The sequence below is a fragment of the Medicago sativa genome, chromosome 6 (genome assembly GCF_051527215.1).
Source record: "Medicago sativa cultivar Bolivia chromosome 6, Bolivia_mono, whole genome shotgun sequence".
NCBI classification, from domain to species: domain Eukaryota; kingdom Viridiplantae; phylum Streptophyta; class Magnoliopsida; order Fabales; family Fabaceae; genus Medicago; species Medicago sativa.
The window spans coordinates 96,830,785-96,960,973 of NC_140754.1; the positions used below are offsets into that span (position 1 = coordinate 96,830,785).

The 130,189-nt window shown below is 34.4% G+C and overlaps 3 protein-coding genes, 11 long non-coding RNA genes, 1 other non-coding gene and 1 pseudogene across 30 annotated transcripts in view; 6 read left to right on the forward strand and 10 right to left on the reverse strand.

Annotated features, from left to right (window-relative positions):
* The window catches only part of LOC146918628 (uncharacterized), a 1,701-nt gene extending 51 nt beyond the window's left edge, over positions 1-1,650 (forward strand). Inside the window, exons 1-4 of the mRNA XM_085720260.1 lie at positions 1-28; positions 296-398; positions 510-596; positions 719-1,650. The exon at positions 1-28 is cut by the window's left edge and continues 51 nt beyond it. Coding sequence (XP_085576386.1) covers positions 327-398; positions 510-596; positions 719-1,333 — 774 coding nt within the window. The 5' untranslated portion in view covers positions 1-28; positions 296-326 and the 3' untranslated portion in view covers positions 1,334-1,650. The remainder of the gene's footprint in view (positions 29-295; positions 399-509; positions 597-718) is intronic.
* A 19,912-nt stretch (positions 1,651-21,562) lies between these two features.
* On the reverse strand, positions 21,563-23,092 carry LOC146918629 (uncharacterized; annotated as a pseudogene).
* A 2,062-nt stretch (positions 23,093-25,154) lies between these two features.
* Positions 25,155-25,261, forward strand: LOC146918630 (small nucleolar RNA R71). The gene has a single exon (XR_015017070.1). It is a non-coding gene; the product is annotated as a small nucleolar RNA R71 (small nucleolar RNA).
* A 1,337-nt stretch (positions 25,262-26,598) lies between these two features.
* Positions 26,599-35,459, reverse strand: LOC146918631 (uncharacterized). Its single transcript, XR_015016315.1, has 2 exons — positions 34,288-35,459; positions 26,599-26,969 (listed from the first exon to the last, which is right to left on the reverse strand). It is a non-coding gene; the product is annotated as an uncharacterized LOC146918631 (long non-coding RNA).
* Positions 29,072-30,125, reverse strand: LOC146918632 (uncharacterized). The gene is made up of 2 exons (XR_015016302.1): positions 29,611-30,125; positions 29,072-29,506 (listed from the first exon to the last, which is right to left on the reverse strand). It is a non-coding gene; the product is annotated as an uncharacterized LOC146918632 (long non-coding RNA).
* Positions 35,460-36,809: 1,350 nt separating the features above from the next.
* On the reverse strand, positions 36,810-39,490 carry LOC146918633 (uncharacterized). 2 transcript variants are annotated; one of them, XR_015016308.1, is made up of 3 exons: positions 39,476-39,490; positions 37,207-37,909; positions 36,810-37,104 (listed from the first exon to the last, which is right to left on the reverse strand). It is a non-coding gene; the product is annotated as an uncharacterized LOC146918633 (long non-coding RNA). The 2 variants fall into 2 exon arrangements; XR_015016307.1 differs by lacking the exon at positions 39,476-39,490 and adding an exon at positions 38,582-38,596.
* Positions 38,729-43,499, forward strand: LOC146918634 (NAP1-related protein 1-like). Its single transcript, XM_085720262.1, has 3 exons — positions 38,729-40,754; positions 41,232-42,196; positions 42,662-43,499. The coding sequence occupies exons 2-3, from the start codon at positions 42,119-42,121 to the stop codon at positions 43,256-43,258; spliced, it is 675 nt and encodes a 224-aa protein (XP_085576388.1). The 5' UTR covers positions 38,729-40,754; positions 41,232-42,118; the 3' UTR covers positions 43,259-43,499.
* A 2,001-nt stretch (positions 43,500-45,500) lies between these two features.
* Positions 45,501-79,203, reverse strand: LOC146918635 (uncharacterized). Its single transcript, XR_015016301.1, has 4 exons — positions 79,065-79,203; positions 77,472-78,961; positions 45,856-47,445; positions 45,501-45,756 (listed from the first exon to the last, which is right to left on the reverse strand). It is a non-coding gene; the product is annotated as an uncharacterized LOC146918635 (long non-coding RNA).
* Positions 46,447-85,367, forward strand: LOC146918636 (uncharacterized). Of its 14 annotated transcripts, none has more exons than XR_015016290.1 (7): positions 46,974-47,114; positions 47,489-47,587; positions 77,517-77,615; positions 81,653-81,703; positions 82,853-83,104; positions 83,189-83,416; positions 84,324-85,367. XR_015016290.1 is itself a non-coding variant. In XM_085720263.1 (5 exons), the coding sequence occupies exons 1-5, from the start codon at positions 47,106-47,108 to the stop codon at positions 84,453-84,455; spliced, it is 390 nt and encodes a 129-aa protein (XP_085576389.1). In that variant the 5' UTR covers positions 46,974-47,105; the 3' UTR covers positions 84,456-85,367. The 14 variants fall into 14 exon arrangements, 2 of the variants coding, with proteins under 2 accessions (XP_085576389.1, XP_085576390.1); XR_015016291.1 differs by having other exon boundaries at positions 82,861-83,104; XR_015016293.1 differs by lacking the exons at positions 82,853-83,104; positions 83,189-83,416 and adding an exon at positions 77,742-79,522.
* LOC146918637 (uncharacterized) lies at positions 50,845-53,098 on the reverse strand. Its single transcript, XR_015016313.1, has 2 exons — positions 52,962-53,098; positions 50,845-51,320 (listed from the first exon to the last, which is right to left on the reverse strand). It is a non-coding gene; the product is annotated as an uncharacterized LOC146918637 (long non-coding RNA).
* LOC146918638 (uncharacterized) lies at positions 53,466-55,081 on the forward strand. Its single transcript, XR_015016309.1, has 2 exons — positions 53,466-54,572; positions 54,865-55,081. It is a non-coding gene; the product is annotated as an uncharacterized LOC146918638 (long non-coding RNA).
* LOC146918639 (uncharacterized) lies at positions 61,721-62,441 on the reverse strand. The gene is made up of 2 exons (XR_015016306.1): positions 62,157-62,441; positions 61,721-62,053 (listed from the first exon to the last, which is right to left on the reverse strand). It is a non-coding gene; the product is annotated as an uncharacterized LOC146918639 (long non-coding RNA).
* On the reverse strand, positions 72,701-75,289 carry LOC146918640 (uncharacterized). The gene is made up of 3 exons (XR_015016311.1): positions 73,693-75,289; positions 73,441-73,533; positions 72,701-73,299 (listed from the first exon to the last, which is right to left on the reverse strand). It is a non-coding gene; the product is annotated as an uncharacterized LOC146918640 (long non-coding RNA).
* Positions 85,368-86,150: 783 nt separating the features above from the next.
* On the reverse strand, positions 86,151-88,890 carry LOC146918641 (uncharacterized). The gene is made up of 2 exons (XR_015016310.1): positions 86,480-88,890; positions 86,151-86,443 (listed from the first exon to the last, which is right to left on the reverse strand). It is a non-coding gene; the product is annotated as an uncharacterized LOC146918641 (long non-coding RNA).
* Positions 88,891-98,062: 9,172 nt separating this feature from the next.
* Positions 98,063-100,553, forward strand: LOC146918642 (uncharacterized). The gene is made up of 2 exons (XR_015016316.1): positions 98,063-98,444; positions 100,345-100,553. It is a non-coding gene; the product is annotated as an uncharacterized LOC146918642 (long non-coding RNA).
* Positions 100,554-103,707: 3,154 nt separating this feature from the next.
* LOC146918643 (uncharacterized) lies at positions 103,708-107,264 on the reverse strand. Of its 2 annotated transcripts, XR_015016320.1 has the most exons (3): positions 105,312-105,326; positions 104,085-104,621; positions 103,708-103,981 (listed from the first exon to the last, which is right to left on the reverse strand). It is a non-coding gene; the product is annotated as an uncharacterized LOC146918643 (long non-coding RNA). The 2 variants fall into 2 exon arrangements; XR_015016319.1 differs by having other exon boundaries at positions 104,085-107,264.
* Between the last annotated feature and the right edge of the window lie 22,925 nt (positions 107,265-130,189).

Consider the following 130,189-nt stretch of genomic DNA (forward strand, 5'->3'; position numbering starts at 1 on the left):
CTTATTCTTATTTTGCTTTGCTCTCAACGTATGTATGTATCTATTTTTCATTCATTCGTTCATTCTTAATCTTTCTTTTTCCAATTCTAGTTGATTGATTCTTAAAATTATTATTCATACCAACTTTTATTTTCCAATTCAAAGCAATGCAATGCTTTTTTGTGTTGTGTTGTCAAGGGCTTGGAACTGTGACTTACTGGGTGTTTGATTGCATGACATTTTTCATAACCTCTCAATTAATTAATTTCACCAATTTTCATAATGCTTATTATCAAATTAAATTTTGTTCTTTCAGCAATCCTATCTTTGACATCTCACAAGCCGAAATGGTTAATTGGAAGAGGAAGAATTGGCCCAAAACAACACCCTACCATCATCCTTGGGATTATCCCAATGAGGCAAGTTTGTTTTTTCAATAACATGTATCAAACAATTTTAATTAGTTTCTTAATTTCTCCATATATATTTTATTCACTTTTTAATATAATAATAATTTATCTCTAAACCAGAAGAAGACCAGGGAAGAGTTCTCGTATGAGAGTATGCGAAAGGATGTTAAATACCATGCCAGGACTAAGTCTGAATTACAATCCCATGTAAGTTTTGTTTTTCTCGAAATGCCAAGCCAACAAACTTCCTTTTTACCAATGAATTATGCTTTTCGTTCAAGTTTCAGTTCTTTAATATTATTATTATTAATTAACCTCCAAACCTGCAGATGGAAATGCTGGACTTAATCAATTCTTGTGAGGCTGCATATAAGGCTGATGTTCGAAAGCAGAAAGCTGCTGAAGCTCGAAAACAGAGGCACAAAGCTGATGAACTTCCAAAGCAGATATCTCCTTTTGATCCTTTTGAACCTCCAAAGCTGCCAACTCAAGAATTTCTAAGGCAGAATTATTTTAAGTTTCTGGATTCTTTAGAAGCTCGAGAGAAGAAGCAGAAAGCTGCTGCAGATCGAAAGAAGAAAGCTGCTGCAGATCGAAAGCAGAAAGCTGCCGAAGCTCGAAAGCAGAAGCAGGCAGAAGTTCATGAGCAGGAAGCTGCCGAAGTTCAAGTGAAGAAACATGAAGCCGCTGAAGTTCGAAAGCAGAAGCAGAAAGCCGCTGAACTTCGAAAGCAGAAGCAGGAAGCCGCTGAAGTCCGTAAACAGGAAGCCGCTGAACTTCGAAAGCAGAAGCAGGAAGCCGCTGAACTTCGAAAGCAGAAAGCCGCTGAACTTCGAAAGCAGAGAGCTGAAGCTCGTAAGCAGAAAGCTGAAGCTGTTGAAATTCGTAAGCGCGAAGCTGAAGTTTCTGAAGGTAACATCAAAAGTAAGCGGCAGAAGAAGTAAGTGTTGGAGGCTTAAGATGAAGGACATCCAAAATTTATATGTTAGACTTCTTATAAAGAATATTTATAGGAGTAGATGCTTAAATAAATCATTCTAAATGCTGTAACTAAATTTAAACTATGTTTAGTTTTATCATGAAGTTGTGAGTGTTAGACACTTGGGAGGGAGAGAACCAAGCTCTCGAATCTTGGTCTATGTGTGTCTTGTTATTCTGTACTATTTCCTATATAACTACTGCAATTTGTCTATGTGGAATATTCTGGTCTTGAATCATACTCCAGAATTATTGTCATCAATAAAGTATTCGTATTGTGCAATCTGTTTGTTTCCGTTCGGTGCTTGATTCTATCAGTATTCTAATCGCATGTAGCAAGGGTTCTGGATTGTTATTTTGACCACAGTTTATAGATGAATTGTTAGCTGGCTTCTAAGGCGAGGGTTCTACTCCTCTAGTAAGTCCCTCACCCATGTACCGTCTATTATAACACTTGGATGTAATGGAAAATTATTGGAAATGTGTTAATCGTCTTGTATGCGATGGGGGTTAAACTCATATATGGAAGATTTGTGTTCCAACGATGAATATATTCTCGTTAAGATTCTGAATAAAATTGTATTCGTTGCATACCTTCAATGGAATTCATTACATTGCTTTTTAAACTCGAAGTACAAAAGCATGAAATGAAGATGCTAATACTTTTCTCTCATTCTTTAGTGGTAGTTGTACATGTAATACTTGTATGGAATGTCATTTCTTGAACAGCTACATATTTGGAGGGTTTTAATAATGATGGTTATTTTTTCTTCCATGCCATGTGAAAAAGACTGCGGAACTTGACCACTACAGTTGCATGATCATTGTCCATTGACAGTGCAGCTTTTATACCAAATAACATGAGGAAGTAGACAGATTGTCTTCTTTACTTCATTTCTTTAGTGGAATTCAATTTAGTAGACCAAACAAAAAAGAGGACTAGATCTTTTAAGTTCTAGAATATGAAAATGTAAGAATCTGTATGGTTTTTATTTATAATTTTCTATTCTCTTTTTCATTTACCTTTTATTGCATTTAATTATTTAAAAATGCAATAAGCAAATGAATTTTATAAGTAGTGAGTAGCCTCATATCAATACACAGGGCAGAACCAAATCACTTAGTTTGGGATGAAAGTTAGCAGTATGAGCCAAATCACCTTGAAATACATTATGTATAAAAAATGAACGAGGGTCATGGCCAAGACGAGTGATGGCTGTGGCGGCGAGAGGGTTGCCGTCAGGAGTAGTTGGGAGGTGAATAGGTTTGTTAACGGTGCGGATAACATTGACAGAGTTGGTGAGTTTGGGTTGAAAGGAATTTCACTTGGTTTTGGGAATTTGGATTTGCGAGTGGTGGAGGAATATATAGAAGCTACTACACCGAAGATGAAGTAGACAAAAGTTGATGAGCACCACACTGCCACGCCGAATTCATTTTCCAAAACCCTTCCAATGAGTTTCCAAAACTATTCTGAGTGGCTTTATTTTTTTATTTTCTTGGAATTTTTTATTTTGTGTGCTGGCTTTATTTTTCAAAAACATTTAATCATAGCAAGTTTACTCAGAAAATATGCACAAGGTATATAACATGATTATCTTGAACACTAAGGATTGACAAAGCAACGTTTTATGCCATGATTTCCATTCAGTTCCTTGATTAGACCAAGAGAGTGCACTAATCTATATTTTAGATTCTTAGCAACGATATGCGAAAACATTGCCAAAACTTTATTTGTAGAGACATTTCATTCCTTACCAATTGCCTCAAAAGGATACACATAGTCACCAAGGATATTTTTTATTGTTTTATCTCTTAGACTATAGACATTGTTTTGATCGATGAAATGAAATCAAAAGTTAAAACACGCAGCGCATTTGAAGGAAAACTGAACCACTACTACATATGATAGTGATAAACAATTTGAGATGTAGGCTAGACTGTGTTTGGATTGACGAAATAAGCACTAAAATGCAACACAAATTTGAACGTAGCATGAACCAACGTTGTTTTCCAAAGTGATAATGTTCGTCAAATTACTTTATCTCTGATTTTCATTCTTGCAGGTATGTATGTATTTTGATTTTGATTCATCTTCTTTCTCTTTCTTTTTCAAGTTGTTGATTTTATTCATTCCAATCTTCTCTGATTTGGGGATTTTCTCTTCTTTGATGGAATGATTATATTAATTTTGATAGAGAGTGTGTTCCTCAAAGTTAATTAAACCCACAGGATCCCGAACTGGCATCGCTTCAGCAAATGCTTGATGAAATAGAAAGTGAGAAGAATCACCTCGAGAATCACCCCATTACTCGCCCCAAGACTTCGTCTGAACGTGAAGTCAAGGCAAGTTTTTTTTTTTTTTTTTATTGTTAACAATTTTAGTATAATATATGGGTGATGCTAACTTGTACCTTTAGGAAACATGTTAAGTATTCCACTAATGGTATTCATTTATTAAAAAAATTAATATTCAACATTTTAAGCAATAAATTAACACAATTTCCAATACATAATTTCTATTGATGGAATTATTAACATGTGTCCTAAGAGCACAAGTTAGAATTTCCAATAATGTATATAGTTGAGACCGATTTGATCAAGCAAGTTTTACAAATTCATTTCTAATTAACTCTCCTCTCTTCTTGCAAAAAGGAAGTGAGGGTATAAAAATTTAAACTTTGTCCTGGAACTGGATGAAAATTAAATCAAATAGCATAAATTAAAGTATTGGGTTGATAGGTTGTAGCTATTAATTCAAGGGTGAACTGTTTTAGGTGGTAATTGGATTTTGTAAAGTGCGAACCGATTATCTGAGTTTTAACAGTCGGCTTTGCAGATTTTAGTTGATTTTGCAATATCATTAGCGCGATCTAGTCAAGGGATGGCGAATAGGAAGAATTGGCAGGATATCGGTTACTGAAAGAAGTGGTGCATTGGAACATTGGGACTGGTTTGGTATTCCCTGTTATTCTGTCATGTTGAATCACTCCTGCTTCTCAGATACAAATCCAGGGAAAGGGATCATTTAAATATCCAATTCATATCGTTATAAAAGATTGATAGATATTATTCAGCATTATAGAATTGCCTCTTCCACATCATCCACGCTATTCGTGAAGGCAATCAAAGTGCTGATTTCTTGGCTAATTTTGTTTCTTCTACCGAGCATGGGCTCTTGATTCACACTTCTCATCTTCATGGACTTAAGGACACATTGTTGCAGCCGATGCATCATAAGCTTTCTTTTTAGGTTAAATTACTACACGAATTAACGATTTTGTCATTTATCTTCTTTTCAAGTCTTTTTGGTTTGTTTGCATATGAATTTTCAAACTTCAAATCAAAGATTCATATGCAATCGTGGATGAAGAACCATAGATTTGAATACCGAGAGCTCTTAGGGAAATAAAACTATAGATTTGAAGCTTGAAAATCCATATTCAAACGGACCAGAAAGAAGTGAAAAAAAAAAAAGACGAAATGGTTATTTGAAATCAAGTTAAGGAACTACAAGATTAATTTTGCTTTCTATTTTAGATTATAGTTTTTTTTTCGTCTCTGTTTATCTTTTAATGTATTTAACCAGAAATAAAAGTTTAATAGCAGGAAAACATAAGTTATACCACCAGCATACTAAAATAAATCAATTAATGGTTTGACGGTGTTCATTGAGATAAGAAACATCAGTCTACTTGCACAAATAAGTTAACCTCTGACTATTTTACAAAATGAAACAATTCAATACTCTATAAAATCATATTATATATTTTGTTTAAGTCTAAAATCTCTTTTTAATTGATTTTTACAGAGAAGAAATCGAATTTGAAAACAACATTTAATGGATACAAATCTAAGGATAAACCTATAATGTTTAATTCTGACATGAGGCGTATTATTTTTGCCTCTTCCAGTATATAGGGACTTGCCACAAATAGGGATTGTTTTCTTTTAACTCAGCCATAAATATCTTTTATGTTTCCAACTCAGAATTGTCTTCATCGAATTTTTTTATAACCTATCTGTTGGGCTCGACGGGCTTAACGCAAGTGTAAATTAAATTTTACTTTACTATTCACGAAATTACTATTCCGTAAATAATACTGCAGCGGTAGCAATAAAATGGAACACCAAGATTTAACGTGGAAAACCTTCTAATACCGAAGGAAAAACCACGGGACAAACTCCGAAAAATATTCCACTATATTAAAGAATATTACAATATTCTCTCCACTCTCTTACACACCCAAGAGATACAATATAGTGATTCCTGTGAGACTCACTCCTATTCTAATGCTATTATTTTATAGCATTTAGGAGTTATAGAGATGATACCCACCCGGTGTATTTTTCCCACACTCTCTGGATTTACTCAACACTCTATTTTTCCTCTCACACACTTCTACACACAACACACAGCAGAAGCTTTTATTTTCTTTTCACTTCTGCTCTTTTGTTCCGTGTTGTTGTTCTGATGCATCTCCTTCAACTAAGTTCTTCTATTTATATGAGAGAATGAACCGTACAAAAACAAAGCTGCTCAATTATTTAATTATGGACGGCACCGAAGTTTGAAAATTAAACAATTGGCAAGCTGTCTTCACCGAAAGGCACCGAAAGAAAAAATTGTCTGGACACAATTTTCTTTGTTTGGCTGGACCACTGTTCCACCAACCATGGTGGGTCCAACAATTCTCCCCCTCCAGCCAAAGGGAGATATCCTCGCAATTCATTCACTTACGATCCATGCCGATCAACTCGGCACAAAGTTGAAGCTTTTCACGTGCTACAACTTTCGTCAACATATCCGCAGGATTTTTATCAGTGTGAATCTTTTCCAACATAAATTGTTGTTCTTCCGCTGCTTGACGCAACCAATGATATCTGACATCAATATGCTTTGTACGAGAGTGGTACATCGCATTCTTACTCAAATCCAAAGCGCTTTGACTATCGCAATGGATAACGTACTTTTCCTGCTTCATTCCCAATTGATCAAGAAATCTTTTTAGCCAAAGCATTTCTTTCCCTGCTTCAGCCATGGCAATATATTCCGCCTCTGTTGTTGATAAGGCAACACATTTTTGCAATTTAGATTGCCATGATACAGCTCCCCCTGAGAAAGTAAACACCATTCCTGAAGTAGACTTTCTACCATCCAGGTCACCTGCCATATCAGCATCTGTGTAGCCTTTCAAAATCGATTCTGATCCTCCAAAGCATAAGCACTTATCAGAGCTTCCTTTCAGATACCTCAAGATCCACTTCACAGCTTCCCAATGTTCTTTACCAGGATTGGAAAGAAACCTGCTAACAATTCCAACTGCATGAGCAATGTCTGGCCTAGTGCAAACCATTGCATACATCAAACTCCCAACTGCTGAGGAGTAAGGTATTGCAGCCATAGCTTCTTTTTCATCTTGACTAGTAGGACAACTCACTCTGCTGAGTTTAAAGTGATTGGCTAACGGCGTGCTCACTGGTTTAGCACCCTTCATGTTGAATCTTTCTAGAACCCGTTCCACATACTGTTGTTGTGACAACCATAGCTTCCTAGCTTTCCGGTCTCGCAAAATCTTCATACCTAGAATTTGCTTTGCAGGGCCTAGATTTTTCATGTCAAATGATTTTGACAATTCCTTCTTCAAGTCACCAATCATTTCCTTATCTTGTCCCACTATCAACATATCATCTACATATAACAGAAGAATGATGAATTTGTCACCTCGAAATGTTTTGACATATACACAATGGTCTGCATCTGTCTTGGTATATTCATGACTCATCATGAAAGAGTCAAATTTCTTATACCATTGTCTTGGAGCTTGTTTCAATCCATACAAGCTCTTCTTCAGTTTGCATACCAAGTGCTCCTTTCGAGTCTTCTCAAATCCTTCTGGTTGAACCATGTAGATTTCTTCATCTAAATCTCCATGAAGAAATGCAGTCTTTACGTCCATTTGTTCAAGCTCCAAATCCAAGCTAGCAACCAATCCAAGTATAACTCGAATTGAACTCATCTTAACAACTGGAGAGAAGATTTCATCAAAATCTATTCCTCGCTTTTGTCCAAAGCCTTTAACAACTAAGCGAGCCTTGTACTTCAGTAGCTTGTCACCATCTTTCTTGAGCTTGAACACCCACTTGTTCTTCAGGGCTTTTCTGCCTTCAGGAAGTTTCACAAGTTCATAAGTATCATTTTTCTGCAAGGAATCCATCTCTTCTTGCATTGCCTTCATCCATTGGATCTTATCCTTATGAGTTTGAACTTCATCGAAACTTTCCGGCTCCCCCTCATCTGTGATACAGATGTACTCCGAACTAGGGTACCTGGTAGATGGTTGACGACCTCTACTTGATCTCCTGAGCTGAGATGTTGGGGATTGCTCTCTATCCTGAACATCTTCATCATCACTACCATCTTCAATTACTGGCTCTCCATCAACCCTAGGGTCTTCATCAAGATCTCCCCCTTCTGTGGCAACTCTTACAGGAGGAGTGATCGGTGTAAGATCAACCTTACCATCACATTTTGGTGTTTCTGGAATAGCAGAATCTGACATAGTTTCTTGCTCATGAAACACTACGTCTCTGCTTCTAATTATTTTCCTCTTCTCTGGATCCCATAACCTGTAGCCAAATTCCTCATCTCCATAGCCCACAAATATGCAAGGAATGGCTTTATCATCAAGTTTTCGTCTATGCTCCTTATTTACATGAGCAAAGGCTTTGCATCCAAACACTTTCAGATGAGAGTAACTTATATCATGTCCGGACCATACTCTCTCAGGAATGTCAAAGCCCAAAGGAACAGATGGAGATCTGTTAATCAGGTAACATGTGGTTTGAACAGCTTCGCCCCAAAATGGCTTAGGCAGCTTAGCCATTTTTAGCATACATCTAACTTTCTCCATAATGGTTCTGTTGATTCTTTCAGCTACACCATTATGTTGTGGGGTGCCAGGAACCGTCTTCTCATGCCTGATGTCGTGCTCAGAACAATATCTTTTAAATTCATGGGAAGTATATTCACCCCCATTATCCGAACGAAGACACTTCAAAGATTTACCAGTCGATCTCTCCACCATCGCATGAAACCTTTTGAAGTACTGAAACACCTGATCCTTGCTTTTAAGGAAGTACACCCACACCTTTCTGGAAGCATCATCAATAAACGTCACAAAATATCTGCTACCACCAAGAGTCTCCACTTCCATGGGTCCACACACATCAGAATACACCATATCCAGTATATTATCTTTCAGCTTCGAAGTTCTACTGAAAGATACTCTATGTTGCTTGCCAAATAAACAATAATCACAAGGATTCAACTTAGCACCTTTGTCAGACGGAATGAGGGACTTCCTTGACAAAATTTGCAATCCTTTTTCACTTAGATGAGCCAGCCTTTTATGCCACAAATCTGGCAAAGCAACATTCTCAACCGCATTCAAGCCATCTTTGATCAGTTTGACTTGAGTTTTGTACAACGTCGAATACACGGCGCCTCTAGCAGCAATCAACGATCCTTTGGTAAGTTTCCACTTTCCATCACCAAAGTTGTTTTGAAATCCAGCTAAATCAAGAGCATGGACAGAGATTAGATTTAGACGCAAATCCGGCACATGTCGCATGTCCTTCAGTGTTAGTGTGAAACCGGTATTGGTTTGAACACACACATCACCAATTCCAACAATATCTGCAATGCTATTATTGCCCATCTTTACTTTGCCAAAGTCTCCTACTTTGTACATCGTAAAAAATTCTTTGTTGGAAGTGGCATGATAAGAAGCTGCTGAGTCAACGACCCATTCAACACATGAATCTGCAACATGACATTCTTCTTCTTCAACAGAAAGCAACACCACTTCCCCATCAACTACTGGGTTTGTGGTATTTTCATCTTCATCTGATCTTTGATTCCTCCTGCCCTTCTTTTCTTTGTTCTTCCAAGATTTGCAATTTCTTTTGATGTGACCTTCTTCGCCGCAGTGAAAACACTTGAACTTTCTTGGAGGTTGGGATTGTGATCTGTCTTTGGATTTATTGGATCTCCCCCTGCTCTTACTTCTGCCTCTGTTCTCCGTGACAAGGGCTCGAGAGCTACTTGATCCCATGTCTTTTCTTCTTGTTTCTTCATTGAACATACTATCTTTTACCTGGGACAAAGTGAGCGCTCCATCTGGAGCAGAGTTGCTTAATGACACCACCAAAGTTTCCCAACTTTCCGGCAAAGAACTCAAAAGTAACAGTGCTTGTAATTCATCATCCAGCACCAGCTTCATTGCAACCAATTGGTTTACCAAGTCTTGAAAGTCACTCAAGTGCTCGGCAACTGATCTTCCCTCCCGGTACTTTAAATTCACCAACTTTCTAATAGCGAAAGTTTTGTTTTGTGCGGTCTTTCTTTGATACATCTTTTCGATGTTCTTCCACAGAGTCTGGGCATTTGTCTCTGTGGCCACATGGTGGAATACACTAAGATCCACCCACTGCCTGATCAGACTGACAGCCTTCCGATGAGACTTTTTCCAGTCTTCATCTGTCACCTTATCTGGCTTCGTGTCTCCCTTTTCTACAGGATCATACATATCCTTGTAGTAAAGTATATCCTCCATTTTTGGCTTCCAAATGGAGTAGTTTGTAGAAGTGAGTTTAATCATCGTACCAGTGTTACCAGTGTTCTCCTCCATTTAATTTACACTATAAGCTCGAGCTCCAACCGGAGCTCTGATACCACTTGTTGGGCTCGACGGGCTTAACGCAAGTGTAAATTAAATTTTACTTTACTATTCACGAAATTACTATTCCGTAAATAATACTGCAGCGGTGGCAATAAAATGGAACACCAAGATTTAACGTGGAAAACCTTCTAATACCGAAGGAAAAACCACGGGACAAACTCCGAAAAATATTCCACTATATTAAAGAATATTACAATATTCTCTCCACTCTCTTACACACCCAAGAGATACAATATAGTGATTCCTGTGAGACTCACTCCTATTCTAATGCTATTATTTTATAGCATCTAGGAGTTATAGAGATGATACCCACCCGGTGTATTTTTCCCACACTCTCTGGATTTACTCAACACTCTATTTTTCCTCTCACACACTTCTACACACAACACACAGCAGAAGCTTTTATTTTCTTTTCACTTCTGCTCTTTTGTTCCGTGTTGTTGTTCTGATGCATCTCCTTCAACTAAGTTCTTCTATTTATAGGAGAGAATGAACCGTACAAAAACAAAGCTGCTCAATTATTTAATTATGGACGGCACCGAAGTTTGAAAATTAAACAATTGGCAAGCTGTCTTCACCGAAAGGCACCGAAAGAAAAAATTGTCTGGACACAATTTTCTTTGTTTGGCTGGACCACTGTTCCACCAACCATGGTGGGTCCAACACTATCAAACAGTTTTCTTAGAAAACTTTGGTTTCTTGAGCTTCTCTTAGCATAGGTACGCTCAATCTATTGAACAACTTTTCTCAATTGGGTAAATTGTCATCAAACTCATTGCTTTGTCTTTTAAATCACCCTTGAAAAGCTGATCATGAAAACTTCTTTCCAATTGCATTCATGTTTTAATTGAATTCAGTTTTTTTTTTGAGCAAATTAATTGAATTCAGTTGTAGTGTCGAAAACCAAGAAAAATCATTTTTCATTATACTACATGGGAAGGAACTCATTTTAAATCATTCATTCATGAGCAGTTCACTCACTTTGGTCGTGTAAATAATTTTTTTGAGATGAAGATCCAACAAAAAAGTAGTTAATTGGTAGGTAACTTTGAAGTTGCTTTTATATAATGGTATAACTAATAATACAATTCTTTTTTATGATTATTTATTGAAATGAGAAAAATCAAATGAACCCTTTTTCTAAGGAAAATTCAAATGAACCTTAAGAATAATAGATACATCATTTATTGAATGAATGTAAAAAAGTAAATTTTCTTTTATAAAACTGAACGAAGTAGTATGAAAAAAAAAAGAGAAGAGAATATTATTTATTGTTAAGAATGGGCCATATCATATGAATAAATGATATTTGGACAACCAATTTCAAAAACTTTAGTGACAACATTTTTTTCTCTTTTTTCTTGGACAATAACATTATAGAGAGAATCTCCATGAACTTAGCTCAGTTAGTAGGGATATTGCATTTTATATGCAGGGGCTGAGAACCCTTTTCAATTATATCGTATGTACTGTTACTTGTATTGAATCAATTTCGAGAATATTAAACTACACTAAAAGTTGTTGAATTTATTATTTATTTAACTTATGTATTTCATTGTATCCTACAATTATCTAAAGTAACTATAAATATATTATTATAAAATTAAGACGAAGAAGATAATCTAAATAATGTTATTTAGTGCGCTATGTTTATTTTAATTACCATCATCAAAGAATAGAAAATCTTTGAAATTATTAAAGGAAAATAAATACAAAACAAATTCAATTATTGAATGCCGAATCATTAGTTAAATGACATGTCATGGTACATTTTATCATCAGTGATATTTATTTGAATTATAACAAACACATGTGTAATTCCTACATATGAAACATTTTATCATCATCAATATTTATTTGAATCATAACAACCACATGCATAATTCCTACATTCCGGTTTCCGGGGAAGCACACACTTAATTCTTGTTACACAATGAGAGTCCTCACGACATTCAAACCTTGCTATAATGATAAAAGAGAATAAATATGTTACTAATTAAAGGGGGATAAAAGGTCAGGTAAGAAGTAAAGAGTAAAATTGTATAATAATGAAAAATTATTTACCGGCATCGTTCATTGCAATGAAAAATAGTGAAAGAAAGAGGATCATAATATAAACAAAGTTAGTGACTTTAGCCATATTTTTCCCTTGTGCATGAAACAAATAAAAAAAAGATTTGATGAATTTATAATGTATAAAGCACACAATTTCTTTATACAAATTAAATAGTTGTTATAAGACTTAGTAAAATGTCTCTTAACTACATTGAAGTGTTATGTTTGTTATTTGGAGAAAATTGGTCAGGAGCTCAAATAAAAAAATTCCATTTATATAAAATAATTTTTATTTTACCCTTTCGAGATAGAAAAAGGAAAATTACAAAAAAAAAAATTGGGAACATGTGACACACTTTACCGAGAAAGAGTTTAAATATAGAATCTAAATAATAAAAAATACAAGAAAAAAATTTCAATTTAACACATTCACAAACATACAAGTTATCACATAATGAACATCTAAAATTAACATAATTAAAAAGAGGCATGCTTCATTAAAAGACCGAGAAAACTTACGATTGTTTTACTATAATGTAGAAAATTGACTCTAAAGTAACTTATACGCTAGCCATCCATACATCGACAACCTCATAATAACGTAAATAAAATATCTATGGAGTGTAAACATGAACTTTAGATAACACTGTAGCATAAAATTCAATCTCCTCTTCAAGTATTTCCATCTTTTCATCTACTTACACAACAATGAGTAAGTATCCACGTGGAAACATATGAAGCGAGAAATCATATCCAAAAAAGTAACACTAGTAGAGTAAAGAATATTACTTATACATAATATAAACCATACACACCATATAAACATTAATCATCAACGTCATGTAAAAGAATGTAAGATCCGCCCTAATCATTGATGACTAAATTCAGCAAGTGTAGATAACCGTTTTCAAGTAATAAAGTAGTAAGTAAAATCGTCTCTATGGAAGTTGTCGATTCAACTAGGCAACCAACTATATTTATTAAAATAGTAAATAAAATATATATATATATATATATATATATATATATATATATATATTGGGGGGAATTTTCAAGTTTGATTTGATTGCACAAAGCGGTTGAGTTGATTGTGGAAAATTAAAGGTTTTTATTGCATATTTTAGCGGTAATTATGATTCATTGAATCCTCTCTATTTCTTTGTTGGATTAATTCTCAACAATTATCAGTTATGAGATAAGGAGTTTCTTAAAGTGGTTAGTTTGATGGGATCTAACGTCCCTTCAGATGTAAAGTTGTTCCTCTGATCACCCCGAGATCATATGTGTGCTACGTGATACAAGGTCGTCTTGCTCCATATATATTTTATCACATAATAAACATGCTAAATTAACATAAGCAAAATGAGGAATGCTTCACTAAAATATCGAGAAAACTTACTATTGTTTTATCATAGTGTCCGAAATCAACTCTAAAGTAACTTAAACGCTAGTTGATCCATACGTCGACTACCACATAATGATGTAAATAAAATATCTATGGAATGTGGGAATTAAATCTAGATAACTCAGTAGTTTAAGATTTTATCTCCTCTTTAAATGTTTTCATATTTTCATCTATCTGCACAACGATGAGTAAATATTCACATGGAAACATATGAAGTGAATAATCATATCCAAGAAATTGACACCAGTAGAGTGAAGAATATTAATCACACATAATATAAACCATACACAACATATAAACATCAATCATTAGCATCACGCAAAACAACGAAAAATGCACCTTAATCATTGATGACTAAATTTGACAAGTGCTCGAAAACCGTTTTGAAGTAATTAAGTTTTAAGTAAAATTGTCTCTACAAGAATTGTCTTTTCAATAAGGCAGCTAACCAAATATAATTAAGGCTTAATTGCAGTTTTAGCCCCCTAACTTTTCCAAAGTTGCGATTTTGGCCCCTTAAGAAAAAAAACTACAAAACCGCCCCCTAAGTTTTGCACTTGAGGCAGTTTTGGCCCCCAATGCCAATTTTGACTTGGTCTACGCTGACGTGGCACCCTAAGTGAGGTGCCACGTGTTATTTTTTTATTTTTATTTTTTTCCTTGGGGGGCCAAAACTGCTATAGTTGCAAAACTTAGGGGGAGGTTTTGTAGTTTTTTTCTTAGGGGGTCTAAATCGCAACTTCGTGAAAGTTAGGGGGCCAAAACTGCAATTAAGCCTATAATTAAAACAGTATTTAAAAACAATAAAATGGGGGGGGGGGGGGGGGGGGAGTGAGTAAGTTTGATTTGATTGCGTATATCCGATGAGTTGATTGCAGAAAATTAAAGATTTTAGCTGCGATTAGATTCACCGAATCCACACTAATTTCTTGTTTGATTTATTATCATCATTATCAGTTATGATATAAGAGTTTTATTTAAGTTGTTAGTTTAGTGGGATCTAACGACCCTCCAGATGTGAAGTTGCTCATCTGATCACCCTAAGATCATATGTCTGATACGGGATACCAGGTCGTCAAGCCTATAGAGACTTGTATGTCGTCAAGTAGTTAATTAAGGTGGGGACGTACCCTCTCACATGTAATTGAAACATAAACAAAGTTGGTATTCCAAAATTTTCATATAAAGGAACCACTAAGCCTATTAACATAAAAAGTTCGGCACATACCCTTACTTGTCCCTAGTAGATATTAAATGCATAGGCATAACTTTATCTTACTAAGGGAAGGAATAAATTTTATATGTAACGTTCGGAAATAAGACCAGAAATATCCCAACAGTATATTTCTATGTTCAATCTCATCTCCTGAGTATGTCACACCCCCTATTTGTGAAACCATTGAGCCTTTTGCATACAAAAATTAAATAGAGCTCAAAATATAACTGAATGAAAGACTTGAATTAATTAAATTCAAAAAACAAATACAGGTTCATCTTAAAACCCTAATAAATAGGTGTTTAGTTACTCATGGTAAGTAAAAACAGAGGTCAAGGAATGACTATTCTGTTAATGCTCCTAGCTTTTGCCGTTCTCTTGAACCGCGAAGTTTTGAATGTGAATTTCTTAATGAGAGTTATTGTATTTATAAATAACTTTTTAGATGGTTTTGGGTTTAACCAATGGGTTTTTCCCCAAACCTGCAGAAAAAAACATTTAGCTGTTTTTCCCTACCTTACACGCACCCCACACGAAGAGACAAAATGTTCTGAAGTATCCAGAAGATTCTAATTAATCTTTCTCTCAATTATGTATGTGCATATTCTATCGGTTACTTTACTGGTTTATGTTGTTTAATTTGTTCCCGTTTATTAGGAATCACATGTTATGACTTAGTCGGTGTTTGGTACAACGGTGGTGTAAATGCAATTGTGCGTTTAGTGTGAAGCTCAAATATGTAGCTTATTAAAATTGCGGTGAAATCGGCATCGAAACACGAGATTGGTTATTTGGACGCGTAACTAATCATGTTAATAGTAATAATAATATTCCAGTGGAAAATGAATGCTTATACACTATTTCTGTAACACCCCGCTCGTCCACATTGGATTCTAGTAATCGAATGTGTATCAGAGAATGAATATCCAGAAAGGTTATGGTAAAATGGAAGATACTTTTATGCATGTTAGTTAAACGTGAGATAAGTATCAGTGTCATGCTAAACACGATTAAGGCAAATGGCAAAATGGTAAAAAGCCGCAAGAGCTATTTAAGGCCACAAGGGCCATTTTTCCTTCATTTTCACTTCACTTTCTCTCTATAGGTTTTGAGAAAAGAATTTCTCTCCTCCTTCTCTCTAGAACCGCCCTCATCCTTCCCTCTTCAAGCAATCAAATTTTATGCAATTGGTGATCAAGCATGGATCATGGTAACTTCATGAACAAGAAACAATTGAAAGAGAGTTGGATTGGTATTGTATTGGAATGGGATTGGATGAACCAAGAGATAGGGTTTGAACTTGGGAAGCTTGAAGCTTGAAGGAAATACAAGAAACATGTTAAGGTGAGTTCTCTAGATAGTTTCCCACCTTTGGGTTGTGTAAATTCTTGTGAGAATTTATGGATTTATGTTATGTAGGGATTAAGAACCCTAATGCCCCTTTGACCAATTCTTGTTGATTATATTTTAAAATTGCCATGAAATATGTTTATTATTGTCTCTATATGTTGCTGGATGTATATGGTGCATTGCAGGATCGAATTGGACGAGTTTTGGGTCAAAATTGCAAATTCTGCACCACAGACCCGAAGAAACTCGTTAACAGCTAAATAATTTCGCTAATAGCGAAATTACCCAGATGGATTTCGCTAATAGCTAAAAAAATTCGCTTTTAGCTAAACTCTCTGCACATGCCAAATTTTCTTTTGGCTTGTTGGCTCATCTTGGGGCCGGTGGTGCACCCTGAATGCCTTTCTTTCAACGATTTATAACTTTATAACCCCAAAACAACATCTAAGCAATGCACATAACATCAAACGATTCATGAAACATAAATCATGGCAATCTTAACTTATATGGCAAGAACAGCTTATGAGAGTTTTTACGAACATGATGGGGTAGCAATGAACTAAGAAAGGGAATGAATGTAGAGCCTCGACATAGCTTGTCGAGAACTAGAATGTTAAGCATGAATCCTAAGTATGTTAAGACGTGAAGTGATTAGTGTATTCTCTTCATACATGAACATGAATGAACTTATGTATGATAAGACATGATATGAATGAAAATGTCTATGAATGTAGTTTATCGCTAATCGGATCGATCACGGATCCGAGGTAAATGAGTAAGCATGTATAGGTTTATCCTATTATGAATGAATAAGACCAAGACTATAATGTAATATGTAGGTGCCGTGTCTCTTGTGATCCACGCAATGTTGGGATCTCAAAGGGTTTCTCGCTAGGGAAACGGGATAAGCTCCCTAAGGGGGGCCCGCACGTCACTGAGGGAATCCGGTGTGCCTTAGCTAGGTTTTCATCGGTCATGTATGGGATTATACTCGGGGTTACTCCACCCGGGGCTCTCTGTAAAATGAATCAAGATAATGATTGTTTGTTCAACGCTAACATCTAACCTAATGAATGAATGAATGAATGAATGAATATGGCTATGTATGATACGATATGAATGCATGATTATGATATGTTGTTTGTCATGTATAAGTTATGAAATAGAGCACGCTATGAATGTTATACCGATGACGATCTTAGGTTTCCCTAATCGTCCGGTTTAGGACCATGTCATGAATATGTTATGTTAAGTCTTGATGCGTATAGCGTATCTTGCGTTAGCGGTCCTAGGATCCCTTGACTGCCATGACACGTATGATGTAAGTAAGACCTTTATGACAAGTAATGTAATATCCCGTCTGTCAGTATAGGAATATTACCAGTCGATCGTGCCAGAGGATTATGTTATGGAAAGAAAGTTAATGGAAATATTTATCATGAGATGTCAGCTTATTACAGATAAAGTTTCAGTGTTGGATGTTACACGTCTAAGGCAAGGGCAATTTGGTAATCGCAAGGGAAAGGATATTTAATTGGTGGAGGCACCAAAATATCTCATTCTCCTTATCATTTCTCTCTCTTAAGTTGTTGGTAAAGACATGCTCCTCCTTCCCTCTCTTCTTTCACCCCACTCTCTCTTCTCCTCTTCACCAATCTTTCCTAAAACTTCATCCTCTCATGGTAAGCTTCCAAACTATGTTCCCTTATGATCTCTTAAACTTAAGGAAGTGTGGATTTTTTTTGATTTCTCTATTTCTCCTCTCCTTCATGGAACTAGGGTTTGTTATTAGTAAAGAGGAAGCTTGAGTTTGAGTATGTTATGGTTTCACCTTGATCAATGAAGTGACATGAAGTTTGGAATGGATTGATTTCACTACTTTTTCTCCTCAAGAGAAGTTCATGAAGAATTAGGGTTTTGGGTGGTGAAAGCTTTGAGTTGGGATAGGAACTTAAAGATGGATGAGGAAGCAAGGATTAGGGAGCCTTGGATTGCAAGAAAACAACAAGATTAAAATGGTATGATTAAAGGAAATAAGTTGATCAAGAACTAGGGTTTGGCTTGCTTGAGCTTGGGACTTGGAGATGTCACAAGTACCATGATTAGGTGAGTTCCATAACTAGTTTTCCTACCCTTTGGGATCATGTTTATGTCTTGCATGGAAGTATGAAACTATGATGATATTAGGGTTTTATGTATGAGTTTAGTTGCCCCTTTTCTTTCCTTTCTTACTAAATATGTCAATACTTGCCATATGAGTGTTTTACAAGTATTCTATGATCAAATATGTTCCAAAATACTTAGAGACACTTGGTTTGAGGTTTTTGGGTCAAAAATACCATTTTTACAAGTTCTGGACTGTTACAACTCGCCACAGCGAGCAGAACGAAGCAGAACCAAGGTTCTGCTCGCCTCCAACTCGCCATGGCGAGCAACTGCTCGCCTCCCACATGAAGTTACTCGCCTAGCGAGCAAGTGGTGCATTCTGGTACTGCTTGCTCGTTTCAGGCAAATTCGGTGTTTTTCGTACAGGATTCTCTTGTGCAGTCTTTTACAAAAATAAACCCCTCAAACCAAGGTCCTAAATGATACTCTTTGAAACAAGACTCTTTTGATAATGAAGAAAGTATTAAACATATTAGTAAGGCATGGTAAACGAGAGAATCATGTCATGAATCGGGTAGCAAGTAATTCCTTAAGCAAGGGAGAAACTAGAGCCTCGACATAGTTGTCGAGAACTAGCATGATAAGCAAGAATCCCTAGAATGATAAGACGCGAAGTGTAATCTCTTCACACATGAGCTAGAATGATTAAGCAATTATGTTAAGCCGTGGATTGATAAGTTATTTCTCTCCACCATGATTAAGTATGTACAAGCATGAACAAGTATAAGTTAACGCTAATCGGATCGAACAAGGTTCCGAGGTAAACATGTAAGCATGAATAGGTTTAACCTTCATGAACGACAAGACCATGACTTATATAATGTAGGTGGCATGTCTCTTGCTATCCACACCAGGGGGATACAAGGGGTTCTCATGATGGGAACAGTGATAGGCCAAACCGCAAGTGCACGGTCTATCGAAGTAATAGTAGTAAAATAGAGTATCGTTCCGCTAGGGAGTTGTTTAATCTAATTAACTTTAAAAGAATGATTAGAGGAGAAGAAAGTTTATAAAAAGGAGGTTTAGTTGGCTGAAGGTAAATAATAATAATATAAAAGAGCCTTGGGACTATTGGTTTGTCGTAATAACGAATCTTTTCACAAACAAACCTTAAACTTATAACCTTACGTTGGTCTTAATTTCTAAAGACAAGTTTCTCTTTAGCCTATCACATCTCCTTTCGGTCTCAGTGAGTGTGTTCCTCCAACAACCACACCTATTTTCATGGGTGATTGCCTTTGGAATCCTTGAAGCTCGAAACTTTATATGTCTCAAGGTTTGCTAGACTATTTTCATGTTTCCCAATCCTTGTCTAGATTCACTTGTTCGAATATCAAAACTCCACTTTCGTTTTATGAATTGATATTTGGAATAATGAATTAACAATTATCAAACCCTCCACTTTCGTTTCTACAGTTTGATAATGGTTAATTCATGTTAAAACGGTGAATCTAGATTAGAAATTAAGGTTACATAAGATTAAGGTATAAGGCTTGGTTTGATCTGGATTACGTCATTAGACTTATCCAACAATCCCAAGACAAGAGAAGTCTACTCACTCATGTTCATCGTAGACATGGGGGAAGAAGAGAGAAGACAATAAAATAAATTGCGAGAAATAAATAAAAGAAAGAAAAGAAATTTATTGAAATAATTGTACTGAAATATTCTAAGGTAAGGTGAATGTTTATGATGGAGAGCCATTCTATTTATAGCTTTACAATTGACTTAAAATCTAAGCAACTATAAGGGCTAATCAGTAAAAACTACAATAGAGTAACTTGGGCTTGAAGAAAAGCAGCAAAAGGGGCTCTGGAGGGTGGCACGGGCCGTGCCACATGTTGGCACGGGCCGTGCCAAGCTTCTGACTTTGTGGAGACATATTTTTGTCTCCGTATCTTCGTATTTTCGCACTGTATTTGCTCCAGCCCTCTTTCTTTTGCTCCAAGGCACCTTCCATCATATATTCATTCCTGAAATAAAATAAAATGCAATTTAAAGTAAAAGATTCAAAAAGGAAATAAATTTGCAATAAAATAAAATCAAATCTAAATAAAACTAAACTAAATAACGCATTAAAATAGACTAAATTATGACTCATCAAACTCCCCCACACTTGAATCTTTGCTTGTCCTCAAGCAAAAGGCAATAGACATAGCAGCAATAAGAAAGATTAAACATGGCAACACAATTGAAAAACTCATGCCTCACCTAAGGTTTTGTTTTAAGCATACTAATCACAACCTCAAGCATTCCTTGTGGACTTATTCAACCCAACAACAAGTTTTAAGTGAGTGTGTGTGTGTGTGCAGTCCAAGCCTTTTCTTGCTCCTGTGTAAGACATATATTATGAGGAACAGGTTCTATCCCTAGTGCTAAAGTAACCGAGAAAAGTCCTTTCTTCATTTCATATAAGAGTGATGGGAATTTAGTTAAAATTAAATTAGATTAACAATTTAAGCACAAAGGGGCTGCAGATGCTTAGGGGCTATCTATCCTCATAGGAAGTCTTTTTGGATGTAATTGTTCTTTCCCCCTAGATTCAAAATCACCCTAAGCAGTGCTGCAAAATTTTTATTTCATCTTCGCGTAGGAAGTCTTTTTGGATGTAATTGTCCTTTCCCCCCTAGCATTGATGAATTCATTTTCCTCATTTGAGGGATTTGGAACTTAAGTTCAAATTAGGGAGTCACCACCACAATTAGGAAGTTAGGGATTGTCCTTCCCCCACATGTTGGTGCCATTCTCCCATCCCATTTTAACTTTAACAATTAAGAGAATATAACAATAAAGCACAATTAATTATTTCCCAAACAAACTTATACTACTTTTACTCTAAAGACTTTTGAAGGTCTAAGTTAACACTAAAGATAGAACGTACTCCTTAAAATACCTACTCATACACTTGCTCAAAATTGCAACTGGGTGCTTTTCTCATTGGAGAATTTTTCACAATAAAACAAGATGTGGGTGTAGCAAGAACACTAAAGACACAAGAAATTATTTTCATGTACAAGAAACAACCTTTAAAGAAGAGACAAAACGAAAAATTTTATGCCATATTTTACATTAAAAACAAGCTACTCAATCATGCATTTCGCTATAAAAACAAAGCAAAAGAATAAAGTTCAAGGGAGTTTGGAACACTACGACTCTAGACACTTTATTAGCCCCCCCCCCCCCCCCCCCCCCCCACACACACACACTTAGGGGAAGCATTGTCCTCAATGATTCAAAGAAAAGAAAATTAAAAGAGAAGAAGAAGAAGAAGTAGAAGAAGAAGAGTAGAAGAGAGATAGAGAGAGATGAAGAAGGAGAGAAGAGAGAAGGGAAAAGAGGAAGAGGAAAGCTCACAATGTTTTATTGAGGTTTATAAGGAGGACCTTGGAGATGAAGGTGTTGCATCATCCGGCTGAGCATCTCATTGTTTTCTTGTGTTAAGCGGTTGCCCCTTTGAACATCATTCCTTAGTCCGGAGATTTCAACACCTTGCCTTTGTTGCTCGGTGCTCATCCTTTCAACTTTATTGTGAATCCATGCCCATCTTTGATCTTCATTTTGCTCTCCGGTTTCATGGTCATGGTGTTCTTCCTCATGGTGCAAGTTAGCACCTTCTCCTTCGTCATGGTCTTGCTCTTCAAGTACCTGCACATCATCAACATACAACAAATTATCTTCCACCTCGGTGGTAGTCCGAGATGGGTTAGGAAGTAAAAACAAGATAGGCACATCTATGTTGAGCCTATTGTTTCCCTCTATTGGTTTTATTCCCTCATCCTCACCCACGCCAAAACTCCTAGCTATGTAAGTGATGATGCCTCCTACCACTATCTCTCATATACCGGCTTTTCTAGTTCCGACGAAGTCAAGGTACTCAAGCATGTAGAAACAAGTGTTTACGGGGTGGTCATAAAGCATTGCCCATAACATGAAGAGTTCATCGCTTCTAGTATTACCTAGCTCGGTTCTACCCCAAATAGTGCAAGACATTACCCTCTGAAGGTACCTAAGGACGGGGTTGTGGATGTTGCTAGCTTTATTGGCTCTAGTGATGAATTTGTTAAGTTCGTTTATTTGTTTCCAAAAGTCAGCGGGTTGATAGTCAACCGGCTTTAGGCTAGGATCCCAAGAATCATGGATATACCCCTCGTTTGCAAAGCCTAAGGCTTCACAAAAGTGCTGTAGAGACATATCATAATCAATATTCATTAGCCGGAAAGAAACTCTATGATTGGGGTTATCAAAATTCAACTTATCTTTAGTAAAAACAATTGAGCTTAAAAATTCATAAGTGAAATTCTCATAACCCCTCATAGGTTTCAACATATCAGTCCAACCTAACTTTTCTATCAACCTAGAGCCATCATCTAAAAGTTATAGCACATCCAAAGTATGGGAATCAGGATATCGAGAGGGATGCAAGGGTTTAGAGATTAGAATTTTATACCTATCCCTTTGCTTGTTGTCTTTGAACTGGATTCCATGATTCTTGACTTGTGCTTGCCTCTTTGGAGGGGGTCCTCTGGAAGATCTTGATGGTTCCTTGCCACTTCTTCTTGAAGCCATTGACCTTAGGTGTGGATTGGATTGAAGGTTTAGGGTTGGGGTTGATGTTTTAGGAAGGTTTATGAGTTTGGTTATGGAGATTGGTTGAGAATTTGTGGTTTTTGGGTTAGGTTTTGAATGAATAGGGTTTTGGTGAATTATGGGTTTGGGTGGATGAAAGTTGTTTTTGATGGGTGGTTTGTGTTTAGAATGAAGTTTAGAATTGATTTGGTGAAAGAATTGTGTGAATTGGTGAAGTTTTGAGGAAGATATGAAGGTTTGAAGGTGGATGGTTATGGAGGTTTAGAGAGAAGTTTGAGAGATGAAAGAGTTTTGTGTTTGAGAATGAATGGAGAAGAAGAGAAAAATTGGGGTTATACCACACTAGAGGTCGGGCACGGGCCGTGCCAACCTTGGCACGGGCCGTGCCATCATTCTGACTTTGATGGCCTTTTCTGCTTTAAAAATTTGGCACGGCCGTGCCAACCTTAGCACGGGCCGTGCCAACCTTCTGGACACAGGGACTTCAAAATTTTCAACTTTTCTTGAATCACACTCGGACAATTACCTACAAAACACTTAAAACAAAGGAAAACAAACAAAATAAAGCAAATAAATGCGTGGGTTGCCTCCCACGAAGCGCTCTTTTAATGTCATTAGCTTGACGGTTAGAAAAAAGTCCTTAAAATGGATCAAAGAGATCATGTTGTGTAGATGACGCTATAAAACGTTCTTTCAAATCATGATCTTCAATCATGTAACAAGAGTAAAGAGCGGGACCTTTCATAACATTTTCCAACTCAAATCCTATCATTTTTTCACTCACTTGAAAAACGATCCTACCTAGTTTAACATCAACAAGAGCTCCCGCAGTTGCGAGGAAAGGTCTACCTAGGATTATAGGGACGTCATCGTCCTCTTCAATGTCAACGACTACAAAATCAGTTGGGATGTATATCCCCTATATTTTAACCGGTATGTCTTCAACGAATCCTACTAGTTTCATGGTAGAACGATCAACTAACTTTAACTCTAACTCGGTAGGTTTCAATTCTCCTATCCCCATCCTTTTAAAAAGAGACAAAGGCAGCAAACTAACACTAGCTCCTAAGTCACACAAGGCTTTGTTTATGGTTTCATTCCCAATTTCACAAGGTATGGCAAAGCTACCTGGATCCCTAAGCTTAGTGGGTGTTTTCTGAATGATTGCACTAGTGTCCTTAGCCAAAGCTATTGTCTCATTATGCTCTATAGCCCTTTTCTTTGAAAAAATTTCCTTTAAAAAGTTGGCATATAGAGGCATCCTAGACAAAGCTTCTGCAAAAGGAAGTTTAGTGCAAACCTCCCTAAGTATGTTAACAAATTTTTCAAACTTACCCTCCAATTTAAGCTTAGCAATATCTAGTGGGGATGGAGTTTGGGTCTTATCAAGCGGTTTCTCACTTTCTATCACAGTTTTCTCACCTAAAAGCTTGACATTTTCTTTCTCAATGTTTTGAACCTTAGCAATAGTATCTCCTAACTTACTACCCCCAAAAGATATGACATTAACATGAGCTTTAGGGTTGGCTTCGGGTTGACCAGGAAAGACTCCCGGTGCTTGAGAATGAGTGGACACTTGTTGGGCTATTTGGGAGATTTGTGTTTTAAGCATTTTAGAATGAGTGGAGATAGAATCAACCTTGGTATTGAGTTTTGAAAGAGAATCGTTCAGAAATCCAGTTTGGTTTTTAAGTTCTTGAAGTTGTTTATTTTGGTTGGCAATAGAATTTTCCAACAAAATTTCCAAATTGTATTTCTGAGCGAATCTTTGGTTGTTTGCATAGCCAGGTGGTGCTACTTGTCCATAGGGATTTTGATTTTTGTAAAATTTTTGACTTTGTCTCATCCCTTGGTTGTGTTGAGCATAATTCATTTGCTCAACACCATTAATAGCACTACCTAGTTGACAATCAACACCAACATGGCCGGTTATACCACAGATTTCACAAGAAGAGGGAGTAGAAGCAAAATTGATGGCACTAACATTGAATTTTTCAAATTTCTCCGTTAATGCATCAATTTTAGAAGCAAGGTGATCATAGTTAGAGACTTCATACATACCTACCTCCTTTTTGGAGGATGAAGAACTAGTGATGGCTCTCTCGTCGGTCCATTTGTAATGATTCTGAGCCATGTCTTCAATCAAGGCGTATGCCTCCGTGTAGTTCTTGTTCATTAGAGCCCCACCTGCAGCTGCATCAACAGATATCTTAGTGGTATAAGATAAGCCATTATAAAAGGTGTGGACTATGAGCCAACTCTCTAGACCATGGTGGGGACAAAGTCTAAGCATTTCTTTGAAATGCTCCCACGCATCATAGAGAGACTCCCCATCTTTTTGATTGAACCGAGTAATTTGGTCCCTAAGTTTAGCAGTTTTGGATGGGGGAAAGAATCGGGCAAGGAATACTTGCCTCATTTGATCCCATGAAGTAATGGAACCGACTTCGAGGGAATGGAACTAAGCTCTAGCTCTATCCCTTAAGGAAAAGGGAAAGAGATGAAGTCTTACGGCCTCTTGGTTCTCCTTCGTGGTTCCACTAATTCGTAGGAAAACAGAGATGTGAAGATTGGGATCCTCGGTGGGGGATCCCGAAAATTGGTTTTGCTGCACCAGGTTAAGTAGGGCAGGCTTGATTTCGAAGTTGTCATCCTCAACCGTTGGGTACACAATAATAGCTTGTGGCTCAGCCGTAGACGGTGTTGCATACTCTTTGAGAGTGCGATTAGCCATGGCGGTATTATCTCATGCCTCTCTCCTCCTTCTATGTAAAAACCTTTCGATCTCGGGTATGAGTACCACTCGATTTCTAGTTCTTCACATAAAAGGCTGAGAACCCAAGAAGTTAACAATAACAGAAAGAAAAGAAAAATAAAAGAAAAATAAAAGAATAGAAAAAGAAATAGAATTCTAATCAAAAAGAAAAAGTTAATTAAATTAGTTAACTCCCCGGCAACGGCGCCAAAAACTTGATAGGCCAAACCGCAAGTGCACGGTCTATCGAAGTAATAGTAGTAAAATAGAGTATCGTTCCGCTAGGGAGTTGTTTAATCTACTTAACTTTAAAAGAATGATTAGAGGAGAAGAAAGTTTATAAAAAGGAGGTTTAGTTGGCTGAAGGTAAATAACAATAATATAAAAGAGCCTTGGGACTATTGGTTTGTCGTAATAACAAATCTTTTCACAAATAAGCCTTAAACTTATAACCTTACGTTGGTCTTAATTTCTAAAGACAAGTTTCTCTTTAGCCTATCACATCTCCTTTCGGTCTCAGTGAGTGTGTTCCTCCAACAACCACACCTATTTTCATGGGTGATTGCCTTTGGAATCCTTGAAGATCGAAACTTTATATGTCTCAAGGTTTGCTAGACTATTTCCATGTTTCGCAATCCTTGTCTAGATTCACTTGTTCGAATATCAAAACTCCACTTTCGTTTTATGAATTGATATTTGGAATAATGAATTAACAATTATCAAACCCTCCACTTTCGTTTCTACAGTTTGATAATGGTTAATTCATGTTAAAACGGTGAATCTAGATTAGAAATTAAGGTTACATAAGATTAAGGTATAAGGCTTGGTTTGATCCGGATTACGTCATTAGACTTATCCAACAATCCCAAGACAAGAGAAGTCTACTCACTCATGTTCATCGTAGACATGGGGGAAGAAGAGAGAAGACAATAAAATAAATTGCAAGAAAGAAATAAAAGAAAGAAAAGAACTTTATTGAAATAATTGTACTGAAATATTATAAGGTAAGGTGAATGTTTATGATGGAGAGCCACTCTATTTATAGCTTTACAATTGACTTAAAATCAAAGCAACTATAAGGGCTAATCAGTAAAAACTAAAATAGAGTAACTTGGGCTTGTAGAAAAGCAGCAAAAGGGGCTCTAGAGGGTGGCACGGCCGTGCCACATGTTGGCACGGGCCGTGCCAAATGTTGGCACGGGCCGTGCCAAGCTTCTGACTTTATGGAGACATATTTTTGTCTCCGTATCTTCGTATTTTCCTACTGTATTTGCTTCAGCCCTCTTTCTTTTGCTCCAAGGCACCTTCCACCATATATTCATTCCTGAAATAAAATATAATGCAATTTAAAGTAAAAGATTCAAAAAGGAAATAAATTTGTAATAAAATAAAATCAAATCTAAATAAAACTAAACTAAATAACGCATTAAAATAGACTAAATTATGACTCATCAAACGGTTCAAGCCGCAAGGGACCCGCATGTCACTGAGTAAACAAGATGTAGGTGCTCGTGTCTCTTGTTATCCACGCCAGGGTGATACGGGAGATTATCGATCCAAGGGGAACAGTTCAAGCTGTAAGGGACCCGCACGACACCGAGGGAGTCTGATGTACCCTTGCTAGGTTTCATCAGTCATGTATGGGATTGTTCTCGGGGTTACTCCACCTGGGGCTCTCCGTAAAATGAATCAAGATAATGACTGTTTGTTCAACGCTAACATAATGAATTTATGCACGACCATGTATGTTATGATTATGATTCCATGCACGATTATGATTATGATCACGAATGAACTCACGTACGACTGTGTTAAGAACAAGAGCACAAGATGCTATTAGACAAGTGCAAGCTATGTATAGAACAAGTAAAGAATGTAATACCGATGACGATCTTAGATTTCCCCTAATTGTCCGGTTTAGAATCGTGTCATGATTATGTTATGATTAGGCCTTGATGCGTAGAGCGTATTCTTGGCAATGCGGTTTTAGTTTCCCCTTAACCGCCATGCCATGTATAGGAAGTGAAGCCTATAACAAGTTAAGATGAGCCTACAACGGATCTAGTTTGCACTACCGTCTAGGAAAACATGACCACACACGTATAATCAACCGTCAGGTTGTATTGTAGACACGTGGTGACCGTAGGTTTCCCCTGAGGTTACCTATAGCCTAAGATATAGGGGAACTCACTGAGACATTATGTCTCATCCCAATCCTTATTTGTTTCAGATAAACAAGTTGGATGTCAAGCTAGTAGCCGAATGGATGTTGCAACAAGTGATCGTTGGTACCCGCAACAGGATGTTATGGATATTCAAGGATGTAATTAATATACTTTAGAAAAGATGAGTTGTTTTATCATTGTACGAATGCATGATGTTGTATAAATTATTCATTCGAAGATTTAATGTTGTAAATTTTTAATGTATCCAGTACTAAACTAATACACATGCTAGACTTTCTAGATACGTCTAGTATGGGTGTTACAAGTAAGAAGAAGCTACGACGGATCTAGTATGCACGACCGTCTAGGCAAGCATGACCACACACGTATAATCAACCGTCAGGTTGTATTGTAGACACGTGGTGACCATAGGTTTCCCCTGAGGTTACCTATAGCCTAGGATTAGGTAGAACTCACTGACACATTATGTCTCATCCCAATCCTTATTTGTTTCAGATAAACAGGATGGTATTGCAAGCTTGTAGCCGGATGGATATTTCAGCAAGTGCTCGTTCGTACCCGTTGCTGGAGGTCATGGACTTTAAGGATTTTTTACTATGTTTAGATGAGTAATGTTGTATTATTGTTGTACGAACGCATTTTGTTGTATAATAATATTCATTCGATTGTAAATTTTAATGTATCCAGTACTAAAGATAACGCACATGCTAAATTTTCTAGATACGTTTAGTATGGGTGTTACAATTTCATATATAATTATTTTTACAAAGTGTATAATTGTATTTTGAACCTCATTGCCTGAAAATGATTAATAAAATATAGTACTAATTCAGGTCGTCATTTTGTAAAAACCTTCCGAAAGAAAATTATTTTTACTCTATTTTTATATTAAAGACGATCATGAATCATTTTAGTGAAAGCCTTATGAGTTGTTTTAAAATAATAAAAAGAGGCATATTCTCTGTTTGAAAAAATTGTGTGTTACATTGTCTATATATATATTGTTTATGTATTTTTTTTATGGGATGTATCGTTTATGTATAGTTAACTATATTAAATCAATTTTAGTAATATTAAATTATACTAAAAGTTGTTGAATTTATTATTTATATAACTTAAGTATTTCATTGTATCCTACAATTATCTAAAGTAAATGTAAGTATATTATTATGAAATGAAAACAAAGAAAATAATCTTAATAATATTATTTAATGCACTATGTTTATTTTAATTACCACCATTAAAGAGCGTAAAATCTGTGAAATTTTTAAAGGAAGATAAATACAAAACAAATTCAATTATTGAATGTCAAATCATTAGGTAAATGACATGTCATGTAACATTTTATCATCACAATGATATTTATTTGAATTATAACAACGGTAAAGTTTAGTTTGGACCACCAAATACATTGCTCCAACTTACACCACTTCAATATAAGTCGTTGATATATTTTAAATTTATTCTAACGGATTGGATGTCATGATGACTGCATTTAGTGTAAGTTGTTACAAGGGGTTATTTTAGTGGTGTAAGTTGGGGCAATGTATTCAATGGTGAAAACTAAATCCACCCTTATAACAAGTACATGCGTTATTCCTACATTCTGGTTTTCGAGGAAGCACACACTTAATTTTTGTTACACAATGAGAGTCCTCACGACATTCCAAAATTGCTGTAATAATAAAAGAGAAGATAAAAATGTTACTAATTAAAGGGGATAAAAGGTTAGGTAAGAAGTAAAGAATAAAATTGTAAAATAATGAAAAAACGACTTACCAGCATCATTCATTGCAATGAAAAATAGTGAAAGAAAGTAGATCACAATATAAACAAACTTAGTGAGTTTAGCCATATTTTTCCCTTTTGCATGAAACAAATAAAAAAGGATTTGATGAATTTATAATGTATAAAGCACACGGTTTCTTTATACAAATTAAATAGTTGTTATAAGACGTACTAAAATGTCTCTTAAATGCATTGAAGTGTTATGTTTGTGCCTTTGATAAAATTAGTCCGGAGGTCACATAAAAAAATTCTATTTATATGAAATAATATTTATTTTACCCTTTCGATATAGAAAAGGGAAAATTACAAAAATAAAATACAATTGGGGGACATGTAACACACTTTACAGAGAAATAGTTTAAATATAGAATCTAATAAAAAATACAAGAAAAAATTTCAATTTGAAACATTCACAAACAGATAAGTTATCACATAATAAACATGCTAAATTAACATAAGCAAAAAGAGGAATGCTTCATTAAAAGATCGAGAAAACTTAATTAGGGATGTCAATGGGTACCCATGGGTACGGATAGTATGATATCCGTGCCCGCCCCGTTGGATAAATATGATACCCGTGCCCGCCCCGTACCCTCGTGGGTACCCACTGTGCGAGTACCCTTGGGTATTGAGGTATTCATGGGTATTCATGGGTACCCATGGATTTTTGATATTTTTTTTGTACAAACAATAAATTTTTCTTAGTTACCAAAAAACTTCAACTTTTACATTCATACATAATTCATTCAAAATTTCATAAATCGTACATAATCCATAGGAAATTCATGATTTTTACATAATCCATATGATATGTTTTATGATGTGAATGAAGTAGAAACGTGAAATTAATAAGATGAATTAAAAAGATTGAAAATAAAAATAGGTTGTTAACGAGGAATCTTAGGTAGGCCGTAAAATTTCCTTCAATAAGATAACAACTTTAAGTAATAAGATAAGATATATAAGAATATTTTAGTGATTTACTTAATTTATTATCGGGTATGGGTACCCGTGGGTATGGGTACAATCAAGGCTTAAATAATGGGTAGTCAAATACCCGTTGACTATACCCGTGGATACCCGTTTAGCTACCCGCCCCGTGCCCGTGATGGATTTTACCCACGGGTACCCGTGGGCATGGGTATTTTTGCCACCCCTAAACTTAATATTGTTTTATCATAGTGTAAGAAATTAACTCTAAAGTAACTAAAATGTTATCTGATTCATACATCGACTACCTCATAATAATGTAAATAAAATCTCTATGTAGTGTGAGAATGAAATTTAGATAACTCAGTAGTTTAGGATTCCATATCTTCAAATAATTCCATATTTTCATCTATCTGACAATGAGTAAATATCCACACAGAAACTTATGAATTGAGTAATCCTATCCAAGAAATTGACACTAGTAGAGTAAAGAATATTAATTACACATAATATAAAGGCTTAAATGCACTTTTGGTCCCTTAAGTATTTATTTGGTATCACTTTGGTCCCTTAACTAAAAAAAATATTATATGAGTATTTTATCTTTATCTCCGTTACCTGTTTTGGTCCCTCTGTTAAATAAATTCAAAAAAACGTTAGGGTTTGTACTATTCATCTTCTTCCTTCTCCTTCCATCCTTTTCTTCATGATCTTCATCATCAACAACACACCAACCCAGATTTTGGGACCAAAGCGATACCAAATAAATACTTAAGGGACCAAAAGAATATTTAAGTTTTTGTTTATCATTTTCTTCATCTTCATCAAAACTCATATTCATCAATTAAATCCAGAATTAAAAAACACAGAAAATAATCCAAAAAAAACTAAAAAATAGCATATCCTTCAATCTTTTCCTCTTATGTGTCCTGTGTTGAATCTCAAACTTAAACCTCCTTCATTGAGTAATCCTTTGTTGAATCTCAAACTCAAATCTTCTCCTGTTTACAACCTCAATCTCTTCTCGCAAAACTCAAATTTTTGAACCTTAATTTTCACCCATTTCGAATTCATTCTGCATAATCTTACTCTTTTCCTGTTTCAAATTCATTATGCAGAACCTTACTCTTCTCCTGTTTCAAATTTTTGAAGGATGAATTTTTCTAAAGGAGGTTTTTTCGAATTTGAGCATTCTGCATAACTTGTGGTCTTCCTTGTCCATGAACAGGAAACATTGGATTATTTTGGGAACAAAACCAGCACCAACATGAGACATTTTTTTTTGAAGGAAAGCACCAACATGAGATGATAGAAAAAAACTTAAATATTCTTTTGGTCCCTTAAGTATTTATTTGGTATCGCTTTGGTCCCAAAATCTGGGTTGGTGTGTTGTTGATGATGAAGATCATGAAGAAAAGGATGGAAGCAGAAGGAAGAAGATGAATAGTACAAACCCTAACGTTTTTTTGAATTTATTTAACGGAAGGGACAAAAACAGGTAACGGAGATAAAGATAAAATACTCAAACAATCTTTTTTTTTAGTTAAGGGACCAAAGCGATACCAAATAAATACTTAAGGGACCAAAAAAGCATTTAAGCCTAATATAAACCATACAAAACATATAAACATCAATCAATAGCATCATGCAAAAGAAGGAAAGATGCACCTTAATCATTGATGACTAAATTCAGCAAGTGCGCGAAACCGTTTTCAAGTAATAAAGTAGTAAGTAAAATCGTCTTTACCAGAATTATCAGTTATGGGATAAAAGTTTTATTTAGTTGTTAGTTCAGTGGGATCTAACGTCCCTCCAGATATCAAGTTGCTCCTCTGATCATCCTAAGATCATATGTGCAATACCGTCGTCAAGCCTATAGAGATTTTATGTTGTCAGATAGTTAATTAAGGTGGAACCTTACTCTCTCACATGTAATTGAAACATAAACGAAATTGGTATTTCTAAATTGTCATCTAAAGGAACCATTAAGCCTATTAATTTTAGAAGTTCGACACATACCCTAGCTTTTCCCAAGTAGATGAAATGGATAGGTCTAACTTTATCTTACTATGGGAAAAGAATAAAGTTTATATGTAACATTCAGAAATTAGACCAGAAATATCTCAGCAACATATTTCTATGTTCAATCTCATCTCCTAGGTATGCCACATTCCCTAGGATTTGTGAAAGCATTCAGCCTTTTGCATATAAAAATTAAATAGATCTCAAAACATAACTGAATGAAATACTTGAATTAATTAAATTCAACAAACAAATAGAAATTCGTCTTAGAACCCTAATCAATAGGTGTTTAGTTACTCATGATAACCAAAAACAGAGGTTGAGGAAAGACTACTCTGTTAATGCTTCGAGCGCTCGTCTTCCTCTTGAACCGTCATGTTCAAGATGTGAATTTATTAATGAGAGTTCTTATATTTATAGGCAACTTTTCAGATGGGTTTGAGTTGAAATACTGGGTTTTTTCTCCAAATCTGCAGAGAAAAAACAACACTTAGTTGTTTTTCACTGCCAAATACGCGCCCCACGCTTAGGGACACATGCCTCACATGAGTGCTAGAAACATAGATTTTGTTCTTGATGGTAGGTCATCTTGCGTTATTCTTAGCACGTTTTTCAGTCATTTTTTATTTCGTTTTAATCCAAAATAAATGAGTATTAGAGAAATTGCATATGAATTTCGAGACATTTGTAATGTTTTCTATTTGAGTCTTGAAAACTTGTGAAGTAAGAAGACCATGAATGAATATTCAAGAGGCCTCATAAGATATTATAAAGGGAGGAATTATGTTCCCAAGTTCCGAGACATCTTACATGGAAGCAAACACCCAAAAAGACAAAGAAACATGCAATTACGCGCATAAAAGCACACTTATGCACCCCCGGGCATGCTTCCAAGCGCCTTGAGCATTTTCCATGCGCCGTGGGTATTTCTCATTTGCCTGAAGCTTGGCTTTTTAGCCTATGCGCCCCAGCCATGCTCCTTGGGCATGCTGGGAGCAGGTCATAACTACTTTTTCCACCTTTTTAGTGGAAAAAATTTAGTTTTTTGACCCAGACTCAATTGGAAACTTGCCTAGAAATAAAAAGCCACTCATTCAGAAAGAAGCGGTTCAAGAGGAAGACAAGTACTAGGAGCTTCAAGGTAGGAGTCTCTCTCCTCGCTCTAAGTATCTAGGGTATGTTTTATTTCTTTTGTAATTTGTCTTTACTTACGATGAATAACTAAACATTTTTTAGGGTAGGTTCTAGGATGAACCTTTATTTTGTTTGTTGAATTATTTTAATTTAAGTTTTTTTTTATCATTTATGAATCCTATTTTGTTTTACTATAATGTAAGACTTTGCTTCTTCCGAGCGAACCAAACCTGAGATAAAAGAACTTAGAAAGGTGACATACCTAATATTGGTGCAAACCTACCTGAATCAGAAAGTTACTAATAACGGACCACGTAATTAGGGAAATGTAATAGCTCAAGATTTAAATCAGAATAGTAACTTTATTGTTCTTACATCCTTGGTAAGGTTGATGAGATAGGGCTGCCCGTTTGTAGAACTACCAAGAGAAAGAATATGTTGATGTCCTTCTAAGATTCAGTTGACGTGGGAACCTTTAGGATATAGTGAATTTAGGAACCCTAATGTCCTTCGTTTATTCAAATACCTCTGAGAGAGTAAGAAACTACACATACCTCTGAGAGAGTAAGAACCTACACATACCTCGGATTGACGACCGTAACACTAACTTGTGTAGAAACTCCGGTGTAAGGTTGCAACTCGATAGCTGGAGAAGAATGAACCAAACCTCTGAGAGAGTATGGCCTGACACATACAAACCCATGTGATCAGTTGGTGCAACTTGACAGCTGATAGGTAGTAAAACCCTACAAACTAATCACTTAGATAGAAGACGTAAAATCTGAATAATGCTTTACCATTAATAAATTCCAACAAATGAATAAAGGGGATTCGATGAATCCTAACCGCCGCTAACATCCTCCAATCAAAAACAGGTTAACTCATAAACTCTCGCTATGCAACAAACAGACCAAAATGCAAAAACCCCTTTATCTTTTATTTTGTTTTATTGTTCCCAAATAAGTAACATGAATTTTTGTCAAAAAAAGAAAGTAACATGAATTGCAGTTGGAACGACAATCCTAGTGGATACGATACTCTACTTACACTTTATTACTTGGTAAACGATTTTGTAGAATTGCATATATCCGGCCAAGTTTTTAGCGCTTTTGACGGAGATTGTTGACATTTTCGACAAAGGCAATTTAAATTACTTAATTGTATCTTTTTTTTTCTTTTCGTTTTTTCTATTTTCGTTATTGTTAAGTTTGTTTAGATTTTTTTTATTTGTCCTACTAATAACTTTGTTTCATGCTTGATACCAAAACAAGTATTCTTCGGTTAGAGAAAGAACAAAACTAAACTAGACCTTCGGAAATCAGTCCAACTTGCAAGAGAAAGGAAAAATCAAACGGAGATCATCCCATTTCACGACTATTTATCACTTATGACAGGTAAGACTATTGATAGTGCTCCAATAAAGGAAGTAATTATTGAACCTAGCAAACTGAACCGTTACGACAATTTGGTTAAATCAAACTAAATTGTTAATGGTTCTTTCTAAACCGAACCGAACAGGTATGGACTTGTGGCCTATTGGTTCTGTTGTTCGAATCAAACCAGAACTACTTTTACAAAAATTTGAAATATAACTTTTCAAATTGAGTTAATTATTTGTGAACCTGGCTATACCAAATTGCTATTGTTAACTGATATTAAGTTTTTTTAAAAAAATAAAACCGAACCGAAGATTAGAGCTGCTTGAAAAAAAGAAGAAAAACGAAGTGGAAAGAATTGAAGTGTGATGGGCAATTCAATAAGTTTTTAATTCAAATACATCCTCTAATTATCACATTGATTGTTAAGGGAGCAATTTTCGGTTGTGATTGCGATACTGACATACCAAAATGTAAGAGAATCAACTAGATGAGGACTAAATCTGGATCAAGGTATCCCATTGTCCCATGACTGCAGATTGTTTATTTCTATCATCAACAAGAATCTTTGCAGATTTGATCACAAAGTTCGACCAACAATGTCTAGGTCTCCGACCAGCGACTGGTTGCAATACTTTTATATTATTCAAGTTTAGGGTTACATATTACAATTCGTGTTTAAATACTATTGCCAAGTTTACAAGATTACCTTTTAAATGTTGTCATTGCCTATTTCTTTGTTTTATGATACTTGTTACGATACATGATGAGAGCCAATTGAGGGATTGAGGTAAACTCCAGATTTCAAAATATTGATTATTGTTATCCTTAACTTTGTGCATCACTAAAAGGCAAACTATTTTTGTAATAGAGACAGGTAATGAATAAAGATTATTCTTGACAATCATATTAGGCAAACTATATCTCTTTAACTTATTAATTTTATTCTAGAAAATTCTATGCGACCTCTTATGAAACAAAATAAGCAAAAAGAGACGGTAAGAAATGGTTCAGCGGTGGTGTGAATGCAGCCGTGCGTTTAGTGTGAAGCTCAAATATGTAGCTTATTAAAATTGCGTTGAAATCGACATCAAAAAGTGAGATTGGTAATTTGGATGCGCATCCAAACATGCCATTAGTTGTAAATGATATTGCAATGGAAAATGAATGCTTATACAGTATTTCATATTGTTTTTTTACAAAGTGTATTATATTTGATTCAGGTCGTCATTTCGTAAAACAATTTCGACATAAAAGTATTTTTCTCTGATTTTATATTAAAAATGACCATGGATTCTTTTAGTGAAAGCCTTATGAGCTGTATTAAAATAAAAAAAAAATCATATTCGCTATTTGAAAAAATTGTGTGTTACATTGTGTGTGTGTGTATATATATATATATATATATATATATATATATATATATATATATATATATATCATTTATGTACTTTTTTAGGGGATATGTCGTTTATGTATTGTTTATTGTATTGAATCAATTTTGAAAGTATTAAATTATACTAAAAATTTTTTTTTGAGGGAAATTTCAACAAATTATACTAAAATTTGTTCAGTTGATTATTTATTTAACTTAAGTATTTGATTGTATCCTATAATTATCTAAAGTAACTGTAAGTATATTATTATGAAGGAATTTAATTACCATCATTTAGTGTGCAATGTTTATTTTAATTACCATCATTTTATTAAGGAATTTAATTACCATCATTAAAGAGCGCAAAATCTATGAATTATTAAAGAAAAATAAATACAAAAGAAATTCAATTATTGAATGCTGAATAATTAGTAAAGGAAAATGACATGCCATGTAACATTTTGTCATCAGCTATATTTATTTGAATTATAACAAACACATATGTCATTCCTACACATGGAACATTTTATCATCAACGAAACTTATTTGAATCATAACATCCACATGCTTCATACCTACATTGCGGTTTCCGAGGAAGCACACACTTAATTTTTGTTACACAATGAGAGTCCTCGCGACAAAAAATTGCTGTAATGAGAAAAGAAAAGATATAAATGTTACTAATTAAAGGTATAAAAGGTGAGGTAATAAGTAAAGAATAAAATTGTAAAATAATAAACAATGACTTACCGACGGCATCGTTCTTTGCAATGAAAAATAGTGAAAGGAAGTGGATCGCAATATAAACAAACTTAGTGATTTTAGCCATATTTTTCCCTTTTGCATGAAACAAATAAAAAAGAATTTGATAAATTTATAATGTATAAAGCACACGGTATCTTTATACAAATTAAATAGTTGTTATAAAACTTAGTAAAATGTCTCTTAACTACATTTTGAAGAGGTGTCTCTTAACTACATTGAAGTGTTATGTTTGTCCCTTTGATAAAATTAGTCAGGAGGTCACATGCAAAAATTCCATTTATATGAAATAATTTTTAGTTAACCCCTTCGAGATAGAAAAAGGAAAATTAATTACAAAAATAAAATACAATTTGGGGACATGTGACACACTTTACCGAGAAATAGTTTAATATAGAATCTAATAAAAAATACAAGAAAAAAAATTTCAATTTGAAACATTCACAAACAGATAAGTTATCACATAGTAAACATGATAAATTAACATGAGCAAAAAGATGAATGCTTCATTAAAAGATCTAGAAAACTTACTATTGTTTTATCATAGTGTACGAAATCAACTCTAAAGTAAATAAAATATATTTTCATCTACTGCCTCATAATAACGTAAATAAAATATCCATGGAGTGTGAAAATTTAGATAACTCTGTAACTTAAACTCCTCTTCAAATGTTTCCATCTTTTCATCTAACTACACAACAATGAGTAAGGATCCACATGAAAACATATGAAGTGAGAAATCATATCCAAGAAAGTAAAACTAGTAGAGTAAATAATATTACTTATACATAATATAAACCATAAACAACATATAAACATCAATGATCAACATCATGCAAAAGAATGTAAGATCCAACCTAATCATTAACGACTAAATTCCTAAAGTGCATCGAACCGTTTTCAAGTAATAAAGTATTAAGTAAAATCATCTATACGGAAATTGTCGTTTTAATTCGGCAACTACCGAAACTTATTAAAACAGTAAATAAGAGACATAAAATGGGGGGAGTTTTCAAGTTTGATTTGATTGCACAAAACAGTTAAGTTGATCGTGGAAAATTAAAGGTTTTGATTGCAGATTTTAGCGGTAATTGTGATTCATTAAATCCTCTTTATTTCTTTGTTGGATTAATTCTCATTAGTTATCAGGTATGAGATAAGGGTTTTCTTAAAGTGGTTAGTTCGATGGGATCTAACGTTCCACCATATATCAAGTTGTTCCTCTGATCACCCTGAGATCATATGTGTACTATGTGATACAAGGTCGTCAGGTTGCTCCATATATATTTTATCACATAATAAACATGCTAAATTAACATAAGCAAAAAGAGGAATGCTTCATTAAAAGACCGAGAAAACTTACTAATGTTTTATCGTAGTGTAGGAAATCAACTCTAAAGTAATTAAGTAGTAACTAAAATCGTCTCTACTAGAGTTGTCATTTCAAGGAGACAACTAGCTAAGCTTATGAAAACAGTAAACCAGAGCAATAAAAAGGGCGGAATTGTAAGTTTTGTTTTATTGCGTAACGCGGATGAGTTAATTATAGAAAATTAATGGTTTTGATTACAAATTTTAGCGACAATTAGGATTCATTGAATCCCCTCTATTTTCTTTTTTGATTAATTATCATCAATTAGCATTATTGAGATGATAGTTTTATTTAGTGGTTAGTTCAGTGGGATCTAACGTCCCTCTAGATGTCAAGTTCCTCCTCTGATCACCCTAAGATCATATGTGTGATACGGTAAACCTGGTCATCAAGCCTATGGAGATTTGTATGTTGTTGGATAGTTAATTAAGGTGGATACTTACTCTCTCATAGGTAATTGAAACACATAAACGAAGTTGGTATTCCTAAATTGTCATCTAAATGAACCACTAAGCCTATTAATTTTAGAAGTTTGCCACATACCCTTACTTTTTCCTAATAGATTAAATGGATAGGCCTAACTTTATCTTACTATGGGAAAAAGAATAAAGTTTATATGTAACGTTCAGAACTTAGACCAGAAATATTTCAACAACATATTTCTATGTTCAATCTCATCTCCTAGGTATGTTACACTCCCTAGGATTTGTGAAAGCATTAAGCCTTAATTTTGCATATAAAAATTAAATAGATCTCAAAACATAACTGAATGAAAGACTTGAATTAATTAAATTCAACAAACAAATAGAAGTTCATCTTAGAACCCTAATCAATAGGTGTTTAGTTACTCATGGTAACTAAAAACAGAGGTTGAGGAAAGACTACTCTGTTAATGCTCCTAGCGTTTTCCTTCCTCTTGAACCACCAAGTTTTGAATGTGAATTTGTTAATGAGAGTTCATGTATTTATTGGAAACTTTTCAGTTGGGTTTGGGTTGAAATACTAGGCTTTTTTCCCAAACCTGCAGCGAAAAAACAATATTTAACTGTTTTTCCCTGCCTCACATGCGCACGCGAAGGGACACATGCCGCACGTGAGTGCTAGAAACATAGATTTTGTTATTGATGATAGGACATCTTACGTTATTCTTAGCATGTTTTTCAGTTATTTTTATTTAGTTTTAATCCAAAATAGAGGACTATTAGAACAATTGCATATGGATTTTAGGACATTTGCAATGTTTTCTATTTGAGTCATGTAATTCTAGTTTTTTTTTTTTCAAAACATAGCAAAACAAGTACTCTTTGGTTGTTTACTTTTTTAGTACCCTAATGTTATTGCAACGAAAGATGTCTGCTAAAATGTTTCATATTTCAGTGTTCTGGCTCACTTATTCAGGCTAAAATGGAGTTGCATGTTAAATTTCATGTGGTAAGAAAGTTTGTTTATATCTATATATCAGCTAAAATGTACTGGCTGCAGATATATGGACTGCATTTTTTCTTGCTCTTATTTTATAACTAAAATTGTGTATGTGGTCATTGCATGTTAAATTTCATGTGGTAAGAAAGTTTGTTTTTCTTCCTTTGATGCAATAACATGAACTGGTGTTGAATCTTACGATTTCTACTTTCTAGAGATGGTGAATTATTCCGCTGACTCTCAAATGTGCACCAAGTGGAATGCTGTATGATCACAGGCCTTTTAAATTTTGCACGTGCTTGCTTTCCTTGTTAGGGGGCAAACTTTCAGGACCTCTCTGTTGAAAGTGTGTTGCTAAAATATGGGAAGCCTTTGGTATTAATCTTGTTTTCTCTTTGGTATTAAACTTTCAGGACCTCCTCTAAGCATGTATATATGCACATCTACTTTATGTCAACATGTTTTCCATTTATTTCATCTATATCAAAGTGCTTATGTATCTGCTGAAAACAACCGGCCATTCAGTTGAAGTTGGTGGGACAATTGTGTCCACTGTTGTAACAAGGGCTGAACCTCATAACGAGGTTCTTATTCTAAGTTGTGCACATTATATTTCGAAAAACTAATGCCACTTATGCTATCGTCTCTGACCATAACAAGACAGAGTTCTTAGCATTCGAGAGAATGCAAGACTACATGAATTTCCAGACTGCTATAAACTTTGCGGCCCTATCAAACAAAGGTGTGTGTTATTGGTATCTTATCCTGAGTTAATTTAAAATAAAAACAGAACTTTGTAGTAAGAAAACTTCTGTGTCAGTGTATCAACAGAATTTCATACACACACATACAACAATTGATCATAAGAAGTTTCAAGTGAAAAGGATGGTTCAATATTTGGTTTCCCTAGCAAATTGAGAGCTTGGAATCTCTTCTTTCCTTTCAATTTATTAACCAAAAACTGACTAACCTACTATAAACTTCCATATTTTTTACAAAATTGCACAATAACTGTCCTAAGGGATCAGTTGAACTGTTTAGGTCTGTTAGTGTAATATTTCTTAGGGGTCTAACAATATGGTTAGATTGAATGCTAAATGTAAAGGACTAAAGTAGTTATAGTTTGAGTTAAGTCAGTGGTATTTTTTGTCTTTCATTATAATATTTTTTCCATTATGTATGATAGCATGCAACTCAGACGATTCCATCTTTAATGCAGGGAAATGCAAGTCGGAAACGACGTTACTGTTCCTATGCCCCTTACCCTCGGATACACATTAGGTTAAGCTATTCAAGGACCTTCTGATGACAATCCTTTGACAACTCTCCCTTTCAAGCACCCAAGTTGGAATGTCCTTTTGAAGCTAAGAGTATTCGGGCCCTGGAATTGTATGAATGAATGTTTGTAAAATTGATGACATTATTTATAATGATTTAAGATTCATGATTTCATTGTTATCTTGGTGCTGGAATTAATTTGTTGGCTACATCATTTTGTTTTAGGTTGCAACATTTGTTATCATCATTTATATTTTTCATATACATGTAAAAATTTCTGCATGCCTGCAGAAAAGAGGCGTGCTTGTTTGGTTATGGTTCCTTCCTGCAGTCTCTTTAATTTTTTTGAGAACAACAATGGAAAAAGGGAAAAAGTAGATGAGAAATAATAAATTGGATGAAGCTGAATACGGAAATATTAAATTGCCATGCACAGTAAATTTTGAATTAAAGGCTCTTTAGCATGTTGTTGTGTGTGGAATGCAGAGAGTTATTATGCATGCTTTATATTGTTTGCATGGAAAAGGAAACAAATACATATCCACAGTAAGAAAATTAAATTTTCTTTTGCTGAAAATAAAGGCTAGCTATTTGAATATGTCTTCTATAAAGACTTTATGTCAACTAAACTAAATGAAAATAATATATTCAGAAATCAGAGTCCAACTTTTCATTTTGTCAAAAAATAAATAAATAATTTGTTAAGAATAGCTTCTATCCACATTAATGTTTTTCCCCTATATATATGAACGTGTTCTTTTTACCTCAACAGAAGTGAAATAACATAAGTTGAAAGTTTTTGATCAGTGCAAGAACATCAAAGAGGAGATGGAGAGAATCAAAGAGGAATTCGAAAGGGCGTTACGAGAGGAAATCGAAAGGGTGTTCCAAGAGAGAATCGCAAAGGTAATTTTCTTTACTGTTAGATTGGTGTGTGTTTGTTTCTTTACTAATTGATGTTGTTCAATTTGTTTCCTATTTTTTAAGAATTGCAGGTTTTCTTTTTTACTTAATCTACTTTTCTTCTTCAATGTTACATTGTGTGTTTCTTACTGTACTTTATTATGTGGTTTAATTTGTTTCTATCTATTAGGAATTGCAAATTATGATTTAGTTTTCTTTTCCACTCACTTATCATGTGTAAGGCTATGTAGCCACTCTTTTTGGTGAACCCTAATACTCAACATAAAATAAAATAAAAAGTTAACAAAAAAATGGACCTCTTTTTTATGTGTTATATCATGAGTGTTTTTAGAGTTCTTTATTATTATTATTATTATTATTATTATTATTATTATTATTATTATTATTATTATTATTATTATTATTATTATTATTATTATTATTTAACTAGGATAAATATGATTTTAGATTGAAAATGATGAGAAGATTGCACTTAAGAGAATAGAGCAGAAAAGTAGTGAGAAATTGAAGGTGCTAACTGATAAGCGCAGGGAAACTCTCAAGTCAATTCCTAAATTTTGGTTGCATGCTTTTACTGCCCATCCGGTCCTCGTCAACCTTTTGAACAGCAAGGATCGCGAGATTTTCGATGAGTATCTTAGTTCTATTGAGGTTGAAGATAATCAAGATGTTAGTACAGGCTATTCCATCACATTTAACTTTAATGACAATCCATATTTTGATAATCAAAGCATTGCAAAGTCTCTTATCTTCGATGGAGGAGAACTAAAAGAGGTTAAGGCTACAACTATTCAATGGAAAGAGGGAAAAAGTATGCCCAATGAAGTTGGTCCGAAGAAGGATGATCAGCTCGTGCAAGAGGAAAGTAGTTGTTATGCTTTGAGTTTCTTTAATTGGTTTCATGAATTGAAGATTCCTGATCAGGTAGCTGATATAATAAGGAACCAATTATGGACTACACCATTAAAGTACATTATGGAAACATGTCGGGATGAGCATGGAGAAGATTGTCAAGTTGATGGCGATGATGATGAAGAAGATTAAGATTATCAAGTTGATGACGATGATGATGAGGAGGAGGAGGAAGAGGAAAATAAATAGTGTAAAATGCATTATCATAGCATTACCTTGTTTTATTTATTTGTTTTAAGGTTGTAGGATTATGTTAGCAATCTTTAGGGTATGATGAAAAACCAACCAGTTAATCAAATTTATTGCGTTTAAAGTAATTTCTTGTTTTATCTCTACTTCATTTTTATGAGATAATGTTTTAGTTTCTTGGTCATTTATTGCATCAAATAGTTAAAATCCATAATCTATCTATAACATATATAATTGAGACTGATTTTATCAAGCACGTTTTACAATCGCATTTCTAATTAAGTCTCCTCTCTTCTTGCAAAAAGGAAGTGAGGGTAGAAAATATAGTGGAAGATGTAAAAAAAATTGTCTTGTATCTGGATGAAAATTAAATCAAATAGCATTAATTATCCTATTTCTCAATGGTGTTCGGTACCAAGAGCTTGTCTTGGGTTGATAGACTTACCTGCGATTAATTCAAGGGTGAACTGTTTGTGGTAGCTGGATTTTGTAAAGTGCGAACTGATTGTCTGAGTTTTAACAGTCAGCTTTGCAGATATTTTAGTTGATTTAGCAATATCAGCAGCGCTTCTAGTCAAGGGATGGTGAATCGGAAGAATTGGCAGGATATCATTAAGTCATTTGAAGTGTGGTTACTAGCAGGAGTGGTCCTCTGCATAGTTTAACCAGGGTGCATTGGAACATTGGGATGGTTTGGTATTGTCGTGTACGGGAGGGGCTGCTACTGGTTTGTAATAGAGCTTGAAGAGTACTAATTGGTAGCATATCTTGTTGTATATTTACTCTAGCATTTGTGCCTGTGTTTCTGTCTGTTCTGGTTGACGTAGGAGAGTTTGTGTTCATGGTGTGTGTTGGAAAATCATTTGTGGCAGGGACTTCTTTAATGTGCAATGCTGTTGGTATTTTGGTGATCAGGTTTCAATCTATCAAATCCACTTTTGATTCGGTTATTATGTCCATTCAATGCTTTCTGGATTGTGTAGCTTAGGTGCATTAAGTTTTTCGGTATTGCTGATTTTTATCGTTGTAATTCATACAATTGTAGTACCTTATAAATCACAATGTAGTTAATTTCACATCGCAAGTTAGTCCTTACAAAATTTATTTATATTAAAATTGGCCTGCATGTATAGTACGTAAAATATTTGATTTTTACTGTTATGCTGTCATGTTGAATCACTCCTGCTTCTCACATACAGATTCAGAAGGAAGAATCCTTTTAATATCTCCAATTCGTATCATTGTTTTAAAAAAAAAAATTGATATATTGTTCATGATTTTACATCATTTTCCCTTCCATTTAATAATAATTTTGGTATCTACAAAAAAGTGATGCCAAAAAATAGCAAGATCACTTCAACGTCATTGTGGTAGAATATTTAATACCACAAAAAGTGTTCAGACAATGTTAGAATTGCCTCTTCTGCATTGTCCACAATCTTCATAAAATAAATAAAATGCCGATTTTATGGCTAAACTCAAATATGTAGCTTATTAACATTGCAGTGAAATTGACATCGAAATGTGAGATTGGTGATTTGGACGCGTAACCAAACTTGTTATTTGGTGTAAATGATATTGAAATGGAAAACCAATGCTTATACACAATTTCATATTTATTTATTTATTTTACAAAGTGTATTATTGAATTTTAAAACTCATGGCCCGAAAACGATTAATAAAATATAATACTTGATTCAGGTTGTCATTTTGTAAAATGCTTTTAGAAGAAAATTATTTTTACTCTGATTTTTTTATTAAAAATGGCCATGAATTCTTTTAGTGCAAGCCTTATGAACTGTTTTAATATAATAAAAAACAAATATTCGCTATTTGAAACAAATTGTGTTACATTGTTTATGTATTTTTTTTAGGGGATATATCGTTTATATACCATTAATTGTATTGAATCAATTTTGATAATTTTAAATTATACTAAAAGTTCTGACCAAAAAAAAAAATTATACTAAAATTTGTTTAATTTAATATTTATTTAACTTAAGACTTTCATTGTATCCTACAATTATCTAAAGTAACAATAAATATATTTGTACCCAAAAAAAAAAAAATATATTATTATAAAATGAAGAGAAAGAAGATAATCTAAATAATATTATTTAGTGCGCAATGTATATTTTAATTACCATCATCAAAGACCACAAAATCTGAAATTATTAAAGGGAAATAAATACAAAACGAATTCAATTATTGAATGCCGAATCATTAGTTAAATGACATGTCACATAACATTTTATCATTTGCGATATTTATTTGAATTATAACAAACACATGTGTAATTCCTAAACATGAAACATTTTATCATCAGCGATATCTATTTGAATCATAACAAACACATGTGTAATTCCTACATTGCGGTTTCTGAGGAAGCACACAGTCAATTTTTGCTACACAATGAGAGTCCGCATGACATTCAGGAATTGCTGTAATGATAAAAGAGAAAACAAAAATGTTAGTAATTAAGGGGATAAAAGGTTAGGTAAGAAAAGAAAATAATTGTAAAATAATGAAAGATGACTTACCAGCAACGTTCATTGCAATGAAAAATAGTGAAAGAAAGTGGATCGTAATATAAACAAACTTAGTGACTTTAGCCATATTTTTCTCTTTTGCATGAAACAAATAAAAGAGGATTTGATGAATTTATAATGTATAAAGCACACGGTTTCTTTATACAAATTAAATTGTTTTTATTAAGACATAGTAAAATATCTCTTAACTACATTGAAGTGTTATGCTTGTCCCTTGGACAAAATTAAATAGGAGGTCACATAACGAAATTCCATTTATATGAAAATAATTTTTAATTTACCCTTTCCAGATAGAAAAGGGAAAATAACAAAAAATAAAATAAAATTTGGAACATGTGACACACTTTCCCGAGAATGAGTTTAAATATAGAATCTAATAAAAAATTCAATTTGAAACATTCACAAAGGTATAAGTTATCACATAATAAATATGTGAAATTAACATAATTAAAATGAGGAATGCTTCATTAAAAGATCGTTAAAACTTACTATTATTATTCAATAGTGTACGAAATTGACTCTAAAGTAACTTATATGCTAGCCGATCCATACATCGACTACCTCATAATAACGTAAATAAAATATTTGTATTATGCACAGTGGCGGAGCCACTTGGGGACAGGGGCTGGTCATGGCCTACCCATTAATTACTGGAAATTACTATTTTACCCTTGCCTTAACATAAAACTTACAATCATGCATGCCCCTTTTTCCATAAAACACGTAAACTTTTCTCTTCCCTGCATGTGATTTCTTCCTCCATTCCATTTATTTTAAAAGTGCTTCATTAAGAGTCTTAGCACTATAATTATGAAAGTCTTAGTACTTCTTTAACACAGTTAGAAGTATTGTTACTAGATACAAACTGCAATTATGAGTTATATTATATATATCATTTTGATAAATTTGTTTTTGTTTCTTTGCATCAGAACAGTTAAGTCGTCGAAGAGTTGAAGAATTGATTCCTTTTTTAAGAGGAAGGTCAATGATATCGAAAGAGATGAAGAAGTTATAATTTCTTCATCCGAACCTGAACCCAATAATTGGAGAAAATGAGCACCGTCCTTCAAAGCTTAATAGAGTAAACCCAGATGACTTTGAAAATTCTTTAGGACGTGATCCTGGAAAGTGTATTCTAATTTGACAATATCCACCAAATCAAACGAATGCAATACGAAGAGCGTATCTAAAATGGGGTCCTTATCAAATGCATTTAGAAAATTATCCCTTGTTCGACAACGATGTTTGAGGTAGGAACAATATTACATCAACACTCATTTGAGTTTAGTTTGATGCGGCCATCCCAAAAAATTTTGTCTAGCTCCGCCACTGATTATGCATGCTTTATATCCACAACAAGAAAACTAAATTTGCTTGTGCTGAAAATAAAGGATAGCTATTTGAATATGTCTTCTATATAGATATAGATTTATGTCAACTAAACTAAATGAAAATAATATGTTCAGTATTCAACTTTTCATTTTATCAGAATATCAATAAATATTAAATATGTTAGGAATAGCTTCTATATATCCCACATTAATGTTTTTCTCCCTATATATATGAACATGTTGCTTTTACCTCAACAAAATTGAAATAACCTAAGTTGAAAGTTTTTTATCAGTGCAAGAACACCAAAGAGGAGATGGAGAGAATCAAAGACGAATTCAAAAGGGTGTTACGAGAGGAAATCGAAAGGGTGTTCCAAGAGAGAATCGAAAAGGTAATTTGCAAGTTTTAACTTGGTTTTCATTTTCTCTTGGTCTATTTTTCTTATGGGTCATGTTAACTTGTGCCCTAAGGGCACAAGTTAAGGATCTAAAAGGAGAATTAAAACATTTGTCTTGTATTGAAAAAATAAGTTTTTATGCTTTTAAGAGATTGAATGCACGATTTTCAAAATTAAGTTTCTACTTTTGGCTTCTAAACTTGTGCCTTAAGGGCACAAGTTAACATTTTCCTTTTCTTATTTAATGTTACATTGTTGCGTGTTTGTTACTGTATTGTTTTATTATGTGGTTTAATTTATTTCTATTTATTATAAATTGCAAATTGTGACTAACGATGGTTTTCTTCTAGCTGTCTCGATTGATAGGTTAGGTCAGCATATGTCACCAGTTGAGTATCGTACTATTCTTAAATATCGCCTTATGATTCCACTATTTCCTATTGATGAGGTGTGCCCTGTTTGTCTTAAGGCGTGCCTAGATACTTTTGGGGAGAGTATGTCGGTCAATGTAAGGAGCTTCCCGGCTTTAAGTGCATACATGACTTTGTTAGGGATGTACTTTTTGATATATTCAGACGAGCGGGAATATCAGTGAAGAAGGAGGAGCTTGTGTACTTCCTAACTGACCCACAAGATAGAAGATCAACACTCAGGTCTGCGGACGTTATGTTGTACGGATAGGTAGGTGGAAAACATGCTTGTGTAGACTTGACTGGCGTTTCACCACTTGTGGGATTAGGTGTCAAACCTTTTACCGTAGGACAGGCAGCCCTAAAAGTTACGTCAAACAAGCATGCTTTTATACAATTTGCTTTTGACACTTTTGGTTTTCTAGCACCAGAGGTTGTTGACCTTCTACATAGAGTTCAAAAGGTCATGCATAGCAATGTCATGTCTCCTAGGTCCATGAAAGTTGTGTTCACGATGATTGGTTTTGTCATCCAAAAAGGTCTAGCGGCGCAACTTGTTGCCCGCTTGCCTTCTATTCAAGTGTAAATAATGGTTTATATATAAAGAAAATTAAACACCAATTAAAAAAAATATAGAACTCACAATTTACTTTATGATAACGGCTATACATATTTTAATTTTGATGATATCTTCTTTTGATGCTTATTTGAACAAGTTAATCACACCGTCATTGAAGCATTTCATATCATTACTCTTTACTTGATATATCATCTATATGTATTGCTTACTTTGGTCAGAATAATAAAAATTCATTAGTGAAAATGTTCTCTGTTTGGTAAAATGATGAAAGTATTTTATGAAGGTATCCAATATGACGTATTCTATTTTTCTTTACTGTGGCATTGTTGTGTATTTGTTACCGTTGAATTATAATTCATATTTCAATTTTATGATTGACAAACTTTTAGCAAAGTATAATAAAAATGCATCGAAGAAATAAGATTTATATGTTTGTCTCCATAGGGATTTAACAGAAAATAACATAAAAATAATTTGTTTTGGAAAACATGAGAGATTAAAGTGATCAAGTCTTTTGAATCAATTAATTCTTTCTATTTGGTAAATTGCACATAGTCTCTACAATTATTCTCTTAATTTTACGACAAATTAACAAAAAAGCTCTGGTCAATCCCTTGAATCAGAACCATATTCTAAAGCTGCAACACCCTAATCCCTAGACTGACATGTTAGATCAAACAGTATACTATGTCTAAATCTAAATCAAGAGGCAGGGCTAGCAGTAAATTGATGATATAAATCAATTCATACATTCATCAACATATTGAAAGTATTAAGAACAGATACACCGAATAATACTAGGATAATAATTTTATTAAAAAGAGTTTATACAATCACATGATTCAAATTAAAATATCTAAAAAACTTAATTAATATAAAATTAGTTAATCATATCCATAATAATAAACAATCAAGACAAAAGAAAATACTCATCAATCTATGTCTTCACTTGTTGTTGTTTTCCCTCACGGTTGTAGCTTGTTTCCCAACAATTCCATAATCTCCAAAACATGATAAACTTGGACCCGATATCCAATCAAAAGCCCACTTGCTTTTTCCATTTTAACACAGGCACATGTTGCACTGTTTTTTCTATTTAATACTAGCGAAAAGACGGGCACTCACGTGTCCGTCTTTTCGCTCTTTTTATTACACTAACATTTGAAAATTATGAACGATATTTTTTATGAAATTTTGATTTTGATTAAAACTAAAAATATAAATGTTTGTTGTTTTTAAGTTATAACAAATCAAATTAACCATGATTATCTATTTCAATGACACCCACAATATAATAAAAAAATATAATCTAAATTTTTTTTAATGACACCAACGACAATCTTTAATATAGAAAAAATTATTTAAGGGTATAATTGGAATAATAAAAAAGTAAGTATAAATATATTCATCTAGTTTGATACAATTTTTAAATGATAAAGGGAAAAAAAAAACCAGACACACACACACACATATATTCATATCTTGTTTGTTATATTTTTTTAATATTTAAATTTATTCTTATCTATTTGTAACATATGTTATTTGTATTGAAAATAGAGGGAATTTTTGGAAAGAAAAAAACCAACCCAAAAGAGCTAAAAATGATTGTTTTTTTTATATATAGTATAGATTCACACCTCCTTTAATTAATAGATCAGCTAAGTGCAAACCAATTTCTTTCATTTCATCCAATAATGCACCACACGAGGGCATATTTCTTCTAATTCCCTTTAGCCTCCAAAGCATGCAACGCCTTCCTTTCTCTTATTAAGTCATTTGGCCATTTGTCAATATTAATAATAGGCAATGATACACTACTTGACTCAATAAATTAAAAGCTACAATTTATTCAAAATAATTCTAAATTAAATATCAAACTAATAAAAATTGACTAAAAAACTTAATTGAAATAACTAACTAGTGTATAGTCCTATGGTTAGTGTAATTGATATCACTCATATCTCTCGCATTTAATAATAAAGAGGTTTATCATTCATTTGTAGTATAATCTTTCTCTCGATTATGTATATGCATAATCTATTAGTTACTTTACTGGTTTATGTTGTTTAATTTGTTCTTGTTTATTAGGAATCACATGTTATGACTTAGCCGGTGTTTGGTACAGCATTGGTGTGAATGCAGCCATGCGTTTAGTGTGAAGCTCAAAACGTGAGATTGGTAATATAGACGCGTAACTAAACATGCTATTAGTTGTAAATGATATTGCAACGGAAAATGAATGCTTATACACTATTTCATAATAATTTTTTTTTACAAAATATATGATTGGATTTTGAAACTCATTGCCCGAAAACGATTAATAAAAATATAGTATTTGATTCAGGTCGTCATTTTGTATTAGAGACGACCATGAATTCTTTTACTGAATGCCTTATGAGTTGTTTTAAAATAATAATAATAATTATAAGACATATTAACTATTTGAAAAAATTGTGTATTACATATATATCGTTTATGTATTGTTAATTGTATTGAATCAATTTTGTTGATATTAAATTATACTAAAATTTGTTGAATTTATTATTTATTTAACTTAGACGGGCTCCTTCCAATTAGTTTACACAGCCGCTCCTTCCCCAGGTTGATCCCGTCTGAACCACAGCCGTTGCTCCGCCATTCAACCACCACCATGTAGATCTGGGAGAAGGTGATGCGAGGAGAGATTTTCTCCACATCACTGTTGCACCCTTCTTCCTTCGGCGTTCCATATGTATATCTAGTTTGTCGTATTAATGTCGACGTTCACATGTTTGTACGTTGGTTCCTTGTCGGAGGTTAAGGGTTGTGTAGTTTCGGTTACTGCTCCACCGTTTTAAACCTTGGAAGTTTGGCGTCGCCTTCTCCAGCGGTGGTTGTTGGTTATTTTCTTGGTTTGTTCGTGTTTCACTGTCGGATTTTTCAGAGTTCTGGGTCAATACTGCTCCATTCTAGACCTGCTTTGAAGTTTTGAAACAGATAGCAGTTTCTGCGTTTTTGGTGGTCTGTTGTTTCTGTTCGAACTATGGTCACCGTTCTGCGGTGCCTCCGGATTTTGTTTGAAAAATTATCGCTACTTTCTTCTTTTGGAGGTGGTGAAGGTCTTGGTGGGTTCAAGAAAAGTCGGGTTGTGTGCCTCCACTTCGTCGGTCTTTTCGTGGCCGTATTATAAGTTTTGTTTTGTTTCATGACTCATGGCTGCAATGCTGGGTTTTTTAGTAATTGTTCATGCTTATGGGTTTGTTTGGCTTGAAAGAGCGTTGATTCCTGCTGTGATTTGGTAACAGGGGGTTGTTGGAATGTGAATCTAATCGTGTTGATGGTCGATTCATTCGCCTTATCAAGAAGTGTAGACTCATCTTGGCCAGCTTATGGTCAACATATATGGTCTTCTACCCGCTTAGATCCTTTGAATTCGTTGTGAATGAATTGTTGGGGTTCAGGTTTTTTTGGACTCGAAAAAGTCGTTAATGCTTGTTGTTGATGGTGAAGGGAGTTGATGGCACATGATCCTTTCTGTGTTGACAGTTAGTTCATTCGTCAACTTATAGACCCGATGCAAACATCGTTTGTTAGTCTTGACTAGGGTTGAATCGAGTGTATGTTCTTAACATGTTTGTAATGACCGTTTAGGTTGGCTTGCACACCTTTGTGTTTTTATTGGGTTAGGTCTATGTCCCCCTAGTTTTTTTGTACTTTTTTCCTTTTTTAAAATATATATGAGCACGTGACACAAGATTAGAGTATAGTTGAGAAATCACTTATTCTCTTTCTTGATGTTATTATGCTCTGACCTTATATAAAAAAAAAAACTTAAGTATTTCATTGTATCCTACAATTATCTTAAGTATTTGTAAGTATATTATTATGAAATGAAGAGAAAGAAGATAATCTAGATAATATTATCTAGTGAGCTATGTTTATTTTAATGAAAAATGCTAACTTATGCCCTTAAGGCACAAGTTAAAAAAATAAAGATAGAAATATTTTCTCGAAACATGTGTATTTAATGTTGTAAAAGTTAGCATAAGCCTATTTTAATTACCAACATTAAAGAGCGTAAAATCTGTGAAATTATCAAAGGAAAATAAATACAAAACAAATTCAATTATTGAATGCGGAATCATTAGGTAAATGACATGCCAGGTAACATTTTTTCATCAGCGTTATTCAATTGAATTAAAACAAACCACATATGCCATTCCTACATTTCGGTTGCCGAGGAAGCACACACTTAATTTTTGTTACACAATGACAGTCCTCGTGAAATTCAAAAAATGTTGTAATGATAAAGAGAAGACAAAAATGTTACTAATTGAAGGGGATAAAAGGTTAGGTAAGAAGTAAAGAATAAAATTGTAAAATAATGAAAATGACTTACTGGCATCGTTCATTGCAATGAAAAAATGTGAAAGAAAGAGGATTGTAATATAAACAAAGTTAGTGACTTTAGCCATATATTTTCTTTTTGCATGAAACAAGTAAAAAAGGATTTGAAGAATTTACAATGTATTAAGCACGTAGTCTGTTTATTACATTGAAGTTATGTTTGTCCCTAGGACAAAATTAAACAGGAGGGATCTAACGTCCCTCCATATGTCAAGTTGCTCCTCTTATCACCCTTAGATCATATGTGCGATACGGGATACATCATTGTCAAGCCTATAGAGATTTGTATGTTGTCGGATAGTTAATTAAGGTGGAGACTTACCCTCTCATATATAATTAAAACATAAACGAAGTTGGTAACCAGAACATTTTGCATCTACTGCAACACTTGATTTTTTTTTTAAGGTAAATAAACTGTTTTAGTTGGGCGGTAAAGACAACGGTGTTTTTTTATTTTTTTGCATTTAAAGATCAATTTTACGAATAGTTTTCGTAGATTACGAGCAGAACGGCTTTTAGTTGAAATCATTCGGCAACTTATATAAATGGTACTTGTATAAATTTTTATTTATTTTTTAAAATTATACAGTATATACTGATGTTCTCTTAGTTTTTTAATTTTTTTTTTTTAGGGAAAGTTTTTTAATATTTTATTATTGATTCTTTCAACAAAAAAAAAATATTAATGATAAATTATTAGTTTTTAACATAAGCACTGCCCCCTTCATTTTACTTTGTTTGAATGATTGTGTTTGACTTTGCTTGATTGGATATAGTTAGATTTTGTTTATAGGACTGCAATTTATGATTTATGCCACGATTTTTGTTTTTAGGACTTGAATTTATTTCAAACTTTGGTTCATACCTTAAGCATTCTAATTTATCTTATATATCTGGATAAAATTGATATAGAGAATCTTAAAAAATGACTTTTAAGAGGATATTTCATAAACCACTTTATTCATCAAAATTGAGGCTCTTCTCACTTTTATTTGTGTTGTTTTTTCTTGACAACTACTCACTAATCTTGGATTACTATGGATTGTTACAAATTACCATTTTTGCTTTAAAAATTTGAGTTGTTTTGTTGTCGGCAAAGGTGTTAAAAACATATTTGGAATGGATTTTAATGTGGAATTAATCTTGTAAATCCAATATTTGAGGGTATATTTGGTATTAATGCATTAGCACTTTATGTTAATTTTCTTCGCTTGTTATTTATGTTAATTTTAGTAGGGGTTCCACTAAAAAAGATTTTTTTTTATTTTTTTTATGCTGGTAGTTTAGTATAATTGTACGAGATTCTTGAATTTATAATCGTTTTCATGGTAAATTCATTTGACAAACAGTGATAACATTCTTTTGCTTTGATTCCACTACCCGTTGTTTCGGTTTTGTATGCGCTCGAGACCAATCTTATTAGAAGCTTCCTTCTGTGCGGAAGGTCGCCAGTTCCTTCTGCATTGTTTCTGTTCATAGGCGTGAGGCCTTGCTCCTTCTACACTGTTCAACTTCCTACGCGAGGCTGCCTATTCCTTCTGTGCAGTTCCAGTACCTTCGAGCCTAATTTGTTTCTCCTACGCCATCAGTGATTAATGTTCTGGTAATCTATTCAATGAAACACGATTTTTGGCTTTCATTTTGCATACAACCATTATTTATGGAATTTTTTGGCTTCAAATTAATTTGAAGCTCAGTTTGAAGAAAAAATGAATAGAGATAGTGCAGTATAGTGTAATGAAGTCGTGGTGACGACCCTAAGAATGTTAATGGTTTTCAGTTGTCTCTGTTGGTTTCATTATTTGATGTTGTTTATCATGTTTGGAATCTGTTTTGTACAAGGGGATTTTTTATAAGATTACTTATTGAACATATTTATTACTTTTATTTTGCAGATGAATAATGATGAAGAATTTCAAAATTTAGAAGAACAAGATGAAGAGATGTATATAGTATGTTTTTTAATAAATGTTGACATTATCTCTTATACATTAAAGAGCCAAAAACTTTATTTTATTTTGTCATGTAATTTTCATTTTTTTTAGTTATGTAATTTCAATTTAGAATCATTTTACAATTTTATATGATTATTTTATTTTTTTTTAAGTCAAATTATAGTCATTTACAATTTCAAAAAAAGAAAAGATTTACGACACATTTTTAACATTTAGAGAAAAAAATTATTTCGCAACGGTTTTATTGATTCACCAAGGACACCAAAAATATTAGGACCGACCTTAAATAATTATATACAAATGTTCTCTAAAAAAAAGTTATATAATACAAATGTATCCTCAATTCCAAAATCAACTTTTTAATTCTCTCTTAACAATATGTCAAATACTTTTTCCTTTAAGGAATATGTCAAATACTTATGAGCCTTTTTAATGTCAAAAGTATAAACCTTGCTATTGAAATGAGTCGTACTACTAATATTTTTTGCCTCATCCAGTATATAGGGATTGTTGTCTCTTTAACTCAGCCACAAATATCTTTTAGGTTTCCAACTCAGCATCATTTTCAATGAATTTTTTTAGAACCTATCAAATGGACGTTTCTTCAGAAACTTGGTCTCGAGCTTCTCTTAGCATAGGTGATCAATCTATCGAAACATTTTTCTCAATTGAGCTAAGTCGATAAGGTGTTGGTTCACCAATTTCTCCATAATATAGAAATTAGACCACCAATAGCTATTTTCACAACTTGTAACTCTAGTATTGGTAAATCATTGTCAAACTCATTGCTTTGTCTCTTGATATTGAATAAATCCATCAGCGGTTCACCCATTTTGGTCGTGTAAATTATGTTTTTGAGAAGAAGATCCAACAAAAAAAGAGTTAATTGGTAGGTAACTTTGAGGTTACTTTTATATAATGGTATAACTTTGAGCTTACCTTAAATTCAACTTCTCTGATTTGTTTGTTAACATCAATTGTTAGGGTTAGAATTTTCTTTCTGATTAAGGCAAACTCCAATTGTTGATTTATAAGTTCATTTTTATTTATTACATTTAAGAGTAAGTAAGAAGAGTATACTCTTTTTTCCTCCAAGTGTCTTTGGTAGGGTTTTGAAAATTGATGCCAACAGTGTAATTTATAGTTATGCATTGCTCAACTTGTATGTTAAGCTATATAGCATAGAAACCTCTAATAAAAAGGTGTCTGAAAGTTTGACACGTGTTAGTGTCGGAAACTACAACATTACACATGATTGTGTTTAAATAATTCATTTTCTAAAATTATTAGCGGTGTGAATGTGTCAGTGTCAATGTTATCTCAGTGCTTCATAGATATTAACTAAAGATGAGTTTACTTGAATTGTATATTGTCTATTCCCTCACTAACAAGTATATAATTTATGTTTATGCAATGGTTATTTTAAAGAAATATAGAACTCACAATTTACTTTATGATAAAGGCTATACGTATTTTAATTTAGATGAAATCTTCTTTCTGTGCTTATTTCATAACAAGTTAGTCACAAGCATTTCATTACTCTTTACTTGATATATCATTGATGATGCAGTCAGAAGCGTAGGGTAACAAGCGCTAAACCTAGATTGAAAGAAACAAGTTTGCAAGCGACAAACTTGTGAAAATAAGATTCCGGAATAAAACTCTCCTCTTAGGCTACAACTGTTAAGCATAAATAGGGAAATAATAAAACCATAATGGGCCAAAAATAACAAAATTGAAACAAAAACAGAAAATTACTAAAATTGAAAATTGAGCTAAAATAAAAATACTATAGAAAATACTATGGAAACCCTTCTACATCAGTCTCCTCCACCTCTGAAGAACTCAACCCGAGTTCTTATTATGATAATGGGATTTCTATTCGTTGTTGACTCCATCAATGAACAAGAGACTACCCTCCTGGATCCCATTGAGTGAAATGCCAAGATGTTTTGGTTTGAAAAATATAACAGGTGCCTTTATCCCATTGAAGAAATGTAGTAGCATGCCAAATACTTTCTAGATCCATCATTTTAGCATCGACTTTACTCGTGGTACTAGGTGACCAATCCGTGTGTGGTGTGAAATTTTGTAAAGTAACATAATCAGTCGATACCTGTAGCAACACGTCGATCCGATGGTTTCTTCAAACTATTGACTTCAGCCATTAAAGAATTAATCTTTTAAGTATCTTCAATTACAACAGGAGTCTGTGATAACTGGAGGTGTTTCTTGAATAGATTTCTGTTCCTTGAAGGTTTCAACAGAATCCAATCTCGAATCGCGTTGTAGAACCATGAAGAGGTCATTTGGCTCCTCTATCTTTGATAATGCATTCTGTTCTTTTGTGTTGGCTTCTACGTTGTTGGAAGATGTTAGATCTTCAACCATACTTATATATGTCTTCCCTTGGGAATCAGAAAGATTATTGTCTACAAACTGACCTTGTATATGAAGGAATCATCAATGATAGTTCTATCACTTCTTTTTTCATTGATGATAAAGCTCAATCACCACCATACACTATAGGCACAGTTGGGGAATCATGGCTTCTCATACTTTCCAAATTGTGCATCAACAATAAACCAATCTTCTGATTCTCTTCCCTTGGTTTGTGATGAATCAGCAGCATAATAAGTATTTAATGGATCGCCAAGTTCAATTTTTGGTTCTCTTGGTATGTTTGCTAACAACATATCTTCACCAATACTTTCCCTGAACTTTGTAATTGGGACACAGTTGTCTACATATTCATCCAACTTGATCCTTTTTCATTCCCATAACTTACGGGTTGCCCAACTTCTCATTGCAAGTGGTGACTACTAGGTTGAAAATCTTTCACTATAACTTCAGTGTCACTTTTCTCATTTGCGCCTACAACCTTTCCAACTACAGATACATCATTTATTTCAGTTGTGTCATTATTGATGATGCTAAATGTTTCATCGACTTTAACATTAAGATACCTTTAAATATACATTATCAAAACAGAGTGTTTAGCAATATCTTTAACCGTCTTACGCGAATTACATGCCATTATGGACGCATGTCTCAAAAGGTCGATCAAGGAGTAATCTTTATTGTAACAAAACGGACAACGATATATCAAATCAGATATTTTAAGTATCCTTCAGTTTTTTGTAATGTCTACGCTCATAGTATTCTAAATCAGATTCAAGGGTATGTTCAGATTTTTTGTACATAACAATAGTATAGTTGTTATTATGAACCCTAATAACCAGAATTGGTCCTCCTCCTCTATTCAGATTGTTTCTGTTGTTGTTGTTGTTGTTGTTGTTGTTGTTGTTGTTGTTGTTTCTGTTGTTGTTGTTGTTGTTGTTGTGGTCGTCAACCTTAGCTGTCAACGCCGCCATCTAATCTGACAGAGCTTTGATGGTTGCAGTTAAAGCTGCAATTTTTGTCACTGGTTGATCTTGAAATTCTAGCGCTCTTGTTTTATTGTGTTCTGTCAGATGTTTTAACGTTTGCAATGTTCCATTTAATGTTCCAACATCACGTGATAAACATAAATAAAAACAAGAAAATAAACGACAGGAAAGTAAAGAACACAATGAGTTTGTTGACCCAGTTCGGTGACAAACACTCCTACATCTGGGGGCTCCAAGCCAGGAAGGAAATCCACTAGTGTAGTTCTTATTCAATAGCTCTCAGCAAACTCCTCGTTTACACTATATGACCTAGGACCTATCCGTCTAGACTTCAACCTAGGAACTCCTAGATCTGAGATCTCATCTCACTATCCTACTGGTCAGTCACATCCCCTGTGACCTATTAGACCTAAACCAAAACACAAAGTAGAAGTTACCTTCAAACACAAACAACTAACACCTTGTTTCACAACTTCGTTGTAGTGCACAAGAGTATCAAACTCACACAGACAGTCCTAAACAAGTATCACAAGCGATACAAGTAAGGCACACAGTAAAGATTCTATGGTCACATTAGGAAAAGAACATGAGAAACTTGTTCTGATACCAATTGACGCAGTCGAAAGCGTAGGCTAGCAAGCGCTAAACCTAGATAGAAAAGAACAAGTTTGCAAGCAACAAAATTATGAAAATAGTGTTCCAGAATCCATCCGAAATTTAGTAAACTCTATAAAATATTATTGAATGAATAAAAGTTTCTTCGTAGGCTACAACTGTTAGAAAACTCTCTATAAAATATTATTGAATGAATAAAACTTTCTTCGTAGGCTACAACTCTTAAGTTTGAATAGGAAAATAACATAACCCTAATGGGCCAAAAATAACAAACTGAAACAAAAAAGAAAATTACTAAAACTAAGCTAAAATAAAAATACTATAGAAAATACTATCGAAACCCTCCTACGTCAGTCTCCTCCACCTCTGAAGAACTCAACCTCTGAAAAAGAGTTTCCTAGACATGTTGACTCCTCCAATGAACAAGAGACCACCCTCCAGGGTCCCATTGAATGAAATGCAAAGATGGTTCGCTTTGGAAAACATAGCAGGTGACATTATGCCATTGAAGGAATGTAATAGATGTTCTTCCACCGCGAATATCCCACACATCCACATGAGAAACACAAGTAACCCAATAAGTGTGAGGCATTGAATATTCCAATCTAGTTGCCTATATTCGGACACTTTCTTGTGTAATAGCCTCCAAATTCTCGTTATTTTTTATTGCCTCCTCTATTTTGGTTGCCAAGTTATAGTCCTTTTTAGCAACTAAACTTGTTATTTTCCCTTTTGCATCCTTAGCAACTAAACTTGTTATTTTCCCTTTTGCATCCATACGTGTAGTTTTACCTCTAGCTGCCAGGTCCGTGCAAACTAATGTAGGGAAATATTCGTTGTTACTTTTGAACTTGTTGAGATTTTCAACCCTTGGCCCTGCCGATATCTCCCCATTAATTCACGGTAGATATATGATTTTTTTTCAATAAAGTGATCCACATCAGTTGTTTCCATAACTACCTTACTTCTTGCTTTGTAATTCACAGTGGATATATAATTTTCTTCAATAAAGTGATCCACATCAATTGTTTCCATAACTGCCTTACTTCTTGCTTTCTGATCCTATTCAATAGATTTAACTGAATTGTCATGTTCTCGTAAAATCTGCAGCTTCTTCAAGTGATTTGGCACTTTCTCTTCGAAATCAGTTTTCTCCACCTTTGAAGAACTTTAATCCTCAACAATTCGATTGTTTCTACCACGTGGAACACAAATTGGTCCACATCTCCTATTTATATTTTTGTTGTTGTTGTCAACCTTAACTATCAACGACGCCATCTGATACAGAGCTTTGATGGCCGCAGTTAAAGTCGTGATTTTCTTCACTGGTTGATCTGATCTCCCATGGTTGATCACGCTAGGAAAAGAACAGGAGAAACCTGCTCTGATACCAACTGGCGTAGTTAGAAGCGTAGGTTAGCAAGCGCTAAACCTTGATTGAAAGAAACAAGTTTGCAAGCGAAAAACTTGTGAAAATACGAATCCGGAATCCACCAGAAATTGAGAAAAACTCTCTAAAATATTATTCAATAAAAAAAATTCCTCTTAGGCTACAACTGTTAAGCTTAAATAGGGAAATAACAAAACCCAACTGGGCCAAAAATAACAAACTGAAACAAAAACAGAAAATTACTAAAATTGAGCTAAAATAAAAATATTTTAGAAAATATTATTGAAACCCTCCTACGTATTGCTTACGTTGGTCAGAATAATAAAAATTCATTATTAAATATGTTCTTTGTTTGGTAAAATGATGAAAGTATTTTATGAACGTATTCAATCTGACGCATTCTATTTTTCTTTATTGTGGTATTGTTATTTTTCAATATAATCTTAGTTAGTTAGTTTAGTTAGTTAAGATGTTAACCTAATTATGGTTAGTGGTTAGTTAGTTAATAATTAACTAGTGTATAGTCTTATGGTTAGTGTAATTGATATCACTCATATCTCTCACATTCAATAATATAGAGTTTTACCATTCCTTTGTAGTTTCCACTCTAAATTGTGAGTGTGTGGAGATCACTCTGATCTCAGTACAGAATGTTCTGAAGTATCCATAACATTATAATATTTCTCTTGATTATGTATGTGCATGTTCCATCAGTTACTTTACGAGTTTATGTTGTTTAATTTGTTCCTGTTCATTAGGAATCACATGTTATGACTTAGCCAGTGTTTGGTACAGACGTGATGTGAATGCAGCCATGCGTTTAGTGTGAAGCTCAAATATGTAGCTTATTAACATTGCGGTGAAATCGACATCGAAACGTGAGATTGGTAATTTAGACGCGTAACCAAACTTGCTATTTGGTGTAAATGACATTGGATTGGAAAATCAATGCTTATACACAATTTCATTTTATTTTTTTACAAAGTGTATGATTGGATTTTAAAACTCATGGCCCGAAAACGAATAATAAAATATAGTACTTGATTCAGGTTGTCATTTTGTAAAATGCTTTCGAAAGAAAATTATTTTCACTCTGATTTTATATTAAAAATGGCCATGAATTCTTTTAGTAAGCCTTATGAACTGTTTTAAAATAAATAAAAAAAGAAATATTAGCTATTTGAAAAAATTGTGTTTTACATTGTTTATATATATCATTTATGTATTTTTTTAGGGGATATATCGTTTATATACCATTAATTGTATTGAATCAATTTTGATAATATTAAACTATACTAAAAGTTGTTGAATTTATTATTTATTTAACTTAAGTATTTCATTGTATCCTACAATTATCTAAAGTAACTGTAAATATATTATTATAAAATGAAGACAAAGAAGATAATTTTAATAATATTATTTACTGCACAATGTTTTTTTTAATTACCATCATCAAAGACCACAAAATCTGTGAAATTATTAAAGGGAAATTAATACAAAACGAATTTAATTATTGAATGCCGAATCATTAGTTAAATGACATGGCATAGAACATTCATAACTATTTGAATTATAACAAACACATGTGTAATTCCTACACATGGAACACTTTATCATCAGCGATATTTATTTGAATCATAACAAACACATGCATAATTCCAACATTCCGGTTTCTGAGGAAGCACACAGTTAATTTTACCTACACAATGAGAGTTCTGATGACATTCACGACCTCCTGTAATGATAAAAAGAAGGTAAAAATTTTAGTAATTAAAGGGGATAAAAGGTTAGGTAAGAAGTATAAAAAAAAATTTGTAAAATAATGAAAGATGACTTACCGGCAACGTTCATTGCAATGAAAAATAGTGAAAGAAAGTGGATTATAATATAACCAAACATAGTGACTTTAGCCATATTTTTCCCTTTTGCATGAAACAAATAAAAAAGGATTTGATGAATTTATAATGTATAAAGCACATGATTTCTTTATACAAAATAAATAGTTGTTATAAGATTTTGTAAAATATCTCTTACCTACATTGAAGTGTTATATTTGTCCCTTGGACAAAATTAAACAGGTGGTCACATAAAAAAATTTCATTTATATGAAATAATTTTTAGTTTACCCTTTTGATATAGAAAAGGGAAAATTACAAAAAATAAAATAAAATTTGGGAATATGTGACACACTTTCCCGAGAATGAGTTTAAATATAGAATCTAATAAAAAAATACAAGATTTTTTTTTTATCAATTTGAAACATTCACAAACGTATAAGTTATCACATAATAAATATGTGAAATTAACATAATTAAAAAGAGGAATGTTTCATTAAAAGATTGAGGAAACTTACTATTGTTATTTCATAGTGTACGAAATTGACTCACGTAACTTATACGCTAGCCAATCCATACATCGACTACCTCATAATAACGTAAATAAAATATCTATGGAGTGTAAAAATGAAATTTAGATAACCCTGTGGCTTAAAATTCCATCTCCTCTTCAAGCGTTTCCATCTTTTCGTACGTCTACCTACACAACAATGAAAATGTATCCACGTGGAAACATATGAAGAGAGGTTATGGTTCCTAACCAAGTACAAATTTTAAGACGAAAATTTAACTTTTATATTTTTCATATGTTTGTGATGATTCCTGCCTGCATAAAATAGGCGTGCTTGTTTGGTTATGGTTCTTTCCTGCAGACTCTTTATGGAATGAAGTTGAATATGGAAATTCTACATTGCCGTGCACTATAAATTTTCAATTAAAGGCTCTTTAGCATGAGTTGTTGTGTGTGGAGTGCAGAGAGTTATTATGCATGCTTTATATCCACAGCAAGAAAACTAAATTTGCTTGTGCTGAAAATAAAGGCTAGCTATTTGAATATGTCTTCTATATAGATATAGATTTTATGTCAACTATACTAAATGAAAATAATATGTTCAAAATTCAACTTTTCATTTTATCAAAATATAAATAAATAATATGTTAAGAATAGCTTCTGTCCACATTAATGTTTTTCTCCCTACTAGACCTTGCACCCGTGCTGCCGCACGGGTCATATCGACGGCAAATAGAACATTCAAATAAATAGAAAATAATGTGCTTTTGGTGCAAATACAATGTTAATAGTAAAAATACAAAAAATAAAAAAAAGTTCATGTTGGTACATTACGATGTTGAGAGGGAAAGGGAACCGTCGCATCTATATAATATAAATTTACGGCCGATTCCATAGCCCTTCTCTTATTCTTATGACAAGTGGCATTCTCATTCTCTTCTTTTTACAAATGCTCTCACCACATTCATCCTCACAAAATACTCTCACCACATTCATCCTCACAAATTTGTATTTAATGTTTATGTATAAAAGGAAGTTTTACAATTTCAAATTCTAATATTTGAAATTAAATTAGAAATCAAACATTTCGTATTCAAAAAATACAAACTTTAATAAAATATGCTTTTTTTGAATAATCAGATAATTTAAATTAAAATATTTGAATTCGGATATTAAAATAAAACAAGTAATACGATTTAAATTAAAATATTTGAATTCAGATATTTAAATTAAAATATTTGAATTCAGATATTTAAATATCAAAGAGATCAAATAATTGATATATGTCAAATAATAAAAATATGATTTGATTTGTCAAAAAAAAATATGATTTGATAAAAGTGAAACTTTTTAAAATAATTTAATTAGATTTGGTAGTAACCATTAATTTTTTATATAATTTAAGTTTATATTCTTTTGATTCTATTTTCAAAATATATATTGTATAGTAACATAGTAAGAATTATTCAATCTTTATTTTGGGAAAGAAAAAAAATCGGATATTTTGTTTCAGGACAAAAAAAAAAATCAGAATTGATTTCAGTTAATTGTATTTGATGGACTTGCTAAAATAAACGTTAAACCTTCCCTAAAAAAATAATCCTTAAACCAAAATATAAAATAGGAATTGGATGTATTTAATTGGAGTTAAAAACGTATCATTGGTGATAAATGAATGAAATAATGTTCAATAATAAGTATAACTCCAAACATAACAAATCAACAAATTTCAGGATCAAAGGGAGGCAGGATATTTTTATAAGCAATTGTAACAGATATTTTATAGTAAACCTTCCTTATAAACGTTAAACCTTAAAAAAAACGTTAAACCATTGGGCTGATTGAAAAGGTTAATTATATATGCTCCTTAACAAAAGAAAAATAAACCTTCCCTAAAAAAAACTTAAACCTTCCCTAAAAAAAAACGTTAATTATGGGCTGATTGAAAAGGTTAATTATATATGCTCCTTAACAAAAAAAAATTATGTATTACTTAATGACTGAGATATAAATTTAAACATGTGCTAAAATAAACCTTAAACCATTGGCTGATTAAAAAAGTTGATTACGCTCCTTAAAAAAAAATATTAAGACATTTAGTACATGCCGTAAAATAATTAGTCCTATTTAAGTCCTATTTACTTGTGCATTTAAAATAATAATTAAACAGATCAAATGCCGTAAAATTCATAGTCCTATTTAGTTTTTTTCATATGCAAATCGTGTAAAAAAAATTATATTTTACTTAATAGCTAAGATATGATTTGATTGGTTAAGTTACATGTTGTTGTTTTACGTAATTGTCCTCTAAAAGCTATTATAAATTAGACCCTTTGGCCAACACATTCTTCGCACCACAACTTCTGTTTTGTAGTTGTCTTTCATATTCCTCTCTTTTTCTTTGCGTGATTTTCGTATTAGTTTGTTAAGCTGAAATGGCACCAAAGATCGACTTGATTTCTGATATATCCCCTTCCAAAGAAAACTGGAATATCAGGGTTCGAGTCGTTCGCCTATGGTTTGTGAGGGACATGAAAAAGGATCAACTTGCTTACTCCTTGGAAATGGTTCTAATGGACAATAAGATAGTTTGATTCCAATGGATGTATTTTATTAGTTTTTTAAGCAATGATTATTCTTTTGTACAACTATTCATCTAATTAGTTTTAGAGATATAATCTGTTTTTGTAAATGATAGATATTTCACATTCCAAATAGTAGTTTTTCTATAGATTAATGATTATGTTGTACTTTCAACTTTGATGTGCATCTACGAAAAAATGTTGTAAGAATTGTCATATGTTCATTATGACTTTTTTCTTAATATTATAATATTGATAAGATCTTATTGTATATTATAGAAATTTGTTATTTGCTTCTTTGTAATTTGTTATTCAACGAAATTAATGAGCACCAAAATACAATTATAAATCTTCTTTTTAAGAGTCATGAAACATCGTGGTTCAAATCGTTCGCCTATGACTTTGTGTGGGACATGAATAGAGACAAACTTTCTAAATCTTTAGAAATGGTTTTAATGAATCAATAAAATTGGCTTGCAGTTTTGATTTTTAAATTTTGAAATTTTTAGCAGTTTACATTATTGGTGATTTATTCAATTATTTTTGTTGAATTTTAGATTTTTTAATGATTTTCAATTTTAGTTATTTACTAATATTTGACTTTAAAATTGAAAACTGTTCCATCTATAATAAAAATTATCAAGATTGTTTTTTTTTCCCATACCATTTTGTTTCATCCGATGGTAATAATCTTCATAGAAATGAGAAAAATAATATCATTAAAATAAAATAATATAAAATACTATCCTTCAATAAAAAAATGTTATTGAACCGTTTTTTTTGTCAAAAAATGTTATTGAACCATTTTTTTTGTTAAAAAGAAGTTATTGAACCGTTTATATTGAACCGTTTTATGTTGATTTTTTTTTTTATAAGTCAAGAGCAAAATGAGTTTTATGTTGAATTAAAATGGACTATCCATTTATGTTGAACTGTTTTATTCATAATGATATTGATAATCCATTTAGAATATATGGTACACGTTAAATGTCCATTTTTTCTCATGGCCGTGCTATCCATTTAGCAATTAAAATATACCCATATAACTTTGCATTTTAAGTTAAATCACAATGAGCACAATTCCTTTAAAAAAAATTAAAGCACAATTATTGCATTATTGTTAACCACAACTTTTAAAGCTAATATTTTTTTCCAAGGAAACGATTAATGAGTAAATATTTACTATTCAATAGACATTATTATTGATCAAAACTTTTAATGCGGTTGAAGTGTTACATATATTTTCAGACACTGTTAATATTTTAATTTTAATAAATAAAATAGAAGATGGTATATTTTTTTTAAAAAAAAAGAGATTAAATTTATCATCAACAAAAAAACATAGACATTTGTTGTTTGTTATAAGAACCAAATAAACCTCACCCTTTTATATCCTAAACAGGTTATCCTACGATTCAAAATATTCACCGTTCAAAGTATTTTTTATAATATAAATCCTAAATTAATCGATATATGTACCATTCTAGGTATATATTTTACATTAATATTTTTTTATTAGTTTAATTTTTTTCCAAGTACCAAAATTTATAAGGAACCATAGTTTTAATGGACATTTAATGAGGAAATATTCACCATTCAATAGACATTACCATTGTCTTAGACCTTTAATGAGGAAATATTCACCATTCAATAGGAATTACCATTTTATATGTTAAACAAGTATAAATAAAAATATTTTGATTTTTCTAAAATTCAAATCATTTTTAATCTAAGGTACATGGTTAAAATGATTTTGATATTTATTTTTAAATTTGTTAAGATTTTAAATATTATAGTTATATAATATTTTTTTTCATATTAAAAGAAACCTATGAAGGAAGACAAATATCTAAGAGAATCATAAGCAATTTAAATGATATTATCAAATTGTAATATTTTCAATAAATTTTAATTTTAACGAATACTTAATTAACGAGTATTGATGTTTTTCAAATAAGGACATTCTCATTATTGTCAAATTTTAATAATTATAATTATAATAATAAATAAAAAATTCAATTTTTTATAACTATAATTATACATTAATAGATTAAAATATTAAGTATTATTAAAATAAAAAGGGAAAACCAGTCCATTTCATTTTATCACAAGTTGATATAATTTGTTGATTTCTCTTTAATGTCCAAGATCTATCTTTTTACCGCCAGACCAAACATTTACAAATGTATCACATTAATATATTATTTGTTGATTTTTTTTAAAAAAATTATGATATTTTATATCATTCTTATGAGTGTGTGTGTGTGTGTCCATGGGCGGATGCACCATATGGTTTGGTGTGACTATAATCACACCAATTTTTTTCTAAAAATACTTACATGTGAAAGATATCTACAAGATAACTGTAGAATTGCAAGTTTAGAAAATTGGTCAAACCATTTGTGATTATATATACTTGGTGTTTTATACATGTTGTTGCATCCACGCCTATAGGTGTTCACAGGATGGATCGGTTTTCATTGTAATCTATTACCCGATGCAATGAAGTTTCGTTAGGTTGGATCAATAAATAATTACACATAACTTTTTTAAAAAAAATCTTAAAAATATATATAATTAAATGACATTCTATATTATAAAAACTTCAAGACTTGGACCAGATTCTAATGTTTAAATTTAAACACTTGAATATAATTTAAACACTTTGAATCTCTTCTTAAAAAAAACACACACTTTGAATCTCTATGACATGGACTACGTATTAACAGTGTGAACACTAGGTCAGTTCATAGAAGAAACGCGTTGTATAACTCAAGTACAATGTTAAATGAGCAAGGGTGGATACATCTTTCTGAACGAATGTGAGTAAAGAAGTTAGTTCATGAGAGCAGAACCTGTTTTAGAACATGGAATAAAGGCACCCTTACTTGAAAATATATGAAAATAGTTGACGTTGTGACTAGGAGGAAGATTAATTTTATGTGCCAGTAAGAAACTAAAGGGCTGGCTGAAAAGGTGAAAGAATTAGATAGTTCAAGATTTAAGCATTGGTACACTGGAAAAGTTGGATCAAGAAACGGTGTAGGCATTATTGTGGATAAATAATGGAAAAAGGATATTGTACATGTAAAGAGGATAGGAGATTGGATTGTAGCCCAGAAATTTGTAGTTGAATAAGACATATTTAAATATTTTTTGAAAGGATATAAGACAACTTTATTATTATTAGTGTTTATGAACCTTAGGTAGGGTTGGAAGAATATCCTAATATAAAATTTTGGAAGTATTTGAAAGACTTAATTCAAGACATACCACAAGAAGAAAATATTTTTCTAGGAGGAGATCTAAATGTGAATGTAAGGAGTGTTTGATAAGTTTTGAAGGCGTGAGTTAGGGTATAGCTTCGAGGAGATAAATGCATAGGGTAAATCCATCCTATGCATTGAATGCAGTAAGAACACAAGCTTTTGATGGGTCATACCAAACCTTACACATCAATGAGAGAGAAAAGTTTATATATATATATATTCTTGCTAAGGGGCAACTAAGAAAGAAAACATATATGGATAAAGTGAAGTGTATTAAAAAGGAAGATGGTAAATTTATTGTTTAGGAAAGAGATATAAAAGGTAAATAGAAGTAGTATTTTCAAAAATTATTTAATAAAGGTTGTGATATATATATATATATATATATATATATATATATATATATATATATATATACCCGAACATGATAAACATAGGAGAGGAGGATATAAACTATAACTACTATCATCAGATTCAAGAACACGAGGTAAAAGAAGTGTTGAAATGGATGAGACAATAAGGTAGTTGAGCTTGAAAATATATCTATTGAAGGGTAAATAAAGTCTTGGAGAAATTTCATCCTCAAACCTAAACCCACCCCTACTGCCAGAAATTCATATCCATCAATTTTTATCAATCTAATCCATTTGAGGTAGGAAAACACCCAACACCATATTTGATATCAAATTGACCTCTTTGTAAGGTAATTAGTCAATTTCAAACTAGGTTAATGATTACAGTGACTAAAAGTTACAAAATATCTCAAAAGTATGGATAATATTTAGAGACTTGCATGTTACATATTAATATATTTCTGCATTCGGTACGAGTTCGAAGTGTGTATCTATATCTTTAAAGACTTGCTAATCATAATAGTAACATGGGCTACCATAGACCTTATAGGAAAAACCATTTTCAAAAGGTGAATTTGACAATAGTAAATATTTTTTTTTTTAAATGTCAAAGTAATATATTCTTGGGGTAAATATTATCATGTTGGATAGATTCAAACAATTGTCCTTTTTCTGATGACAAAAGTTAGTAATTAGTTGTTAGATTAATATTTACTCATTCGTTTGAGTTTGACCCAGTACCTTCAACTCCTTATTCCTTAACTCAAATCATTTACCCCCGAAACATTTATTAGTTACGATAAAAGTATTAGTTTAAAAAATATATATATAGTTGTAAACTACATATATATACTTTATATTTGTAAAAGTAAATATCTTAATACAACTATATAATATTTTTTACAAAAACTACCAATATTACAAGTTATAGTTTTTGTCAAAAAACTTTATAATTTATATTAAAGTTATTTTAAATTTATATTGATTTATATATCAAATAACTTAAATACTCGCTAACTTTGTGTAAATTAGTTTTCAATTTAAAATAGTATTTTATAAAACATTAATAAATACATTAATTCCTTGAGTAAAAACATTAATAAGTACGTTAATTTCCCGTGCTTAGTATGGGTATCACACTAGCTTATCATTGAGAAACATCGATCAGGCCAATGGACTATGTAATGATACGAGGCTGACAGTTACACATCTAGGGAAGAGTACGATAGCTGCTACCGTAATAACAGGAAAAAGGGCAGGTACCAGGGTATTCATTCCCAGGAATGGATGAATCTTATTCTGAGTGATCCAAGACTACCCTTCAAATTCAGGCGCAGACAATTTCCATTGACACTTTGTTTTGCAATGACAATAAATAAAAGTCAGGGTCAATCTTTATCTCGAGTGGGAGTTTATCTTCCTAACCCGTGTTCACGGATGGACAACTCTATGTCGTTGTCTCTCGAGTTAATTCTAGAAAAGGTTTGAAGCTGCTCATCTTGGATGAAGATAATAATGTTTGCAAGGAGACCACAAATGTTGTGTATCATGAAGTTTTTTCAAAAAGTATGATCATTGATTATGTTTTAGAATTGTTGTTGCTATAATTTAGAAAACTAAAGTTGCGTATTGTTTGGAAGTCGTTTTTTTTTAATTTCTTTGTAAGGCGTACTGGTCATTACAAGACATGCAATTTCTATATAAGCAGATCCTCCTACCATTGACTTTTAATTGATGCACTATTCAGGTATAACAATACGCGAAACTTTTTTTTTTTACATCGTTGTTACCCTAAAATACAATATTTACTAGACATGGCAACAAACCCCGCCCCCGCCAGACTTGGCTGCCCCCTCCCCGAATTTAACGGGGAAAATCCGATTTAACCGTGTGCGGGTGCGGGTGTGGGAGAAATTTGGAGTTTTAGTACGGGGGCGGGGCCGGGTGCGGGGGATGCTTACACCCCCGCCCCGCACCCGCTTTTTAAAATTTTGTTTATTAAATTTTATAATCTTATTTCCATAAGCACCAACCTATTTTAATATATTATTACTCTTTAGAAACATATTTATAATAATTATTTTGCTCTTTTGAAATAAGTTTATTAGATAGAAAATTATTAATATAATTATTTGTGTTTTTGTTGCTATGAAAAAAATGAGAAAATATGTTTTTTTTTAAATATTTTATAAAAAATAAAGTTTTCGCGGGTGGGGGTGGGGGCGGGGTCGGGAGACCCGTCCCCATTGGGGGCGGGGTTGGGTGTTCAATTTTTACCCCCGATATGGTTTGGGGACGGGGGCGGGGGCAGGAACGGGGATACTCAAACCCGCCTCCGATCCGCCCCGTTGCCATGTCTAATATTTACATTAGACCATTGGTTTTGTAAAAATAAAAACAAATAACAATCGGCGTTTCTTCCTTCAAAAAAAACAATCGGCGTTTCTGTAGCCTAAACTATATTTATACACACCCGTAAAAAATTTAACGGGTTCATTCACAAACTAGGTGTATACATCTTACACTGACTATTATATAAAAAAATACAAATTTTTTAGTTTTTATGATTAATAAAATACATTATGTCAACAAATAATAATATACAGTACGTCGGTGTAATTTTGCAAAAATATTACATATGCTAAGTTTAACAATTAGTACATCTTATACTACAAATAATTAGTATAAGTATAAATCCAAATACTTTAATCGTTATGTGCAATGTTTAGATATTTCAAAATATATACAAAATTAACAAAATTAAGATGATATTTTTTCCATATCAAATTTGAATTATAACCACACTTATAACTTTAAGATAACATAATATAAAATCTATACATTTGATCAAAAAAAGAAATTATTTCCCCGTGCTTGGCACGGGTCACTATACTAGTTTAATATGATAGTTGTGCTGATGCATTTTTTTATGCTTGAGAGTGCCATAAAATGAGTAGTTGTGCTGGTGCATTTTTTTGTGCTTCCCTGAACATCCTTGATCTAATTGATGCATTGGAACATTACCATTTGAACTCTGCGGTAACACGGTAAAAATATGTTTCTAAATAGCGGTGAAATCACACTTAATAATAACACAGTCGGAAAATTGAGGAACTTAGTGTTGATCTACAATTGATGAATAACAACACATTTAACATATGTTTCTATATAGCGGTGATGTTACATTGACTAATAACACAGTAAAAATATACGCTATATTAATGACAGATTTTAAATTGAAGAACATTTAAACAGTTAAACTACGTTTCTAAATAGCTTCGATGTTACATCTTAAAATAGCAATGTAAAAATATCGTCTTAAATAGCATAAATTTACCTCGAAGAATCAGACAGTTAAAATATAAACGAAAATAGCGGTTATTATACCTCAAAGAATAATGTAAATATAAATCCCGTTTTATATAGGGGTTACTCTAAATTGAAAAATAGAACAGGTAAAACATTTTACTAAATAGTTGTGCAATGACAATTAAAAATCTGTATTCATTTAGTGGTGATTTTAAAGTGAAGAAAAATAACAAAGTTAAGACAGTTGGTTCTAAAAAGCAGTGATTTTACATCGAAGAACAAAATAATAAAAATCTCGTCCTAAATAGCTGTGATTCTAAATAGCGGTGACTATACATCGAACAATGACACCGTAAAAATATCGTTCTAAATAGAGGTGATTATAGATTGAATAATAGCACAGTAAAAAGCAGCTCCGAAATCGCGGTGTTTCTACAATTGATCATAACTTGTACAATGAATAACTGTCATCTATTAGCGAGTATATCATATTATAATTACGGTTGAAATCAACATTGTCACATTTTGAAGTCATTGTAAATCAACAATTATAAAATGATTTTACGTTACATTGTATATAGTTCAAAATGGAGCATCATATTTTCATAATAAGAAAATGAAAGTAGAATAGTCAAATAACATAAGCCATGCTGGGATCAGTTCATAAAGGCAAAGTACATAATTTATCACATCTGAATGAAAATGACAATAAACGCTCAGAATTGATACACTTCGACAACCAAATGCATAATCTAAAAATTCAATGTGATAAAGAAAGAAGTATTAGCTCCAATATTCTTGATACACCAATCCTGATAAATGACCCCACAGTTAGTCTTCGGTTTGAACAAAATTGCTTCCATTCACCCTCGATCTTGTAATGCGGTTCACGGGAATGGACAAATGCAAGGGTGAAATTCCAGACTGTTAACTAAAACCTGCTAGAACCTAAAAATAACAGACTGTTAACTAAAAAACCAGTGCCAAGTGAAACTGCAACATGGACACAAAACAACCTCAACAAATATTAAGCGAACTCAGCCATGCAAAACACAACAGCTACCAACCGGAAAACCAACTCCAGAAAAATTTCACAACGGACCTGCAGGGCGCAACACAGAGCTGCAGGAAACAACTCAAAATGCAGCCAACACTCAAAAAAAAGTAAAGAGACCTACAACCAAAACAGAAACGCACAGAATATACATGCAGCCATAGTTATAAGTTCACTCGCATTATTTCATCTAGATAATAAAAACTCACATTTTGTAGCCCTTGTTTTTTATCACTTGTTTTTCCTTTTGAAAGCTCAATAATAGAACTGACATGACACTTGACTTTCGGTTGGTTCGGGATCTGATTTGAGAGAAAGGAAACGATATTAAGTAAACACATCAAAAGGAAGTAAACAAAATATGTAAATACCAATGTGTGACAATATTTTGAATTTGTTTTAGGACCAACTATAAAATCTACAAAGATAATAACCAATACTCAACAGAGACTTGAAAATACCAACAAAAAAAATCAGGACCAACTTCAGCTCCCACATTTTAAATATTATCTCTAGCAAAACAACCACATGTGCTGCAGGGGAAAATGGAAGGTTTGAGGAGATCTCACCTAAGAAAAACAAATGTCTCGAATAATTTACCAAAGCAAGCTACTAAAATAAGTTATATTAGTATTTGTGAAGGAACATAGAGTAAAAATCATACATCCACACAGATTAACTATAATTAGCATTATGAATTTAGGACTACTGATCTATAGAGCTTTTGAAAGGAAAATAGCATTATGAGAGCAATGAGTACTAAGTGAGACAAATGGCTCGTTAATTGCTCTCCTCATCTCAAACATGATCATTTTTCACTATAAAAGGTTTAGAAAACATCATTAAGCACAAATCAGTTATATGCCATTAATTGCTCTCCTCATCTCGTTAATTGCTCTCCGCATCTCAAACATGATATATCATATATGCCGTTAATTTTTAAGACTATCCTAATGGTGAAGACCAAATCAGTGCATATCTCCACAACCTTAAACACACATATTGAGTAATAAACTTAGAACCTCCTGCTGCTGCATTTTTTTGGCTGTTTTCTGCCTCTGCTGTGCTGCAGGTCTCTCCCGTGTGCTTTCAGTTTTGTTAGACATGTGTTTGGGTGTGCTAGGACAACCTCTAGGTGGTTCTGTGGGTTTTTTTAGGTGCTTTTTCTGTTGTTTTTTTCTGTTTGTTCAGCTGCTATGCAGCCTCATTTGGTGCTAGCAAAGCTGTTATGTTAATAGATCCTTTGTAGTCCCTGTTGTCCCGTTTTTTGCACTTCTTGTGCCGGGCTCGTTATCAATATATATATGCTGATTCAAAAAAATAAAAAAAAATGAAAACCAAAACTATCTAGCAAAGTAGTACGGGTAACATCATTGAAGGAGGGAAAAATTATATTTGGACATCATAATAGATTATAGAAGATTAACTAAACAAAGAGCTATTAAGCACAAACAGAGGGAAAAATCAACTTGCATAATTATTATGTAGCATGAAATTGAAATCGTATGAGAAAGAACTATGAATACGCATAACAGCTTGTTCCTCAACAGTGGATTCCACCATGGGTCCTATTCACATTGACAAACTATCTATATTAAAATTACTTTAAAAAAAAAAATAACTTCCCAATATCAATAATAACGCCACATCTGTTAGGTTGGTTTTTCATCAACATATTCTGCTACAACTTGGCTTGTTCAAAAAAAAAAAACATTCTGCTGCAACTTTCTGAATCCTTAATACTCCTATTTAAGATTCAATGCTCCTCCCTATAAATTGAATAGATTAAATTTCTTAATCTATAAAATATATACTAAAACAACTAACTATTTGGAATACCAGAACTGTAAATTTATATAGAAATCAGTAAAAGTATTGTGGATATATTAACTTAAATTTGCGTTGTTACATTAATTTATCTCCCAGCTTCAAATTAATCAAAGATCCATATTTAGATTTCAGTTTTTTTCAGGCAGTGTTTCTACCAAGCATCAACTGAAACCTTGTTAGAAAACCTCAAAAGAATCCTATTGAAAATAAGATTAGGATCCATGTATGTACTTTATTATATATATATATATATATATATATATATATATATATAGGATCGGCGTATCGTATCCTATCATATCGTGTAAAAAAAAACAGAATATCCTGTAAATATTATTGTTATAATTGCTTTGATGTGTATATAAAGAGAGCTCATTGTGTAGTTGAAACACACGGTCTCACCATATGTCCTATTTTTTCTCATTCAACAAACTCAAATACTTCATTTGCCCTGTGTTAGAAAAGCTGAAGCTAGAAAAATACAAATCAGTTTAAGCAACACAAAACTGATATGCACCTACCGTGACAAAAGCATTGGAAGCTGCTGTTAGATTTATACCAACTCCACCAGCTTTAAGTGACATCAACAACACCTGGTGCAAGAAATAACTGGTGATGGTTATTAATAGTCAAAGCATTGAAACAGTTCACTACACTGATTAGGTAACAGATAAACATGAGAAAATATGTTAAGGCATGTATGTCGCTGTCTTCTGAGAATTGTTTGATTACTTTTTCCCAACACAATGAAGGCAACCAAAATGCCGCAATTAAGTGGCTAGGGGCGGACTGCAATGAAGGCGGAATTTCCAACAATAGTTTTTTGTCAAAGTGAATCAAAAAAGAAACCTGAACACGTAATCATAGTTTTAAAAACTGGACCAGACCACCCTGATCTGCAAACCAGACCGATGGTTAAGCATGATACAGAAAGGAACAGATAAAGCACGTAGCAAGATCACAACAATCGTTAAAGCTGATATCAACTTCAATGGAATGATTAAGACGCAATGTAGAAGAAAAAAAAATCATGACTGACTTTGGGAACAGCTCTTTTCATGATTTTACATTCACTCAAATTCTCAAAAAAAACGAATAAACCAGCAAAGAATCTTACCGAGTAAAGGGAATCTGCAAGAGGTCTAGAAAAGCATTCGACTGGCAGAAAACAATGCTCTTAAATCCTGATGAGCGAAGATTTTCAAGTTCATTCATAAGACCAGTTACCTTGCATGACTCTACCCAATTCTTCTCAATATCAATCTGAAATCGACTCTCGGTAGGGGCAGTGATAAGATCCTGCTTGCTGACTGCTTTCCTGTCAAAAACAATAATCTTAGGATTAGGAGTTTGCACAATAACCAAATTAAAATTGTTGATTAGAATTGGTTAAAGGAAGGACAAAACAAATATCATGTAAGAACCCGAAAGAAATTGAAAATGGTGGTCATCTCTTAGTCTTACCTTAAAAAAATAGCGTGTGTCGAGAAGAACGCTGTTGCCGGAAACACATGGTGAATTGAGCAGGTAACGACAAAAGCTAACGAAATTAATCATTGGAATAAGAACTGAGCAAGAACCATAGAATCAGTTCCTTAGAGGTTGAGGCACACAATAAAAACATAATCTTATCCATCTTCGTCTTCTCCGGATTCGTCACTTGTGATATCGTCACTTGGTTTTTTAGAAGAGTAACTGGAGTGAGGGAGAAGAGGGACTGAAAATGGAAGATGAATATCTGAGAAAAATGGGCGTGAGAGGAGAGGAGATAGAGAGAACAAAAGGCAAGGATATAGTTTTGTTATGGATGGTTCAGATGCCTTTGGATTGAGAAGAGTGGGTAACATTGAAGCCAATTTTTGAGCCATGTGCATGCCTTGGAAAGAAGCGAGCATTGAATGTTTGATGGAATACCAATGTTTGATGGGTAACAGTGAAGGGATTTGAAATTCAAATTTTACATTAAGTGTAGTTAAAGCAGAATTTTCCCGCTCATAATCTAGGTTTAGGGTTTGTTAGGTCTTGTTTGCATTGTACTTTAGGATTAGATAATAAGGCAAGGATATAGTTTTGTTATGGGCGTGAGAGGAGAGGAGATAGAGAGAACAAAAGGCAAGGATATAGTTTTGTTATGGATGGTTCAGATGCCTTTGGATTGAGAAGAGTGGGTAACATTGAAGCCAATTTTTGAGCCATGTGCATGCCTTGGAAAGAAGCGAGCATTGAATGTTTGATGGAATACCAATGTTTGATGGGTAACAGTGAAGGGATTTGAAATTCAAATTTTACATTAAGTGTAGTTAAAGCAGAATTTTCCCGCTCATAATCTAGGTTTAAGGTTTGTTAGGTCTTGTTTGCATTGTACTTTTGGATTAGATAATAAGGATATATATGAATGTGTTGCTTTTACCTCAACAAAATTGAAATAACCTAAGTTGAAAGTTTTTTTTATCAGTGCAAGAACACCAAAGAGGAGATGGAGATAATCAAAGAGGAATTCGAAACGGCGTTATGGGAGGAAATCGAAAGGGTGTTCCAAGAGAGAATCGAAAAGGTAATTTGTATGTTTTAACTTAGTTTTCTTTTTCACTTAGTCTATTTTTCTTCTTGAACGTTACATTGTTGTGTGTTTGCTACTGTATATTTTTATTATGTGGTTTAATTTGTTTCTATTTATTAGGAATTGCAAATTGTGACTAAGGATGAGTTTACTTGAATTGTATATTGTCTATTTCCTCTATTTATTATGTGTGTAATTTATGTTTATGCAATGGTTATTTTAAAAATATAGAACTCACAATATACTTTATGATAATGGCTATACATGTTTTAATTTAGATGATATCTTCTTTTGGTGCTTATTAGATAACAAATTAATCACACTGTCATTAAAGCATTTCATTACTCTTTACTTGATATACCATCTATACGTATTGCTTACTTTGGTCAGAATAATAAAAATTCATTATTGAATATGTTCTTTGTTTGGTAAAATGATGAAAGTATTTTATGAAGGTATCTAATCTGACGCATTGTTGTGTTTGTTACCGTTTAAGTGTAATTCATATTTCAATCTTAGTTGGTTAGTTTAGTTAGTTAACCGAGTTATGATTGATAAATTTTTAGCAAGTATACTAAAAATGCATCAAAATAATAAGATTTATAAGTTTGTTTCCACATGGATTGTTTCAATCTTAACGTAGAAATTTAATTATAATAAGATTTAACAAATGGGGTATGTAGAGCATATATTTCAGTTTAACGAAAAATAAAATAAAAATAATTTGTTTTGGAAAACATAAAAGATTAAAGTGATCAAGTCTTTCGAATCAATTAATTCTTGCAGTTTGGTAAATTGCACAGTCTCTACAATTATACAACACCCTAACTCCTGAAGTGACATGTTAGATCAAACATTATACTATGTCTAAAACAAGAGCTCGTCAACATATGAAAAGTATTAAGAACAAATACACCGAACAATACTAGGATAATAATTGTATTGAATAGAGTTTATACAATCATATGATTCAAATCGCTCGAATTAAAATCATCTAAAAACTTAATTAATATAAAATTAGTTAATCATATTCATGAGAATAAACAATCAAGACAAAAGAAAATACTCAGCAATTTATGTCTTCAATTATATTGTTGTTGTTTTCCCTTCAAAACATGATGAACTTGGCATTGACATGACATAGAACATTTTATCATCTACGATATTTATTTGAATTATAACAAACACATGTGTAATTCCTACACATGGAACATTTTATCATCAGCGATATTTATTTGAATCATAACAACCACATACAAAATTCCTACATTGTGGTTTCTCAGGAAGCACACAGTTAATTCTTGCTACACAATGAGAGTCCGCACGACATTCATGAATTGCTGTAATAATAAAAGAGAAGATAAAAATGTTAGTAATTCAAGGGGATAAAAGGTTAGGTGAGAAGTAAAGAAAAAAATTGTAAAATAATGAAAAATGATTTACCGGCATCGTTCATTGCAATGAAAAATAGTGAAAGAAAGTAGATCATAATATAAACAAACTTAATAACTTTAGCCATATTTTTTCCCTTTCACATGAAACAAATAAAAAGGATTTGATGAATTTATAATGTATAAAGCACACGGTTTCTTTATACAAATTAAATAGTTGTTATAAGACATAGTAAAATGTCTCTTAATTACGTTGAAGTTATGTTTGTCCCTAGGACAAAATTAAACAGGAGGGATCTATCATCCCTCCATATGTCAAGTTGCTCCTCTGAGCACCCTAAGATCATATATGCGATACGGGATACATCGTTGTCAAGCCTATAGAGATTTGTATGTTGTCGGATAGTTAATTAAGGTGGAGACTTACCCTCTCACAAGTAATTGAAACATAAACGAAGTTGGTAACTACAACATTTTGCATCTACTGCAACACTTGATTTTTTTTTTAAGGTAAATAAATTGTTTTCGTTGGGTGGTAAAGACAACGGTGTTTTTTTTATTTTGTTGCATTTAAAGGTCAATTTTATATTTGGTTGCATTTAAAGGTCAATTTTATGAACCATTTTCGTAGATTACCAAGAGAATGGCTTTTAGTTGAAATCATTTGGTAACTTACGAGCAGAACAATTTTTATTAATTTTTTAAAAATATACATTATACTGATGTTCTCTTAGTTTTTTAATATTTTATTATTGATTCTTTCAAAAAAAAATTATTAATGATAAATTATTAGTTTCTAACATAAGCGCTGCCCCCTTTATTTTACTTTGTTTGAATGACTGTGTTTGACTTTGCTTGATTGGATATAGTTGGTTTTTGTTTATAGGACTGCAATTATGATTTATGCCACAATTTTTGTTTTTAGGACTTGAATTTCTTTCAAAGTTTGGTTCATACCTTTAGCATTCTAATTTATGATTGTGTTGAAAATTGCCATTTTTTTCTTTAAAAATTTGTGTTGTTTTATTCTTCAAAAACATATTTGGAATGGATTTCAATGTGGAATGAGTCTTGTAATTCCAATATTTGAGGGTGTATATGGTTTTAATGCATTAGCACTTTATGTTAATTTTCTTTGCTTGTTATTTATGTTAATTTTAGTAGGGGTTCCACTAAGAGTCTTTTTTTTATGCTGGTAGTTTGGTATAATTGTACGAGATTCTTGAATTTATAATCGTTTTCATGGTAAGTTCATTTGACAAACAGTGATAACATTGTTTTGTTTTTGATTCCACTACCGGTTGTTTCGGTTTTGTATGCGCTCGAGACCAATCTTATTAGAAGCTTCCTTCTGCGCGAAAGGTCACCAGTTCCTTCTGTGCCGTTTCATTTCATCGGCGCGGAGCCTCGGTTCCTTCAACACTGTTCCACTTCCTGCACGCGAGGCTGCCTATTCCTTCTGTGCAGTTCCAGTACCTTCGAGCCTTTGTTTCTTCTACACCATCAGTGATTAATGTTCTGCTAATCTATTCAATAAAACATGATTTTTGCCTTTCATTTTGCATACATCCATTACTTACGAAATCCAATTAACTCGCATCTTTTCTTCGGTTACGTCCAAGGTTGTCAAAATCGGGATTTTGCTTCAGGTTGAAAGAGAATAGCAAAATCGACAATCGTAAAATCGCAACCAAAATCGAAGGATTTTACTCAACTACGTTTGTAGAATCGATATAAGAAATTGTAAAATCGCAATCAAAATCGATGGATTTTACCAAAAAATTAATATTAAATATATGTTATAAATGGTATATAGTCATAAATGACTTAGTTTATAAGAAATCGTAAAATCGCAATCAAAATCGATGAAGTTTGACTATTTTGAGATTCTACAATGGATTTGAGTTGTTGAAGGTGAAGAAAGTCGAAAAATTCTGAATTTTAGGATTTAAGTCGGGATTTTGACAACAATGTACTTCGGTGTCAATATGCATTGTACCTTAGAAGTCTATTTAAGATTATCCTATTTTGCTTTACTATGGCCTTACTTTTATCTTAAATTTGATTGCTTTGTACATGCTTTTCCCCAATACTATTAGGGAATTTAGATAACCATTTCTCATAGGTTTATTGATCTTCAATTAGATGTCTTCTTTCATGCCAATTTTATTCTATCAGTTATTGTCCTTGGAGTTTTGTTATATGCTTCTTCATTTTATATGAAGTGATTTTCCAGTATCGGAGACTTTGAGTTCCAACTAGTTATTCTAGTCTCGTGTTCTTATCACCCGCAATTCATTTGCAATTGACGACTGCATTATGAAATTTGTTATAGTGTATGTTGGCCCTTTGTTGAGTGATTGTGCTGGTGTTTAGAATTAAGAGCTGAATTAAACTACAATTACGGGAACATAAAAATAAAATTATGAATCTTATGCTACAAACAAACTACTGGTAGTTTAATTTGAAGCTCAGTTTGAAGAAAAAATGAATAGAGATAGTGCCGTATAGTGTAATGTAGTTGTGGTGAGGACACTAAGAATGTTGATGGTTTTCAGTTGTCTCTGTTGGTTCCATTCTATGATGTCGTTTAATTTATAAGATTACTTATTGAACATGTTTATTACTTTTATTTTGCAGAAGATGAATAATGATGAAGAATTTCAAAATTTAGAAGGACAAAATGAAGAGGTATATAGATGTTTTTTAATAAATGTTGATGGTTATTTCGATTGTGATCAATGAATATTGACATTATCTCTTATTATACATTAAAAAGCCAAAAACTTTATTTTATTTTGTCATGTAATTTTCATTTCTTTTTTGAGTTATGTAATTTCAATTTAGAATCATATTACAATATTATATGAATATTTTATTAAAATAATTGTTCTTTTAAGCCAAATTATAGTCATTTACATATATGAATATTTTATTAAAATAATTGTTCTTTTAAGCCAAATTATAGTCATTTACAAAGTTCAGAAAAAGAAAAGATTTACGTTGCATTCAATTTTTAGTTGTAGGGTTTTCTCTAAGACAAAAAAGAACTTGATGCTTTATATGTTATTTTTTATTTATTTCAGTTGAGAGTCCATAGAATAGAATATTTATCATAAGGGTCATGCTAACTTGTGCTTAGGACACATGTTAACAAACTGATCAAAAGTATAATCTTTTTCTTAAATTTTGTGCATTCAATTAATTAAATGTAAAAAAAATAAATTCAAATGCATTTATTACAACAAAAAATTTATACTTTTGACTTATTAACTTGTGCGAGCACAAGTTAGCATTTCTCTTACCATAATTAGTTATAACGATGTTCCTGTAATTATGATGTATCATAATTAGATGGTTGAGCTACACACACGTGTGTGTAATGAAAAGGCAATCATTCCATTATCTTACATGATATCACCCTAATTGATCCCTAAATCTCTCTCTCTCTCTCTCTCTCTCTCTCTCTCTCTCTCTCTCTCTCTCTCTCTCTCTCTCTCTCTCTCTCTCTCAAGCCCTCACCCACATATAGCAGCTGCCACATCCCTTCCTTGCGTACCTACCACAGCCGCTGCATTTTCTGGAAAAACGTTGTCGCACCCTCTTCTTCGCGCCGCTCCTACGCTTCCGCGTCCTTCAAACACGCTGCCACGTCCAAATAACCACGAACAGGCTTCATGCATGACTTCCCCTTTGCGCAGTCATATGATTAGCCACTCACTATCTCCTCTGTTCATGCACTTTCCTCCATCACTATATCCAAAACTATCATGCTAAGCTTTTTCCAGTTTACCGTATGCATGGTTTTACCATAAACAATTACTATTATTTTTTTCCAAGGTGGTTAGACTAAGAAGAATGCGTGAAGTCACTACTACAAACTATATATTTAACATCAGAAGGGTTTTAGTTTTCACATCAGCACGAAAAACACGCGGTGGCATAAGCACATGAGGGGAATTCCTAATAGCATATGACATTTACATCAGTGGATAATTGAAATGAGGGGGAAAACACGCGGTGGCAATTTCGCAATTTGAACGAAAACTTTGGCTAACTTATTTTCACATCAGTGGGTGAGAACTACCTGAGGTAAAAACAACTTTCACTTTTACCTTTCTATCTTAGAAACACATCCTCACGTTTTCCTTTTGTCCTATCGTAACTTTCACCCAGGTCATAAAACACCACTGTCCAAGCTCACCGTCCCGTCGAAGCTCAATCGAACTCCACCAAGTTTTCTCATCGTTCAAGCTCAATCGAACTCCACCAGGTTCTCTCACCGTTCAAGCTCAGCCTCTCCCGATGAAGCTCAATCTCACAATCAAATCTCACCGTCGAAGCCCAATCTCACCGTCGAAGCTCAACCTCTCTCTCGTCCAAGCTCAATCTCTGTTTTCCTCCGTGAGTTCTCTCTCTCTATGACTTTTCAATCGTTGAACAAAATTGGATTGATGAGACCTAATCCTTTTTCAATCGTGAAACCCTAACCTCTTTTCAATCGTGAAACCCTAACCCTTTTTTTAGTTTTGGTTGTAATTGATGTTTAATTTGGGTTAGAATTGTTGAAATATGGATAATAATGTAGATTTTTAGGGACTGATTTGATATTCTGTTTGCATCAATTTTGTAATCCAAATCACTATAATGCATTATAAAGTTACAACCATCCTATTCTCGTCTTCTTTTTTAATTTTTCGATTTTGATTTAACTGCAACTGCCAAATTTGGATCTGTGAATAAATTTCAGAAGCTTGGTTGCAATCTATGTCTTGCAATTTCTGTCTTTTTTTGTGTTTAGTGGTTGAAATAGAAATTGGCTGTGTAAAGATGGGTTTTCAATTTCTATTAATTTTTCTTGCATGGTGGATTTTAAAATTTCAAATCTTGAATACAACAAGTTTAGTAAATATGCGATCAGGTTAAGATGATATATTTCCACAAAATTTTGATTCAAGCCACTACCTAATATTAGGAGCGTTAGCTGTGTGACTCAGTTTACTAGTTTCATGAAATATATGAAAGCACCTAATCATATATCAATTGATAAATCAAGAAGCAGTTCTTCTTGCAATGTTCTGAAAAACTTTTACTTCTAAAGTGATCATTTTCAAGTTTCATTTTATAATTATTTACTATGCCATGCAGCTTGTGATAGTTGATTTCTTGAGTTGTTAGTGAAACCTTTTGTATAGCTATAGTGGCAATATTTGCTATTGTGATAGTTGATTTCTTGAGTTGTTAATTTCTAAGGGATTTCAGCATTGAATGCTATTATGGAAAATTTGCTTACTTCTGGTTATTTGTATAGGCTTTGGAACAATTCAGGAAGCAGCAAGTGGATTTTCATTCCCACAATTTTCTAAATACACAATCTTATCCCTTAATTTTCCAAATGTCTGACATTTTACCACTTATTTTTTTGGTGGTGGCCGGAGTTTGAACCCCGGACCTTACATATATTATGCATTGTCCATATCAACTAAGCTAAGTTCATGAGAACATTTTACCACTTATGATATATTTGGGGTAATTTTTTATGATGTAGCAAGTGATATACTTATGTGGTAACTGGGTTGATTTTCAAAATGAGTTTTTAAGTGAACCATGTCTTCAGGGGAGGATCCAGCTCATGGCCATGTGTGGTGGCTATAGCCGCCACACATGGATTTTTTTTTTTTAAAATAGAAATTTTTTATTTAGCGACCGAATTTTCAGTAGTTAAAGAATGAAAATCGGTGACTAATATGTATAGCGACTGAATTTTCAGTCACTATTCAGTCGCTGGAGTAAAAAACGGTCTCTAAAACATTTAGCGACAGAAATAGTGACCAAAAATTCAGTCGCTAAGTCATAAAATATTAAAAATTAGTCATTTTTTTGGTTGCTACTTATTTGGCCACACATGAAATGTATTCCTAGATCCGTCCCTACAGCCTTATCAAATTAGGTTGTGTTTGTGATATAAACTAATGTATATTCTGATAAAATGATAATTAGTTGTTAAGTGAGAATTTACGTAGATCGTGAAAATCCCAAGACAAGGAGCATTAGTTGATTGATTGATTGAAACTAAATACATGGAGCATCCGTCGTCGCGGTCGTTGTCTCTATTTGTCCTTCAAGAATGGTAAGAAATCTTTCCTATTTCATAGAGTTTTATGAAATTGATGATGCTTTATGAAATAGGCCTTTAAGGTCATGTATGTTTTACCAATTACTTGCTTGTCTTGTTTCTCTGTTTGTCTGTGTATAGCTGAACTAAAAGGGTTGTAGTTGAACCATAAATTTATATTTTGTATATCAAATTGAGTTGAATGAATGATCTCAAGTATTTCTAATTTTTCTGAATGGAGGTTAAGAAATTTTGTATTATATTCTTATTTATGTCTGCAATATTCATATTTCCAATAGCGAATAGCGTTTTTTATTGTAGATTTAATTATAAAAAAAGGGAATTTTATCAGCGCTTATGTGCGAGCGCTATTAATGGGAGGTGCATTATGATAGCGCTTTCAGTGAAACGTTAAGAAACATCTATTTAAATATCTACTTTAATAACACAAGAAACATGCTATATTAGCGCTTATGTGCGGGAGCTATTAAAGGGGGATGCATATAATAGCGCTTTCTGTTAAACGCCATGAAATGCATGTTAAAAAACGATTTAAATAACATAGAAAACAGGCTGATATTAACGATTTTCATAAAGCACTATTAAAACATTGTTGTTTAATAGCGGTTTATAAACGATGTTATAGGGTTCAAACCTTTAATAGCGGCAGCTTTAATGGGGTTTCTCAAAAGCTATTAAATGCCAAAACGAACGCTATTAAAAACCCTATTTTGTAGTAGTGGAGAAAATAAAAAGATTACGAAACGAGGGAGTGAGTTTTTTTTATTAAGGAATTGAGTAACACTAACAGGGGTGGCCATAAGCATGGACGGAAAGGGCTGCCGCCTAGGGTATCATTTTTCCGTTTGGTACTAAAATTATTCTTTTTACTTAATAGTTAGTAGTATATAAATCAATATCTTTTTAACTAGCTTTGATTAATTCTATTGAAAATATTATTTATTTTTTTAAAACTTATTTATAAAAGAATCTTTTACAACAAAATATATAAGAAGAAATATGTTTAAATAATTTAAAGGGCACAACTTTATTGGTTCACCAAGGACACCAAAAATATTAAACCGATCCTAAATAGTTATGTACAAATGTTCTCTAAAAAAAAAATTATATACAAATGTTCTCTAAAAAAAAAATTATATACAAATGTATCCTTAATTCCAAAATCAACCTTTTAATTCTATCTTAACATTATGTCAAATACTTTTTCTTTTTTTAAAAAAAGATATATGCCAAATACTTTTTTTTAAGGAATATGTCAAATACTTATCAGCCTTTTTAATGTCAAAAGTATAAACCTTGCTATTGACATTTTTAATGTCAAAAGTATAAACCTTGCTATTGACATGAGTCGTATTATTTTTGCCTCATCCAGTATATAAGGATTGTTGTCTCTTTAACTCAACCACAAATATCATTTAGGTTTCCAACTCAGAATCATCTTCATTGAATTTTTTTTAGAACATATAAAATGGTTTCTTCAGAAATTTCGGTCCCGAGCTTCTCTTAGCATAGGTGATCAATCTATCGAAGCATTTTTCTCAATTGAGCTAAATCGATAAGGGGTTGGTTCACCAATTTCTCCATAATATAGAAATTCAGACCACCAATAGCCATTTTCATCACTTTTAACTCTAGTATTAATCATTGTCAAACTCATTGCTTTGTCTCTTGATATTGAATAAATCCACCAGCGGTTCACCCATTTTGGTCGTGTAAATTATGTTTTTGAGATGAAGATCCAACAAAAAAGTAGTTAATTGGTAGGTAACTTTGAGGTTACTTTTATATATTGGTATAACTAATAATACAATTTTTTTATCATTATTTATTGAAGTGAGATAAATCAAAAGAACCATTTTTAAAGGAATAAATCTAATGAACCCTAAACATTAAATATGAGATAGATTTTCTCATATTTAATAAAAATTCGACTTCTTCCGGTACATCCTCCTTATTGTAATTTGTAAATAAATCTCTGAAGCCCTAAATTCAACTTCTCTGATTTGTTTGTTAACTTCAATTGTTAGGGTTAGAATTTTCTTTCTGATTAAGGCAACTCCAATCGTTGATTTATAAGTTCATTTTTATTTATTTCAGTTAAGAGTAAGTAAGAACAGTATACTATTTTTTCCTCTAAGTGTCATTGTTAAGGTTTTCAAAATTGATGCTAACAGTGTGTAATTTATAGTTAGAATTTGCTCAACTTGTATGTTAAGCTTTCTAACATAGACACCTCTATAAAAAGGTGTCTAGTGTCTGACAAGTGTTACCGGACACTACAACAACACATGTGATTGTGTTTAAATAATTCATTTTCTCAAATTATTAACAGTGTCAATCAAGGTTCTAAAAAACGGCCCGTTACCGAGAAAAAGGCCGCGGCAAAAAGGTATAGAAAGCCGACGTTACCATTTTCACCGTTTTTACAGAGAGAACAAAAATCACGAGTCGCGACGAAACACCATTTCGGCCGCAAAAAAATGTGTTCATGACAGTAGACATAGAATCCGGATATTTTTTTCAATAGATGAAATTCATATTTTTAGTACATATTGGATCATAAATTACATAATGTTATCTCTTTATCTAGTTTAGAAATCCAAATCTATCTCTAGTTTAAGTTATTTACGTTACTATCATTATTTAAGAGTTGTCCATTGTTGTGATTAATTCACACCGCGACAACCGCAATCTGTATCACAACACCTGTAACAGGTGAAATCGCGAAATCCTATGCATGACCAACTAGATGTTAACTAAAGATGAATTGACTTGTATTGTATATTTTCTATTTAAGTTATTTACGTTACTATCATTATTTAAGAGTTGTCCATTGTTGTGATTAATTCACACCGCGACAACCGCAATCTGTATCACAACACCTGTAATAGGTGAAATCGCGAAATCCTATGCATGACCAACTAGATGTTAACTAAAGATGAATTGACTTGTATTGTATATTTTCTATTCCCTCACTAACTAGAGAAAACGTCATCCCAAAAAGAGGCAAAATATGTTATTTTCTTTATATATAGTATAGATAACTATACATATTTTAATTTGAACAATGATATTTGTTCATCCATTTAACGACAACTTTGAAGACAACCTTGTTTTTTTCTTTTTGTTGGTCAAAAACAATGGAAAGAGAAAAAGGAAGAGAGAGGATAAGAACACCATGTGAGTATGAAAAAGTTATCAAAAAATTGTCACAAAATGGTTGAACAATATCATTTCTCTTTTAATTTAGATGATATCTTCTTTCGGTGCTTATTTGATAGCAAGTCAATCACACTGTCATTAATGCATTTCATTACACTTTACTTGATATATCATCTATACGTGTTACTTTGTTCAGAATAATAAAAATTCATTATTGAATATGTTCTTTGTTTGTTAAAATGATACAAGTATTTTAGTGATGGTTTTGTTCTCTAATCTTATTGTGTTCCTTAGGCTTTGTTTGGGAGTTTGGAGGGGAAGGGAGGGGAGAGCTTTGAGGGGTTGGAAATATATAGAAAAATGGACAAAAAAATTCACATTTTTTGAAAGAACAGTTTTTTAGAGAATGATAAACTAATACTTATGATTAATATACTTTTAATTTTAAGAATATTATAACAACATAGATTGAATTTGAAAAATTCATATATACCCTCCATAACCCCCCAAAACCCTCCCCCAATGCAATTTTTGAGTTCCCCCAAATGAGGGAGATTTTTTATTATGAGTAAAAAATTAACCTCCAAAGCCCTCTTCTCCCAATGTCTTCTATTTCTTCCACTTTCTCCTTCCTTTTTTCCAAAACCCACCCCTCCCCTCCCCTCCAAACTCCCAAACAAAGCCTTAGAGTCTATTGCTCATGTGTTACCACTTTTCCCCTCTACTTCGAAAGCATAATAGATAATTATTGTGTTCTCTAATTCATATTATTTTTTTTTCAGAAAGTGTATGATTGGATTTTGAAACTCATTACTCGAATACGGTTAATAAAATATAGTATTTGATTTACGTCGTCATTTTGTAAAACATTTTGGAAAGAAAATTGTTTTAACTCTGATTTGATATTAAAGACGACAATGAATTCTTTTAGTTAAAGCCTTTTTTTTAGGAACTTTTAGTTAAAGCCTTATGAGTTGTTTTAAAATAAAATAAAAACATATTTGCTATTTTAAAAATCGTGTGTTAAATTATTTATATATATTATCCATGAATATTTGTTAGGGGGTATATCGTTTATGTATTGTTTCTTGGGTAGTGTCCGGGGTTCGAACCCCGGACCTTGCATATATTATGCAACTGAGTTAAGCTTTGTTCAAAAAAAAAACTGAGTTAAGCTTACGGGGACATCGTTTATGTATTGTTAATTGTATTTAATCAATTTTGATAATATAAAATTATACTAAAAGTTGTTCAAATTTATTATTTATTTAACTTTTTAAGTATTCCATGGTATCCTTTGGCAAAAGTTATTATGCATAAGGATTTCCTTATGCATGGTGCATAAGCAAATCAGAACCATTAGATCAAGGACAGGTGTTATAATCCTAGGCTTCTCTCTACATTTCCTTATGTAACCATCAAGAGACTCCCTTCTCCCTTCTCTCTTAGAGAGAGAAGTTCTCCCTTCTCTCTTCAAACAGACAATCCGATGGAAGATGGAAGAAGACGACCGGAGTTCCTCCGGCGCGGTGGCTGGTCGTAGTGCCGCCGTGCCGGAGTTTTTTTTTTTTTTTTACTTTTTTTCGAAAATTTTTTACATCGAAAGACTCCTCTTCTTCTTCTCTACTCGGATCTGTAATTAGTTTTCACCAAAACACATACACAAAGCCTAGATCTACATTTTATTTTCAAAATATTTTGGTATGAAAGAGCAAGAACAAAGGTGATGTTGAACATGATTTGGTTGTTACTTCGGATTTGTGTGATGTTGATTCGATCAGTTCTGCATTTCTCTGAATCTTTATTTCAAGTATGCTGATATCACTGATATAGTTAGATTTATAACATGAGTATTCCTTTGGGTTTCAGGTGAAAAAGAAATGGCTTCACAATGCTGGTGTAGGAGTAGTTGCTCATGTTGTTGACAGCTTAAGACACCAAGAAACATCCTCAATTCATATATAGTTTAACTTAGTCAACAACATTGATGCTGTCTTGATTTCTTTAACTTAGTCAACAACATTGATCTTCATTTCAATTGGAAATGTTCATGTCTTCTATCCTTTATATCATTTCAATTGGATAATTTCAATGTGCTTCGTTTAAATTGATCTCCTATAACCCTTTTTATTTGAAGTTTCAGGTTATTTATTCATGATATTTTATATTCTGACTTTATGTAATGTGTAACAACCCGTTTTTCGCTAGATTTATTTTATTATTTATTTATGTGTGTTCTATGTGCTCTTATGTGATTAATTGTCTCTGTGTGTATTTTTGGTCGGGATTCGTAGAGTTCGGTGTTAGAAGGGTATTTTAGTCATTTTGGGCTTAGGGGCATTTTGGTCTTTTGAGGGCAGTGGCAATTTTGTAATTTTGCAGAAAGTTATTTTTAGTGCTTAGTGAGGGTTTTATTTTACTAAGTGCTAGAGGGTGTAGTAATTATTTTATTTACCGTTAAGTGACCGTTAGTGTTATATTTTACCGGTAAGTGAGTAGTGACATTTTGAGTGTTAGAATGGAAATGGGTTAGGCCCATTAAGGTTTAAGAAATAAGCCCAATTGAGTAGAGCTAGTATATAAACTCTAGTGTTGGTGAGAATTAGGTTTACAAACATTTTCATTTCATTTCATTTGAGAAGAGAAGAGATAGAGGCTAGAGGGAAGAACAAGGGTTAGAGCTTGAAGAGGGGATTCATCATCTAGGAGCTAAATTGAAGCTTTGGTTAGAGATTCTTGGTGTTAGAGGTAAGAGGTTTAGGTTTCAACCATAATTCACATCTTTTTCTTTTTACCCATTTTTATGAAATTGATGAATTGAACCTAATTGTTGTTAAATTCGTGCATACTTGTTGCTGTTATGTTTAAGAACATGTTTTATATGATAATTGCATGTTAGTATGTGAATTAACATGTTTAAATGCATAGTTGTTGGTGTTTTGTGTTCTTGAGCAAAATTGATGAAAAATGAAGTTGTGATGTTGAATTGTGCATGAAGTTGTGTTCATTAGTTGTTGTTGATGATTGTTGAACTGTTAGAATCAAATTGGTGTGACTGGAATCGTTATTTATGGATTCATGAGGAGATTTGTGGTTATGTGGGTGTTTTTGAGAAAATTCATGATTTTGATGAAATGAGCCATATTGTTGTTTCTAATGCATGATTCATGTTTGTTTAAGTGTATTGAACCTATTTTGACCCTTAAACACTTTCTGGAAGTTGATTTGGGAGTTGGGGGTTTGAAAATTGGGATTTTGGGTGAAAATGGGGTGAAAACCCGTAACAGCTGAAGAAATTCGCCAGAATTTCGCTAATAGCGAAACTCTCTGGACTTTTTTCGCTGTTGGCGAAAATTTCGCTAATAGCGAAATTGTCTGAAGAATTTCGCTAATAGCTCAGATTTCGCTAATAGCGAAATTGCCAGAAAACAGCTTTTCTGTTTTGTTCGTTTGAGCTTTTGGGGACCAATCTAATACTTCTAAAATGTTTCTTTGGACTTAATTAGCACCTGTTTACACCTTTAATCCTACTGGAACAAGATTTGAGTTGGTTTGGACTTGAATTTATGAAAATCGTCTAACTTTTGTGAAAACGGTCCAAACGTCAATTTTTCCAAAAACTCGTTTTCTCCGGAAATTGAAGTGGGATTAGAGTTGTATATTATTTATATGAGTTTTAAAAATGGATGTGATTGGTTCCATCAAGTTTGAACTTGTTTGCTTTGAAAATGGAAAAATTTGTGAAATGTGATAAAATGAGACGAACTTTGTGATTTTTATGAATTCATCGTATTTGGCCGATGAAATGCTTATGTAACCTCTACTGCACACATATGTGAATTGTGAGAATACAAGGCATAGGCAATTGAGCTTGTTTACTTGGTTTTGACTCAAATGTTCAATTAATTTAATGTTGTGATTTTGAGAGACGAACTTGACTAAAGATGACTTTTGAGAATCAATTGACTGTGAATCCTTTATGGAAAGTTATTATATGTTATATGGAGATGATTGGTGTTGTAATTAAGTGACAACCATATGTTGTGTGATTTTTGGATGTGGTTGGTGATTGTATATATGATATGTAATGGTGAATTGTTAATGATTGCATATATACAAGTATTGGTGATGGTGAGGTGATTATTGTTTGTGTGAACATATGCATTTGTAGTTGAGTCATATGTTCATGCATACATGATTGATGGTGGTGGATTATATATCCAATGGAGGTGATTACGATGTTTTTGTTGCATCAAAGGTGACGACCTTGAGGTGTTTTGGCACCACATGCATCTAGATGAGTCTAGAGACATCGCATAAACTGTTGGTGGATTGAATTGCATTAAGATGTGTTTGATGGTTGATTATTGTTAATTGTACTTGCGGATTGAATTGTTAATTGTTGATTGACAAGGTGAGGTTGTGATATGTGTAATATACATTTGCGGATATGAACTTGATATGATGATATTGAATGATCTTGGATTATTACATGTTGTGAATATTGTGGAACTATGTATGAATTGTCATTCTTTATCTTTGACTATATCTTTCATTTCCAAAGTTCTTATTAAATCTTATATGGATTATGATGATGTAATGCTAACCCTCAGTGGTTTACCACCTACCTTTCTGTATGGACGGGTAGATGGAGTGCAGGATGCTTAGTGTTGCTTGTTGATGCCGAGGAGTGGAGTCCTCTTTTTCATGCAAGTGTCTAGATTAGGGCTCTGATCTAGGATAGTCTTTGCATGTTGTTATTTGACTTTATGTTTTGAATATTGTTGAGCTATTTTGTTGTTTGGAGTTTGGAGAATACATATGTATTTTATTGGAGATCCAGATATGTTTAAGAATTATATGTATAGGTTCCGTTGCTATGTGATGTGACATGATCTTTATGCATGTATGTATTGTGGTTTATTGGAGACGTAGCATCTATTTCTAGAATATAGTTGTATATTCGCGCGTTTTACCGCTTATTAGAAATAGGGTGTTACAAGTTGGTATCAGAGCCGTGGTCAGTCTTGTCTGGACTAATAGACTAGTAGATTAGTGTTTGTTGATTTACCCTGTTAGTATGCGAATGGTAATGAGTTACCTTCGGTACTTGTTCTTGTTTGTTGTGCTGTTGTTCTTATCTGTTGGATTGGTTTTGTGTAGAAGTAAGATGGCTGGTGGTAGAGATGATGGAGCGATTGCTCAGGCTTTGACTTCGATGGCTCAGGTGTTGGCTCAGGTTAATGAGCAGGCGGCGGTTGGTCATCGTGATCCTGGTGAGGCGGAGGAGCGGAGGTTGGATCGTTTCTTGCGAAACAGTCCGCCGACGTTCAAGGGTAGGTATGACCCGGATGGAGCTCAGAGTTGGATACAAGCTATGGAGAGGATCTTTCGTGCTATGGTGACTAGTGAGGATCAGAAGGTCAGGATGGCTACTCATATGCTTGCTGAGGAGGCTGAGTATTGGTGGACCAATGCTAAGGGAAGGCTTGAGGCTGGTGGAGTTGTGACTTGGGCTAGGTTCAAGACTGAGTTTTTGAGGAAGTACTTTCCTGAGGATTTGAGGACCAAGAAGGAAGTGGAATTCTTGAACTTGAAGCAAGAGAACCGTTCGGTGGCTGAGTATGCGGCGAAGTTTGAGGAGCTTTCGAGGTTTTGCCCGTACATCAATGCGGATGATGCTATGGTTTCCAAGTGTGTGAAGTTCGAGAGCGGCTTGAGGCCCGACATCTATCAGTATATGTGTATTCAGGAGATCCGTGATTTTGATACTTTGGTGCATAAGTGCCGTATGTTTGATGATGCTGGAAGGGCTAAGGTTAATCACTACAAGGCTCAGAATGAGAAGAAAGGAAAGGGGCATGGATTTGGGAAGCCGTACAACAAAGACAAAGGCAAGAAGAGAGAATATGGTGGAGGCTCTAAGGTGAATGTTGCTGAGGTGAGGTGCTACAAGTGTGGCACATTGGGTCATTTTGCTAATGATTGTAAGAGTGGTGAGAAGTGCTACAAGTGTGGAGAAGCAGGTCACAAGGCTGCAGAGTGCAAGAAGGGGATCACTTGCTACAATTGTGGTGAGAAAGGGCATATTAGTACTAAGTGTACCCAGCCGAAGAAGGCGGCGGGGAAGGTGTTTGCATTGAATGCGGAAGAGGTGGAGAATCCTGATAATCTCATCCGAGGTATGTGTTTTATCAATAGTACTCCTTTGATTGCAATTATTGATACTGGTGCTACTCATTCTTTTATCGCGGCGAGTTGTGTTGAGCGTTTGGGTTTGGTTGTGACTCCGTTGTCTCGAGGGATGGTTATCGATACCCCAGCTAGTGGTTCAGTGACTACCTCTTTTGTGTGTGCTAAGTGTCCTGTTAGTTTTGGTAATGTTGACTTTGAGTTGGATCTTGTGTGTCTTCCGTTGAAGCATATGGACGTAATTTTTGGTATGGATTGGATGTTGACTTTTGGTGTTAACATTAATTGTTTGACCAAGAGTGTAACGTTTTCTAAACCGGTAGCTGGAGAAGGTGGAAGGTTCTTAACCGCGGAGCAAGTGAAGAAGTCTTTGGATGGCGAAGCTTGTGTGTTCATGATGTTTGCTTCCTTGAAGGAGAGTAGTGAGAAAGGAGTTGGTGATTTGCCGGTAGTGCAAGAGTTTCCAGAAGTTTTTCCAGATGACATTACCGAGTTACCACCGGAGAGAGAGGTTGAGTTTGCAATTGATTTGGTGCCTGGAACGAGTCCTATTTCGATTGCGCCGTATCGGATGTCTGCATCAGTATTGGGTGAGTTGAAGAAACAGCTGGAAGAGTTGCTCGAGAAACAGTTTATCAGGCCGAGTGTTTCTCCGTGGGGAGCTCCTGTGTTGTTGGTTAAGAAGAAAGATGGAAGCATGAGGTTGTGTGTGGATTATCGGCAGTTGAACAAGGTGACAATCAAGAATCGGTATCCGCTTCCGAGGATTGATGATTTGATGGATCAGTTGGTTGGTGCAGAAGTGTTCAGCAAGATTGATTTGAGATCGGGATATCATCAGATTAGAGTAAAGGCGGAAGATATATCCAAAACTGCGTTCAGAACGAGGTATGGACACTATGAGTATTCTGTGATGCCATTTGGAGTGTCTAATGCGCCAGGTGTCCTCATGGAGTATATGAATAGAATATTTCATCCTTTTCTGGATCGTTTTGTGGTGGTGTTTATAGATGATATTTTGGTGTATTCTAAGTCCGAAGAAGAGCATGCCGAGCATTTGAGGATGGTGTTGGGAGTTTTGAAGGAGAATAAGTTGTTTGCTAAGTTGTCAAAGTGTGAGTTTTGGTTGCGGGAAGTGAGTTTCCTTGGTCATGTGATTTCTAAAGGTGGCATTGCGGTGGATCCGTCGAAGGTGGATGCAGTGTTGCAATGGGAATCACCTAAGTCTGTTTTTGAAGTTAGAAGCTTTCTTGGATTGGCAGGTTATTATCGGAGGTTCATCGAAGGATTTTCTAAGTTGGCGTTGCCCTTGACGCAGTTGACTCGGAAAGGACAAGCTTATGTTTGGGATGCTAAGTGTGAGAAGAGTTTCCAAGAGTTGAAGAAGAGGTTGACGTCAGCTCCAGTGTTGATTTTGCCGAATCCGAAGGAATCGTTTGTTGTGTATTGTGATGCTTCTAAGATGGGTCTTGGTGGTGTGCTTATGCAGAATCGTCAGGTGGTGGCTTATGCTTCAAGGCAGTTGAAAGTGCATGAGAAGAATTATCCGACTCATGACTTGGAATTAGCGGCCGTTGTGTATGTGTTGAAGATTTGGAGACATTATCTGTATGGTTCTAAGTTTGAGGTGTTCAGTGATCACAAGAGTTTGAAGTACTTGTTTGACCAGAAGGAGTTGAATATGAGGCAGAGGAGATGGTTGGAGTATCTTAAGGATTTTGACTTCCAATTGAGCTATCATCCTGGAAAGGCCAATGCTGTTGCTGATGCTTTGAGTAGAAAGTCGTTGCATATGTCTGCTTTGATGGTGAAGGAGTTGGAGTTGAATGAGCAATTTCGAGACTTGAGTTTGGTTAGTGAGTTAACACCGGATGGCGTGAGATTGGGAATGTTGAAGCTGACAAGTAATATTCTGGAGGAGATCAAGAATGGTCAGAAGGAAGATTTGGAACTGGTAGATCGAGTGGTGTTGGTTAATCAAGGCAAAGGTGGAGACTTTAGATTGGATGAGGACGGTGTTTTGATGTTTCGTGATCGTGTTTGTGTGCCAAGTGTACTTGAGCTTAAGAAGCAGATTTTGGAAGAAGGTCACAGAAGTAGTTTGAGTATTCATCCAGGGGCGACTAAGATGTATCAGAATTTGAAGAGGTTGTTTTGGTGGCCTGGAATGAAGAAGGATATTGCGGAGTTTGTGTATGCTTGTTTGGTGTGTCAGAAGTCTAAGATTGAACATCAGAAGCCGTCAGGTTTGATGCAACCGTTGTTTGTGCCAGAGTGGAAGTGGGATAGTATATCAATGGACTTTGTTGGAGCGTTGCCAAAGGCTGTTAAGGGTTTTGACTCTATTTGGGTGATTGTTGATCGGTTGACGAAGTCGGCACATTTTGTTCCTATTAAGACTGGTATGTCTGTGGCGAAGTTGGCTGAGATCTACATTGAGCAGATTGTTAGATTGCATGGTGTTCCTTCTAGTATTGTGTCAGATCGGGATCCGAGGTTTACTTCTAAGTTTTGGGAGAGTTTGCAAGATGCTTTGGGAACTAAGTTGAGATTGAGTTCTGCTTATCATCCTCAGACTGATGGTCAGACGGAGAGGACTATTCAGAGTTTGGAAGATCTGTTGAGAGCTTGTGTGTTGGAGCAAGGTGTCAGTTGGATTGAATGTTTACCGTTGATTGAGTTCACTTACAACAACAGTTTTCATTCTAGTATCGGGATGGCACCGTTTGAGGCTTTGTATGGTCGGAGGTGTAGAACTCCTTTGTGTTGGTATGAGTCAGGAGAGAGTGCTTTGTTAGGACCGGAAGTTGTGCAAGAGACGACCGAAAAGGTTAAGATGATTCAAGAGAAGATGAAAGCGTCTCAGAGTAGACAGAAGAGTTATCATGATAAGAGGAGGAAGGATATTGAGTTTCAGGTTGGTGATCATGTGTTTTTGAGAGTGAATCCTGTAACTGGTGTTGGACGTGCTTTGAAGTGTCGGAAGTTGACTCCTCGTTTTGTTGGACCGTTTGAGATTATTGAGAAGGTTTGGGTTGTAGCGTATCGGATTGCGTTACCGCCATCTTTGTCGAATCTTCATGATGTGTTTCATGTGTCTCAGTTGAGGAAGTATGTGTATGATGCGTCTCATGTGATTCAAGTGGATGATTTGGAAGTAAGGGATAATTTGACCGTTGAGACTTGGCCGGTTAGGATTGAAGATCGTGAAGTGAAGCGTTTGCGTGGCAAGGAGGTCGTTTTGGTTAAAGTGATTTGGGTTGGACCAACAGGTGAGAGTGCCACTTGGGAATCGGAGAGTAGGATGAGGGTTGCGTATCCAGAGTTGTTTCCTTCAGGTAATTTTCGAGGGCGAAAATTCTTTTTAGTGGGGGAGAGTTGTAACAGCCCGTTTTTCGCTAGATTTATTTTATTATTTATTTATGTGTGTTCTATGTGCTCTTATGTGATTAATTGTCTCTGTGTGTATTTTTGGTCGGGATTCGTAGAGTTCGGTGTTAGAAGGGTATTTTAGTCATTTTGGGCTTAGGGGCATTTTGGTCTTTTGAGGGCAGTGGCAATTTTGTAATTTTGCAGAAAGTTATTTTTAGTGCTTAGTGAGGGTTTTATTTTACTAAGTGCTAGAGGGTGTAGTAATTATTTTATTTACCGTTAAGTGACCGTTAGTGTTATATTTTACCGGTAAGTGAGTAGTGACATTTTGAGTGTTAGAATGGAAATGGGTTAGGCCCATTAAGGTTTAAGAAATAAGCCCAATTGAGTAGAGCTAGTATATAAACTCTAGTGTTGGTGAGAATTAGGTTTACAAACATTTTCATTTCATTTCATTTGAGAAGAGAAGAGATAGAGGCTAGAGGGAAGAACAAGGGTTAGAGCTTGAAGAGGGGATTCATCATCTAGGAGCTAAATTGAAGCTTTGGTTAGAGATTCTTGGTGTTAGAGGTAAGAGGGTTAGGTTTCAACCATAATTCACATCTTTTTCTTTTTACCCATTTTTATGAAATTGATGAATTGAACCTAATTGTTGTTAAATTCGTGCATACTTGTTGCTGTTATGTTTAAGAACATGTTTTATATGATAATTACATGTTAGTATGTGAATTAACATGTTTAAATGCATAGTTGTTGGTGTTTTGTGTTCTTGAGCAAAATTGATGAAAAATGAAGTTGTGATGTTGAATTGTGCATGAAGTTGTGTTCATTAGTTGTTGTTGATGATTGTTGAACTGTTAGAATCAAATTGGTGTGACTGGAATCGTTATTTATGGATTCATGAGGAGATTTGTGGTTATGTGGGTGTTTTTGAGAAAATTCATGATTTTGATGAAATGAGCCATATTGTTGTTTCTAATGCATGATTCATGTTTGTTTAAGTGTATTGAACCTATTTTGACCCTTAAACACTTTCTGGAAGTTGATTTGGGAGTTGGGGGTTTGAAAATTGGGATTTTGGGTGAAAATGGGGTGAAAACCCGTAACAGCTGAAGAAATTCGCCAGAATTTCGCTAATAGCGAAACTCTCTGGACTTTTTTCGCTGTTGGCGAAAATTTCGCTAATAGCGAAATTGTCTGAAGAATTTCGCTAATAGCTCAGATTTCGCTAATAGCGAAATTGCCAGAAAACAGCTTTTCTGTTTTGTTCGTTTGAGCTTTTGGGGACCAATCTAATACTTCTAAAATGTTTCTTTGGACTTAATTAGCACCTGTTTACACCTTTAATCCTACTGGAACAAGATTTGAGTTGGTTTGGACTTGAATTTATGAAAATCGTCTAACTTTTGTGAAAACGGTCCAAACGTCAATTTTTCCAAAAACTCGTTTTCTCCGGAAATTGAAGTGGGATTAGAGTTGTATATTGTTTATATGATTTTTAAAAATGGATGTGATTGGTTCCATCAAGTTTGAACTTGTTTGCTTTGAAAATGGAAAAATTTGTGAAATGTGATAAAATGAGACGAACTTTGTGATTTTTATGAATTCATCGTATTTGGCCGATGAAATGCTTATGTAACCTCTACTGCACACATATGTGAATTGTGAGAATACAAGGCATAGGCAATTGAGCTTGTTTACTTGGTTTTGACTCAAATGTTCAATTAATTTAATGTTGTGATTTTGAGAGACGAACTTGACTAAAGATGACTTTTGAGAATCAATTGACTGTGAATCCTTTATGGAAAGTTATTATATGTTATATGGAGATGATTGGTGTTGTAATTAAGTGACAACCATATGTTGTGTGATTTTTGGATGTGGTTGGTGATTGTATATATGATATGTAATGGTGAATTGTTAATGATTGCATATATACAAGTATTGGTGATGGTGAGGTGATTATTGTTTGTGTGAACATATGCATTTGTAGTTGAGTCATATGTTCATGCATACATGACTGATGGTGGTGGATTATATATCCAATGGAGGTGATTACGATGTTTTTGTTGCATCAAAGGTGACGACCTTGAGGTGTTTTGGTACCACATGCATCTAGATGAGTCTAGAGACATCGCATAAACTGTTGGTGGATTGAATTGCATTAAGATGTGTTTGATGGTTGATTATTGTTAATTGTACTTGCGGATTGAATTGTTAATTGTTGATTGACAAGGTGAGGTTGTGATATGTGTAATATACATTTGCGGATATGAACTTGATATGATGATATTGAATGATCTTGGATTATTACATGTTGTGAATATTGTGGAACTATGTATGAATTGTCATTCTTTATCTTTGACTGTATCTTTCATTTCCAAAGTTCTTATTAAATCTTATATGGATTATGATGATGTAATGCTAACCCTCAGTGGTTTACCACCTACCTTTCTGTATGGACGGGTAGATGGAGTGCAGGATGCTTAGTGTTGCTTGTTGATGCCGAGGAGTGGAGTCCTCTTTTTCATGCAAGTGTCTAGATTAGGGCTCTGATCTAGGATAGTCTTTGCATGTTGTTATTTGACTTTATGTTTTGAATATTGTTGAGCTATTTTGTTGTTTGGAGTTTGGAGAATACATATGTATTTTATTGGAGATCCAGATATGTTTAAGAATTATATGTATATGTTCCGCTGCTATGTGATGTGACATGATCTTTATGCATGTATGTATTGTGGTTTATTGGAGACGTAGCATCTATTTCTAGAATATAGTTGTATATTCGCGCGTTTTACCGCTTATTAGAAATAGGGTGTTACATAATGTAGTTAGTTTTTTCAAATATACTCTAATTCATTTTGAGTTGTCTAGAAAATAATTCATTGGAATTTATCTGTAAAAGTCAGTATCTACTGATGACAGCAAATTTAGGCTAGTAATTATGTTTATTATTTTGGAGTGTAGCTGATAAATGGGTTAATATGGTAATGATATTTAAACATACATTATTCTCACAGGCCCTTTACGAAACCTAAGGTGGATTCCTTTATTTAGACCGATCATAATAATAAACATAATTTCAATGGAATTTGTCACATTGTTAGTTTTATTATGATCGGTCTAACAACATAAATTCCTTTTGTTTTCACTGGAATTATGAAATCTAGCAAATGGTGGTCCTTAACACTTAAAACAAACATAAAATAAAGCAAAAGTATGTTTTCTTTTTCTAGAAGATAAATTGTTTAAAACAAATTAATAATTTCATTTAAAATCATTAGGCAGTTATTTTGGTTTCACATAGAACACTATCAAAACCATTTAACCGTACTTTTGGTTTCAGTATTCCACACCCCTAATTTTAGTAAAATTAAATTAAATTGAACATTATTGGGCCAAAAATTAAATAAGATGAATAATATAATATGATAGATACTATAAACAACTAGTATTATTGAGAATGTTGTGACGAATTGTGTTGTTTATGATCAATTCGGTTCGGATCTGGTGTTAGCATTACTCACGGAAACCATTTTCACTGTAAAATGGTTTTGGAGTCTAACTCACGGAAACCATTTTCACTGCAAAATGGTTTTGGAGTACAACTCACAGAAACCATTTCCACAGCAAAATGGTTTTGAAACCAACTCACAGAAACCATAGCCATAGCAAAACCATTAGACAATTATTTTGGTTTCTCATAGAAGACTATCAAAACCATTAAACCATAATTATGGTTTCAGTAATAATTTCAGTGTATAACATCCTAATCATTATTCAAAACCATTACACAATTATCTTGGTTTCACATACATGATTATCAAAACCATTAAACCATAATTATGGTTTCAATAATAATTTTAGTGTATAACATGTTAAACAACGTTCCAGTAAAGAAACTCATAATCCATACTCATTTCTCTCTCTAACTCATAAAAAGCTTATTCAAAACAGCTTATTTCGTGCAAAATAGCTGTTTTGCACAAATAAGCTGTTTTGTATAAATAAGTTGTTTCGAATAAGCTGTTTTGTATAAATAAGTTGTTTTGAATAAGCTGTTTTGCACAAATAAGCTGTTTTGTATAAATAAGTTGTTTCGAATAAGTTGTTTTGCATAAATAAGCTGTTTTGAATAAGTTGTTTTGCATAAATATGTTGTTTTGCATAAATAAGTTGTTTTGAATAAGTTGTTTTTTAAAATGAAATCGGAATAAGTTGTTTTGTATAAATAAGTTGTTTTGCACAAATAAGCTGTTTTGTATAAATAAGTTGTTTTGCACAAATAAGCTATTTTGTATAAATAAGTTGTTTCGAATAAGCTGTTTTGCATAAATAAGCTGTTTTGAATAAGTTGTTTTGCATAAATATCTTGTTTTGCATAAATAAGTTGTTTTGAATAAGTTGTTTTTTAAAATGAAATCAGAATAAGCTGTTTTGTATAAATAAGCTGTTTTGAATAAGCTGTTTTGCACAAATAAGCTGTTTTGTATAAATAAGTTGCTTTGAATAAGCTGTTTTGCACAAATAAGCTATTTTGTATAAATAAGTTGTTTCGAATAAGTTGTTTTGCATAAATAAGCTATTTTGAATAAGTTGTTTTGCATAAATATGTCGTTTTGCATAAATAAGTTGTTTTGAATAAGTTGTTTTTTAAAATGAAATCGGAATAAGCTGTTTTGTATAAATAAGCTGTTTTGAATAAGCTGTTTTGCACAAATAAGCTGTTTTGTATAAATAAGTTGTTTTGAATAAGCTGTTTTGCACAAATAAGCTATTTTGTATAAATAAGTTGTTTCGAATAAGTTGTTTTGCACAAATAAGCTGTTTTGAATAAGTTGTTTTGCACAAATAAGTTGTTTTGTATAAATAAGTTGTTTTGAACAAATAAGTTGTTTTGCACAAATAAGTTGTTTTTTAAAATGAAATCGGAATAAGCTGTTTTGTATAAATAAGCTGTTTTGAATAAGCTGTTTTGCTCAAATAAGTTGTTTTGTATAAATAAGTTGTTTTGAATAAGCTGTTCTGCACAAATAAGCTATTTTGTATAAATAAGTTGTTTCGAATAAGCAGTTTTGCACAAATAAGCTGTTTTGAATAAGTTGTTTTGCACAAATAAGTTGTTTTGTATAAATAAGTTGTTTTGAATAAGCTGTTTTGCACAAATAAGCTGTTTTGTATAAATAAATTGTTTTGAATAAGCTGTTTTGCACAAATAAGCTATTTTGTATAAATAAGTTGTTTCGAATAAGTTGTTTTGCATAAATAAAATGTTTTGAATAAGTTGTTTTGCATAAATATGTTGTTTTGCATAAATAAGTTGTTTTGAATAAGTTGTTTTTTAAAATGAAATCGGAATAAGCTGTTTTGTATAAATAAGCTGTTTTGCATAAATAAGCTGTTTTGAATAAGCGGTTTTAAAAAAAGTGATCCTAATAAGTTGTTTCGAATAAGCTGTTTTGCATAAATAAGCTATTTTGAATAAGTTGTTTTTTAAAATGAGATCAGAATAAGCTGTTTTGCATAAATAAGTTGTTTTGAATAAGCGGTTTTTAAAAAATCATTCTAATAAGTTGTTTTGCATAAATAAATTATTTCGAATAATTTGCATAAATAAATTGTTAAGAAAAAAATTATAATATGGGGCTTTATTAGGCCCATAAATAAATAGATTTTATAGTGGGCTTAATTGGGGTGTAGAAAGCAATTATGTTGGGTGTAGAAAGCAATTATGCACGGTGCATAAGGATCTCCTTATGCACCATAATCACACCCGTATCCTTTTATCTAAAGTAATTGTATGTATATTATCATGAAATGAAGACAAAGAAAATAATCTAAATAATATTATTTAGTGCGCTATATTATTTTAATTATTATCATCGAAGAGCACAAAATTTGTGCAATTATTAGAGGAAAAAATACAACAAATTCAATTATTTAATGCTAAATCATTAGTTAAATGACATGTAATGGAACATTTTATCACCAGAGATATTTATTTGGATTATAACAAAAACATATGTAATTCCTACATTGCGGAGTCCGAGGAAGCCCACACTTAATTTTTGTTACACAATGAGAGTGCTCGCGACATTCATATCTTGCTGTAATGATAAAAGAGAAGATAGAAATGTTACTAATTAAAGGGGATAAAAGGTTAGGTAAGAAGTAAAGAATAAAATTGTAAAATAATGAAAAATGATTTACCGGCATCGTTCATTGCAATGAAAAATAGTGAAAGAAAGAGAATCGTAATATAAAACAGGTTAGTAACTTTAGCCATAATTTTCCCCTTTTGCATGAAACAAATAAAATGAAGTTGATGAATTTATAATGTATAAAGCACACGGTTTCTTTCTACAAATTAAATAGTTGTTATAAGACTTAGTAAAATGTCTGTTAACTACATTGAAGTGTTATGTTTGCCCCTTCGACAAAATTAGTCAAGACACCACATAAAAAAATCCGTTGATATGAAATCATTTTTATTTTACCCTTTCGAGATAGAAAAAAAATAGAAAAAAAAATAGAATTCCTTAAAAAAATACATTGATATGAAATCATTTTTATTTTACCCTAGCGTACGAAATTGACTCTAAAGTAACTTATATGCTAGCCAATCCATACATCGACTACCTGGTAATAACGTAAATAAAATATCTATGGAGTGCGAAAATAAAATTTAGATAACTATGTAGCTTAAAATTACATCTCTTCTTCAAGTGTTTCCATCTCTTCATCTACCTACACAACAATGAGTAAGTATCGACATGGAAACATATGAAGTGAGAAATTGATGTAGTATCTTTGCATCAAACAAGATAAGTATTTATAAACCGTCTCCTCATGGACTAGTGCGGTATCATAGATCATTCAACATCAAATATCATTCTAAGTTATAAGAGTACTTGTTTGTTTCTTTTGTAACTACATTAACTATTTTGCAAATAATGAAATGGAGATTAATAAGGCGTGAAACTTGTTAGGATTAGAGTTCATTGACCAAGCGTCACATATAACCTAATGTTCATATACGGATTCTAGCTTTTCTTTGATATTATCATGTATCCCTCAACAACATCATTCGTGTCCAAACAATATCGTGAGATCTCTTGTATCGTTCAATCGTCGATGTCTCAAACTATTGAATGATTCAAGAGTCGTTCTTATCATTCAATCGACGATTTCTCAATCTATTGAATGATAAGTAAGCATTAGGTTTGGATACAAAAGGTGATTATCAAAACATCCATTCCATGTCTAGAATCTATGTTTTGATAGATGATTATTCTAGATCTAGATTCAAAAGCATTTTTCAATCACTAATAAATCAAACATAAAGATTAAAGTACAAGAATAACATCAATATCAAATCAAATGCTAGAACCATATATTTATAGATCAAAAGATTACATGTTAGCTTAGATCAAGTACCTCTAATCCCAACAAAGGAGATTTAGCTACTCATTGTCATGGAAGCCTTGCAAGAATGAATTGAAGAGGCAAGATTCATTACAAATTGTGATCTCTTAACAAATGAGGAAGAATCCACCTTCTATCACTCTCACTCTATATGCTCTAGCCCTATTTCTCTCTCTAAAAGATGTTACAAGTGAAGATTAAAAGAAAACTAAAAGATGATCAGATCCCCCAAAATGAAATGAAATGGGCTATTTATAGAAACTGCCTTCTACATCAACTCGCCTAGCGAGCACATTCATTCGCCATGGCGAGTAAGGGTTTCTTCACCATTAAGTCTTTGCCACGTCACCTCTGAGGGGTTAGGCCGCCCTAACTCGCCTCGTGAGAAATATTACTCGCCATGGCAAGTAGCTTTGCTTGCCACTGCGAGTTCGAGTGCTCGCCTTGCGAGCAGTGGAGTGCTTTATGTTTCTGCTCGCTCTTGCTGCTCGCCACTGCGAGTTGCTGTGCTCGCCACTGCGAGTTGTAGTGCTCGCCTCGCGAGTAATGGGGTGCTTTCTGCCCTTTTGTATTTCTTCCATTTTTCTTCTTTGTTTTAGTGTCTTGAGGTAAATTCCTGCAGAAAAGGGTAGAGTAAGATATATAAAGCGTAACAGGGCAATTAACATTTATCTCTCGGCTTTTCCCTCAATAACTTGCAAAGCAAGCAACAAAAGTGCCTAAAATACAACATTAAATTAATATTTCTTGGCACTTATCAAACTCTCCCCAACTTAACTCTTTGTATGTCCTCAAACAAAAGATTGAAAATTAAACAAATTAATAGGACAAGACACAAGTACAAAAGGCTTTTGAAAATTTTTTCAGATGACTGATTCAAAGTGAATGCACGGGCAAGTCTAAGTTTCCAACTAATCTAGAATTCTACTACTAATATGAGATGAGTCCTATGCACAAAGTTCATGTCAAATAGTTCAAGTCAATAATACATTCATTCACGAACCACACCTAACACACTTCTTTGTAAGTAAATAAACAATTGATCTCAAATGAGTGAGGGTTATGAACACACATCCGGCAATCAAGTTAACATTCAAATCAAGTTATGTGTCCATCCAAATATCATTTCAAAAGGCACAAAAACATGGATCAAAAGGTCTTTAAGGGTTGTAACTTGGCTTGGCTACAAAAGAAAGGACATTTGTGGGTCAATTGAATTCAAATGGCCAAGCATAAGGGAACATTCCTTCTATTCACATTCAAAAGACAAATTTACATGAATCCCATTAATTCTACACAAACCCTTGGTGTTTAAACATGATACACCTTGATCTTGACAACTTACTTTATTTTTAGATTTTTCTTTCTTTTTCTCCTTTTTTTCTTTTTCTTACATGTACACGTTGTTTTATTTTTCTTCTTGTATTTACAACACCATGTTGTCTTGATCAAAATTAAAATTACACCAGTTTACTTGACAAGTGATTTACATCTACCTTTTCTCCCCAACTTGAATCAAAACATACCCTATTTGAATGTTCCCCTACTCTATGGCAAAAGGGACAATTAAACAATGAAGGTTTAGGGTTCAACAATTAAAAACATATCAGAGTCCTAAAGTGCGTCAAAAATGAACTGGATTTTGAAAAATTTAAGGGGAAATTCATCAAGCATTGTGCTTATGAATTGACAGTTCATAATTGAGAACTTCGATTCATTTGGCTCAAGTGGGTTAGCAAATACTCGCTCTTCTCACAAGGTAGGCTATTTGTGGTCAAGTATGTTTCACTCATTAACAAAAATGTGCCTTGATCATTTCCATGCCTTCACACAATTCAAAACAATTATTGGATTTAATATAAAACGACCGAGTTAAACAATGAATGCCGGTCTCCTTGCATATAGTACAAACAATTGAGGTTTCCTCACTTTTTGGCTAGAACTAAGTGGTTCACAAACAAACACATTATTGCGGAGAATTAAATGAAATGAAATTTGCACAAAGTACTCGTTTCATATTCGAGTAAAAACCTATAAAAATTGGAAACTTGTACCTTGGCTTTGCGCTTTAACCACAACTATTTATCATTACCAATCATCTGAGATTTGCTCAATCCTTGGTTATCTTTCAAGCACTTTGAATTTGAATCTTTGAGCATTTTCTTTTTCAACAAGTAAGAGTGATAAACAAAAGAACTTCCACAATTTTCAAAATAATTTCAAAATGAAGTACTTATTAAACCAAAAGTGCTAAACACATTAATTTAACAACACAATACAACATAAAACGATACGAACATCATGATACTTAAAATGAAACGATTGTCACCATACAACATAAGTATCCCACAATAATTAAAAGGAAGTAGTACTTAAACAAAATTAACTCATAAGTGCCAAATTAAGAACAACAAGTAACAGAAGCAAAATATTGTTCACAAAGTAGCATAAAAGAAAGCAATTAAAAGATGAAAGAGAAGAAAATAATTGACTGAAAGCTTATAAAATGTCACCCAATGAATGGTGAGCTTTCAAGTCATTCTTTTTCTCCTCAGTCCTGGCTCTGCATATCATCATCTTCGGATCCGGCAGTTGCACTTGGGACTCTATCAGGATCATCTCGGTCCATGTCTTCTTCATTGTCATCACGACCAACATCTTCAGCCATATTTGCCTCCTCATTACCTGCATAAAACTCACCCCTTCCATAAGGATTTGGCCTGCCCTTAGGCCACGAGACATAGGACTGGAACGCCTGCGGTGTCATGAACTGATCCATCACCTCCGGTGGGTAGCCTGCATGCTGCTGCATCACATACTGAGATTGCTGGAAATAAGTATTAGCCCGGTTGGTAGCCTCCAGCATGTTCCAGGCGTGAGTGTTGCATTGGTATTGCCATTGGGCGTAGCTAGCAAAGTCGAAGGCAACAGTGGGTTGGAATCGCATGGGTTCTTGTTGGTGCTCGGAGTGTGAGGGAGGTGCCCGGGACGATGAAGCTTGCTTTCCCTTGCCCTTATCCTTTTTGGTTTCACCCATGACGACCCGGGTATAGTGGTAAGTATTCCCGCCTGTCACGCGGACGACCCGGGTTCGATCCCCGGCAACGGCACCATTTTATGTAGTATTTTTGCATCAAACAAGATAAGTATTTATAAATCGTCTCCTCAGGGACTAGTGCGGTATCATAGATCATTCAACATCAAATATCATTCTAAGTTATAAGAGTACTTGTTTGTTTCTTTTGTAACTACGTTAACTATTTTGCAAATAATGAAATGGAGATTAATAAGGCGTGAAACTTGTTAGGATTAGAGTTCATTGACCAAGCGTCACATATAACCTAATGATCATATACGGATTCTAGCTTTTCTTTGATATTATCACGTATCCCTCCACAACATCATTCGTGTCCAAACAATATCGTGAGATCTCTTGTATCATTCAATCGTCGATGTCTCAAACTATTGAATGATTCAAGAGTCGTTCTTATCATTCAATCGATGATTTCTCAATCTATTGAATGATAAGTAAGCATTAGGTTTGGATACAAAAGGTGATTATCAAAACATCCATTCCATGTCTAGAATCTATGTTTTGATAGATGATTATTCTAGATCTAGATTCAAAAGTATTTTTCAATCACTAATAAATCAAACATAAAGATTAAAGTACAAGAATAACATCAATATCAAATCAAATGCTAGTACCATATATTTATAGATCAAAAGATTACATGTTAGCTTAGATCAAGTACCTCTAATCCCAACAAAGGGGATTTAGCTACTCATTGTCATGGAAGCCTTGTAAGAATGAATTGAAGAGGCAAGATTCATTACAAATTGTGATCTCTCAACAAATGAGGAAGAATCCACCTTCTATCACTCTCACTCTATATGCTCTAGCCCTATTTCTCTCTCTAAAATATGTTACAAGTGAAGATTAAAAGAAAACTAAAAGATGATCGGATCCCCCAAAATGAAATGAAATGGGCTATTTATAGAAACTGCCTTCTGTATTAACTCGCCTTGCGAGTGTTTTATCTTGGTTTTTCGGGTGCCAAACATTGATTACGTTTGAACCTTTTAAACCGGTGATATCTTATTTTTTCTTGGGAAGGGAAAAAGTAAGCAAAACCCTTGAGAATCGAGGTCCGGGAGTTGTTTTCGCTACGGGAAGGTGTTAGGCACCCATAACGACTATAGTATCCTATAGGAACCGTCTTTAGTTTCTACGCGCGCGCTTTATTTTTAAATGCTATTTTGAAAGTATTATTTAAACCTAAGAGTTACTAAATGAAGAATTGAAGGGAGAAGAATGTTTTTGGATTTTTATTTTAGTTGAATTGGAGGAATTTTGTTCCTTGCCTACGTACCCGTTTAAGGGATCAAATCCACCGTAGTTCTCTTCCAAAAATGTTTTTGTTTTTGTTGGTTGATTTTAAGTTTGAAAATTGGAGTTTGAAGAATAGAAAGAGGCCTCAAGGGCATGAGATTGGGAAATTGTGAGGTTGAATTAGTCATTTGCAAAAAACAAGTCAAGGTATGATTAAAGTTTGTTGAAATTTGATTAAGAAAATGAAAAGAAAAACCAATGGGGTTTTGACCCCAAAGTTTATTGTGAAAAAGATTTGGGTGAAGTTTGTTCATATTTTTTTGGAAAATGATTTTTCCAAAGTATAAATCCTAGGCATACATCTAAACATACAATCCTAATCATACATCTAAACATGCATATTCTAACTATATAGTGATGTGTGTGCATGTGTAGGTGCTTGTGTCGGTGTACATCATTAGAGTCCATTGTCCTTTACATCATACCCTAGATACATTCTATGGCCTCTTTGCCAAGAAAATTAAAAGTGCACAAAGGAAAAATATTACAAAACTCCTAAGTGTTTACATTCTAATTTTGATACAAATTCAATTGCAAGAAAGAAATAGAGATGAATATGGGATGAAGTGGAGATGCTTATGAAATGATGAAACATGAAATGAAAAGAGTTAGTAGCACATGACAATATCAAAGGAAATAAAGCAAGAGAAACACTAGAACATAAAGGATAGAAAATGAGTGCAAACATGGCTAAAATTTATTCATAGAATGCAAGAACCATATGGCCTATAATTCTCACATTCCCATGCATTTTTAAAGATTTAGAAACAAGTCTTGGAATGGGAATTAAGGCAACATGATTTACTTGGCATTTTAAAACAAATTTTAAGCATATTTACATTATTTAACTACACAACTAACTTGTAAACCAAACAACTAATCAAGATTCATACTCATGCATTAATATCAACACAAACAGTAGCTAAAACTCCCTCAAATCAAGTGGTAGAGGTCATCAACATTCATTAAGCAACTTGGATTAAAATCAAGCAAATTTTCATTCATTTTTAGCACAAAATGCCACAAAATAATAGGAAAATTAACACCTTATTTTTTGACTAATTTTAACATGTGAAAATTATCACAAAATGCTACAAAAATATCAAGAGACCTATATGAATTTTTTTAGAAATTTTTAAAGGTTTTTTTGGACTAAAAAATGCAAGAAAATTACTAATTCTAAAAAAATGGGGAAAAAATGCTTCAAACACTTTTCTCAATTTTTAGCACAAAAAATGCCACAAACATGTTAAAAGAAATATTAAGAACACATAGAAAAAATTTTAGGATTTTTCATGAAAGGATTAAGTGGACAGGGGTGCAAATAGCGAAAATCAACAAGAACAGCAGATACAAAGGGGGTGCGCATATCAAACGTGCAGGAAAGGGCTCTGGACAGTCGTTGGGCTCAAAACACCTAGAATGGACCGGGTAGGGTCAAGAAACGGGTCAAGCCATGGGTTGAACCGGTTCAAGGGAGTATATAAGCAAGAAACCGGTTCAACCTTCATTTCAACTCTCTCTTTCTCTCTCTAAGTCTTAAACACTCTCTTCTCTCTCTCTAAAACCTCTGCAACTTAACCCTGGCCGGAAACTGGAAACAGAGGTGGAGGACGGTGGTTGACGGCGGAGGAAGATGAAGATTCATCGGAATCTTCATCTTCTCCGGCGATCTGACGCCGTTTTTAAAACTGAATACATAGAAAGCATCGTCCTCCTCTCTTGTTTCCATTTCTGGCATTCAAATATTCAAGAACTTCCTAGATTTTGCTAGATCTAAAGATGTAAAGGCTTGGTTCTTAGGTTCACAAACGAAGCAACATCATGATGATAAACTCAGAATCACGTAATCTTACACAAATCGAATTCGAGGGATGAGGAATGGTACCTGAATAGCTCGCAGCGATTGAATTTCTGACGAAGATCTTTTGATTCTTTGAAGAAGTTCGAACCCTAACCGTTTTGATTTTTGCCGATTCGAAGTTTCTCCAACACTTGATTCGAAACCCTAGGGTTTCAGATAGGCTCGAATTGAACTTCGTTTTGATTTTGTTGAATCTTTCTCTTCGTCTTCTCCGATCAAATTTTTCTTCGATCTCTCCTCTTCTCACCTCTTCAATATCTTCCTTCTCTGTGATCGTATGGAACTTCCGTACTGGAATTGCAGAGAAGCAATTCAATGATGAAGATTCGATTGAATCTCTGAGAATTGCAAGAAAAAGCACTCAATTCTTCTTTGATTTTGATTCTGGAGCATCTAGGGATCGTGATTGTTGCTGTTGATTTTCTTGTTGAGGAATCTGTTTGATTATGAATGAAGGCGGTGATTGCAGTAGCAATGTGGTGGTTTTTGGAATTTGTTACGGCGGCGCAATGTTAGTTAGGGCGGTGACTGTGGTGGCTGTAACAGTTTGTTACGGTGGCTTTGGGGGAGAACTCGTTGAAGTTCTTTGGATTTTTTTTTGCTTTTGATCTGTTTGATGGAGAGAGAGAAAAATCGAAGTGTTTTTGCTGAGTTGTGAAGAAATGAATGGTGATCCTCATGAGTTGGCCTGTGAGTCAGCTTTTATAGCGGATGTGTAACTGCCTGGACCAATGTAATCATGACATGTGGCACTGGACTTAACAAACTGGACCAATGAATGAAAGACACGTGGTACTGGACTTAACAAACTGGACAAATGAAAAAGAGACACGTGGCACTGGACTTTAACAAATTTTGGACCAAATTGCAAATAACCAAAAATAAAGGACTGAAATGTAAAAATGACAAAAAAAGAAAACAAAAAGTAATTAATAATAAAATTGGTAAAAAACGTAATTTGGAAATAAACGTAAAGTGAAACGATTAAAATTGACAAAACGGACTAAAACGAACAAATGGCCTAAATGAGGTACTTTAAAGTAACCTCTCTCTGCCGAAATTTCGTGTGAAATGACCAAAATGCCCCTGAGGCTAAAACGACTGAAAATGACTCAGATGCAAACTTTAAAAATGGATTTTTTACAAGAAATTGAAGCAAAGACTCATACAAGCAAAATTAAAAGACTCAGAGACAATTTTTAATATTTGAACGGAGTCTTGACAGTTGAAATGACTAAAATGCCCCTAGGGGCAAAACTGACCTAAAATGACTTCAAATGCAACTTTTGAAATGGATTCTGACATGGAATGAAGCAAAGACTTATTCAAACTTATTTGAAAGGACTCAAACAAAATTTTGAAAGATTGAGAGAAATTTTGACATAGGAAATGACTAAAATACCCTTGCATGTAAATTTTGCAAATAACATTGAAATAAAATGCAGAGAAAGATGCAATTGATCAGAGACATATCAAATGACTTAAGATGCAAGAAAAGAGGAATTGAATTGGTATTTTTAGGTCCAAAATTAGGGTATAACAGCTGCCCCTATTTAAGTTTCTTTGTCCGGAGAGTCTAGAGACGAAGTCTTAGAGTTGACGGGACGAAGATACTTAAATATTAGCATTTGCACTATTTTTGGACATAAAAATACGCTTTCAGATTTTCAAAGATGTACATGCCATGCAATACCTTGATTATGAATGCAAAACAAACAAACTGGAATCTATGGAACCTGTCATATTACTGGGGGTTCAGATAGAGACTGACAGGGTAGACAAACCAGGGATAGGAAATAAGGTACAAGCTGTTCTTTGGGTCGAACTAGTCACTTGACCAAGAGATACAAAACAAGAGATAGGTGCAAGCTGTTCTTGGGATTGAACTTGGCACTTGACCGGAAACATAAACATATAGGCAGATACGAGCTGTTCTTTGGATCGAACTTGACACTTGGTTGAAGATACAAACAGATAGGCAGACACAAACTGTTCTTGGGATTGAACTGGCCGTTTGGCTGGAGACATAGACAAAAGGGTTGATACAAGCTGTTTCTTTGGATCGAACTCGCTTGTTGGGTTATCACCACGTCATGTGGGAAGGTGCAAACTGTTTTTTTTAGATCGAACTTGCCGTTTGACCGATAATAAGGCATAAGCCGGGTACAATCTGTTCTTTCATATCGAACTTGCCGTTTGACCGGAAGCATAGGTATACAAGTAGGTACAAGTGGTTCTTTTTGGCTCGAACCTGGCACTTGACCGGTAACAAGATACCAATTGAAAGTCTGGCTTAACAAGATACCAACTGAGGGTAAATTGTTATTGACTTGATTTGGAAATAGACATGACCATTTTTGTTGGCCCAAGAGTAAATTGACATTGATTTGGATTGAATTGAAAGTTGACATTGGCAGAGGGATTGGAGGTTGAGATTGAGCAGAGACATAGACATAGGCATTGGATTGAGAGTTGAAATTGAAAAAGATATTGGAAATTGGAATTGAATTGAGACATAGACATTGAATTGGAGAGTTGCAATTGACATTGAAATTGGATTGGAATTGAGTTGAAAATTGACATTGACATTGACATTGAGATTGGATTGAAATTGAATTGAAAATTGACATTGGCATTGGATATTGACATTGACATTGACGTTGACATTGGATATTGACATTGACATTGACATTGACATTGGATATTGACATTGGAGATTGTCATTGAAATTGGAGATTGGAAATTGCTTCGAATTGACATTGAATTGGAATTGGAATTGAGATTGGAAAGTTGAGATTGCATCGAATTTGACAGTTGACATGACTGGAATTGAGATTGGAAAGTTGAGATTGCATCGAATTTGACAGTTGAAATTGAATTGAATTTGACAGTTGGAATTGAAATAGAGATTGAAATTGAGCTTGACAGTTGCAATTTGGATTGAATTGAAATTGGGTTTTGAGTTGGATTGAAATTTGAAGTTGGAAATGCAGCATGTATGTATGGTATAACAAGATTATTGGATGTACGAGCACATAAAATGCATGATTATGCATGTATGAATGCTTGAAATGCATGATTGGCTTGCATTTTGACAGGGAAGCTTCACAAAGGCAGATGAAACATTGGAAGATTGGGCACGTAGTGGCTCGTGCTGCAACATATTCACAGGGGAAAAACCTCTTTGGCGAGATCGTCGTTGAGACGTATCGAAACCATGGCTGAGGGTAATAAAACTTGTAAAGGAGGACCCTTGGAAGGTTCTTGGATACAGGTCGCCGTTGCTAGGCGTGTCAGTGCTGGGTAAACATTGGATGTTCGCATCTGTGGTCAATGCTTTTTCAATACTCTTTTCATTTTTCATTTTCAAACCCCATTTTTGCCTGAACCGCCCTTTCGGGTTTTCGATTCACCGGGGGATAAGATTCTTTTCATTGCCCCATTTTTGCCTGAATTGCCTTCATAGGTTGTCAATCAGCGGGGTGCTCATTTTTGCCTAAGCCGCCCTTTCGGGTTTTCAACTTAGCGAGCTTTTCATTTTCACTTTTTCAATTTTTCATTTTCATTCTGTTTTTTCATTCTTGCCATTGACCACAGATCATCCCGGGGAGTAACCTGCTTGTAACATGTATTGAAATAGACATTGACACTCATTCATTCATGCATGTTTCATTGAAATGTACCCTATTGCTCAGGTTTGCTTTCAAAATAGACAGAAAAAGATTTTTCAATTTTCAAAGATGTTTGTTTCAGACATTGACATTATCAAATAGAAAGAAATTGTTTTGTATAAAGCATTGAAAGTAGAAAGAAAATAGAGTTTCAAACAGTAGCACAGGCTCAAATTGATGAAGAAGAGTGAGAGTTAGCCAATGGCATGACTTCACGGATTTACAAAGCTTGGAAAATGGTAATTTTATTGGTTGGTGATACATTGAACACGATGACCGCTACATTTCATAGAAATTTTGAATTCACAAGTACAGAAGCTTCTGATGAAGACGATCATTGACAGTTGTAGATGCCCCAAGGGGTGATGGTGATTTGCCAGATATAGTTACTTGCCTTTTATTGTCAACCTCATTTTTGCATGAACCGCCCTTTCGGGTTTTCAGCTCATCGAGGCGCTCATTCTTGCCTGAGTTGCGTACAATCTCAGCGAGCTCTTTCACATTCATTTTTTGTCCCTAACTTTTGCCTGGATCGCCCTTTCGGGTTTTCGATCCACCGAGAAGCGCATTTTTGCCTAGGCCGCCCTTTCGGGTTTTCGACCTACCACGCTGTTCTTTTCTTTTTAGACAAAGTATTTCTTGACTATATCGGCATTAACAGGATTTGGGAGTTCAACACCATCCATGTGTGTAAGAATCAAAGCACCACCAGAGAAAGCCTTCTTGACAACATAAGGACCTTCATAGTTAGGTGTCCACTTGCCCCTTGGGTCGGGTTGCTGGCTTATCCTTCTTTTCAATACAAGTTCGCCTTCCTTGAATTCTCGCGGTCGGACTTTCTTGTCAAAAGCATTCTTCATTCGCACTTGATACAACTGTCCATGAGTCACAGCATCCATACGCTTCTCTTCAATCAGATTCAATTGATCATACCGACTTTGACACCATTCAGCCTCAGTTAATTTTGCTTCCATGATCACTCGAAGAGAGGGAATCTCCACTTCCAGAGGGAGAACTGCTTCCATACCATACACAAGAGAGAAAAGAGTTGCCCCGGTTGAGCTGTGCACTGTAGTTCGGTAACCATGCAAGGCAAACGGTAGCATCTCATGCCAATCTTTGTAAGTAGTGACCATCTTCTGAACAATCTTCTTGATGTTCTTGTTAGCGGCCTCAACTGCACCATTCATCTGAGGTCTATAAGGAGAAGAGTTGTGATGCTCAATCTTGAATTCTTCACATAAAGCTTGCATCATGCTATTGTTCAGATTGGAACCATTGTCAGTGATGATTTTGTTGGGAACACCATATCGACAGATGATGTTATTCTTGATAAACTTGACAACCACTTGTTTGGTCACATTTGCATAGGAAGCAGCTTCAACCCACTTGGTGAAGTAATCAATTGCCACTAGAATGAAACGATGTCCATTGGAAGCCTTTGGTTCAATCCTTCCGATCATATCAATGCCCCACATAGAGAAAGGCCATGGGGAAGATATAACATTGAGAGCATGTGGAGGCACATGAATCTTGTCAGCATAAATTTGACATTTGTGGCATCTTTTAGCATGTTTGTGGCAGTCACTTTCCATAGTTATCCAGTAATAGCCGGCTCTTAACAGCTTTCTTGACATGGTGTGACTCGAAGCATGGGTCCCAAAAGTACCATCATGTACGTCATGCATCAATTTCTCAGCTTCTTGTTTGTCAACACATCTCAACAGGACCATATCATAGTTCCTCTTGTATAGGATTTCTCCGTCCAGAAGGAATTTGCTAGCCCATCGTCTCAAAGTCTTTTTATCCCTGTTGGAAGCACCAGGTGGATATTCACGATTCTGCAAGAATTGTTTGATGTTGTAATACCACGGCTTTTTATCATTCACATCTCTATCAGCTTGATCTGGCATATTTTCAATAGTAAACACATGAGCGGGTCTATCAAGACGCTGCACCTTGATCACAGGCACATCATTCCAGTGATTCACACGAAACATGGAAGACAAAGTAGCGAGAGCATCAGCCATCTGGTTTTCATCCCGAGGGATGTGGTGCAGTTCAACCTTTGTAAAGTATGTCAACAGACGTCTTGCATAGTCACGGTATGGGATTAGCTTCTCATGATGAGTCTCCCATTCACCCTTTATCTGATTAATAACAAGTGCAGAATCTCCATAGATGTCAAGGTGCTTAATCCTCAGATCAAGGGCTTCTTCAATGCCCAAGATGCATGCTTCATATTCAGCTATGTTGTTTGTGCATTCAAAAGTTATTCGAGCGGTGAAAGGAATGTGGTGCCCCTGCGGAGTTACAATGATGGCCCCAATTCCTTTACCATAAGCATTAACAGCACCATCAAATACCAATCCCCATTTGCTATTGGGGTCCGGCCCTTCATTGATCAGTGGTTCTTCACAGTCTCTTGCTTTCAGATACATAATCTCTTCATCAGGGAAATCAAATTTAATCGGCTGGTAATCATCAAGAGGTTGACAAGCAAGATGCTCAGCAAGGACGCTTCCTTTGATTGCTTTCTGAGCTTTGTACACAATATCATATTCAGACAACAGCATTTGCCAACGTGCGATCTTTCCAGTAACAGCAGGCTTCTCAAAGATGTACTTGATTGGATCCATTCGGGATATCAACCAAGTTGTATGATTCACCATGTAATGACGCAGGCGTTTGGCAGCCCAAGCTAAAGCACAACAAGTCTTTTCAAGCATTGTATACCGAGTCTCACAGTCGGTAAACTTCTTGCTCAGATAGTAGATAGCATGTTCTTTCTTACCAGTCGCGTCCTGTTGACCGAGGACACAACCCACTGAATCATCCAACACTGACAGATACATAATCAAAGGCCTTCCTTCCACTGGCGGGACAAGGATAGGTGGTTCTAACAGGTATTCTTTAATGCTATCAAAAGCTTCCTGACATTCATCATTCCATACAACAGGCTGATTCTTTCTGAGCAATTTGAAAATTGGTCCACAAGTAGTAGTCATGTGAGATATGAATCTTGAAATATAGTTCAGGCGTCCGAGGAAACCTCTGACTTGCTTCTCAGTTTGAGGGGCCGGCATCTCTCTGATGGCTCGGACTTTATCAGGATCAACTTCAATGCCTCTTTGACTGACAATGAAGCCAAGCAACTTTCCAGATCGTACACCGAATGTGCATTTATTAGGATTCAACCGCAGCTTGTACTTTCTTAATCTTTCAAACATCTTTTTCAAATACACAACATGTTGCTCTTCATCACTTGACTTTACAATCATATCATCAACATATACTTCAATTTCTTTGTGAATCATATCATGAAACAGAGTTGTCATACCTCTTTGATAGGTAGCACCAGCATTTATCAAGCCAAACGGCATCACTTTATAACAGAACGTTCCCCATGGAGTGATGAAGGACGTCTTTTCCCTATCTTCAGGAGACATCCGTATCTGATTATAACCAGAGAAACCATCCATGAAAGAGAAGACTTTGGATTGAGCAGTACTGTCAACAAGCACATCAATATGAGGCAATGGGAAGTTATCTTTTGGGCTGGCTTTATTCAGATCTCTGTAATCAACACACATTCGAACTTTCCCATCTTTCTTTGGTACTGGTACGATGTTGGCAATCCACTCAGGATATTCAGCTGTCATGAGGAAACCCGCATCAATTTGCTTTTGTACTTCAGCCTTGATCTTAAGAGCCATGTCTGGACGAGACCTTCTCAATTTCTGTTTGACAGGGGGACATTCAGGTCTTGTCGGAATCCGATGTTCCACAATCTGGGGATCTAGACCCGGCATATCTTCATAAGACCATGCAAAGACATCTGGATAGTCGTGGAGAAGCTGAGTAATCTTCCTTTTCACTTCTGGCTCAAGTGCAGCACCAATCTTGATCTCTCGCTTGTTCTCTTCAGTACCCAGGTTGACGAGTTCAATCTCTTCCTGGTGAGGCTGAATGGCTCTTCTTTCTTGCTCAAGCAGTCGAGTGATCTCATACGGTATCTCTTCATCATCATCCTCATCTTCAGCTTCATATACAGGGAATTCAAAATTTGGAGGAACCATAGGGTCACTGTGTTCAACGGGTTTATTATGGTTCAATCTGCATAATATGATTGGGATGATTTTAGAAAAAGTTTTTCATGCAGATTTTTGAAATTAATAAGAAAATAACAAATGTTTTGGTTTTTTCTGGCATTACCATTATTTCCAAGAAAAAGGCACTAAAAAGTAAAAAACAAAGAGTCGTGAGACAGACGACAATTTTTATTGATAACGGCAATGCCGAAACAAACACGCCCTTACAATGATATCACTTTCGCCTCGGGCAGAGCGAAAGGATTGTTATTTTGAAAACAAAAAACACGAGCAACAAAACACATTACATGGAAGCATGCATGACTAAAGGAACATCAATGGCTTTCCAATTTCTCACAGTGCCTCCTGGTATAACAAAGGTAGGCACATGGCTTCTTTCAGCAGCATCTTCAGTAATAGCATTGATGAACCCAGCACTGTAGAAAGTTCCTGTTGAAACACCCGAGGTTGGGGAGAATCCAAGGCCCTCTTTACGCTTGTTTTCCAAGTTCTGAATCACTTTGCCCCAGCCAGCAGCTTGCCCTGCTTGAACAGCCTTCTGGGCATCTTTCAGTGAGGCCATGCTAGCACCAGCCCTCCGGGGTTCTGCACCCTCGACAGTCAAGCCTTGAAACGACGTCCCTTCAGCGGACCCTGCTTCAACACAAGAGAACGATGATACTTGGCTAACTAGATATGCTTCCTCACCATGCACAGTGACAATCTTACCATTCCTCATGAACTTGAGCTTCTGATGCAAAGTGGATGTGACTGCTCCAGCGTCATGGATCCATGGTCTTCCGAGGAGACAGCTGTAGGAAGCATTGATGTCCATGACTTGGAAAGTTATCTGAAATGTCTCGGGACCAACGGTGATTGGCAAGTCCACTTCCCCGAGAACATCCTTGCGGGATCCATCAAAAGCTTTAACCAGATAGCTGCTACCCCTCAGAGAAATTCCATGATGGCTCAATTGCCTTAGTGTGGATTCAGGCATTACATTCAGAGACGATCCAGTGTCCACCAATACGTTGGATATCATATCAGACCCACAGTGCACCGAGATATGTAGAGCCAAGTTGTGGCGTTTCCCTGCTTCGGGGAGTTCATCATCACCGAATCCCAAACTGTTGCAAGCAGTGATATTACCCACTATTCCATTGAATTGCTCCACAGAGACTTCGTGATCAACGTAAGCTTGCTCAAGTATCTTCATTAACACTTTCCTATGAGCCTCTGAGCTCATGAGCAGAGACAGGATGGATATCTTTGATGGGGTTTGTAGCAGTTGGTCAACAATCTTATAGTCACTTTTCTTGATAAGCCTCAGGATTTCGTCCAGATTGGACTCTTCAATAGATTGGCCTGCTGGGCCGGTGTTCTTGTTAACAGGAGGAGCAACTGGTGGTGTTATTGTGGCAATGGGTGTCACCACCTTCTTTTGAAACAAGGGTGGACGGATTTTTCCGCTTCTCAGAGTTGTAATTTCACTGGCAACATTGTCAACTGCAGCTGGGGATACCAGAGGTACTTCCACTCCATTCTCGATCATGGTTGCACTGTACTTATAAGGAACTGCTTTGGTAGAGGTATAAGATACCGGACCAGGTAACCTGATCACCAAAGGCTCAACATTTCTCATCTGAGATACACTTTCAACAGGGGAGTCATGGAACACTGGCACAATCACACATACATCACTGGCAATCAAGTGCTTGTCATCCATCAGGCTCTGGATATCACCTTGCACCACACAACAGCCCATAGGATTCTGCAGACATTCTGAACAAGAATCATGATCATGTTTGAATAGAGAAGCCTGGCAAAGTTTGACATGTAATGGCACCAAAGGAGTAACGACATTGCGGACATCCAACATGGGATCCTCTTGAGGAACGGAAACCCTTTCAAAGGCCTCAATCATATTAACAGCAGCATGGTTTGGAAGCGGATTGTCTAGGACATGAGGAACACTGTTCTCAAAAGTCAAACGTCCTTTTTCTATCAGATCTTTCACAATATATTTCAGAGCAAAGCAACCTTCGACATCATGGCCTTGAGCACCCTGATGGAATTCACATGTTAGGTCCTGACGGAACCTGGGAGGCAATGGATTAGGCGGCGGCTTGCCTGGTCTGGTGACGCAGTGCCCCTTAGCCAGTAGAGTTGGGAGCAGCTCACCATACCGCATTGGTATTGGTGGAAAAGAAGGTTTGGGTCGGGGACCCTGTTGTTGCTGCCGTTGCTATTGAGCGGGAGGCTGTTGTTGTACTTGCTGAGGAATGGCATTGACGGGCATTGGTGGTTGACCCGGTGGTAGAGGATACTGTTGATAGAATGGCGGGAAGAAGGGATGTTGAGAGTACTGCATGTAGTGATAGGGCAAGGGCAATTGTGTAGCAGCTGCAGATGGGTTACCAGATACCATCCCTACATCAGATTCTTTCCTCTTGTGGTGACCATTGCCATACTTCTTTGGCGCACTGTTTGAAGATTCACCTTTCTCAAGGACAATAATACCATCTCGGACAGCCTCCTCTAGACGAGTTCCCATCGTAACCATATCAGAGAAGTTGTTTGGGGCAGAGACTATCATTCTCTCCTTATATTCCTTCTTCAGAGTCTTCAGGAATGTCTGTGTTAACTCTTCCTCATCAAGTCGAGGAGAAACACGGGCAGCTGCCCCTCTCCACCTCTGAGCATATTCTCGGAAGGTTTCATCTGATTTCTGAGATAGGGCTTTAAGAGAGTCTCTATTTGGCCTCAGACGGGTATTGAATTCATATTGACCTTCGAAAGCAGCAGCGAGTTCCTCAAAGGTGTGGATGTTGTCTTTGCTCAGACTAGTGTACCAATCTGTTGCATCATCTGTCAAGCTACTCTGAAAGCAGTGGATCATTAGTGCATCATTGTCGGCGTAGTTTGCCATCTTTCGGACATACCGGATAATATGGTTATGTGGGCAAGAAGTCCCATTGTACTTGTCAAATTCTGGCTCTTTGAATTTCTTAGGAACCTCAAATCGGGATACCAAGCATAGATCACGAGCTTTAGCAGGAGCACCATTGTTTCCTCGGCTAGCCTTGACCTCACGGAGTTCTCCAGCCAACTCCCTTAACTGTCTCTTCATAGCTTCTATTGCGGGATCTTGTCCACGCGGAGTATCAACATCGATCACCTGTTGCACAGTGTGTACAATAGGGTCGGTAACAACAGTGGTTACTTGAGGCATAGCAGTAGACACAGGAATCTGTCCTTGACCGGCAAAACCAAAGACACCAGCAGCAGTATTAGGGGAATAGTACGCTGAGAGGCCATAGGGACGGCCGTTGGGCATAACAAAACGAGCATCAGTAGCCACAGTAGATAGTGGGATAGAGGGAATCACCTCAGCAGTAACTGGAATAGAAGTGGCTGGCTGTTCTTGTGAAGCCATCATAGCGGACATAGCGTCATGAGCCTTGGCCAAGTCTTCTTTCATAGCGGCCAATTCGGCACGGAGCTGAGCATTTTCTTCTTCAAAGTTAGCCATCATCCTTCTCTTGTGAAATCTTGTCTGATGAATTCTGTCTGGTTGGTAGACTTTGCGAACACGAGCCACTTTTCAGACTGCGGCGGACAAAACCAGGAGGCAATGAGCACGAGAGAAGCTTTTTGTGACCAATGAATGCATATGATGCATGAAATGCGTTAATGCATATGCAAAAAAGACTCTTTTTAGGTTATCGAAGGGTTTTAGACAAATTATAAACTCGTAAACATTACTAAACCACAATTAACATAAACGGGAAACAAACAACCAACATATAGTTTTACAAGACAATTTCAACATAAACAAATGGAAATAACAACAGGAAAAGAAATCCTCAAGCATAGGAAGTGGAAGCATCATCCTCAGACTCAGACTCATAGCTGCAGTATCGTGCATAGAAGTCACGGGCACCCCTAGCCCTCTTGGAGTCTCTCATAAGCAACCTATCTTTCTCTTCAATCTCCCTCTTAGCCTTAGCTAACTCTTTCTTCAGTGTCAAGACCTCATGAGTCTTCTGCTCATCCTTTCCATCCAAAGTCATGATCAAGTTCTCAGCCTCATAGTATCTAGCCCTCCACTGATGCTTCTCCCGACTCTCCATAGCTAGATGCTCCTGATACATCTCCTGGGTAGGTGGGAGTAGAGGCAAAGGCATGGTAGGAACAGATGCAGACACATATCTCATAGAGGGGTAAGGCATACCAATCTCCTCAGCTTGGTTTATCACCCACTGTGTATAGGCCTCATGAGCAATACCGGACCTTACACCCATATGCTTTACCTCTTTCTTCCGAAGCTTAGTCCAAGCTTCCATGAAATCCTCTCTTATGCCGGTGGGAGCATTGGAGTAGTGAAAGAAGTAAGGGGCCGTAGCAAGATTGATGGGCTTATCTTTCATCGGGAAACCAAATTGTCGCAAAGCAAGCTCCGGGTTATAGTTAATTCCACCCCGGGTACCAAGAAGAGGTACATTAAGAAACTTTCCACCACCAAAGATAATTTCCTTAACCCTAGAAGCGGGAGTGAGCCAAACCACTTCATTAGGAGTGAGAGCCATAATCCTCTGTGAAATAGACCAATTCTCCGGATTGTCATGGAAAGACTCCGGAAGGTGCGAAATAAACCACCTATAGAGAAGAGGCACACAACAAAGAATGTAGCCACGACCCTTGCCGGAACGATCATGAATAGCATGGTATGTGTCAGCTAGCAAAGTAGGAACCGGATTCTTGGAGTGGAAGATCATAATAGCATTCATGTCCACGAAGCCATCAAGGTTCGGAAAGAGAATAAGCCCATAGATGAGGAGTGCAAGAATAGCCTCAAGAGTGTCCTGACAAGTGGTATTGAGATTGGCTTTCCCAAGAAGATACTCTGAAGTGAACCCTCGGATGCGTGCCTTAGTGACAAGATTCTTGGAGACATCGGTGGTCTTGAGATAGAGATCCTTAGCAATAACCAGTGGAGTAAGAGGAGGCTCAAGTCCTGAGAAAGGCACCCCCTTAGCAATAGACAGACCCATCAAGGAAGAATAAGCCTCTAGAGTAGGTACCAACTGAAAGTCTGGAAAAGTAAAGCACCGATACTTCGGGTCATAGAATTGTACTAGAGTGTGCACAAGCTTCTCATCCACATTAGTATGAAGAATAGTAAGTAAAGCCCCGTATCGACGTCGGAAACCAGTCGGATCCTCAATCTTGAGTGCCAAATCTCTCAAACTAGCCAAATCCACTTCCTTAAACTTGTAGGAATTAGTCCTCTTCATTCCTATAATGTTTACAAATTCAACTTGTCTAAGCCCTTCAATAACAATGCATGGAAAAAGTTTATGCATGTATGCATGATTATGTTCAAGTTCGGAGAAAACATGGTGGGTTGAAGTTCAAAGTCGAGGAGTCACGGGTGGACACGGTGTCCGGTGAAACTAAGGCTTTAGGAAATAGTAACCGGGTTCTAAAAAGTTCCCAAGTTGCAACCTCTCCGACGTATATCATGGTGTCACGAAACAACACTCGCTCCATGATTATCCGCGGAAGGTCTAACTTGAGTGTAGTATCGCGTGACGACTAAAACTCGAGACAACACTCGGTTTAGCCTCCGCACTACATCCTAGAAAATGGCCATGGATGGGTTTGGTTATCTACGGTTCATAGCGTCATAGAACAATTAGAAGTAAAGTGCCTAAACGCGACAACACGCGCCGACAACATCACCCCCAAAATGCCTCAGCTATGTGGGATTGATCGCATAATCCAAAACACGAGGCAACCCCCGGAATGAATTGTCGATTATATCCCTCCTAAATCCTAAGTTCACTCAGCCCGGGTGCAGGACTTTTGATATTCTCACCCCACACGTTTGCAAGAAATTAAACATTTATTCACATAGGAAAGCAAGTAAAAGAAGCAAGTAAAAATACAAGCGCAAGCGTGGAAATAAAGACTAGGCGTAACTCTCGAATCTCCCCAGTGAAGTCGCCAGCTGTTTTATCTTGGTTTTTCGGGTGTCAAACATTGATTACGTTTGAACCTTTTAAACCGGTGATATCTTATTTTTTCTTGGGAAGGGAAAAAGTAAGCAAAACCCTTGAGAATCGAGGTCCGGGAGTTGTTTTCGCTACGGGAAGGTGTTAGGCACCCATAACGACTATAGTATCCTATAGGAACCGTCTTTAGTTTCTACGCGCGCGCTTTATTTTTAAATGCTATTTTGAAAGTATTATTTAAACCTAAGAGTTACTAAATGAAGAATTGAAGGGAGAAGAATGTTTTTGGATTTTTATTTTAGTTGAATTGGAGGAATTTTGTTCCTTGCCTACGTACCCGTTTAAGGGATCAAATCCACCGTAGTTCTCTTCCAAAAATGTTTTTGTTTTTGTTGGTTGATTTTAAGTTTGAAAATTGGAGTTTGAAGAATAGAAAGAGGCCTCAAGGGCATGAGATTGGGAAATTGTGAGGTTGAATTAGTCATTTGCAAAAAACAAGTCAAGGTATGATTAAAGTTTGTTGAAATTTGATTAAGAAAATGAAAAGAAAAACCAATGGGGTTTTGACCCCAAAGTTTATTGTGAAAAAGATTTGGGTGAAGTTTGTTCATATTTTTTTGGAAAATGATTTTTCCAAAGTATAAATCCTAGGCATACATCTAAACATACAATCCTAATCATACATCTAAACATGCATATTCTAACTATATAGTGATGTGTGTGCATGTGTAGGTGCTTGTGTCGGTGTACATCATTAGAGTCCATTGTCCTTTACATCATACCCTAGATACATTCTATGGCCTCTTTGCCAAGAAAATTAAAAGTGCACAAAGGAAAAATATTACAAAACTCCTAAGTGTTTACATTCTAATTTTGATACAAATTCAATTGCAAGAAAGAAATAGAGATGAATATGGGATGAAATGGAGATGCTTATGAAATGATGAAACATGAAATGAAAAGAGTTAGTAGCACATGACAATATCAAAGGAAATAAAGCAAGAGAAACACTAGAACATAAAGGATAGAAAATGAGTGCAAACATGGCTAAAATTTATTCATAGAATGCAAGAACCATATGGCCTATAATTCTCACATTCCCATGCATTTTTAAAGATTTAGAAACAAGTCTTGGAATGGGAATTAAGGCAACATGATTTACTTGGCATTTTAAAACAAATTTTAAGCATATTTACATTATTTAACTACACAACTAACTTGTAAACCAAACAACTAATCAAGATTCATACTCATGCATTAATATCAACACAAACAGTAGCTAAAACTCCCTCAAATCAAGTGGTAGAGGTCATCAACATTCATTAAGCAACTTGGATTAAAATCAAGCAAATTTTCATTCATTTTTAGCACAAAATGCCACAAAATAATAGGAAAATTAACACCTTATTTTTTGACTAATTTTAACATGTGAAAATTATCACAAAATGCTACAAAAATATCAAGAGACCTATATGAATTTTTTTAGAAATTTTTAAAGGTTTTTTTGGACTAAAAAATGCAAGAAAATTACTAATTCTAAAAAAATGGGGAAAAAATGCTTCAAACACTTTTCTCAATTTTTAGCACAAAAAATGCCACAAACATGTTAAAAGAAATATTAAGAACACATAGAAAAAATTTTAGGATTTTTCATGAAAGGATTAAGTGGACAGGGGTGCAAATAGCGAAAATCAACAAGAACAGCAGATACAAAGGGGGTGCGCATATCAAACGTGCAGGAAAGGGCTCAGGACAGTCGTTGGGCTCAAAACACCTAGAATGGACCGGGTAGGGTCAAGAAACGGGTCAAGCCATGGGTTGAACCGGTTCAAGGGAGTATATAAGCAAGAAACCGGTTCAACCTTCATTTCAACTCTCTCTTTCTCTCTCTAAGTCTTAAACACTCTCTTCTCTCTCTCTAAAACCTCTGCAACTTAACCCTGGCCGGAAACTGGAAACAGAGGTGGAGGACGGTGGTTGACGGCGGAGGAAGATGAAGATTCATCGGAATCTTCATCTTCTCCGGCGATCTGACGCCGTTTTTAAAACTGAATACATAGAAAGCATCGTCCTCCTCTCTTGTTTCCATTTCTGGCATTCAAATATTCAAGAACTTCCTAGATTTTGCTAGATCTAAAGATGTAAAGGCTTGGTTCTTAGGTTCACAAACGAAGCAACATCATGATGATAAACTCAAAATCACGTAATCTTACACAAATCGAATTCGAGGGATGAGGAATGGTACCTGAATAGCTCGCAGCGATTGAATTTCTGACGAAGATCTTTTGATTCTTTGAAGAAGTTCGAACCCTAACCGTTTTGATTTTTGCCGATTCGAAGTTTCTCCAACACTTGATTCGAAACCCTAGGGTTTCAGATAGGCTCGAATTGAACTTCGTTTTGATTTTGTTGAATCTTTCTCTTCGTCTTCTCCGATCAAATTTTTCTTCGATCTCTCCTCTTCTCACCTCTTCAATATCTTCCTTCTCTGTGATCGTATGGAACTTCCGTACTGGAATTGCAGAGAAGCAATTCAATGATGAAGATTCGATTGAATCTCTGAGAATTGCAAGAAAAAGCACTCAATTCTTCTTTGATTTTGATTCTGGAGCATCTAGGGATCGTGATTGTTGCTGTTGATTTTCTTGTTGAGGAATCTGTTTGATTATGAATGAAGGCGGTGATTGCAGTAGCAATGTGGTGGTTTTTGGAATTTGTTACGGCGGCGCAATGTTAGTTAGGGCGGTGACTGTGGTGGCTGTAACAGTTTGTTACGGTGGCTTTGGGGGAGAACTCGTTGAAGTTCTTTGGATTTTTTTTTGCTTTTGATCTGTTTGATGGAGAGAGAGAGAGAAAAATAGAAGTGTTTTTGCTGAGTTGTGAAGAAATGAATGGTGATCCTCATGAGTTGGCCTGTGAGTCAGCTTTTATAGCTGATGTGTAACTGCCTGGACCAATGTAATCATGACATGTGGCACTGGACTTAACAAACTGGACCAATGAATGAAAGACACGTGGTACTGGACTTAACAAACTGGACAAATGAAAAAGAGACACGTGGCACTGGACTTTAACAAATTTTGGACCAAATTGCAAATAACCAAAAATAAAGGACTGAAATGTAAAAATGACAAAAAAAGAAAACAAAAAGTAATTAATAATAAAATTGGTAAAAAACGTAATTTGGAAATAAACGTAAAGTGAAACGATTAAAATTAACAAAACGGACTAAAACGAACAAATGGCCTAAATGAGGTACTTTAAAGTAACCTCTCTCTGCCGAAATTTCGTGTGAAATGACCAAAATGCCCCTGAGGCTAAAACGACTGAAAATGACTCAAAAATGGATTTTTTACAAGAAATTGAAGCAAAGACTCATACAAGCAAAATTAAAAGACTCAGAGACAATTTTTAATATTTGAACGGAGTCTTGACACTTGAAATGACTAAAATGCCCCTAGGGGCAAAACTGACCTAAAATGACTTCAAATGCAACTTTTGAAATGGATTCTGACATGGAATGAAGCAAAGACTTATTCAAACTTATTTGAAAGGACTCAAACAAAATTTTGAAAGATTGAGAGAAATTTTGACATAGGAAATGACTAAAATACCCTTGCATGTAAATTTTGCAAATAACATTGAAATAAAATGCAGAGAAAGATGCAATTGATCAGAGACATATCAAATGACTTAAGATGCAAGAAAAGAGGAATTGAATTGGTATTTTTAGGTCCAAAATTAGGGTATAACAGCGAGCACATTCATTCGCCATGGGGAGTAAGGGTTTCTTCACCATTAAGTCTTTGCCACGTCACCTCTGAAGGGTTAGACCGCCCTAACTCGCCTCGCGAGAAATATTACTCGCCAAGGCGAGTAGCTTTGCTCGCCACTGCGAGTTCGAGTGCTCTCCTCGCGAGCATTGGAGTGCTTCCTGTTTCTGCTTGCTCTTGCTGCTCACCACTTCGAGTTGCTGTGCTCGCCACTGCGAGTTGTAATGCTCGCCTCGCGAGCAATGAGGTTCTTTCTGCCCTTTTGTATTTCTTCCATTTTTCTTCTTTGTTTTAGTGTCTTGAGGTAAATTCCTGCACAAAAGGGTAGAGTAAGATATATAAAGCGTAATAGGGCAATTAACATTTATGTCTCGGCTTTTCCCTCAATAACTTGCAAAGCAAGCAACAAAAGTGCCTAAAATACAACATTAAATTAACATTTCTTGGCACTTATCAGAAATCATATCAAAGAAAGTAACACTCGTAGAGTAAAGAATATTACTTATACATAATATAAATCATACACAACATCATGCAAAAGAATGAAAGATACACTCTAATCATTGATAACTAAATTCGGCAAATGCACCGAACCGTTTTGAAGTAATAAAGAAGTAAGTAAAATCGTCTCTACGAGAATTGTCATTTCAACTAGGCAACTAGCCAAACTTGTTAAAACAGTAAATAAAAGAAATAAAATGGAGAGAGTTTGGAAGTTTGATTTGATTACGCAAAGCGGTTGAGTTGATTGCGAAAAATTAAAGGTTTTGATTGCAGATTTTTGTAGTGATTAGGATTCATTGAATCCCCTCTATATTCGTGCTGGATTTATTCTCAGCAATTATCAGTTATGAGATAAGGGTTTTATTTAAGTGGTAAGTTTGATGGGATCTAATGTCCCTCCAAATGTCAAGTTGCTCCTCTGATCACCCTAAGATCATATGTACGATACTGGATACCTAGTCGTCAAGCCTATAGAGATATGTATATTTGGTTGGATAGTTAATTAAGGTGAGGATTTACTCTCTCACAGGTAATTGAAACATAAACAAAGTTGGAATTTCTAAATTGTCATCTACCC

What these genes read in the sequence shown, in the direction of transcription:
- LOC146918634 (XM_085720262.1), top strand. Translation starts at nt 42,119, where the DNA reads ATGGAGAGAATCAAAGAGGAATTCGAAAGGGCGTTACGAGAGGAAATC. An exon ending in TCCAAGAGAGAATCGCAAAG is followed by an intron (nt 42,197 to 42,661) that starts GTAATTTTCTTT and finishes ATATGATTTTAG; the next exon opens with ATTGAAAATGATGAGAAGAT.
- LOC146918636 (XM_085720263.1), top strand. An exon ending in TCCAAGAGAGAATCGAAAAG is followed by an intron (nt 47,588 to 77,516) that starts GTAATTTGCAAG and finishes TTTTTTTATCAG; the next exon opens with TGCAAGAACACCAAAGAGGA. An exon ending in TCCAAGAGAGAATCGAAAAG is followed by an intron (nt 77,616 to 81,652) that starts GTAATTTGTATG and finishes TTTATTTTGCAG; the next exon opens with AAGATGAATAATGATGAAGA.